Consider the following 116,499-nt stretch of genomic DNA (forward strand, 5'->3'; position numbering starts at 1 on the left):
CCGGCCTGGCCCGGAATCCGGTTTTACCGGATTGCAAAATCTGGATCTATCCGGTCCGGATCCGGGTTTAAAAATACCGGATTTAAAATCCGGTACCCGGTTTTCATTTAATTTTGTTTTTTTTCGATAACTCTAAACCCGTACCCGTGTTCACTTCACACATTCTCTCTCTCTCTCTCTCTCTCATGTAAAAACCCTAGCTGCTGTCGCTTTCTTCTTTAGTTTTGGTTCTCTCTCTCTCTCTCTCTCTCTCTCTCTCTCTCTCTCTCTCTCTCTCTCTCTCTCTCTCTCTCTCTCTCTCTCTCTCTCTCTCTCGTAAACGCTTTCTTCTTTTGTTTTAACGCTGCCCTTGAATCTTCTCTCGTCAGAGGCGGACTTGAGGTGCGACTCGATCCCATAGTAGATTGCCTCATCAGCAAGCTCTTGCATGGAGAATCTGCGAGATGTGGAGGGGAGACGATTTGATCTGAGAAGGGAGAGGAGGACTGAGAAGATCTGGGGATCCCGATCTGAAAACCAGGTAAGCGTCTCTCTTTCTCTCTCCTTGAGCATTTATAAACATGGTTTTCCTAGATCTGCCATTTTTTATTTAACATGGGTTATTTTTCTCTGTTTTGTTATTTTTTCTTTAAGAGTCGGAGACCTGCTCATTGTTTGGCCTAAATGGTAACTCTCTCACTTAGATAACTCTCTCTCGCAATCTCAATCTGGTAGTAGTGCTTTTGAACAAATTTATAGGAGTATGTATATTCTATTATTTTGAAAGATCTGTGTATTTTTTGTTACTTTGTTAAACATGGGTATAATATATAAGCTGTTATTTGAGCAAAACCCAGATGATAGAAATTGTGAATATTTGTGACTTTTCCACGAGATGGGTATTTTTAATTTGTCTGCCTCTCTCGCTGTCCGGAGTGTGCTGTGGATGAGAGGTTTTTTGGTTCTTGAGGAGACTAGGCGACTTTAAATAGGTTTTTTCATATACCAGATACCTTGCTCTTTCTATGCCATTATGTAGTTTTCGATGGATTTCTTGGATGGATAGAATTGGGTGAATACCAAAGTAATTTTTTCTTTGTTGAAATAGTTGTTGATTTGCTAAAAGATTGTCTTTTTCTTTAATCCTGGAGCATCCTTTCAATATTTAGTATTTACTAATCCAAAATTTGTCCTGTTTTGGTATGATATAAAAGGAAGGAGGTAGCTGTTAATTTCGTAAGTAAAATTTTAGGACTTAGTACTAGAAATAAGTGTATTTATCAATTGGTTCTGTCTGTATGGGTGGGTGGATCTTTCGATGATACGCCATTAATTAGCTACTTGGGGATAACAGTACCCAGAACGTGAAGTTCATAGTTCCCTGTTCAAAATAGAAGCAATGACTAGACGCCACCATGGATTTGAACTGAGAAATTCCTATCTCAGTTTGGGGGAGATGGTGAATTGTGATACTCCCAAGAAAAGGTTCCAGCAAAATATCTCAAATTTGGAAGTATGGTCAGATGACAAAAAGGAAAAGCGGCTTTATATTAGTGCCGCTTACGTTGATAAAAAGAAATTGTAGACTCTTTCTAACTATATAAAAGTTGTTTACGTTGATATCTTTGCTGTCATTAAACCTTCTGTATTTCCCAACCATATTTTTAAGAGTGTGTAATTTACTATACTGGCTTCTTAGACCTTCTAGAATGATATTTAGTGCCGTTTCAAATAAACCTTGTCTATGCTTTAAATGCTCAATCTAGATTCTGGGAAGATGGGGGAAATAAGAATCAGTTTGGGACTATCTCCATCATGCTTACAAAATTGAAAAAAGGCACGGCTTTATTTTCATATTTTCTTTGCTTCTGCCCCCCATCCCCTCCTGTTCTCTTTCTGCAAGGGGTTGGGCATGTGGTCTGATCCTAGAGATCAAAAGGAGCACCAGAGGTGAAGCCAAAAAGAGTAATTGGTTGTTAAAATATATTGTCAAACCATTCCTATCCTTTAAATATTTACATTGATTATTCTAATAATGTCAAGGCCAAAGGAAAAAGGTAGTGATTCTGATTGTATATTAACTTGCTTTAGCAAACCATATCTTAGTCTACCCATGGATTTACTCAAGTTTTTATTTTTTGCAGAATTTTTTCCAATCACTTGAAGTTGCTATTTGGTGTGGAGATTAAATAATTGATGGAAATGCATCTGATTTTGTAATTTATATATTGTAATTTTGTAATTTATATATTGTAATTTTGTATTTTGTAATGTATATATAGCAAATAATGGAATATGTAGTGGATTGCATTATGATGCATGCATAGATGAATGTTGAATTTTTTTATTTTTATTTAGATGCATCTAGTATTTTTAGAACACAAATATTATGCTTTGACTATGTTTTTATGAGTATGTTTGTTTTTTTCTGTGTGTATTTGATCATCTTTGACTATGTTTTGCATCAAACAAATGAAACATGCATAGCTACATGTTTATTCTTTTGTTTTTCAACCTCTAAAGTGCACAATCAAATTTATTTTTTTGATTTTTATAAAAAAATCAAAGCTACATGTGAAAATATTGTATATACATTTAGGCTTTTATATGGGTTTTTTTTTTTTTAAAAAAAAAAAACCGGGTTCAATCCGGAACCCGGAATCCGGATTTTGAAAAATTCGGATTCATCCGGGTTCGGGCCCATTTATAATCCGGACTAATCCGGTCAGGGTTCCGGCCCGGATTTGAAATCCGGGTTCCGGTTTGGGTCTACCCGGATTTCCGGGTTGGAACCCGGATGAACAGGCCTGCTCATACCATCTAAACCAATGTTTTGAATACCGTACCGGATGTCGTACCGGTCAAGGTACTGGAACAAAATATTTCGGTACCGGTACCGTTTCGTGTACCGTTTCGGGATAGTCGATATATAAATAAATTATATATATAAATATATATTAATTATATTTCAAAATAATAATTTATATATAAATAAATTATACATAAATACATATATCTATATAAATTATAAATAGTTTAGTCTAAATTGAGGGTAAAAAAATAAATTTGTAGTTTGAAAAAATGAAAAAAAAAAACAAACCGAAATACTGGTCGGTACGGGCCGGTACATAGACCGGTATAGGCCTAAATATCGGCCGGTACGGCCGGTATTTGAACCGGTACGAAATTATAGAATTTCTGTACCAGTCTGGTGGCCGGTACGGAATATACCAACCGTACCGGTCAGTACGGTACGATTTTAAAAACACTGATCTAAACTACAGCCTTTTGGCAACACACCAACCACTTAAAATATAGATTTTGTCCCTTAAAAAACGAAAAAAATAAATAAAGATTTTGACCCAATCACGGGATCTTTCAGTGTTTTGCCCCAAACGCAAGCATTCGCTGCACTACAAATCCTTTGGGTTGGTTGAAGCTCATTTTATCGGGTTGGGTTATGAACTGGCGGCCCATGATTTTGGACCTGCTTTTGAAGGCCTAATATGAGCCCACATAAAGGCTAAATCCAATCTCATCGTCTTCTCCGAGCACGTTCTTCTCTTCGCCAAGAAACCCCTAAAACCCTCGAAAACCGATGTCCTCTTTAAATTTTTGATCCTTTGCTGTTGGATAGAGAGAGCGAACTCATTTCGGAGCCCAAAAACACAAGCCAATGGCGTTGACAAACTTAATCCTTACGGTGGCTGGGGTTAGCGCCGTGGTTCTCCTGCTGAGGAGCGACGTCAAGCAGTCGGCCGCTACCTTCAGGCGTAACGTCAAGCACATCCGCCACTGGCTCGAAGAAGAATCTGCCTCTGCCTCCAAGTAAAAATCTCCTCTTCAGCATATAAACTTAGGTTCTCGCTTTATCAGTAACATTTTCAACAGCAGTAAGTGTTGAAACTCCATACTTACCAGCTCCAGTTATGACTAGATTACTGATATTCGGTTTCCCGTGACTCACAAATCTTTTTCTTGGACTTGTGAGAAAGTTGAAGTTTGAGAATTTAGCGACTGATACTGGTTTCCGGTAGGTTTTGGATAGGACTCCCAAAACTCTGAAAGATTAAACATTCCCATGGTTGATCTTTGTGAAGAATACCGTTGATGTTGATTTGACTTGGGGGAAAAAATAATTTCTTATTCTTGCTGCCTGCAATCTGGGTATGTCAAATTATCTAAGTTTGGCACAGATTTCATGATAATTTATGTTCTTACTCTTCCCCTTTGCAAATGGAAGGGTGTGTAGAAAGCACTCAACAGTTAGCTGTGGATATGGTCCTTTCGTGACTTTGTCATTGTATTGAGAACAATACACAAGTCATAATGATTGATAGAAATTGAAAATTTGAAATTGCCATTTCTCGCCGTCGTAGGTGCTTCACTTCAAAGTACGGTTCGGCTTGAGGATTTCAACAACGACATGGGTGCGAACAACTACGGCTTTAGGAAAGGAAATTCAACTTTAGTATTTACCACCCCTAGCTTTGTAACTCCTACCCCCTCCAAGCTTTGTAACTGTTGGAATAAATTCTTTTTTTGTAATGTAACATCACCAAATATTTGTTCATTCCATAACTTCAAATCCTTTTTCAAAGCCTTCAACTTTCCAGCCAATACATTACTCGGGTTGCCCTGTAATTGATATGAGCTCCACCATTGCCCCACCAGTTTCACAAACCCCTCATGTTTTAACTATATATTCTCAAATTTAAAAGGCCTTCTACCCACTGGGATACCTCCACAATCCAACATTATGGGAAAGTGGTATGAACATACCCTAGAGAGTATTTTCTGACATAGATCTGGAAAATGCTCCTCCCAAGAAGGAGATATTAGGAATTTGTCTAGTCTTGACCACACTTGGCTGGAGGACCAAGTATAATCACCTCCCATGAGTTCCAACTCAGAGATTAGATCTGAAAATTCCCTCATAGCAAGGTTTTGTCGTTCCTCCCCTAATCTTTTGCTAGGAAATCTTGTCACATTAAAATCTCCTGAGGAATGCTACACATCATCCCACACCACACACTTTATATATTAAAATATTATTTTTTATTTTTTTTATTTTTTATTTCATTTTATTCTTATTAAACTAATTGAATTATTCTAGTTATCATCTACACACTACATATTTATTATAGAAAAAATGAAAAAAAAAATTAAAATAAATGTGGTGTGTGAAGTGTGAGGATGACAAGAAGAATTTTTCAAATCTCCTCCAATACACCATGGAACCTCCCACCATGAAACCAAGCCTGCAAGCTCATCTCAAAGCAACCGCCGCTCACAATCCAAGTTAGGACCATAAACTCTAGTGAAGGCCCAAACAAAACCATCTTCGGAATTTTTAAACGAACACCCCACCGAATATTCTCCCACAAACTCATCGATATTCTCCATCATCCTTTTATCCCACATAACAAGACTCCTCCCGAGGATCAGGAACGTTTCCTTAAAGAGTTTAGGAGGTTTTTTTGAAATATTTTATTAATGTGGGCCATCGCTTTAGAGTTGAATGGTCTCAGCTTCCATGATTTCCTTGTATCAGTTACTAGATCCTAAATAGGTGTATTCACATATATACTTCCAGTGTACCTGGACTATGCTTATCAATAAAATTTCTTATTACTTATATAAAAAAAAAGTATTTACCACCCCACCACCAAAAAAAAAAAAATCCAACTTTGGTCTTCCTAACAGGCTTTTTGACTTGGTTTGACGTCTGTTTGGGTGTTATTATAGTAACTCTGTACTCCTATTTCTCTCATTATGTAGTTTCTAATTGGTGATTAGCTGTAGTTTCCGTCTAAATAGGATTACTGGTTTAGAGTAGGTTTAGGATAGGACTGCCAAAAATCTGAAAGGTTAAACCCCTGTGGTAATCATTGTGAAGGATGACTGTTGATTTTGATTTGATTTGAGGGGGAAAAAGGAATTGCTTATTCTTGCTGGCTGCTTGAAATGGCAATCTTTGCAATCCCACACGTTAAATTATTGAACTCTGGCACAACTTTCATGAATTGTCTGTGTTCTTAACTTCTTTTTTTATTAGTAAACAAATTTTATTGATAGAAATAGGCAATGAATCGTTTGGATTCTTACTCTTTCCCTTTACAAATGGAAAGGCATGTAGAAAGCACCCAGCAGCTGTGGATATGGTCTTTTTGTCATTGTATTGAGGAAAACTGCATTTAAAACATGGCTAGTCATAATGATTGGTAGAAATTGAAAATTGAACCTTGATTGCTTATAATTGGGAAAGAGAATTCAACTTGAGTACTTAAATGTTGGGGTGGGACTAGTTTTGGAGCAGAAAATCAAGAAACAAAGAATTTACTCATCGCTCGACCTAGTGCTCGAGCAAAGCTCAACCCGTGAGTTCGCTTAAGGGGCGCTCGACAGTGGGCTTGAGCGAATCTTCACCCGCGAGTTCGCTCGAGTCTGCGACAATGGGCTCGACAGAGGCGCACTCGACACGCCGCTCTAGTGAAGGACATATTTTTTCCAAAATTAGGGTTTCCAGCGTTTTGAGAGTGAACAATTGTCAAGTGAGTGCATATTGAGTGAGAGAGCAAAAATCCCTAGAGAGTATGAATTGAGATTGAGTGATTGTAATTTCCTGTGAATTAATAAGATTTCTACAGCTCTGTGGATGTAGACAATTTGCTGAACCACATAAATTGTGTCCTGTCACCTGTGATTGCTTGATCGTGTACTTGTTTACTTTGTTTGTCATTGTTGGTGTGTGTTTTGAATAACACTAAACCACACCCCCCTCCCCCCAAAAAAATAAAATAAAACAACTTTTGGTCTACCTCTGTTTTTTTTGCTAATTGTTTTATCCCAAGTATCAGTTATAACTGCATTGATTAAAAATGTAAAAAAATAATAATAATCGATCCGAAAACATGTGGCAAAAGCTGTCTTCAGTGGTCAAGGGGAACAGCCTTGGAATTGGTAATTTTTGAATGACCTTTCCAATCAAGAAGAATGGTGGGTGCTATTTTAGTAGCTCTGCACTCCAATTTCTCTCATTCTTTGTCCATGGACACCCGGTGCGAATAAAAAAAAAAAAATCTCATTCTTTGCCTGTAGTTTCGAACTGGTGATTATCTTTAGGTTTCATCTAAATAGACATTTAATAACTTCGATGGATCTTGCAGGGCAGCAGAGAAGGCAACTCCCAAGGAACTGGAATCAAAGATTCCTCCAAAAGACATTCCCAAGGAGGACAAGCACTGATGTGTCTATAGAGGGAGCTCTGTGTCGTACTACAAGAGTTACCTAGTTTTACGTTTTCTTTTCCTCTTTTTTTTTTTTTTAATAATTAATTATTTTATTAGAACAAGTCTTGATGAATCCCGGGATTAGTTGCACCCAAATTTTCTTAATTTTGTCTTTGGTTGCGGTTTGGCAACTTACTTATTAGTGTGTATTTACAAAGAAGAAAGTTATCCTTGTTTTAGAAAGGGAACCTCCGTTTCTCCCTTCATAATGATATTCTATGTATACTCATGAAAAAAATAATGGCATGCTAAATAACATCGACCTCTCGATGGGATCAGGCAGAGCTGGACAAGGTCTGTCCAAATCAATCCTAAAGGGTAGAGACATTTTCCAGAGTTTGGCCATGCCTAAACAGATTCAAAGTCTTTCCTAACCTTTACCGCAATGTTAAGTCTATGTTAAGACTACAATTGTTCTAGTCTCTGTTTGCTTTGTTCAATGGTCGATGCGAAGCTATTAGAGTATTATGCCCTTTTGTTGTTCAGCTTTGAAATTGTGTCATCTGGGTCGCTCGTCTATTGTTGGTTTGTCAAATTCTACATACGACAAGGCCATAAGCTGAGTGTCGCATAAGTTAAGGTATCTTGACGAAAGGATGATGTATTTTTTGACCTTTTCTTTTTCCCAAACTTGAGTTTGGTTTCTGAACTATGTATAGTATTTGTTCATTTGTCAAAATTCTTATACCAGCGTCGTTATAGATCAAATGTTTGTCTGATCACATCAAAGTAAACTTGAGAATAGAGATGTATGTCTCTAGACCATAAAGTAAGTTTCATAATTTCATTTGTCTCCATTATTAGTAGAGATTAAAAAGGATATTATGTACAAAATGTAAATAACATGAATAATTATTAGTTTAGTAACGATAACTCGATAAAATAAGGGCAAGATTGAGATATTACCCAAATTTTACTCATAAAGAATAATCGACAGCTCAAGATTAAAACTGAAATCTGGCACATAATTCATGGATCAGAATGTAGTTTAAATGGTCTTTTTTTTTTTTTTTTTTTTTTTTAACACAACCAAGAACAAGCGTAGTTCGAAACATGGATATATGGAGATAGAAGAGCACAAACAGAGAACGAAATGCATCACACTACAAGTATCTAAGACACTGCATGTTCAATTTCTGAACAAGAAGCTAGGAGAGTTTTCTTTAGTTGTCCACTCCCCATTGTCCCCATTACATCATTGAAGCTGAAAGTCTGAATAAAACTACCCAACCACGAAATTACCTCAGAAGCTGACTACTCCCACCAGAATGGAGGAGCTCGTGAGGCCTCACTTTCCAACAAGCCATCGAGCGCCCCTTGAGACCCTCCATTGCAGTATTCATTGGCATCAGGAACCAAAACTATACCTGCAGACTTGTCGTTTACAGCATGAGAGCGCGAGTGCTGAGACACTCCAACTCCATGAAATTGCTGTTCTGAGCCCAAGAATTTAATCGGATGGCTCGCACTGGACTGAACCAGGGGGTTCAGACCTATTGCTGGAGTTTGTGTTTGATGTGTTGACAGAAGATAGAGAGCACAACCCAAGTCAATGGATTGTGTTAGCCCATCGGATAATATATTGTGGCAGCCCCTTCCACTTTCTGTTGAAGCAATATTATTGCTATTGGGAGGTGCCTGCAGATAGAGGGAGGCTTCAGGGGCTGCCTGGTTGCCCACTCTTGGGCCATTTTCCTGTAAGAAAGAGAACATTTTATTTCCCTCATTGTAAATGAAGGCAAAGGAATTCAGGGGACGTTGTCCGTCGCCGGCTATCCCAGGCCAGGTGCTGCTTCTCAAAGTGGTTGCATATATGTGTGGATTACTGAATTGCAACATTCTGGGACCTGGTTTACAGAGAGAAATGTCAATTTCAGAAGCAGGGTGCTCGAGTATAATTAATAATGGAAGGATTGGATGGTGATCAATGAATATTCATTGATTCGAATCCGGCGACTGGCAATCTCAAATTTGCCTGTCCAATCGCACTTGAGGAACTGGGCAATACCATAAATACCATATAATTAAATTATCTGTGCAACTTCACCTTTTTCCCCAGAATTACCATAAGAAAAATGGTCATAGATGGACTCCCTAAAACCACTTATTATAGATTCTCTTACTTCCCTAATTGACTCAATGAACTATTGAAGCTTTTGAGAAAGCTCAGCAATTTGCTTAAACTAAAGGTGAGTGGCAAGATGTGTAATGTATGGTTCCAATTTCATTCTTAGCCTCAAACTGTCAGGCAGAATTACGCATTGAACACAGCAATAAGAGAGTCTTCTCGGTACTTAGATAAGAATATTAATCCAAGACCTTTGTAATTGGAGAGAAGTTTCTCAGAACTCAGGTAAAGGGGTTCTGGCTGAGATTTTCTTCGGCGCATGTTGTGTCCATCAAGGCGTTTCCTGCAGCTTCTCTTTACCTCATCAAACTCCCCCAGAGAATGGAATCTATAATACGTAAAGAAAAAACCCCACATGATTGGACATAAACTTCTTATATTTAATAATCAAGAAAAATTACAAATCCGACGACAGAAAAGAAATAAAATTCTCGTCCATCAAAAGCATGCTATTGGTATCAAACCTGCTGCATTGTTGGCAGAACCGCTGCTCTTTGCCCCCTACAATCACAACTGGGGTCTTAGAGTGGAGTTCGCAAACCCTATGGCGCCGGTGATAATCCCTGCAGATACTGAGGTCTGACTTGCATCCATCAACTAAGCATGAAACATTCTGGGTTCCACTGAGCACCCGATTCCTTTTCAATGGCCCTGAAGGTGATGACCGTACTGTTGTTGTTGAGGCCCCTCTGTCCTTCAATCCATCTACAGATCTCTCCTCCAAATCAGATACTCTGCCGAGCTTCAAGTCCACCGCAAGTCCTCCTCTATTCTTCTGCCCACCTATGCCACTGCAACCAACAAGGCCAGCAAGGCTGCTGCTATCCTCTTTTTCCTCCAACTCAAGTGAATCCCATGCAAAGTCCTTCCAGTCCCAGTCCATAGCAAACCGGGGGTAAAGCTCTTTCACAATTTATCCACCTTAAACAATCGCATAAAAATTAGAACTTGTTCAAGACAAATGAAAACGAAAGATCCAATTTTTTTTTTTTTTGGGGTCAAAAGGAAGTTGGTGGAAAATTGCGCTTTATAGATTAATCCTAAAGATCAAGAACAGTGTACCGCAGTTTCTTGAAATTTTTGGTGGCAACTATGATAAAGTCAAATTGAAGAGAAGCTAGCTAAAATGGTACATGAATACAAGTTCAACCTTTTTGTTTCTCTGCTCGGAGATAGAAGTCTGAAATGCCACATAGAGAGGGAACAGTTAGCTCAATTTCAATGATAACAAACGAAGGAACTTCCAATATCCCTGCCCAGTAGAAGGCAAGGACAAAGTTCAAGCCGATGAGCTATAGGGACAGAAAGCATTGACTAGACTGCATAAAATAAGAGCTGAGAATTCCTGCAAGGAAGGCCCATCTCGAAAGATTTTAGTGATCTTTGTTCTCTTTTTCCTTTCTTTATGTGGTGTTCCTCTGTTTGTCCGTTTTTCTATACCTAGTTGGATTATTAAAATAAAAAATTCTAAACATAAACCTACACACTACATATCATTTTTTTTTTTAATTTTTTAATTTTTTTTATCAAATATTTGATATATAGATAATGAGTAAAAAATATTAATTAGTTTAAAAAGAATAAACTCAAAAAAAATTTAAAAAAAAAAAATATGTGATATGTGGTGTGTAGGCTTATGTGTAGCAATGCTCTACTGTAGGTGTTGAAAATAAACAAGTAAACAACTAAAAATGTGAAAGAGAAAGTAGAAAGAAATAGAAAGAGGCCAATGGCAAAGAGAAGGACAGGTAGTGCTTGTACTTGGAAATTATTTAAACCATAACAGACCTAAAATAATACTAGCAGAAGAGAGAAAAAGTACAAAATAGAATGAGGGAGATTAATTAATTAAGCACATATTCACCTAGTAATTAGTTTATCTAATGCATAAGTTTCTGTGAGAGAGAGAGAGAGAGAGAGAGAGAGAGAGAGAGCGAGCTTTTATTAAAGGTAAAGTTGTCGATGATAATAGTTTTTAAAGGAAAAAATAGTGTTTGGGCCCCTTCCTTTAAAATAATTAAGCATGGTTCCTTTTCTAATTTTTAGTGAAACAGACAGCATAATTATCTGCCATGAAAAGAAAAAGGACAGCATGATATATTTCTTATTTGATAAGGATCAACTCTAATTAGTTACCAGTTGAATACCACTTAAGACTTGCTGACTTAGTTAATATGCCACCTTATTAAACATGTATATAAGGTCTATATATTTGATTAACATATATATATATATATATATGAAACTTTCAACGGACAAGATTCTGATATGAGTGTAAAGGCTTTGGTGGTGCGCACATTGACTAATCTTTCCACTTATTTCCTTTATCTCTTTCCTTTACCAGTTGGGTTGTTAAAAGAATTGAGATAATTTATAGGAATTTCCTGTGGGATGGTAATGGGGAGGAAAGAAAGTTTCATTTGATGAGTTGGAATAAGGTTTGTCTTCCGGTTTTCTATGGAGGGTTGGGTGTGCGAAACTTAAGACTTTTCAAGAAAACTCTCATTGGGAAATGAATTTAGAGGTATCTTGATAAGAGTAATGCATCATGGAGAAATATTGTGGATGTTAAACATGGGAGCATATGTGGGAGTTGGTGTACGAATAAAGTAAGAGGTATGTTTGGGGTGGGTTTGTGGAAGTCTATTCAGTTGGGATGGGGGACTTTGTCAAGAATACTAAATTTAAGGTGGGGGATGGGGCAAATATCTATTTATGGCATGACACTTGGTGGGGGGATTCACCTTTAAGGTTGATTTCCCTAATCTCTTTAGGATTGCTAGAGATAAAGGGGTTGCTGTGGCTGATTCCTATCATTTTTTCAACAATATAATTTGCTAAAATTTTAAATTTACTAGAGTGTGCAAGATTGGTAAGTGTGTGAAGTTTCATAATTATTAGAAAGATTATATGAGATGAAGCTTGATTAAAATAGGGAGGACAGTTTGTTATGGGTGCTTACAGTTAATTCCAAATTTTCAGTGAGTTCTTTTTACAAGGCATTAACCAGTCATTGAGTCAAAGATTATTCGTGGAAAAGTATTTAGAAAGCCAAGTTGCCTAGTAAGGTTGCTTTCTTCTGCTAGCTGGTGTCTCTTGGGAAAATACTAACCATTGACAACTTGAGTAAAAGAGATTTTCAGGTGGCTGGATGGTATTTTATGTGTAAGATGGATGGTGAATCTATTGATAATCTTTTTCTTCATTGTGAGGTAGCGACATCGTTGTGGAATGAGATTTTTGTAAAGGTTCGAATTTTCTGGATGATGCCTATGCATTTGGTGGATTTCTTTGAATGCTGGCCAAGTATTGTGGGGAGAAGTAATAACATTGTTGTGATGAAGATGATCCCTTTTGTTTATTTTGATGTTTATGGTTAGAAAGGAATGAGAGATGCTTTGATAATTGTGAACGGGAATGATTGTAATGTTTTGTTTTAGTTATATTCTGATTTAGGTTGTAAGTATATGTTTCTCATTTGTATAGATAATGTGTAATTGGGCTATGCCTATTTAACAAAATTTCTCTTATTAATTCTACCCAAAAAAAAGGCTTTGGTGGTGTGGAGAAAATTGCTTAAAGCTACTAGCTAATAATAATATTTAATTTGTTAATTGCTAGTTCCTTGATGTTTCAAGCTTCATGGGTCGGCTAGTTCAATCTTTTTTAATAGCAATTAATTAAATATGTTACCGGCATGATAATAGTAATTAGAGATCAGCCCTGTTTAATTAATTATCTCCTGCATTATATATAAATCACTCCATGATCTCCAGAAGTGAATGATCTCCGACGAATTCCTTCCAAATTCTTTTTCATTAATCGTAGTTAATTCTTTAGGTAAGATTTGTACGTGACTCGATATATATCCCAAATCCATCTAATTAATTACTTCCTTGCATCTATAGCTTTCTAGCTAAGCCCAAGCTGTGGGATCAGGCCTTGGTACTCAAACTTCAATTGAACTTATTATTGAGGAAACCTTGATACAGGCTATCATATGATATGCAGCTTCTTGATAAATTACCACTAGTACTTGTCTTGTTCGGCCGAGGGAAAAAAAAAAAAAAAAACTTGCCTAATTTCGATCCCTACTTTTAGTTTTTGTTGCTTAGATCGATGAATTAATGACGCACGGATTGTACTGTTCGATCCTCAAGGGTTATTCCTTCACAATGTTTTGAGTGATCGATGATCATTTGGTCATGAGCTAGGCTAGAATCAATTGATGACACTTGCGTGGCTTGTTTATTATGCTGTGCATGCAGCTAGGATCGATTCGCGTACTATATATACGCACTCACCTCCACACTCAACACACATATTCCAGCTTGGATGCAAAGCTTTTGATTGATTAAACTAAGGAAATTTGAAAAATGCTAATTAACTCCACACTCAACACACATATATACGCACTCACCTCACACTCCAGCACACATATTATAACTCGCTGAAAGCACTGGACCGTCGTTAATTAAAGAGATGATCATGATCAACGGGATTTGCTGTACGTACGTACCGCGTGGCTTTCTTTTGCCAAGCAGACTGGGGCGTTAGACGGTGTAGATCAATCTTCGTCATGACCTCGAGCCTCTTTATTTTTTGCTTAGTAGTTTCTCCTTTTTATTAGCATGCACCAATCATATAAAATATCATGTATACGTGATCATGGCCGCCGGCGGTTCTAGATTAAAGACAAACTCGATTCTCTTATAGGCACATGATGATCATGACATGCAAGCTAGCAGATGATGATCATTTCAAAAACATCTATATGCTCAGGAAATTAGATAGATGTAGATCGATGCATCTTTAATTGAACCCAATAGCTCAGTACGTACTCTATGTTCAATGCCTCATATAACTAGCTACCTAGCTAGGGTCGATGATGATCAGCAGGTCATGTGACTCATGAATTTGCCAAAAATAAATTACAAGCTTGAGCAATATTATATATAAGTGCTAGGGAAATAGCATATATATAGCAGTACTTCAAGTCTACTTAGAAATTTAAGATGAGATTCTCATTCCATGTACGCATATCGATGAATCTAATTTATCTAAATCATGGAAAGAAACATAGATACAGCAAGGAGTATCTTTACAACTAATTTTTGCAATACTTTGCAGTGTTTATTTTCTTAATATCAGCTTGGTGGTAACAGGATCTAATTAGATGAAGCTGAATTGCACTGCATACACTAACTCAGGAAAAAATAAAGAAGATCAAGAACAAAGAACTCTAAAGAGTATTACGCAGTACGAAACCAAGGAATAATTAAAGACAGGCAGTTCCTACCATTTCCATTACCAGTACAGGCTTAATTATATATTTTGTAGCATAGAGTACTAAACTTTATATAATATGTAATCTTTTACAGACGCAGGCATATGTCTATATATAGTTACAATGATCAATATATAATATTCTGATGTGAAAGACTTCGATCAAAAGGGAGTGTAAATTTGCATCTGACTCAATATGTGCTCAAAGGTGTCACTTTGCTTCTCTATAGAATGGGTGTGCACCCCTTCATAAGTAGTCAATACAATCCCTTCGTCTTTGGTTAATCGTTGAACTTGCTTCTTTACATTGCAACCTTGATACGTACAACGATAGTAGCTTCTGCAAATTAAACGAGAAAATAGAATCAATGCGCTTGCAGCTTAATTATAAAAGCATCCATGCATGATAGCTATATCCGCTCTACTTTCTAATATATATATATATATATATATAAAAGATCATCGATCGAGAATCATGTTCATGTCCAATGATCTGCTCCGTAGGACCACAACAAGTACGTACATGATCATGTCATGAATATGTTAATCACTCATCCTAATTTGCTAGAACGGTACTAACAGTTATACGGAGATGGAAGAATTGAGAGATTACTGGTGCATGTTATTAGATATACAAGCTAGCTAGCTAGCTAGGTGGATATTTAGTAAATGAAAAGGTATATATGATTTATATCTCGTCGTCCTACAAAATTACAATGACCATCCAAGCAATTGGCTTCATCCATGGACTAATATTTCAACATCGAATTACCCACAAATTAATGTGAAGTGTAGTGTTAACAGTACTAGTTCATGTGCAGAAATTAAGATCAATTGGTACCATATATAATTCATATATATCACATGCATGCATCGATCTGATAAAGATCAATCATCATCCTCATGATCTTGTAATGTGTCAAAATAAGCAAACTGGCCACCACACTACAAGAAAAAATTAGTTGCTAATAGCTTGTCGTTGCTATTAATTAGTCGCAATTGTCATTTTTTTTATAGTACCAACTGTATATATGGAAGGACACTTACTGATGAGGAGGATCAGAAGCCGTGTTTTCCAAATTGGCCAGGTTTCTTTGTGAGCTTAGATCCTTAGGATCTGATCTCCTTCTAGTTAATTTTTCTTTATGTTGTGATCCATCAAAGTTTTACAGACTTTTAGTTATGTTCTTCAGTTCTAGCTAGGTTTATAAAACATTATAAATTAGGGTCAATTAAGTCTACTGGTGTCTAAGTGCATATGGTATATATCTATCAACAATTCGATATATATATATATATATATATATAGGAAACTGCAATATTATATGGCAATTTTGACACATACATATATATATATATATATACATACATGTAGTTCTCTAGCTATAGCAGTTTTGGTTTTTTTTTTTTTTTCCTTTTCTTTGGTTGTTAAACTGCTAAAATATATATTGAAGAATTAATATTAAGATGGAACAAATTTCATTAACTATGAATGTGTAATTAATTACACATTGAAAGGCGATTCAATAAGGTGTCTCGCACGTACTGCCTGTGATTCTGTGGGAATTCCTTGTAAGACCGATTAAGTCTTAACAAAAGAAGAACACGAGAGGCCAGGAAAAGGAAAAACCCTTGAAGAAGAAGTGGAAAGAACTAAAATGCTTCTTGCACCTACGGCTGTCACGGAATCCCCCATCGATGTGCACTAGTACGTACTCGCGAAGGTGCATCATGTATATATGCGAGCGATGATGCAATTGGATGCATTTATGTTTTGGCAATATATCACATTTATATAATAACCCTAGTTCTGGAAATCAACCAGCATCTCTCCTCTTGGAACAAGGAAATGATGGGAATTTTGGTCGAACGTTCTTTACACAAATCAAATATGTATAGCATGCAGATCATCGATCGAGACGACAGTACTTGCAAAAATGAAAAATGATCTAATGATATTAGGGTTGCAACCGGAAAAAACAAAAAAAAAAAAAAAAAAAAGAAAAAAAGAAAAAAAAAAGAAAAAGAAGAAGAAGAAGAAGCCTGACCAATGAAGCCAATTAGAAAAGAAATCCATTAACGAACCTCGGGAATTTGTTGTTCTTAACTGCTTTTTGGCCATATTTCCTCCAACGATAGCCATCATCGAGTATGTCAACTTGAGTCCTAGTTTGAAAAGCATATCTGGGCTTCCTAATCTTCTTGATCTGCCCCTTCTTTTTAACCGGTTTGACCTGATCGGTTTCATCCCCAGAAAAGCTTGATCTATTCTGAGAAATTTGTTTAACTTCTGCTCTTTTTGGGACATGGTTTTCTGTCTTCAACCCCAAGATCGTCGTCCCATTTGAACTCTCACCTTGAAAATCTTGAAAAGCGTTAAAGCTTCCCATGTTTGTTGAGTAAGGATTCAAAGGATAACTTGACTGCCCAGTAGACGGACAAGGGAAGAACATTTGGTAGTTCTCCATAGAAAGCAGCTAGTTGAATGTATAAAGAAGAAGATAGAAGAACAAGAAGCTAGCTAGGAGAAAGATCAGGGCCGGCCGGGAGAATGAATCTGAAAAGGTTGTAGTGATCTAATATAGAGAGTGGGGGCGGCTACCTAGAGCGTCCACAATATTCATGACCATGTATTTAAGACCAAGTGCAGAATAACAAGAAAACTCCAAATTAGAGATATAATCATATAGGACGAATATTGTCGTAAACGGCACGAAAAATGTCCAAGGGTTTAGAAGATTAGCGGATTATTAATTTAATAAGGGGAAAAAAAATAAAAAAAGATTTGAAAACAGTGGCGCGCGGCTACCGGCGGCTGCATGCATCATTGGAAGAAGACGGTAGTGATCAACGAAACACAATAATATTTTTTTAAATTAAACAAAGTATTTCGTGTAGAAAGAATAATAATATTATTGTTTTCACATTAGTTTCTACGAAATAATTCCGATCCGCGTATGCATAAGATTCATATTAAGTATATTTTGATAAAATATGATAAATTAGTAGTGATGATGAAATTATATATATAAAAATTAATTAGCTTGCAATTTTACTTGGTCACTGAGAATTTTCAAATGGAAAATTTTGAGTTTTAAAATTAAATATTAAAATATTATATTTTAATATTATTATTGTATTAGGATTTAAAAAAATTAAGAAAAAGTTAAATTATTTATTATATTTTATATGAAAATTTAAAAAAATTATAATAATAAAATAAAAATTTTATATTTATGATAAAATTAACTAAACACAACGTAGTTGGTGATCAGAGGCCTGCTTTAATTAGTCAGGGCGTAGACTAGTTGGCCAGTAGCAGTTGCCTATGTACGGATGATGTAGATATGAAAATATCACACGTGTACGGAACTATTAAGCGCCCATGCATGCATCATGGATTACAAAGAGTACTATTACTGTTTTCACTTTTTCTTTCTAATTAAATTAATCTTCTTAATTTATTGCATGCGCCATCTCTAGTTCTGAATCTTCTGATCGATCATACCGTGCATGCATCAGCATCTGTATTTCCTCTTAAGTCCGAAATATTGATGTGGACTTTTGATTAAAATATCACGTCTATGTATAATAAGAACGAGTTTTAGAGTTTTGTTACGTATAAATAAAGTCACGTATTAATTTACATATTAATATTAATTTTTTTACATATTAAATTAATATACATATTAATACATAATTATGCTTGTAACTAGATTTTTTCAATAAGAATTAGACTGCTAAGTACTACATATATTGTTACTCCCTACATGATGATCATTTGAAGATTAATGATTAACGTACATGATTAATTTAACTGTTACGTATATAAATTAAGATAGTTTAAGCTCGCAGATGGATCGATCGGAACAATCAAGTACAAGCTAGAACATGTAGGGCTGTAATCGAGCCGAGCCCCTTTTTGGCTTGCCAAGCTCGGCTCAACTCAAAATACTCGAGCTCCCGAGCTCGAGTCTGAGCTCGAAATTTATTTTAATTCTTTGTTATAAGCTAAAATCTCAACTCGAGTTCGATCTCGTCCCACAAACGAGTTTGAGTCAAGCCGATTTTTAGCTTGTCGAGCTCGACTCGATAATCTAAAATCTCAACTCTAGCTCGTCCTACAAACGAGTTTGAATTGAGCCGAGCTCGAGCTCGATCTCGAGCTTGAATTGTTTTTTTTAATAAGATTTAATAATTAATAAATTAATAAAAAAAGAAATAATATTGAATTTATACAACTAACAAGTAGAATCTCTATTAAATTATAAAATTTTAAAAAATTTATAAATAATTAATATTTAACTAGTTGATATTTATCTAAAATAACAATATATTATATGCCTACATATATTATTAATACATACACTTAATATAATAGTATATATCTATTTCATATATGGTTCACACTTACTAGTATATGAAATTATTAAATTTTATCAACTAATTATTATACAAATTATAAAATATACCTATGAAATATATTTACTATATAGACATAAGTAATTAGAATACATATTATATATTTAATTATAAAAGTGGTATGCTTATATTATTAATTAATACATATATACATGCATAGGTATATATATATATATATATATTTATCAATATATGAATGAGTTTTAATCAAGTTGAGCTAACGAGTCGACTTGAATATAAACGAGCAAGTTTAAACAAGTTTTAGTCGAGTCGAATCGAGTTTTATTGGGTATGTGTCATTTACAAATCGAACGAGTATTTATTTTAATAAATGAATTTTTTATTTTTTACAAATTGAATTTGATTCAAATTTAATCGAACGAATACCAAGTGAACTATCGAATAATTGGTTCATTTACTACCTTAAGAAGATGCATGCAAGGCCGGTGGTATATATATATAATAAATACTGGCCGGTCTTTTTTCATTCGTGTAATGAGAAATCTGCATGCGACATAAATGATGTACGTATGCAATTGTATAGAATTAATATATATGCAGAATTCTCTTACACTTCCAGACCTGAACCGCCGGCTAGAAAGTTCTGACTTCCGTGCATAATCTTTGCCCAAATTAAAGAAAAAAAAAGTAAAGAAAAAAAAACGTGGTCTTTTTCATGAACAAATGACACATGCAACGTCGTTGTACGTCGTTGACATGATCATACGACAGCCCGCTCGCCTCTTTTGGATATACAATCGATCTAGCTAGCTACGATCGAGCTGGAGCATGGCCATTGGATTTGCTGCGTTTTGATAAATTCTAATGTACGTTAATGTCTTCCTCCTTTCCCACCAGTATTTTCGAATGACGATATCAATGTGGCAGATTCTCTGTATTCTTCCCAATACCACTTTTCTTGGCTGTCGTCTGGTACTGTTTTCACGTTCAAACTTCAAAAGACGCATATTATTATTATTATTATTATTATTATTATTATTATTATTAATATTTATATATTAATGTGGTATAGTACTCTAGAAATTTGTGATGAAGACCGGCCCACTGATAGATCAGCACTAATTAAGAATAATCTAGTGCAATGAAAGCTTTAATTTGCAGTATCCTAGCTCCTTGTTAATGGGGAGCATTAATAATTGAGCCAAAGTAATTTATAAGGATTTGGAGAGATCAGAAGATTCTTGGAGAAAAAGATTCAGAATCCTCGAGATTATATAACTTAAATGAAAGAACAATGCTATAAACTTATCAATTGAGGTGCTGGATGCAGCAGTGCAACATAACACTTATTATAATCATAAAAACACACACAATATATATATATATATATATATATACATTAAATATCAGTTATTTTTTTTATAAAAATGATTATTTCCTGTCAAATTAAATTTATTATAATCCTTTCAAAAAAAAAATTTATTATAAATTTTCATAATTTTTATCACAAATATATAACTCGTCATAAATACTTTTTTTTTTAATGGGATGTATTAACACATGCACACACACACACACATATATATATATATATATATATATATTTAACGTGAATGTTGTAACGTAAGTGCGTGTGTGGGCATGGATATTGAAATTTGTATTGGCACGATAAGTACGTATGTTTTGTACTGATGACCATGCCCACAGATATTGAATGCTTCATGTTATTAATTCATACTTTAGGCATTCACACGTGGCCTTACAAAGTTTGGGAAACGAGGAAAGTTCCCGGCCGGAGGGCACGTGGGTTTGAATCTTGAAAAAAAAAAGGAATATAGAAGAATAATTAAGAAAATTAGAAAGAGGAGGAGGTGGTACTACACATATAATGAGACTAATCATGATAATATTTGTTAGGTTAGGTCTGGGCAGGCGGATGCAGCAGCCCCCCCGTGGCCAGCTCATGATCAATTCGGAAAAGCTAGGGTTTCAAACAAGCTTTGAAACGTCAAATAGTCACACGAATATATATGGATAATGTTACATAAATTATAGAGTGTGTTAATCGTCATGTAATTATTTTAAAAAATAATAAAATATATTATTAAAAAATTAAATTTTTTATATAAATCTTATATTTATAATTTATTTTTTTAATTATACCACATTTACGTATTCATTACAACTATAACTATTATTATTATTATTATATATATATAATATGCTAAATTGCCTGTTCCAATCACTCTCGGCCTATTCAAAGTTCTTTTCCACCTTCCCATGCATTTGCCAAAAATTTCACCAATCCTACATCACACAGGAGAAAACCCACACCCTCTAAGGTTGATTATTCCACGTCTATGGTTGGAAGTTTTTGTCTATTCTACTAGACTAGCAGTCTAGTACCAATCAATATTCAAATTTCAGCATATATACACGCGCGCGCGAGCGCGCATGTTTCCTTAAAGATAAAATTCTTTAGCCTGTAACATCAGAAGAGTCTGAGAGGGTTTGAGTTCTATTGGATTAATATGCATGTACCCAAAATAGGGGGTGACTGATCTTTGCAGGGTTGTGCTCCTATCTTGACCCTTGAATTGGAATTTGGAATGAAGCTTGTAATTTTATTAATTAAGCTCGTATTTTTCTGTCTTGGTATGAATTACATAATTATATCTATATTTATATATTAATTGTAATCAAAGGAAAATGATATCATAATAATTATTTTTATAGAGATGATAAGATTATCAATAAGATTAACCCCACGGCCTTTTTGTTTCCTGAATTAATAAGGGTTATTATTATAGGAAATTACTAAGGAAATGAAGCATTTTACTTTTACAAAAATGGATATGCATTTTGGGACATCTTCAAAAGGAAGAATGACCTTTTTCTGCGACCATGCTAGCTCGGAAATTGGACAGGCCTAATCAATCCGTAGTCCAATATCTTATACGTAACCGTTTCCATGCAAGTCGGTAGACATGAGCTTGAGCAATGTATTTTGAGTTTGTACTCGAAAAGTTTAGACAGATAGATCATATGAAAAGAAAATTCTATATACCATACTATAATCTCACTTGCATTCTATTATATAAATAATTTATATTGAATAGAAGAGGAGAATAGGGGAAAGTTCAATCAATAAATGGTGAAATTAAACATCATGTATTCTAAGGCATAACTTTCATTATTGAATAGAACCAATCGATTATGCTTGCATTAGTCTTGAATTCCAACGAGCACCCGCAATTGTTGAACGGCGTCGTTGAACTGCAACTTGCCACGTAATCCGTGATGTTTTATGGTGTCTCTAGAAGGGATGGAACTTTGGGAATGATTCATTTTTGTTAATCTCAAACCTGTAAACATATATGATTTGGTTTAGAATTTTCTAACATGCATGTTGAAAAAACTCTAGTCTTATGGAGGCGATCTTTGGGTGGGTACTAGACAGACAGCAGGTGAAGACTATTGATGTTTTTTAAGTGTTTGCTTTGCACTTTGGTGCATGTAGATTTTGCGAGAGTTACAGGTTGATTGATCAGCTGGTAACACAATAAAGCATATCTGTGGCTGCTTGTGATGTAACATGAACACATGATTAAAAAAATCTCATTCACCAACAAATACAGTTTTTGTTTTTTATTTCTCGAAATTGTCATATGTTTATCATTTGAATTGACTAGGCTGGCGTCCACGAATTATGACTACAGGAAACATAGTTGAAATTTCAACACTCAGTGGCATACAAATATTCAATCAACAATGATATTGAAATTTGATACAGAGAATTTGAAGCATGTGGGTACCCATCAGTGAAAGTTCCTCGCAACTCTGAAAGTTTGAAAATGGGTCCCTCCTCGTGAGTTCATGGACAACTGAAGAATATTCATAATTTTAGTAGATATTTATTATGTAGTGCTTCTAACAATACCCCAAGAAGGAACTGCAGAATATGTTTTTCAAGCATTTCGCAGAACCATCTCAAAGTATTCAAGGATCAGATCAAGAGTTTCCATATGTTACTTGAAGTTTTGCCCCGTGAGAAACCAGACATCAACCTCTAATTATTAGCCCGGTAAAACCACTCCCATGTAGACTTCATGCACCAATTTCACTGTCATTTTGACTTTTTAATAGCAAAGAGGAATCCAGTCAGCATATCAAATAGCCCCACATATAGTCCTTCCTTTCATGGTAACCCAAAATTAGCTGCACTTATTCTTCTTGAACAGATCAAAAGAGCAACAGCTTATTTATAAATGTCAACAAAAAGAACAAAAGACATTGTTAATATTATCCAATAACCTAAGCAACACTTTCCGGTGACCGTCAAACTGTCTCTGCTTAAAAAATCTTATCAACTAATGGGGTCCATCCTCACTTCCTGTTAGGTCTGACATTCATTACCAGAGATGAGAATCACATTTAAGAACGCCTTAGCCTTGTAAGAGATTGGACTCCATCAACTTTGGTGCTGCCTAGACCAACTTTTCTGCCCCTTCTTTCCCCACGGACACTGTATCTATATAGTCTTGAATGTGTAAGCCAAGCGCAATTGCATGAATTATATTGACAGCTATGAATATTTCCATATGTACATTACCATATATTTAGCCTCCAAGAAATTAGCACCAATTAGTTTCCTATCATATGTGATTATTTCCATTTTAGTTCATTGTAAACATCTATTTATTTGTAACTCATTACCGAGCAATACAAGATATTCTATCCAAATAATTCTCTTCTCTTTAGTTTTAACATGGTATCAGCCTAATCGATCCTTACCCATAGCTCTATGGCCACCGATCCCCCTCCTCCCGTCCCTTCTTCCTACCTCCTTCACCCATCAGATTCTCCCAGCCTCACCCTCGTCAATGGTCTCCTCGCTGGTGACAATTTTTCCAAATGGCAGAAAGCTATGACACAGGCACTCAATGCAAAAAATAAATTAAGCTTTGTCGATGGCACTCTCACCCCTCCTGACCCCTCTTCAGCCGCATACCCTCAATGGAACCAAACAAAAGACATGGTTCTTACCTGGCTCCTTAACTCCATCAGTCCATCCATTGCAAATTCCCTTGAATACCATACTGATCCTTGTGCTGTATGGATTGATTTATCTTCTCGATTCTGCCATGGCAACAATGCCCGAATCTATCAACTCAAACGAGCCCTCTCTTCCCTACAACAAACAACCAACTCTGTCCATGAATACTATAATCAAATTAAACAGCTTTGGGATGAACTTGGTCATCTCCAATGTAGTACCGACCTCAAAGACCTGCAAAAACAGGTTGAAGATGAGCAAGTTTTTCAATTTCTTCTTGGCTTGAACGATTCTTTTGCTTCTCTCCGAACTCAAATCTTGGCCATGGATCCCCTTCCCTCTATCAGTAAAGTGTTCTCATTGTTTTCCAAGAGGAACAACAGAGGTTGCTTCACATTCACACCCCTCCATCCGAAAGCTTAGCCCTGGCCGTGCATCCCTCTGGTAGACCCAAACCCACCTTCAAATGTACTGTATGTGGCCAGGATGGTCATACACGTGATCGGTGCTGGAAAATAGTGGGTTACCCACCCGGACGAGAGCCACGACCCAAGCCTCAGCCCTCCATCCTTGGTCAAGCTCAATCGTCGGCCCACCAGCTCTCCTCCACCCACTCGGCGTCGAGCCCTGTTCCTGGTCTCTCACCGGACCTCTATCAGAAGCTCATCTCCTTGCTAGCGCCGGTGACCCCATCTCCTTCCTCTTCCACTGCCCATTTTTTCGGTAACAGCTTCTCTACTTCTCCCTCTGTTTTTCCATTTAATCGGGATCGTCATTGGGTGATAGATAGTGGTGCAAGCCATCACATTTGTCATAAAAAATCCTGCTTCCGTGATTTGCAAAGACTGGAAACCAGTCATTTCGTACGGCTTCCGAATGGACATGAAGTCCCAGCCGAAGGCATCGGGACATGCCTTCTTTGTCCTCTTCTTACTTTATCAAATGTCTATTATATCCCTAATTTTTCTTTTAATCTCTTATCTATTTCCCAACTCACTCTCTAGAATTCTTGTGTTATTTTATTTTCTTCTAACACTTGTATTTTTCAGGACCCACAATTGATGAGGCCGATTGGAACAGGTGATCTTTGCAATGGACTCTACGTGTATCGCCCTGAACCTTCTCTTGCATTCGCTGCCCCCACTACCGATAATAAGCTTCTATGGCATCAACGTCTAGGTCATCTCTCTAGTTTTATTATTCCCAATCTTTTTAATTCTCCTTGTATTCTTTCTGATTGCGACATTTGTGCTCGTTCTAAGCACACCAGATTGTCTTTTTCTAATTCTTCAAATAAAAGTATTTTTCCTTGTAATCGTATTTACTGTGATATTTGGGGTGGCTATCATACTTCTTCTTTATGTGGGACTCATTATTTTCTCACTATTGTCGATGATTTTTCTCGCACTACTTGGATATATCTCATGCGTTTTAAATCTGAAGCCTGTACTCATTTAACGCATTTTTTCGCTCTTGTTCAAAATCAATTTAATACCACCGTTAAAATCATTCGAACTGATAATGGACAATAATTTTTATCTCATCAATTTCAAAATTATCTCAAGGACCACGGCATCATTCATGAACGTACCTGTGTTGAAACTTCTCAACAAAATGGTGTTGCGGAGCATAAACATCAGCACCTTCTTAATGTTGCTCGAAGCCTTCGCTTTCAAGCCCACCTACCCTTAAAATTTTGGGGTGATTGCGTCCTCACTGCTGCTTATCTCATCAATCGTACTCCTAGTCGTATTCTCCAAAATAAATCCCCTTTTGAAACTCTTTTTGACAAACCACCCAACTATGATCACCTACACGTGTTCGGGTGCCTTTGCTATGCTCAAACTCTATCTGCGCATTGTGACAAATTTTCTCCCCGTGCTACCCAATGTGTTTTTTTAGGCTATCCCAGTACTCATAAAGCCTACAAACTCTACAATCTTGCCACTCAATCTATTTTTTACTCCCGTGATGTCACCTTTCATGAGCAACAATTTCCCTTCCAACATATTTCTGACTCTCCTTCCCAATCCTCTCCCATCATTCCTCTTCCTGTTCCTGAACCTATAGCTCCCTCTTCTTCCCCCTCTGATCTTCCCAATATCTCCTCTTCTCCATCTCCATCACTTCCCTCTCCTCCTCCCTCACCTGCCCCTCATCCTCATCGCACCATTACTTGCCCCGCCTATCTCCACGACTATATATGTCCCACCTTACATATGGAGTCCACGGCATCCTCACCTGCTCCACGGGTCTCAGGTACTGCTCATCCTCTATCTGCTTTTCTTTCATATTCTCGTTTTTCTTCTTCCCATATTTCTTATTTAACTGCTCTTACCACTTGTATTGATCCCACCTGTTATTCTGAGGCTATTCGTCACTCTCATTGGCGTGAGGCCATGTCTTCTGAACTTCGAGCCTTAGAAGCCAACTCGACTTCGACTCTTGAGTTTCTTCCTCCTGGTAAAAAACCCATTGGCTGCAAATGGGTCTTCAAAACTAAACTCAAAGCTGATGGTTCTATTGAATGGTACAAAGCTCGTCTTGTTGTCAAGGGCTATACTCAAATTGAAGGCCTTGATTATCATGAGACTTTTGCTCCTGTTGCAAAAATGACCACTGTAAGGTGCTTGTTAGTTGTTGCCGCCTCCAAACATTGGATTATTCATCAACTCGACGTCAATAATGCCTTCTTGCATGGCGATCTTGATGAAGAAGTCTACATGACCCCACCCCCCGGATATTGCTCCAAGGGGGAGACCCGTGTCTGTCGCCTCAGAAAATCCCTTTATGGCCTTAAACAAGCCTCCAGGAACTGATTTTTTAAACTAACTAATGTGTTTCTTGATGCAGGTTTTCATCAGTCTCAGGCTGATCATTCTTTATTTACTTTTGTCACCTACACTAGAATCACTCTTGTCCTTATTTATGTTGACGATATTTTAGTCGCTGGTAATGACATCTCTCAGATCGAGTTTTTCAAACACGTTCTCTCTACTCATTTCAAGACTAAGGATCTTGGTTCTTTGAAGTATTTTCTTGGTCTCGAAGTTGCCCAGTCTCCTAATGGCATCTTCCTTAATTAGCGCAAATATGCTCTTGACATACTCTCTGACAGTGGCCAACTTGGTGCCCGGACTGCTTCTTTTCCCATGGAACAACATCTGAAACTTAGTCCTCAAGACGGTGATTTACTTCCTTACCCTTGTTCCTACCGTCGTCTTATCTACCTTACCATTACCAGACTGGACATTGTTTATGCTGTTAACATTCTCAGTCAGTTCATGCATGCTCCTCAGGTTCCTCACATGACTGCAGCTATTCGAGTTCTCCGCTACCTCAAAGCCAGCCCTGGCCAAGGCCTCTTCTTTCCTTCCTTTACCAGCCTCCATGTCACAGCATACACTGATTCTGATTGGGCCAGTTGTCCCACTACTCGTCGTTCAACTACCGGCTACTTTATTCAGATAGGTCCGAGTCCCATCTCCTGGCGTACAAAAAAACAGACTACTGTGGCACGCTCTTCCGCTGAAGCCGAGTATCGAGCTATGGCTGTCACTACCTGTAAGCTCACCTGGCTCAAACAGCTTCTCACTGATTTTGGTCTTTCTCATCTTGAACCTTTCACCTTACATTGTGATAATTAGTCTACTCTTTACATTGCTCACAATCCTGTCTTTCATGAGCGCACCAAACACATTGAGATTGATTGTCAATTTGTTCGTGATAAGATTCATTTTGGTCTCCTCAAAGCTGTTCACACCTCTTCCCACGATCAAGTTGCCGATATATTCACTAAAGCTTTAGGCCAGGATCTCTTTCATCATTTTTCGTGCAAGTTGGGCATTACGGATCTCCATGCGCCAACTTGAGGGGGAGTATTGACAGCTATGAATATTTCCATATGTACATTACCATATATTTAGCCTCCAAGAAATCAGCACCAATTAGTTTCCTACCATATGTGATTATTTCCATTTTAGTTCATTGTAAACATCTATTTATTTGTAACTCATTACCGAGCAATACAAGATATTCTACCCAAATAATTCTCTTCTCTTTAGTTTTAACAAATTGTTATTTGGTATCTTCCCATCTCCATAGTGTTGCCTGACAATAACCATAATGTTGATATCCACAATAAAAATTAAAATTCTCAAAATATATAACAGAGAAAAAAAAAATCAGAAAAATGACCAAGTCCAGATGCTTAACTTCTTTTTCTAGTCTCAACACAAACGTCAAAACATAAGCATAGTGTCATGGAAATGTGAGAGAGATGAAGTTCATTGAGGCTAACACCTCTTGGATTGGCTATTCATGGGCTCTTATTACTGAAAGAAGCTTAAAAACTTCCAACGTGAAATTCATCGCATGAGAGTTGGAATTGAGAAAAACAATTCCTACCATTGGGAATACACTCTTCAAGCACAAGGTAATCTCAATGTTTGTCTAAAAAATTGAAGGCCTGCAACATCTGACTGCAAAGCTGTATGTATGTGATGCTTTCTGGTTAATTCAACACGATGCTTATAGCAAATATTGGGACATCTTGACAGTCAATTACTGCATGCTATTGTTGCATAAGCCATAAAGCATTTTTTTTTGCTCTGCTCTCATTCTCTTTTAGCTTTTAGAGAAAATTAATATGGAATGAGGACATCAAAATTTTCGAGCATAGGTGCTGTCACAAAGTAAATGTAAAAGCAATCAACGAGAAACCCCATAACTTCAAGGTACTTCATAATGTCCATGTCAGAGACCATCCTTACAATAACAGACCTTGATGTCGACATGGTTTACTCGCACTCTATAAAATTACTTGCATGTTTCTGTTTACACAGGCTCCAGTACATGCAGAAGATGTAAAGGACTGCTAATAAAAATTCTTTTACCCTGACTAACCGCTGCAGTCCTGCCAAACATGAACCATATGTAGCAGCACCTGGATAAATCCCTCTCCAGCATCATTTATCGAGGTAAAGAACACAATGGAATTTCAGGACTAAGAGCATTAGTAATAGCCTCAATAAATTTTGACTAAAATTTAGCTAGAAAATTCATTTTTATAAATTTTAGCTAGTCACTTTTTACAACACTAAATAATAGACTCAATAAATTTTTCACTATTCTATTAAAATATTGATTTTTAACTTTTCATTATTTTAATTCTAATTGTTGTAGCATTAAAATCTTTCACTATACTATACTAAAATTTTGTAAAGGAACCTGCGGACATCAAAATCTAATAAAAAAAATTTTCCATTACTCCATAAAAAACAAATTCTAGAAAAGAATCTGAAGACGTTGATTCCAGTTGCGTAGCCCAAGAATGAGGAAGAAGAACAAAACAAGCACGAAACGAAATGAAGCCGTCAGTGAGAATATAATTTTTTATGCCAAAATATTATTTTGGCCCCAGCGCCATCAATGGCTCAATATATTTGGCCAATGAAAATATTGAAAGTTAAATTTACTGTTCATTTGTTGAGCCCACTAGAGTCTCATTTTGTGCAATTTAGTTAAACTTTAGTCAAATTTTGTATTTTTTTAGCCCATTACCAGTTCTCTAATTGTCCTGCATTTTTCTCCCAACGGCATCTGACAGAAACTATGTATCCATAGAATTTATCTTCACTCTCTTTGCACAGAGAATTCTTCTTCCTGCCCCATTTTTCTGTGACATATAACAGCATTACCGTCCACCTCTGTTTATTATAGATCTAAATACCAACACTAGTGAATTCAACAACTGAACACTTCCATGTCTTAATTCAAGTATTTTCCTTGGTTGTCTCATATCAAGAGGTGTTCTAGCACTTATACATTGCAAGTGCTTTTCTCTTGGGTAGAACTAAAAGACTAGAGATTGTCAAAGACCCCAAAACTGACTCAACATGGAAATTTATTCAAAGACCAAACGTTGGTTGATTTTGTACTGCTAATCTGCACCATAATGGGAAAGGAAAAGTCTAATTGTAAGCACACTTGTGCATTAATATGTGCACTAATTTATTCTGATTGGTCAAAAAGTATATTTTATTAAAAATAGTGTTAATTTAACTTTTAAACATGAAAGAATCAGTATTGGTACACAAATTAGTATGCGACTTTATTTGTATATAGTAAAACTCAATGAGAAAAGGGTACGAGCCTTCAAACTATTTGGCAACAGGTAAAGCGCATAACGTGCTCGAGGGTGAGGTCAAAGGGTCTGACTGATTTTCGCAAGTAAAAAATAAACGCAGAGAAACCACAAAACTTTCTCCGAGGCACGTTCATGGTGGGCTTGATCAGAGTGCCGGAGTCAGGACTCGGTACAAACCAAAAGAAATCTGCAAAAGTAGTGGGACCTTATTATATGACTTCGGTAAGAGTCACCCCCGAAAAGTAGTGGCATCCAAAAATTTTAACAGAACTGCTAGATGCAGTCGGCACATGTAAGCGGAATGTAAACGGTTGTACGGAATGAATAAAAAAAATTATAAAATAATTCACTTTTTTATAAAATAAAATTATAAAAAAAATTATAAAATAATTTTTTTTCATATGGGTCCCATATTAATTCACTTTTTTCAAAACGACTGCACGCCACTTGCATAACCACGACTGCAAATATCATTTCTCAAATTTTAATAAAAAGAGTGTGAGAAACCAATTTCCAATAACTTTTTTTTAAACCCTCCAAAACTTCACAGTTCAAGGCTGACATTATTAAATAACGAGATTGTTATAAATATATTAAAAGAAAATTATCAATTAATGTACTTTAATATAATATATTAGATCTATTTTATTAAAAAAATAATTTTATAATATAACATGCTATATTAAATTACGTTAATTTATAAATTTATATTTGTAAAATTTCTTTATACTAAAACATTTTTTTATTTAAATTTGATATCTAAATATTACACACAATTATTTTTAGAAAAGAAAAGAAAAGAAATAAGAGGTTAAAATAAGGCCGTCTATTTTTATGAGCAATACTACACAACTTCTTAACTTCCACACACTATTTTTTTTCAAATCTTTTATATATTTTTTAATTTTTTTGAGTTTTTTTAAATTAATTAAATTTTTTATTCATTATTTATATATTAAATATTTGATAAAAGAAAAAAATAAAAATAAAAATAAAATAAGTGTAGTATGTGGAGGTTGTGTGAATAATAAGAAGGTGAATAGATTTTTTCTATTTTTATTGAAAGGAAAAGAGTAGCCCAATTTCAGAGGCCTATTATTAAAGCCCGAATCTTCATTATATCGCCAATCTGACCGAGATTCAAGCCAACCCTGAAGCCCAAAGTCCTTCACTGCAGGAGATGGCGAGTTCAGTCACCGATTTGTCCCTCAGAGGCTTGACAGCTCTCGAAAGAGTACCAATCCTGATCACACCCAAGTCCTCCTCCCCCAGGCAACCTTTACGCCTTCACACTTGCTGGAATCACTTTCTCTATGCTTGATTTGAAATTATCTGCGACTTTGATTGACGTAGAATTTTGGATTTTCTCTTCCAGTTGTTTGATTTTCCGAAGAAAACGGCTTTCCAGAATTGCATGTGATTACTCCTGCTTTGAAGTGAGTTTCCGCTTATTTTTTTTGTCATTTTTATTTTACCATTCTGTAGTTTCTGATTGAGGTCTTCATCACAAATTCTGAACACATCGAAGTTAGTGGCAGTGGAAATGTATGTAATTATGGGGTTTATGTTGAAAGTACAGTCCAACTGGCTAAAATACTGAATTATAGTTCTCGTGAAATTGCTACTTGTTAAAGAGAGCAATGTTTTGATAATAGATAACGTTACAACTGTTTTTTTTTTTAACATACGTGGTAAGCATTTCTGTCCAAATAGCGATTAAAATACATGGATAAAGTGGTAAATGTTGATTCTTGAATCGAAAGATTCTAAAAAATTTCCTCTTGCGTTGCTTTAGTAGGTAGAAGGTGTTATGTTTCTTGCATCCTGCGGCTAGAGGCTTTTACCTTTATGACGGAAATCTGATTTAATGGTTTTGAGTATGTAGTTGCATGCTTTGGCAGTAAATATCGCTTTCATGTTTGCTAGTATTTGAATTTGAAGTGAAAGTGCAGGAAGTTACTGAAACGATAGTTTTATTTTTTATTTTCAAGGTTAGGGATGTTAGCTATCGACCCCCGGGGACCCAGCTCAACCTTCTGAATGCAGTTAGTTTTTCCCTTCCAGAGAAAAGGTACACATTTATCGTCGCTTTTTTATGTGTATGATTCAACAGAATAAGATTAACAAAAATGTTGGAAGTTTGGGATCTTCCTTACAAATGGCTCTATATAGGACTTCCCAGGGTAAGGTATCATTCATGGATCATCCTCTCCATCACATCTATCACCAGGCTTTTTAAAGGTTGTTTTCCATATTTCTTATGACCGTCTAGTAGAATCAGATTATGAAGTAGGTCAAACTGTTTTTTTAAGGTTGGAGCCATGGTAATTTGGAGACCCTTTCTCATACTCAGATTCTTTAGCCGACGTAACATGTTAAAAAAAGCCTGAAACTTGAAGATCATGAGTGTTCAATGGATGAGCTTAGAATTTTTTTTTCAGGACTTTATTTCATTGGTTGATTGTAATAGACTTCAATGGCATGAATATTCATGACTTCCTTGTATCACCAGTCTAACAACTATAGGCGGTGTTCTTGTATACGCCCTATGTACTTGACTTACCTACGTTGTATCATCAATAAAATTATTATTTACCAATAAAAAGAAACGATTGAAACATATTCATGATTAGTAACTTTGAATTTCTGACAAAGCAATACCTCAAATTTGTGGGATAATTTGTTCAAGTCAATTGCTGCAGCTTTGGTCTAATATTTGGACGAAGTGGAAGTGGAAAAACTACACTTCTGCAGGTATATACCACTTTTCAAGCATGTGCTAGCATGCTTTGAGTAAGACAATTTAAACTATCTATATAACCTGCTGATCAAAAATAAATTGAACAATTTATATTAACCCATCCCTCTTTTGTTATTCAATGACTTGTGTAAGTTGCAATTATTTCCATCTTGCAGCTTCTTGCAGGGCTGAGTAAACCAACTTCAGGATCCATTTGTATTCAAAGATATGGGAATGATGGCAATCCAAATCAATCTCCTGAACCTGTACTCCCTGAGAGAGTTGGAATTGTCTTTCAGTTTCCTGAGAGGTATTAATTATTAAATGGAGAGAAGAAAAGTTATTTTCTTTTTCCTGTCCTCAATGCTCAGTAAAATGAAGTGTGGTCTTATAATGCTATAAGCTTATGGTTACGTCAAATAGATTAAATCATTAGAATCCATCCAAAAACTTAATTAGTTTGTAACCTATTTATTTATTTTTAACTAATATAGGTTTTCCATGGTGGTACTTTAGCTTTGCATGCATGATTTACTTATCAAAAAAGTATTGCACGCATTATTGCTGGCGCAATTCTTGAGTTTCTTGTTGCATTGACTAAAAGTTGCACTCTTCCCAAATTTCTTATGGCATTGTTGGGTTTCTTGTTCTTTAATTATTAAGAGTGTGTCATTGTGAAAGATAGGTACTTTATAGCAGATAACGTGCTTGATGAAGTTACATTTGGGTGGCCAAGACAAAGGGGTGACCTCCAATTCAAGGAACATCTTGCTTTGAGACTCCAAAGAGCGATTAATTGGGTATTTGTGTAATCTGAGTATCAACAAATTTTCTCCTATTTGCTGCTCCCTTACATATTTTGTGCTCATTATTTGTTAAGTCTTTGTTAATTATATCATACCATGCATATTGTCCTTATCTAAACTCTTTGATGACGACAGGTAGGTTTAAATGGGATCTCCTTGGACAAAGATCCTCATACCCTTAGTGGTGGCTATAAACGTCGGCTTGCCTTGGCAATTCAACTAGTAAGTACCTAGATATTGATATAAATGCTTGCAAACACAACATGCTTGTGAAAATACACATAAAGACACATGCAAGTGACACCTTAGTCTTTCAGTTTCATGAGATAACCTTTTACATAGCTCCTTAGGTGTGACATAAATTGAAACATAATTATTGGCTACTCTATTCTTCAGGTAGAAATCCCAGATTTATTGATACTGGATGAGCCTCTTGCTGGTCTAGGTATGGAGATGCATATGGTCCTGTTCATTTCAGAATATTGGTTGTTTTTCCAACTTGCAGGCTCATGGAATCCAAGTGGGCCCATGATTTACAAACATATGGAATTTCATAAGAGTTCATCTAATAATCATGCATTCCTTCTCCTTTCAATGTTCTGAAAATTTTTATGCTAAAATGCTTGCAAAACATTTATTAGCTGTTGATAGTTAAGAAGGACCTGCTCTTTGTGTTGAATTAAAATTCATGTGGTAGCCAAACTAGTCCATTTTTCTTAACTAAAGTACTGAGTCGACTTTGGTGTGGTGATAATTAAGTTTTGGTCACAGTTGAACCAGTGGCTCCAAAGTTTAGGAATTTTCTTTTTACTTGCCAATGGGTTCGATGAAGAACCTTGTTTGGAATTTTTTTCAACTTTGTCTTATGATCCTCTTTCTTCTTTCTGATCTTTAGTTTACTACCTTTTATATATACTCTTGTACGTTTAATTTTTTTTAAATGCTGCTTTGATCAGATTGGAAAGCACGCGCAGATGTTGTGAAGCTTTTGAAGGTTCTGAAGAAAGAGTTAACTATACTAGTTGTCAGCCATGACCTCAAGTCTGCCTTTCCCTTTCCTCTTTTATATTGTGTACTCTAAAAGAAATTATTGTTCTTATGTTGTGTTTCTTGTTACTACTAATTGCACTTAAAATCAGCATGTTTTCTTAAATTGGACTTGATGGCTAAAAATCTAATATTTTAAGTTGAAAGGGGATTTCATTCATCCACAGGAAAATTGAGTTAAATTTTAATAATTTTTTTTGTAACTCTCACTGCTCTTGCTTGAACTCCAACGTTGTGTTGATGGCTGACATGCCAATATCATAGCTGACACCACCGCCCTTCCCAAGAAAAAAAAGAAAAAGACGTTCAAATATGAACTTCCTAAATTTTCCTTATTTCATATAAGTATGAGCATTTTCATTATATTTTAAAATGTAGTAGATCTATATGAATGCCATCAGAAGCAGGTGACCTGATTTTAAGTTCTATTTAAGGTGCAGTGGAGTGGGTTTCAAAATTATTGATCTCACAATGGCTGATAGGAAACGACCAAATCCTTTTTGTCTAAGTTTACTATATATCTTGAACCTATTACTAATTTCATTGATGATTTCCACAACACTGTACAACATACCTTAAGTAATTGGTAAAGAGAAGTCAAGGTTTTTTTTTGAGATTCTCTTGTTCTCTCCTCTCTATAATTTTATGCAATTTTCTTTTTTCTTCATATTTTGTTCGTTTTCTCATGAACTTCTTGTGCGCCTTTCAGAGAGTTAGCAACTCTAGTCGATCGGTCCTGGAGGATGGAAATGGGCGGAATTCTTACGGAAGAGCTTGTGCCAGTTTAAATCTGGAAATATGATTTTGCCATCATCAACATCAGATGCTGTGAGGTTTGCCCCTGATGCTATCAGTGGTTCGTTTGCGTATCATCTTGGCATATTAGTGTATGATATGAATTTTCAAGTATTCTTTTTTTATTATTTAAAAAAAATCCACTTAAAAAAGCGAGAGGGTTGAAAAAATAAACTTTTATCAGGCAATTAAGGCTATCACCTCCACAACGGTTCTTTCAGCTCCAATAATTTACAATCAATCATGAACTTATTAATAGAGGGCAGAGGCTCTTGTCTTGCAATTGAAATGATTGAACTACGTTGTACTGAGTTGAGCTAGAATCTTAGTGCTTGAAATGGACACAAGGCGCCTAAACTATAAACACCAAAAGTTGAAATGTATTAAAGCATTTTTTAAATACAAAAGCTGAAGGTTTGATTACTGATAAAAAAAAAAAAAAATACAAAAGCTGAAGGTTACAGAGTCTGGCCATGTTTGGCTAATCAATTTTTGTGAATTTGTTTTTAGCAAAATTTTGAGATATGTTTTTTATTGGGTTTTGTGAAGGTGGATAGGAAAATTTGGATAATTTTTTCTTGAAATATGTCTTGTTTTGGGATTTGTGAAAGTAGATGGGAACAGTTAAAATTTGTTTGAATATAATTTTTTAAGTTTAAGTGCTTGGAAAGAGGCATAGCCCAAGTACATAGGAAAAATAGAAATATAATTTTTTAAGGATATTTGTGTTTTGGCTTTAGTAAAAGTTGTTTTGGTTTTTGCGTTTTTGAAATTTTACTGAAATATAGGCAAATGATTGGATAAAAAGTTGAAATAGTAAATTTTTTTAGATTGAAAGGTATTTGGTTTGAAGTTGAAAAACTTTTTTGTAAACTTTTGAAAAATGGACTTAACCAAACATGGCCTCTAGTTCTCATATTGTTTGACTTCATTAAGGGGAATGGATGCAGATGACTACTTATGCATACATTGTAGTCAATGTTTAAGAAAAGAATGAAGTGCTCCACATGACAAAATAGGCAATGATATGGGAAGGGTCTTCTTGCTTAAATCCTGGGATTTTCTTAATAATACAGATAATACTTTGGGTAATCAAGTTACCCAAACTACCATTATTAGGAGGCTTACATGAAAATAGTCACAGCTTTATTAACACACTGAGGAAGATAAGACATGCCTTCTTGACCCTTGACTTTCTTTTGAGTCCTCATTGCTTTATCACTCACAACATAACAATATGTATAATCAAACACTGCATTTACGTTCTTACTTACGAGGATGACGGCATGTTTATCTTATTTCAAATCCAGTCACTAAAGCTCCAACACCAAGTCTACAATGCCAACAGTGGAACTGTGTTAGATGTATAAATCAGTAAAGTAAGAAATCTTTGCACTGCTACTGTCTGGCAACAATTATTGTCCAAAATGAAGTTGCACAAATGAAAAAAGTATGCCAAATTGTATTTACATGACGTGACCATTTGACAAACAATTGTTAGCATGATAAGATATCTAGAAATATCATCAAGTTGAACGAATAATGGATCGTGAAATCATATATTCTTTTTTTTTTTTGATAAATAAAAGATAAATATTATTGCTCAAAATATAATAGGCGTGACCCGTGTACACAGGAAGTATACATAAGATACCTAGATACATTCTATGCTCAAGAAATTAAAGATAAAAAATCATGAACATTGTCCCCATTTAGTACAATAGCGGAGAACCAAAGCATTAAAGTTTGAAAACAGAAGTTCTTTAGCTCCTCCATGTTGCGTTCCTTGTTTTCAAAGCAACGCGAGTTTCTTTCCGACCAAACACACCACATGATATATAATGGGATCATCTTCCATACTGCTGCTACTTGTTGGCTACCTTGTAACTTCCTCCAGCACCCCAACAGATCCACCACCCTCAAAGGCATAACCCATGCAACATCGACCCTTTGGAAAATCTTGTCCCATATCTCCCTTGTGACCTCACAATGTAATAGAAGGTGGTTCACAGATTCTCCATTCTTTTTGCACATATAACACCAATCCATCACTACACACCCCATCTTCCTCAAATTATCAGTGGTCAAGATCTTCCCAAAAGCTGCGTTCCAAACAAAGAAGGCTACTTTGGAGGGCACGCGAGACTGCCAAATATTCTTCCAAGGGAACGGAGGATCACCCTGTGCAAAAATTTGTGTGATCAAAATTTTGTAATATGCCTTTACAGTAAATTTCTTATGATTATTAGACCTCCACTTTACATGATCACCCTGTGCCATGGGATTCCCCATTGAGTATAGGAGGCTGAGAAAATCTGATATAGACGATAGTTCCCAATCATGAAAGTCCCTGTTGAAAAGAACATTCCACTTAATAGTGCCATGATAAAGAGATCGCATATCCGCCACTGAAGCCTCCCTATTGGCAGCAATATGGTAAAGGTTCGGAAAAGCTCTTTCCAATGCTTGATCTCCACACCACACATCCTGCCAGAAACTGATTCTATTGCCTTCTCCCGCAACGAATCGAATATGTTTCTCGAAACAAAGCCACCCCCTCCTTATAAACTTCCATAATCCCACACCATAACCCCCACTCCCTTCATTAGAACACCAACCGCCCCAGGCAGTTCCATAACGAGCTACAATGATTTCCTTCCACAATGCATCCCCTTCAGTATGATATCTCCATAACCATTTCCCCAATAGAGCTTTATTAAAAGTTCTCAAGTCACACACTCCCAGCCCCCCATGTACAATTGGAGCACAAACTGTCTTCCATTTGACCAGATGGAATTTCTTCTCCTCTCTCATGCCTCCCCATAAAAACGCCCTAAAGATTTTCTCAATTCTGTTCCCCACCCCTGCTGGCAAAGGAAACAATGATAGCAAATAAGTGGGGAGGTTCGTAAGTGTGCTCTTAATGAGAGTGAGTCGGCCCCCTTTCGATAAATACATCCGTTTCCAGCCGGCCAACCTTTTCTCTATCTTTTCCACTACCCCATCCCAAATAGTTCTAGCCTTAAAAGATGCTCCCAGAGGAAGGCCCAAATACTTCAAAGGCAAAGAAGACACCTGACAGTCTAGGTAGCTTGCTAAGCTGCGTGTGTTTGAGACTGCACCCACTAGAACCATCTCAGATTTGCCAAGATTCACCTTGAGTCCCGATACTGCTTCAAAGCAGAGTAACAGTGCCCATAGAGTTTGAATATGGTTCCTATTCGCTTCACAAAAGAGTAGGGTGTCATTTGCAAATAGTAGATGAGAAATCATGACCGTGCCATTACGCACCTTGAAGCCAGATAAGAAACCTCCGCTAATAGTTGCTTGCACCATCTGGCTAAGAGCCTCCATAACTATAACAAACAAGAGGGGAGATAAAGGATCTCCTTGCCTCAAACCTCGAGAACTGTCAAAAAAACCAGTAAGTGTACCATTAACTAGAATTGAAAACCGAGCTGTTGAAATGCAATGACGCATCCAAGCAATCCACCTATCACCAAAACCACACCTCCTAAGCATATATAAAAGGAAATCCCAATTCACATGGTCATAGGCCTTCTCCATGTCAAGCTTGCATAATATGCCTGGTTCACCCTCCCTCAATCTGTGATCCAAGCATTCATTTGCAATGAGCACCAAGTCAAGAATTTGTCTTCCACGAATAAAGCATTCTGGGGTTTGGAGATAATATGTTCCAACACCGGGCTTAGATGGTTGGCAAGGACCTTCGATATAATCTTGTATACTCCACTGATCAGGCTTATAGGGCGGAACTCCTCAATAATCGAAGCCCCATGTCTCTTAGGGATGAGAGCAATGACTGTCGCATTGAGAGATTTTTCAAACTTTTGGAGCAAATGAAATTAACTAAAGACTTGCATTACATCACCTTTAATGATGTCCCAACAAGTTTGAAAGAATCCCATTGAGAAACCATCCGGTCCCGGCACTTTATCCTTGGCCATACCAGAAATGACCTTGTAAATCTCGTCTTCCTCAAAAGATATCTCCAAGACATTCACACTTTGAGGATCAGTTGTTTTAAAGGACAGAGCGTCCAGCGTTGGCCTCCAACCAGCTGGTTCAAAAAGAAGGCGCTCATAATAATTCACAATGTGGTCTTCTAGTTCAGAAGGAGAAGAGAGCACCTGGTTATCTGTGTGTAGTGACTCAATAGCATTATTGCGCCGGTGTGAATTAGCTACTCTGTGAAAATACTTCGTGCATTTGTCACCTTCTTTCAGCCAAAGAGCTCTGGATTTTTGACGCCACGAGATCTCCTCTGATACCAAGACCCTCTCCAAATTTGCCATAATCGTGCCCTTCCTCGTAAGCACCTCTTCCGAGGTATCTCCCAATAGTTCCCTCCTTTCTAATTCTTGTAGTTCCTCCATGAGTGTAGATTTCTGATTATCAGTGTGGCCAAAAACTTCCAAGTACCACTTCTTTAGGTCTTGTTTTAGAGCCTTCAACTTACCTGCAAGAATAAAACTTGGTGTACCAATGAATTGATACGAGGACCATCTCTACAAATCCATCCGCTGCAAGCCACATGTTTTCAAACTTGAAGTACCGCCGACCACTATGAATGCCCCCATAATCTAATAAAATAGGATAATGATCTGAGCTTACTCGGGCTAGCCGTTTCTAGCAAACCTTCGGGTAGTGTGCTTCCCATGAGGGAGATACCAAGAATCTATCTAGTTTCGACCAAACCCGTCCGTTTGACCAAGTGAACTCACCCCCTGTTAGGGGGGGGGTTCATGAGGTCTAGCTCAAAAATGAACTCGGAGAACTCCTCCATAGCCACAGAATTTCGGAAATGCCCTGATCTCTCACTAGGGAAGCTTGTGATGTTGTAATCCCCCCCATGCACCATGGTATATCCCAAACAGAATGCAAATCCGCCAGCTCTTCCCATAACCTCCTCCTTTCCCTATCCACATTAGGCCCGTATGAGCCTACGAATGCCCATTCCCAACCATCAACCACGTTTTTAAAACATGATGCTACCGAATACTCCCCGATATACTCCTCAATTGCTTCAACCACTCTTTTGTCCCACATTAATAATACTCCGCCAGAGGCTCCCAATGACGCTAGGTAGGCCCACCCCACATACGAGCACCCCCATAAACTCCGCATAATTTTCCTACCAATGAATCTTAGTTTAGTTTCTTGAAAGCACACCACATCCCCCTTCCACATCCGCAATAGAGATTTGATACAAAGGCATTTATTGCGGTCATTGAGCCCCCGTATGTTCCAAGAAATAATCTTAGGCTGCATGTAAACCGAGATTGCCCCTCCCTTTCACTCTATCCCTACCTCCGCTTCCCTCCTTCACATCATAATTAATGGAACACGTAAGCCTTTTTAATTCCCTATTCTGCTTTGTATCTGACTTCGATCGCCTTTCTTCAATTGCCATAAGAAGGGCCATAAATTTATCTTCATCGCCTTCATACGAGATCCCAATAACGGCTTGTATCTCCTCCACCTTTTTGAAAACCCAGTTAGAAGGACATCTCCCAGTCTTAAAGGTAGGTGGAATTGTGCATAATGGGGTTAGCACAGTCCCCTCCCCACCAAAGCAATCGGTGTCAACCAGTGCCAGTTGTAGGGGCACTAAATTTGAATCTGTATCACAGATTCGATTATTCTCCTCACTTTGTTGACATAGATTCGAATATTCTCCTCCCTGAATCTGTATTTCATCAAGAATATTGACATCCTGTCGTCTAAAACCATCACTCCCCTCCATTTCTCGAGAAAACCCACCTAACGGAGAGCCCGAAAACCCAGTTCCACTCATCGGGGTTTCAACCGGCGTCGGAGAGGCGATGAAGCCTTCGTCCGTCTCAGGCAACCTAGTCTGTGTTATTTCTAGCCCCTCCATTTCTCGAGAAAACCCACCTAACGGAGACCCCGAAAACCTAATTCCGCTCACCAGCGTTTCGACCGGCGTCAGAGAGGCGGCGAAGCCTTCGTCCGTCTTAGGCGACCTGGTCTGTGTTATTTCTGGTGTCATACTGGCCACCCATGGTTCATATGATGGCTTCTCTTCACTGCGCACGGCGTTAGTATTGTACTCTAACGTTGTCGGTGCATCATCCGGCACATCTGGCTTCTCCGGCATACCTTCCTACCCCCCTGTCCCCGCCGGCATACCCCCCTCCTCCCCTTGACCCATCACCTGAAGTTGAGAAGTTGAAGAGGCATCGACGTTCGAATGTGACCCATCAGCGCTAGGTCTGTTTCCTGTGCTGGGCTGTATTACGGGTTGGGCCTGGGCCAGGGCCTGGGCTGGGGGGCTTGAATGTCCTTCCTGAGGCCCGACTGTCACCAGTCCCTTTCCCTTAGCATGAAACCCACCCATCTGAGTCCCTTTTTCATGGCCCATCTCCTCACTTTCACTTATTTCCTCAACGCAGCGTTTCAGCAGTCCCATGTTCATCTGCAATGTCCCCACTTGTTTCTCCATTTCAGCCAGTGCATGCAGAATGCTTTCCATATTAGGCCCCGACACCCTCCTGTCATTCTCTCCATAATTCTGAGCTTTCACCGAAGGAGAAGGCTCACCTGTCCTCTCAAAATATTTTGGGGCTCGAGACAAAGCTTCTCTGTATGACAATGGAGGATGAACCTGCGATGGAGGAGCAAGCTGAGACGATGTTGGTCACCACTGAAGATTTCCTCTGTTTTTTCTTTCCACAACAGAGGATGGTGCGGCAAGTTCCTTCAATAAATCTTCGAAATTCCTCCACCCTACCCCCCTTCTCCCTTCCAGTATCACTAACATACCACGTCTCCTCCCTTGACCAAACTCCGATAATGATAAAAAAATCCCATGGGAGTTACGCTGCCTCTGTAATACCAGAACTTGAGCCCCACTGCGTCTCGATCTGATGAACTCAGATGAACCCCCATAGCCTAGAGCTTCCTGCACTATGGCAGCCAACCAACCCATAGAAGTTTGAGCTATGGAGATATGATTCACTGAGCGACAACTACTCTCTGTGCATCTCCACCATTTCTCATTTATCTTTTCAAACTCAAAGCACTTCTATTCAACCAAAATGTTTCTCAAACTCCCCATCCCAACGTAATTTCTTCTAATAATGAGACAACCTGTGTTAAACACCACTAATCACCACCATCGAAGACATGGAGGTGAACCTAACGAAAGAAAACCTTGGATTTCTCTTGGTTGTACAGAGAGAAAATCAGAGGAGAGAGAAAATCCTGTTCAAACAGGATATGATAGAAGAATCTGGAAATAATCATATATTCATGACATCACAGAGTAACTGTTTTTATTTTCTTTATGATATTATATCTTCCAATTCCTCTTTATCTTTGTGCATTTTCAGTTGTTAGGAAAAAAACAATTCTGTGAATCTTCAAAAGCTTCATGGGAAGATAACAGGAAATACTTTGTACCTTGAAATATCTTGTTAAATTGATGTTGATATAACATTTCCATCACTTCAATTATTGGGAAGGTACACTTTCCACTCTTCGACTAATAAATGATTCACACTATGTACTGCAAACTACCAACAGTACGCGTACTGCTAAAATCTGACAAATTGTACCCTCATCCAATTCTAACTGTGAAGATGAATGGAAAATAGATCAAATGGGTGAAAAACATGCTTCGTGAGTGGAAGGCGGACATAGTGTGATACAGGAAACCAAGCTGAAATTTATCCCTAGGAGAGTTGTTGGGAGTTTATGGAGCTGTACTTATGTGGATTGGGTTTATCTTGCTTTTGAAAGGGCCTCAGGTGGTGTTTTGGTGATGTGGGATAGAGGGGGTGGTGGAGAAATTGGAAGAATTTATTAGGGAGTATACTGTGGCATGTTCCTTTAGGAATGTTGATGATAATTATTTATGGGCTTTTGCTGGTATTTACAGACCGAATATGGACAGCAGTAGAAAAATTTTATGGGAAGAACTTGCTGGAATTCATAGCTGGTGTAACTTACCATGATGCATAGGTGGTGATTTTAATGTATGATGCATAGGTTGTGATTTTAATGTTACAAGGTTTCCTAGTGAATGCTCTGGTGACAGCAGATTACGACCAGCAATGACAGAATTTTCGGTGTGTTTTTTACTTCGGTTTGATGGATATTCCTCTCATGGGTGGTGCTTATACATGGTCCAATAATCATATGTGGTCTAGATTGGACAGATTTTTAGTATCACCAGAGGGGGAAACTCACTATCCGGAGCTTTGTCAAAAGAGGCTGCCTTGTCTATGCTCGGGTCATTTCTCATTATTAATAGATTGTGGAGGTATTCAGGAAGGGCATTGGTAATTTAAGTTCAAAAACATGGGCTGAAAACTGAAGGTTTTGTGGAAAGATTCTTATCAGATTAATGGCATCTCCAGCTTCATTTTTATATGTAAATTGAAAGCTCTTAAAAATGATTTAAAGTTATGGAATACTCATTCTTTTAGTGATGTAGGAGACCGTAAAAAGTCCATGCTAGAGGAGCTTTAGGAAGTAGAGAGGACTCAGACAAGGAGGGCTCTTTCTATGGAGGAAGCATCTTGGAAGGTTGAGCTAAAGGTAGAATTATCTTGGCATAAAAAATCAAGAGCTTTATGGTTGAAAGAAGGAGACCGTAGAACAAAGTTCTTTCACAAAGTGGCCAACTCCCCATAGGAGAACTGACACCATTGAGATGCTAAAAATAGACGGAGTGGACTGTATGGAGGCTCTTGTGATTAGGGAGCATATTGTGGGATTTTTTAAACACTTAGATCTCATTTGGTTACACAGATGAGATAGATAAGATAAAAATTGAAAGTTGAATAAAATATTATTATAATATAATTTTTGTGTTGGGATTTGAGAAAATTGAATTGTTTATTATATTTTGTGTGGGATTTTGGAAAAGTTGTAATGTTTATATGAGATGAAATGAGATGGTTTGGTCTATGTAACCAAACTAGGCCTTACTTTTTGAACAAATGGGATGGTGGCCAAAACTCGGTGGACTAGCCTTTGAGTCTATCGATCCACAGTATGTCTCGTGGCTAGAGTGGCCTTTTGAGGAGTGAGGCCCACATTGTGGTAAGGGGAATGGTCAAAGATAAAGCACCTGACCCCAACGGCTATTCTATGGGATTTTTTCAAACTTGTTGGGATGTGGTGAGGGTGGATTTAATGAAAGTGTTCCGAGAATTCTTTTTAGTCCTGAAATTTGAGAAAAGCCTCAATGCCACATTTATAGCACTCATTCCTAAGAGGATTGGAGCCTCAGAGGTGAAGGATTACCGGTCCATTAGCCTTATGAATGGGATATATAAAATTATTTCTAAGGTGCTTGCCAATCGCTTAGGAGAGGTTCTGGGGAGGATCATTACAAAACCCCAAAATGCTTTTGTTAAAGATAGGATCTTAATAGAGAGTGCACATTGTAACTTTTTGGCAGTTTGAAGGTGTAATGTGTTAGTAGTGCTCATAGTTTGGAGGTGTATAATGTAAAATGCCTATCAGTTGGATAGTGAAATGTGTATTCTCAGTTTTTCTTTCTCTTTTCCTTTGTTTTTTCTTTTTTTTGGTTTTTTTTGTTTTGGGGGGGGGGGGGGGGAGATCCACATCTATTTGACTATTTCACTATCTATTCAAGCATAGGATTGAAGTGTCTCCTTTCTCAGAAACTCATGATCAGAGTATTCTTACTTAAGAAATTGAGTTTTTGTTAAATGTTCCTATTCTGGAATCTCAGATAGGTTGGATTTCTCCCAGATGTTTTGTAATGGTAAAGCACATATGTAATGGTAAAGCACATAAATTGATACTTACATTCTGCATCTGTCTTGATCCAATGCTCTTTTGCACTTAAATTACTGCCGTGCAGCCTGTCTTGAGGTGGTTTCAAGTTGGACTTATGACATGGGATCCCCATCTTTGACATGGACCCTAGAGTAAAGCCATTGTTGTCTGCACCTGGGTACATATGCTCTTTATTGTTGTAGCAGCGGTTGGGAGCATTATTGACCTTATTTGTGTGGGAATCAGCAAAATCTCTTGCAGCTATAGTGGTTTCAGGATGGATTTTTTTGTGGAACATACGAATGACCTGCATGCCACATATAAAGAAGCTAACATCTCTTGTGGACAGATTTTAGATCCATTTAATGCACTGTGGAGGCACAACTCTTAATTAAATTGTGGTCAAGGTCAAATGATACATAAAGAGTACAATACATCCTTAAAAGTTATCGATTGGTTTGAGGGATAAACATTTTTCCCGTTGGATATTAAGATTGTTAGATAACATGTTTCGCATTGCTACTGTGCTTTGTATTCGTTATTGTTGACTTTGATTGGAGGATCCTTAGCGTGACAGCCTTTGTTGTGCTTTCAAAATAGTATTCTTTCTTCCTTTTTGTGGGTTGGGGGTGGGGGGTTAAGGTAAGTTATAATAAAAGCACTAATTACTATTAGATCTCTTGCTAGCAAGATTGCTTTGGTCATCTAATATCATCTAATTATTTTTTTTGCCCATTAAAAAAAAATCTATATCATCTAATTATTTTTTTTGCCCATTAAAAAAAAATCTAACTCTTTTGTTTAACTTCAGTATATCCTAATTGTCTGGTAATGTGCGTAGAGGAGGAATTCACATTGAGCTTATTAGACTATAGTCTATAAGTGATTACAATGCAGTGTTATTAGTATAAGGATTATGTCTAGACCCACGGGTTCTCTGAATACTCTAGTTCTGAAAAACCAACCTTGCGGAGTATCTTCTTGGTTGAAATGGATTCAGCTGCATCTCCACTATTAGAAGGGACCGAGTTCCTTGAAGAAGCATGGAGCTTTTTAAGCATCTTCTTCACGTGATGCATGGCGGACTTTTGTGCTTTCATGGCCTGCATATTCCCCCCCTCAATTTTCTCTGTGTCTTTCTCATTTGTCATTTTCGTCCTAAGAAACAGCTCTTCAAGTGATGTCTTCTCTTTCTTTACTTCTTTTCTCGTTTCTGGAAGTTCAATTGACGAGCCAAATAGATATCCTTGGAGTGGACATACCAAAATCTTCTCATAACATTCGGTTTCAGCCTCGTCCATTAGCTTGCCACTGAGTGTAATAGTGCTAGCATGACTGTTCCTCCCAGATGAGACGTCCCCACACTCTTCTTTAGTTTCAGCCTCAAGGAACTTCTCCAGCTCATAGTTGATGAGCTTCAAGTCATTGTCTGTCAGTTCTGTTTTGCTCTCAGTTATGCTCTCCAGAGGCATGGCAAACGTAGGTGTTGCAGGCTCATTAATAATTGGTTCCAGGTTGAGAGTTCCAATCGTGAGGAAGCCATGGAAGAGCTCGCAGATCACAGCAGATGTTTCTTCTTGTACCTTATCTTCCTCTCTTTTGGCTTCAGTATCAGAAAAATATTTCTCACATTCATGTTTGGCTTGGTTGAAGGATCTGGGTCCATATGTGGAGCCAAAGCTTGGCTTCATATGGGTATCTTGGTCATCAAGTGATGGCTGCGCTGAAAGGCAGATGCAAGGGTTTCCTGAAATCAGAATTACAAAAGGCGTTAGGATATTGATGAAAATAATTAGGGAAGACAGACCTTCTTATGAGCAAGACGTGTGTATTCTTTTTGTTTTTTTGTTTTCTCTTTGGTGCTTTGGGAAGGGGAATGTGGACCAATCTAGTGGCTGCTCCATTCCAGACATGTATGCCTGTTAGTGCTCTGAGGCTTGAATAATTTCTTCTGTGATCTAAGTGGAAAGTATGGAATTTAGAACAAAGTGGCCCCAACACTTATTGCTGAGGACCTGAACCCAGTGGCCCTGTGCCCGCAGAAGGTTGGTGGCTCATCCAACTTGGTTGCCACAATGCTAAATCGCCGAAAAGGTTAGATGTTTCTTACACAAAAGGTTGCTTATGTTTTTAAATGCTGAAGAATTACTCTTACAAAAACAATCTTTAAGAGTTACTGAATTGCACCAGTAAACAGGTGCTGATGCATAATTGCATTGTAAGACATTGAGCATAAGTCATGGTTGTGTAGCAAATTTAATATCTGATAATTTATGTATTGATGATGTATGCCTTAAGGAAGGTTGATGAGGACTGTTTGAATACCAATTATGAAATCCTTGATAGGCTCGATGCTACTATTCCGAAATTTATGGTGCATCCAGTCCAGTAACTGCAGTGGTCACAGGAAAAGATGAATCAGAGGACTGAATAGTGAAAATATTAGTGTTATTCCAAGTTTGGTAGAGTTTCCAGACTTACCTTCATTTTGATCTCTTTCAAGGATTTGATCTTAGATCTCCAGGTGCTATAGGAGATGGAAATAGAGGTAGACTTAGATTGCAATGGAGTTGGGCCTCTAAAGGGAGAACTTAGGATTTCTAAAGAGCAGGAGGAGGATCTGTTTAAGAAAACTGTTAACAAGTTGTAAGTTCTGGTGGAAGGATCTGGGATAGATATGAATAGAGAGAAACATTTAGAAAGATACAAGATTGTAGTTGGCTGTTCATTTCAAGATCAAATCATGTGGACAAATAGGAGTAGTTTTTTGAGACCCACACAGTGTTGCCACCCAAAGCATGCCTGGGGTAGTTGCACGGGCATATTAATGAATATATAATTAGCCACAGGGATATTAAAACTGGTATAACAATGAATCTTTCATTTTGGTTGCATCCAATAAAAGTGTTTGTTTCAGATGCAAATAAGCACATTCAATTACAGATGGACATGGCGTGCTGAGATGGATGGATAGACGTATTTAAATCTCTACACATCTAACCTTTGCCTGTAATCATGATAGATCATGTTATTTGTTTGTACTTCACAAGGAATTTGGTTAGGAGGCCAACTGTGATTGATTTTATAGTGCTGACTGTTGTTTTCTGAGAAGATGATTAAATTTTTAATATATTTTATTCATTAATAATTGGTAGGGCATGCTATGGTTAATATATTCTTTGTTGAAAAGATTATAGGATGCACTTGTCCTACTGTGATTTCCTCGGTTGGGTAGGCTGGGTCATTGCAAGTATTTGTCTTAGGACCTGAGCTGTTCTGCTATAAATCTCATATATTTTTCATCAATTTTATACTCGTTTATATTTTTGTGCATGGCCACCTTACAAAGACAATTATATCACATTAGAAACTTGTAGTGAGTGTTCTTTAATTCAGAGTTGTCAGCATGTAGAGGATCCCATGGTTGCACTTGCCGTGTAAAATTTAGATCGGTCAAATATCTCTATAGCTTTTCTTTTTAATGGATTTTTGTTTTCCTTTGATGCTATCTCAGTGATAGTGGAAATACTTGAAGGTTTATTGCTGGTTTTATATAGTGGCTACTAATATTTGTGAATACTATTACAAAGCTGTTCAATGGATGCTCGGTACCATCAATGACCAAGTCTTTCATCAGTTCCCCGATTCCAGAAAAACCTTGAATAGAACAAGGATGTAATTTGGTTAAGTTTGCCTATAAGATCCATAATAGCCATGGTTTCAGACCATTTGGTGTAAGCAGTATACATTTGGGACCCAGGACAGACACGAGGGGTTTTTCCCCCAAGTTATCACTTCGACATAACTCTACTTGCACGTTTGATGGATTAAATTTTTCGCTTTCCATGCATTGCTGTCGTGAAAGCCATTTGGCCATAATATTCTCTGGCATTTATAATTTTATAGTTGAACTATATTCTCAATGCAGGCATGATTGTGACGTTAATGACTATATAAGCTTGTCTGCCCAGCTGCCTTGATTGCTATATCGACTGTTTTGACTGTGCATGGAGGAATCACCATGACAGGATTGCCAGCCATGAAATTTTAAGATTACCCCACTCTGATTTTCGGATGTTAAAGTGAGCTGGGAAGGAGAAAGCTGTTGTAGGCTTGGAGACAAAACCCACACAGCCATCTTTAATCCCACAGAAAGTGAAATGAGTTTTTGGTAAAACTTGATGCAATTATGTATAGTTGTGTAATTTTCATCCCGTGTGACTCTATTCTGTAAATTTTGATTTTTAACCGTAAAAACCCTTGACTGGAAAATTTTCCTTGGATTTTGTTTTGGGAACTACTACAACTTTACTATTGTTGGACAGGAGATGCCCTCATTTTTCCTTATTCAGCTTGAGAATTATACCAACGAATTCCTTAGTCAGGCAATAATACCTTTGCATGCCATCAAATCTACATTAAGGTCTTAGCAGCATAAAAATGAATTATTTTTGGTGCTATCAATCATATTCTATATTGGAGTGGTTGATTATAGGCATCATCATCGACCATCTGTGGAATCAGGAGATATGATCAATCCAAATGGTCCAATCTTGTTTCCTTTTGTTCTAGTGCCGTACAGCATCTTTCTTGCCCTTGAAATAAATAAAAAATAAAAAATTTGAACAAGGGAACGTCCGTGTTCCTACCCTCTCTATAATTATCGACCATAATGAAGGTCAGACAAGCTTACACATATCTATGAGTGTCCTACCCAATTAGGGTGAAGTAGGTGCCCCCGAGGCATCCTCATTTTCAGCTAGCCGACGATCAGATATAAAACGTAAGATTTGCCACTTTTGGAGGATACCCATTCTAAATTTCACGCCAGAACAAAGACTTGAGTCTGCACAGGTATGGCTCATTTTTGTGGGCTCTTTTCATATTATTTTAAGGGGTCATAAAGATCCATTTCCCAATGACAGAAGGTCACCATGTGAACTCCATGTGATTATTTTACAATATATTTTTGACTAACTTTTGCCAATTTGATTTATCTTGTCCCCTTAATCTACTTGTTTAGATTGCAATTAGGAAGTCGATCAGGTCAATGTCACGTCTCACTCTCACCTAATGTATTTGATTGTTTTGCCCTTCCTAGACACAAATCTTGGCACAATGACATTAGTCACATTACTAAATCTAGAGTTTTCTTGGTTGATTCTGGAAACAAAAATATATATACATAATATCTTTTAATACTATCTAAAAATTCATAATAATAGACAAAATAAAATCATTAATTATATCTATCATTATCTAAAAATTTTGACGGATTTACTAAAGAAAATATAATACATTATTTATGTGAATTTTAACATAAAAAATATATATTGATATTTTAAATTTTTATAAATATAATAAAATTTTCTTTGTATTTATATAATATCTTGTAAGGAGCAGAACTAAAAAAAAAAAACTCGTGTTACCGTGTAGAAGAGTTCCTCATCCTGAGTCTAGTCTTGAAATGCCATCACCGTCACCTCGCCTTCTCACGGGATAGTGGGCTTAATTTCAAAGATGGGAGAATTGGGTCCACTTTAAAGTTTTAAACGACTGGGCCAATGTGTTCGTCTCTAAATGTTTCGATTATTAATACATTTGGGCCCAAAATGGTATAAATCCGGCCCCACCGAAACACACGTTACTTGAAAACAGATATTCGAATATTTTTTTCCCCTCCATTTATTTTCAGTAATCCATGTGGACCATGTCCCATCACTGATTTCTGGAATTTTTAAATTCAAAATGAAGCTTTATGCATCTTTTATAAAACAGAAATGCTAAACAGATCGAACGTGGATCCCGAATTTACATTCGGATTTATTTATTTATTTAGTAATTAAAGTAATATTTTTTTAAAGATGTTATGAATTTTTTTATTTTAAAAAAATATTTAAAAATATAAAAAAATAATTAAAATAAAAAAAATAAAAAAACTTCTTCTACCTTTCTCGATAATCTTCAAGTCCTACTCTTTACAAAAATAAGAGATCTTTATTATTAAAAATTTATTTTTTTACTTTTGGCAAGAGCTTAGGTAAATTTTATGCATTTAAGACTTATTTTTAGCATTATTTTAAATAAATATCGTGTATTTATTAGTTACTGTCGTATGTTAAGGATGATATTTTTCACAATAAATGGATGCAGCCGTAAATAAATACTTCAAAATCCATGAATCATAATTCTAAGTCAGGGTTTGTTTTTCTTTATGCAAAATTTTAAGGTAAGTTTAGTTGAGTTTTAAATAATAATATTTTATAATTTTTATTGAGATTAATTTAATTTTTTTATTTGAGATGTGTTTAATTTTTTAGATTAAAATGTTTAAAATAAATTAAATAAGTTTAATTTTTTTTATAAAAAATTAAAAAAATAATAAATTTTATCAATAATTAGTTCAAGACGGTCGAGTAATATTTGTTTAGAGAGAGATCTTACCCTTCATGTTTTTATACTTTTTAATTAATTTATTTTATATTTAATAATTAAAAAAGTGATTATTAATAAAATTATGTCTTTTTTTTAATAATTAAGGATTTTAAAAAAACAATTAAAAGAATAATTCCCACATTTGTGCTAGCGTGTAATGTGATTTGCTAGCACCATCATTTTTTAAAGAAAAATACTAGTGGAGTTTCTCAAATTACTTATAGCTCATGTATTTTTAATTTTTTAAATTTTTTTATTTAATAATTAAAGAAGTAGTTATTAATAAAATTAAATATAAATATTTTTTAATAATTAAGAATATTAAAAAGATATTTATAAAAAAATAATAATAAAAATAATTTCCCCCATTCATGTTAACGCCATAAGTGCTGACCCGCCAGCAGCATCCTTTTTCTCTTTTTCAAAATATCAGTCTGAACAAAGATCGGAATCTTGGGGAGGAAAAATGTTGGAAACCCGATGTCCAAACTGAAGAATAATATAAAAATAATAAAGGAAACTTAGAAAGGGATGGAGTGACTATGTAAGCACAGTTGTAGGCCTTCCAAAAACCATCTCCGTTTCTTCTATTGGCCACGCTTTCGGCTTTCCCACCGAACTTTCATCTCATTCCGGCGTTTCCGATGCCAATCGTTGTTCCCCATAAAATCCATTAAATCTCATCTCTGAAACGCAAGTCCCATATATACTCTCGGATCCTCCTGATTACTAGTAAGGAACCCAGAAAAGGGATACAATCATGGGCACGGAGAGATCTTCAGTGGAGATATCAGAGCCGTTGCTGGAGTCGGAGAAGATTGGTATCGTGGAGATGGAGCGAGTCCCGGAATGGAAGGATCAGATCACGATCAGAGGGCTTGCCGTCAGTGCGCTATTGGGGACCCTCTTCTGCATCATCGTCCACAAGCTCAATCTAACGGTCGGGATCATTCCGTCCCTCAACGTTGGCGCTGGCTTGTTGGGGTTCTTCTTCGTCAAGTCGTGGACTAGCTTCTTGTCCAAATTGGGGTGCTCGGTTCAGCCCTTCACGAAGCAAGAGAACACCGTTATTCAGACATGCATCGTCGCTTGTTATGGCCTCGCATTTAGCGGTAGACGCCCCCTCCTCCCCCCAATTTTCATACAGCATATGCATACAAAGCACGTTGTGTGTGTGTGTGTTAATTTTCAGTTTTTCCCGCCATTTTGTTAGTGAAAGAACGACGTTAATTATGAAATGCGCACATTGCTGTGACTCCAAAAGAAATCAAACGGGTGAGGTTGTTGTTTGTGGCCTGATTATTGAATAAAAAATCATCTTTAGTATTATATCAGCTATGAGCAAATTCATTGCACTTATATAGTTAGTAAGGGTTTCTCATATGTTATACTCGAGTAACCATAATTTAAACACGCTTTGAAAGCCTGTCGTTTGAGCATAAGAAGAAGTGATTTTCCCACCTAATGTGAATATTTGTCATTGTGTTCTTTTTTTCCGTTTTGTGACCCCCACTTGCCTAGCCATTAATAGCATTTATATACTGTAAATGCTTATTATGAAACGGTACAATTTGCTAATTTGGTGGTCACTACGTTGCTAAGTTTTGATTATTGTAGTGAATCTCTGATTGACGGCAGGGGGATTTGGTTCGTATATGCTTGCAATGAATGAGAAAACTTACAAACTCATTGGTGTTGACTATCCGGGTAACAGGGCTGAAGATGTTAAGAACCCTGGCTTGGGTTGGATGATTGGTTTTCTATTTGTTGTCAGCTTCCTCGGGCTTTTCAGCCTTGTTCCACTTCGTAAGGTAGTTTCTGCCGTTGTAAATCTCAAAATTTTGTTTTACTTATAAAAAAAATAAAAATCTCAAAAATTTGTTTTATGGGGAATCATTTCTATAATTGCAAAAGACAAGTTAAGTCCAGTTTTGTGTTGGATAGAGGCTGGGTTTAGCTCTACAAGATAAATTGTTTCATTTTCCAGTTTTTTTTAGAAGATGAGTTAAAATCATTTTAATATTGATTTGGAACGTGATAGATTTTAGCCATACTTAATCATTCATGTGGACTAGACTAGAAGGAGTGGGAATGTGTGTGTTAAATCTGTTGGTATTCCTTATAACACGTTTTTAATTAATACAAATAAATGAGTTATCTTTCATTTTATATCTTTTATATCAAAAATTCTATATGTAGTCATTTTAGCGTATTCTTTTGTGCACTCCACTGATGTGATTGGTTGTGTATTAAAAAAAATTGATACAATGGAGTGCGCAGGGAGTATGCAAAAATGTCTATATTTAGCATTACTCCTTTTATATTTACTCTCTCTCTCTCTCTCTCTCTCTCTCTCTCTCTCTCTCTCCACTTATTGTCCTGTATCTCTCTGTGTGTGCTTATAGGTCATGGTCATGGATTATAAGCTTACATATCCCAGTGGCACAGCAACTGCCATGTTAATAAATAGCTTTCATACAAGCACTGGAGCTGAGCTTGCAGGGTAAGTTAAAGAGATACAGAAGAACTGTTCATTGATTTCTGGACCTTGACACAGAACCTGTTGTTGTAAAATGATTGGGGAGAAGTAAGTTTGTAGATAGAAAATTTCAAGCAAAACCAATGATATTGAATGAAGAATGAGAGGTCTATCTAATGTAACACAACCAATTGTTGGAATTAAGGTTGCTTTCTCTCTAATTAAATATGAGCCTTTTACAGGAAGCAAGTCCGTTGTCTTGGAAAATATTTGAGCATGAGTTTATCCTGGAGCTGCTTTAAGTGGTTCTTCAGTGGTGGAAAATCCTGTGGATTTGACAACTTTCCCATCCTGGGACTGACATTATATAAGAGCACGTAAGGTCTTTTACTTTTGCTTCTCTATTTCTTTTTCACGCATTCTAACTAGGTGTTTTCTCTTGTATACATCCAGTGTACTCCAGCTTTGCCTAGTCTTCTATTAATAGAATTTTTACTTGTAAAAATAAAATAAAATAAAATCTCCCTTTTTCACTTACTTGCAAAGCCCCCTTTCCTTTCGTGCCCATAAAAAACTTACAGCTTTATTGCATGTTTCACTCTAATCTGGTGTATTGTGAACGTGAGGTTAATGACTGTTGTCATCAGACTGTAAGTTATCCAAGATTGAAAATCCAAGCCAGTGATGTATACAAGGTTTTTGTCATGTTCTGTAAAGATTGAATATTGTGTTTACCCGGCCATGTGGAGTAACTCCACCCCTTGTGAGGCACTGACATGATATATCTAAGTTCCGCTGCAATTTTTTCTTCTAGTGGGACAATTAGGTGATGTCATGTGCCACTAGCTCATATCTAAATTTCCATTCGGTGATAATTTGATCACACATTGAGCCAGCAGAAAAGGACTCAAATATGAGTGATTTGAAGTTGATCTAATTGCGGGTCTGTGTGCATCTGTTACTTTTGTAGTGCGTTTACTTCATGAGGTTGAGCTGTTTCTAAAAGTAATATTTTGGGCACATCATGGTGTTTTACCTGTTAACCTCAATGCAGGTTTTATTTTGACTTTAGTCCAACTTATGTTGGTTGTGGTCTTATTTGCCCACATATAGTCAACTGCTCGGTTCTTCTTGGGGCAATCATATCATGGGGTTTCCTCTGGCCCTTCATATCCCAATATGCCGGAGATTGGTACCCTGCTGACCTTGAGAGCAATAATGTTAAAGGTCTCTATGGATACAAGGTATGGTGAAAAACTTTTATCTGAATTGTGTAACCACAAGCCTTCACAAAATTGACATGATATCATAAGGGATTTTGATATTTTTTGACTTAGATCTTGATGCATGCCTTGAGAAAAAAGGGCCTGTACATCAGGCAGTAAGTGTCACCTAGGTGGGATGTAAATCACATTGTATAGGTCTATCGCTCTCTCATGTTATCTTTCTGTGACTTCTCTAAAGAGGCTTTTCCTATCTGTCATGATGCTTGCAGGTCTTTATAGCCATTTCCCTTATCCTTGGGGATGGGCTGTACAATTTATGCAAGATAATGGCCATAACTGTGAATGAAATCTGCAACAAAAGCTCTAAACAGAGCAACCTTCCTGTCACTGCAGATGCTCTAGGTAAGGGGTATGTAGGGTATTCAATTTTGTTTGCAATAAAGTCATATATTTTAAGCATTTGTATCTTTTGCGGATCTTTTCTAAGAATATATTGAAAAGGGTAATTGAACAGGCAACATCAGCCTTTGCAATGCAAATATGTGACCGGGTTAAGAGTTCATTAACTGTCACTGGTTGCTTACAATAAACTTTGTTGTGATTATCTTCAATTGAGCTACTATAATCATAATTTTATCCCTTAGGTTGTTAATTCTTAAATTGATTTAAACAGATGTCGACCAATTTAATATGGTACAATCTGTTATTTTCTGAAATTGGTCGGTATAGTATTGTGATGCATCGGTCAGTGATATTTCTCTAACATGTTCATTAGCAGATGGCGAGGCTTCCAAACTACTAACAGAGCAAAGGAGAAGGGATCAGATATTTCTTAAAGACGGAATCCCCTCCTGGTTTGCAGCTGCTGGATTTGTGGGTCTCGCAGCAGTATCAATAGTGACAATTCCAGTCATCTTTCCACCCCTCAAGTGGTATCTGGTTCTAAGCTCATACATCATCGCCCCTGCACTTGCCTTCTGCAATTCTTACGGCACTGGCCTCACAGATTGGAGCTTGGTTACAACTTATGGAAAGATTGGTCTTTTTATTATTGCTTCCTTGGTTGGAACCAATGGAGGGGTTGTTGCTGGTTTAGCAGCCTGTGGAGTAATGATGGCCATTGTTGCCACTGCAGCTGATCTCATGCAAGATTTCAAGACCGGTTACCTCACTCTATCTTCTGCTAAGTCAATGTTTGCGAGCCAATTAGTTGGAACGGCTATGGGTTGCGTCATTGCCCCCCTTACGTTCTGGTTGTTTTGGACTGCTTTTGACATTGGGTCACCCGATGGTCCCTACAAAGCACCATATGGCGTAATATTCAGGGAAATGGCTATTTTAAGTACTGAGGGCGTCTCTGAGCTACCGAAGCATTGCCTGGCCATATGTTGTGGGTTTTTTGTGGCATCTCTGATTATAAATCTCGTGAGGGATATAACTCCCAAAAAGATCTCCCAATTTATTCCAATTCCAATGGCTATGGCAGTCCCTTTTTATATCGGAGCTTACTTTGCCATAGACATGTTTGTTGGGACTGTGATATTGTTCGCGTGGCAACGAATGAATAGGAAGGATGCTGAGGATTATGCAGGGGCCGTTGCTTCGGGTTTGATATGCGGTGACGGTATTTGGACAATTCCATCCGCAATCCTCTCCATTTTCAGGATTACTCCGCCCATCTGCATGTACTTTGGGCCTTCTTTGATTAGCTGAGCAGACATGGTTGTCCCCTATCCCCACCCAAAAAAGAAAGCCTATGTAATTAATTATACATTTCTTGAATTGGAATGTTCGTTAAAACGTGTAAATATCCTTCATTTGTGATCATTACAGATCTTTCCAGATCTGTAAGTGTTTGAAAACACAACTGTTTTAAGATATTCTTCAATCAGAGCGTAAAACTAGCCATGGCAGCATTCGTCGCCCAGAATATTTTGGGCTGGCTTAATCCATTTATTTTTATTCTAAAAGCCCATGTAAGCCATAACTCGTCTATCAACTTTTGGTAAAAGGAAAAGTTGAGAAAACCGAACTAGATGGCAATCGATCTCAACCCCCCACTCCAAGTCCCTTCGAACGCTACTTCTCACACGTTTCTTATGAAACGTTCCGTTTAGTTATCATTCGAGCTCTATTCAAATCATCTTGACCTACAGGATTCCCATTTAAGTTTTATCTCTGTCGGGATCAAATCAAATCCCATAGAGTGAGTGTCTTATCTGCACAACAAAATAGCAGAGAAAGCGTTAATGTAGTTACCAAACAGGCAAACACCAGAGGCCTATCAATTATTGAAGCATTGGGATTAATGAAAGAGGCAGATTTAAACACGTACATGTCACCCTCTTACGTAAGCTGCTGCTGTCTTAGAATCTGTAAAAAAGCAACCAATTAAACACAAAGTCCCATTGGTGGAACAAAAAAGCATTCAATCTCGTATATTACTCATTGCACATTATATTCTGCTTTTTTAAAGCTTCTACGAGAATTTTTGGGCAATTCTTTGTCACATATCATCATTAAGCACGATAATGTATTCTAACTACTCATTTGAAAAAAATTATTTTAATAATAATTAACTCAGCAATTTTAAATTCATCCATCAATTTGTTTGACTTTCTAATTCATTTAACTTTGTTGCCAAGGGTTCTACGTGGACACTCACAAAGCTATACGCGGCTTGGTGGTCCCATCCATATTAATAATATCTTATATTAATCTTTATCTTCACATCTTTTATAAATGTTTTTTGATTCCCAGTTAATATAGAGCTTTGTTATGGATAAGTCACTATTTATGACTGATTTGGAGCACACCTTACGTGTTGGTGTGTGTGTTTTCTTTTTTTTTTAATAAAAAAATCCCGTTTCCCCCTCCCCCAACCGGTTCCCTCTCTCCTCACCCGATTCCCTCTCAACTCACAACCTCACCCAACCCCGTCGTCCGCTACCTGCAGTGCCACTGGCCACCACTATTCGACTCCCCATCACGCCGGCCACCTCCAGCCACCTTCAAACCTCCACAGAAGCCCCAATGTGTAACACCCTCTCTCAACCCAAAATGGGTTCTCCTACACGGTTTGCCGCTACTACCGCCACCGTCATCAACCTCCAGCCCCACCGTCAAGCACCACCAAGCCCACGGATTATGCCGCCACCCACGGCTTTCAGGCTCCCTCACCCACGGCTTCCAGACTCGAAATGGGTTTCACCCAAAATGGGTTCTGCCCCTTACCCCGTCGTATGCCACCACCCACGACTTTCAGCCTCCACCTAGAGCCTCCCTCAGCCACCACCAACTCCACCCCACCTCTCTCAGCCCTCTCTATGCTCAGCCATGCCTCTCATTTGGCCTAGATGGGTGTCGGGGGGTATGAGTGGGGGAGAGGATGGCGTTGCAGGTTGCGGGTGGGGGAGAGGATGCCGACGCCAGGTGGGGGTGGGGGAGAGGATGCCAACATGGGTGCTGGGGGTGGGGGTAGAGGAGGGGCAGGGGGGAGGGGGGGCTTGGGCGACACACGAGGTAGAGAGAGGGAGAAAAAAGACTTGGTTTTGTTGTGGGGTGTTTTTGATCTTTTTACTCCATGACACGTAAGGTGTATTTTGGCTGCCCCCAAACAGGGGTTAATGCCAATACTTTTTCATTAATATATCAGTTTTACAATTTACAGTCACTCTTATACTCTTACGTACTTTTTACATATTTATTAGTTAAATTAATTATTTTATATTAAAAGAATGATACAGCCAATCACATTAGTATAATGTATAAAAAGTACACAAAAGTGATTGTACATATTATATATTTTTTTACTTTCATTTTTCAATAGTGATTGGGTTTATATGATCTAGAGGTGTGAATTGAAGGAAGCTAATCAAAACTCATAGATTATTCATGGTGGAGGCCAGGTAATTTTGGTGCAAAACAAAGGAAGGGAAGGGAAGGGAATCGATCTTTTATATATGCTTATAATGATTATCTTAGGTTGAATATTGAGATAATTATAAAGTTTTGTGCATAAAACTCTCAACATCTCTCTATTTAGTACCTAAAGTATATGTTACTAATCAGAATATAAGCACGTAAACAAGTGATGATTATAGTCATAGAAGTGCACCATGACGATAGCCTCGGATCACTTTTATATGTGAATTTCTTCATCTCTATGAAATTTTTAGTAACTCTTTAAAACTTTTTCCTAATGAAGAAAGATATATATATGGAAGAGTTTTGTTTGGACGAAAAGTGAGCAAGTTGAGTGGAGTAGGTCGATCAACATAGTTTACCTATTACAACATAAAAGGCAAAACTAGCTAGAAAGATGATCGCGTTACGTAAATATAATTTTAATTTATTTATTTATTTATTTTTAAACTAAATTATGTGATGTGTGTGATGTGAGGAGGATAAATAGAATTTTTTAAGTATTTATGGCAATCAGGAACAGAGACTGGGATCGAGACCTCTTGGATTATAAGCCCACTAAACACCAAATAAATCTTTTCATACATGATATTGTGACGGATTGATGAGTCTGAACCACTCATCATGATATTTAGTGGGGTTATCCGAAATTATTGCAACGAGTTTGATCATAGCCACTTATGAACAATACTAGTGATGAAAAGGAGATGATCAAGTTGTATATATTATATATTATTAATATTGGGGCATGCAATACTGTATATATAAATCATTTAGCTAGCTAGTAGAAAATTCATGATTAACAAAAGTTGTGTACGTGAGAACCTGATTAAAGATGAAATAAGATTTTTGTAAAAAAATAAAAATAAAATAAATTTAAAAGCAGATTAAGAAAAGGATGGCTCATATGGGAGATGTGACGTACGGATAATGGTAATTAAGGCCATCTTATCAAAAGGTGGCATTCGGTGGGAGATTCTGGCTTTATTAATGGAGCTAGCTCAATGAAACCTGCAGTTCATGTGGTACTGGTACTGCTACCCCATTTTCCCTTCTTTTGATCTAGATCAACATGCAGTAGAGTCCATCCATCCATCCATCCATCCAACTATATAATATACATATACATATATATATGTATGTATATATCATGGCATCATGCCCGGCCCATGCATGTAAGAGAGACAGAGACATATATAGGGGCATGCATCATGCAGCTGCATGCAGTTTGTCTTCATCATATTATAAGCTGCTTCAATATATAATTATTATTCCCTCGTTCAATTCCAAACAAAAATCGTAGTTTTTCTGGGTCTTTTCAAAGTCTTCGTACTCTCCGTCTCCTTCGTGTAAGAAAGTATCAGACGATCATATCAATATTTTCGAGCCGGTGCCTCTGTGTGCGTGTGTGGTCACAGTGCTCGCAACCTCGACATGACTTTCGAGCATTGGTGCTATTTTTAAAAATATTGTACGTCTAGAATCTTCGTTCCCATTTTATATTTTCGACACGAAACTCCAAACGCTAGATATATAGATAGTGTATAATTAATTAATTAAAAATGCTTAATTACATTAATATAATTCGTACGTACGGTTGATCAATTAATAATTCATGCATATTATACAACTGATCATCATGATCAATAGAAGTACTGTATGCAACGTCAAAGCAAAAATGGTACTTAATGAGACAAATTAAGAAACACCTTTCACGAGTGATTAATTGATTCATCCATCGACCCTATCTATCTATAGTTACTGTTACAAAACTTGGCAGTGTTAGGCCAATTGACTTCTTGAACCAAGAAAAGGGTTATGATCAGATCGATTTCTTCCGGAAAAGGTGCGGTTAATTTCTAATATATATATATATATAATAATAATTTATCAGCAAACTTTATTTTCTTAATTATAAATTAATTTCATAATGTTATTAATAGAAAATATACATTGTACGTGTTAATTTTCAAGTTCCAACTCGTTTCAGTCGTTGATGATGATGATCAGATCGATCGATCCAGTGATCATCGATCCCTTCACTCAATTGGGTCAATAACAAATTAAAAAAGTTGATGAGAGTTGGGAAGATTTTAATGATTAAGGTAAACATATATTATTAAATAAAATTAAAACTTATGATCTCTAATGAAAAATAAGTCATGAAATTACGTACCCCAGCCACAACAAAAGCAATCAAAAGATCTTTTAGCATTCAAGTTTTGAATTCATGTGATATTGGGGAGGAGATTTCAACAGATAACTTTCAAAGATGTTGGTGGGGCCTCCCTTGTCTCCTTGGTGGGAAGCATATGTGACCTCCAAAACAATCACCAACACACACATACCCACTCCCACCTATAAGTTTTATCATTACACAGCAAAGGAATTGGTCTTGATCTCTACATCCATCAAACCACAAAGCTAAGAAATTTAATAAAAAAAAAAAAAGATAAAGGGCCGGATCGAGACTATCATCATCAGAAAAGGCCAAGCTCTCTCATTTCTTGATCTGTGACTTACAGAATAAAAACCCAAAAGTTGCTAAGCATTAATCGAGTTGAGAGAATGATCATAAAATAAAAGGATGATCCCCACAGTGCGCCATGGTGACCAAGATTTGGATGGAGATCATCGGGTTCAAGCAATTATATATATCATGGAAGCCAATTGACTAGATTACCGCGGGTTATGACCCCCTTGCTAGATGGGTCATGCATGTCATTCGGCTTGAAATTATGGGATTTAGCCGCGCGTCCTTTTTTCACGCACTGATTATGGCCAAAGTTAAATAATAAGATTTACCTTTTGTTTAAACTTAATTGCAGTTCTGCAATAGTGAAAAGGGAAGACTAATCATACCAACCTGCAAACTTTTGAAAATTTGGAAATAAAGCAACTTTGGACCAGTTATCATATCCTAGCTGAAGCTAGCGATGCATATATGCTTTCTTACAAATACGTCTCTCTTATATATTGGTTTAAGTTGTGATCATGGGTAGCTGCTGCTAGCTAGCTAGATCATGATAAACTTAATTATCTCATACACTGATCTGGAATTGCGTAAATAATTCCAGATCAGTCTTAAGTTAATGTTGCTGGTCTTGATCAACATCAGTCGACACTGTTTATAATACATTAATGGCTGCTCTCATGCACTATGTATCTCAGTAGATATATAAAATATAAATCACCAACACATGATACAAAGTTGCTCCTACCTTCCTCAGCCATAATTACTCTTGTTAGCTAGCTAGGGGTAGGCTGTATGTATATGCTATGATATGATCATTTATGGGGCATGTGAAAATGTATTCGAAGCACGATTGAAAATGAGTTACCCTCTGATCTTAAGGGACTTCTTGTCACTTTCTTGAGCTGTTTGGCTACCATTAATTAAACTGAAGGGTTCAATTCCTTTCTGTACGTAGTACGTCTATTCTAATCTCTCTCTCTCTCTCTCTCTCTCTAACATTTTCTTCATAACCAGTGAAACTTAAAGGATACGTACAAGATTTTCGGTCTTTAACTTTTTTGATAAACGATAGAAGATGTTTCTATTTCATGAAGTTTGTATTTACACCAGATTCAGCCTTATACCTTTTTCATCAATGAAGGATCATAAAGTATCACAGGCTTCAAATTTACTTAAATGATTGGTGAGATAAGAAGAGAACGATGGATTCTTTGCAATAATATATACAAAATTCCATTTCCTTTTTTTCCTGGAAAAAAGTACTTCGTAGTTTTATAAGACGATTTGTTTTTGTTTTGTGATTGATGATCACAAAAGAGTATTGTCTATATATACGATCTTATATAGAATAGATATACCAGTACTAATGTTTGGAAGTGGGGATTTTGTGAATGTCCCATAAACCGTCGGGAAGTCTAGTATTCAGGCCCCAGGGTCCCCTAAAAATGATACCTCTAAACTGAAAATAAAATCAAACCTCACCCTTTTTATATGCAACTGCAAGTCTGCAACAGCACTCTCTGTGGTCCATATCTTATGGTTGCTGATTCCATTATTACTTTTCTGCTTTAATTTGTGTGTTTGTTTTTTAACATATCTGAAGGATGGGCCTAGAGTGGATTAGAAGCAACTCCACTACCCACTCATAGGCTGCCATTTGGCGACAGCCAAAATGTCCACGTGGACACATGAGTCCCTTGCAAGAGATGGCATCATACACTGTTGTTGCTGCAATAATAGCATGCAGGGGAGGGAGATAATGAAGTGGGGGGAGGGAATTCTCGCCCCCATAGAATGTGGGATTGGGTTTTAGCGGTTTGTCTCTGAGGGGGTGGAATTGACGAGTTAAAGTTGCATTCACATCAAACTGGTCAAAACAACCCCCCCCCCCCCCCCCCCCCCCCCCCCCCCCCCCCCAACGGTGAAAGAGGAAAGGAGATTGAGAGAGGGGAGGGGTAAATGAGCTAAATCCAGAGTTGCCCATAAAATAAATAAATAAACCTAGAATTAAAAATTGACAATTGAGGGCACATTGGTATTTTAATGTCATATGGATTTTGTCTTCTCATTCCTTGCCAAAAACAGTGAAAACTCATGAAAGTCTAGGACTTTTCAGGTCACCTTCTTCAATCAAAGAGGATCCTTTTTCTTTTTTTTCTTTTTTCCCTTTTATTATTGTGCCCTGTTCATGGATCCCAAGGGCTCAACAACAGCAAAGCAGCCACAACAAGTACCAAACTTCTTGAGCCTCCCACAACCACAACAACCCAACATGGGTGAGAACAAGCCTGCTGAAATCAAAGACTTCCAGATTGTGATTGCTGACAAAGAAGAGGGCAAGAAGCAGTTGGCCCCCAAGAGAAGCTCAAACAAAGACCGGCACACCAAAGTTGAAGGCAGGGGAAGGAGAATAAGGATGCCAGCTCTTTGTGCAGCGAGGATTTTTCAATTGACCAGAGAATTGGGCCACAAATCTGATGGAGAAACCATACAGTGGCTGTTACAGCAGGCTGAGCCATCGATAATAGCAGCCACCGGGACTGGAACCATACCAGCTTCAGCTTTGGCAGCGGCAGGGGGTTCTGTATCACAGCAGGGGGCCTCTCTACCAGCTGGATTGCACCAAAAGATTGATGATTTGGGGGGGTCCAGTATCGGATTAGGGAGTAGGACCAGTTGGGCAATGGTAGGTGGGAATTTAGGGAGACCCCATGTGGCCACAGGGCTATGGCCCCCGGTCAGTGGGTTTGGGTTTCAGTCATCATCTGGTCCATCGACTGCGAATTTGGGAAGTGAGAGTTCAAATTACCTGCAAAAGATTGGCTTCCCTGGCTTTGACTTGCCAGCCACCCCTATGAGTTTCACCTCAATATTGGGTGGGAATAATCAGCAGCTACCTGGATTGGAGCTCGGCTTATCCCAAGATGGTCATATCGGGGTTTTGAACCCACAAGCCTTGAGTCAGATTTATCAGCAGATGGGGCAGGCTAGAGTGCAGCAGCAACAGCAACACCAGCACCAACCTTCTGCTAAGGATGATTCTCAAGGTTCAGGACAGTAGGCTTTGTCTCTGGGGACGTTAAAGTCCACAAACTTGGAGGGACGTGCAAGAAGTAGCATTTTCAGAGGCTGAGTTCTTTTGTAGTGGGTTTTGTATTGTATAATTTACAAAAAGAAAAAAAAAAAGTGAGAAAAAAGAGATACTGAGAGAATTCAATAGGGACTGGATTTGGTTTGCCCCTTCTTTTTGTCCTCTGCATCAGTAAAGTCTCCAAAAACAGGTGCTTCTAGGTCTTAATGGTTTGTCTTTATAGTTATTTTCTGTATATACCATAGAGGGGTTAATTGATACAGTGTTGCTTTTGCTGTAAAATGTGCAGGTGGAAATGTGCACTACCAAATTGCTTGGTTTGGGATTAACTTCTTGTTTAATTCAGAGGTGTGTTGATTATAGTGTAAGGCATCTTAAATTATTTTGTTCTTCCTTGGGTCTCGATGGAGTGGTGATCGGTTTGTTTGTCAAATTAGACCTTCATAGTCATACTTGTCCAATTTCTTCTTAGGTCTAGCAAGGAATTTTCATTATCCAGTATATTCTTATGTTTTGCGCAGAAAGGTTGAGTTGCTCATAACAACTAGCTGTCTGATACATGCATTTTTACTTGCTAGATCATGTCTATAAACAGCTTATTTTAGTGTTACCTCGTCAGAAATAGACGGCTTTGGATCAATCTCTCTCCCTTTAAAGATATTTGGCTACTTTTCAATGGGAGTTCTCTCTGGATTCATTTCCTTTTCTTCTTTATTCAAATGTTGATCTTCTGGAATGTGTCTGGGGTTGACATACACGCCATGAGGCAACATAGTTCTTAATACCAGTTTGGAACTATTTTAAGTTCTAATGTTTGCATTAGTTAAATCTAAGATAAAAACCGTTGACATGAAGGATGTTCAGTTCCCTTATATCATTGTGACTGTGATATTCATATCATTCATACTCTAACCAACCTTCAAAGTTTAATGAAGAGTCTTACTCTGGATTTTTTAGTGTCTGTTGATTCTTCTTTCCTACTAGTGTATGTGATAGCCATTGTACCTGCACCTTGCCTCGTTACATGTACAAACAACTTTTGGTCCATGGAGATGAACTGCTGTATACCTTAATTTGTTTGTTAATAATGTGCTTCTAGTCTCAGTTCATATTACTTTAGAAAATGTTTCAAGATCTTGCACTCATTTTGGTGCTGGTGTTTAGCATGTTGAATTAATAGAAATCAAATTTTAGAATTAGGTCTTACCTGAATGATTAGTGATCTTATATATGATACCTGCACTTTGATGATCGAGTTGAAGCAATTTCTTTTTTTTTTTTTTTGGTAGCTTGGACCATATATCATTATATGTAGTGTCTTGGTTATCATGGGAATGGAATGATCAAAACATTTCTAGTTTAGATGTTTCTGTCAAGTCCAAAGTTTTGAATCTGAACCTATTTGGTCTTCTTTAGTTTTCATTAGTTTTCTTAGGTGAAGTGTTTTTTAAGTTTTGCTTCCGATTGAAATTTTAATGTACTTGTTCCTGTGAAGCTTACATATCAAGTAGAATAGGTATTTTTTGTCATGAAGTTGGCATGCAAGCTTCAATTCTACACTTGGTTGCTTTTGTCCTCTTGGCAATTTCTGTAGTCGGCAATGATGTCTCTGTTCTAATATAGTTCGTTTCAGTGGTCTCTTTCTGCTTCTGCTTTACTTCCTGCACTGAGTGATTATTGCTATAATTGCGGTGGCCCCTTTAGTTGAAGGTTATGAAATTGACACCTGCTTTCCTTTGTGTCACTCTCAATTCGATTTAATATTATTGTGACCAGTCGGCTAGACTCTAGCTTTGTATCGAAGGGTCCAAAAATCGCTGCTTGATGAACGTTGATAACTGTCGAAATCTAAAATGCCATGAGAAAAACCCGACTTTATTTATAAGGAAGAAAAACCTGATGATTTCCCCTCATTAAAACCCATTTAAAAGCCAGACAATCTCCATTTCTAGAATTGTTTTTGAAGCATTCACATGTTTCAACATTTTCATGCTATGCAGCTTTCTTTGCCATGTCACATAAATCTGCATTCTTAACCCGGTTTCAGCTTATAATCTGCTGCCATTAAAAACTGGTGACGTGTTTATGATGCTTATTGTTTCCCGAGGCATTGTGATTTACTCCTTTGAACAAGATTCATGCTAAGAATATAGCTAAGAACATATCTTAATCTGATTGCTTGCATATGAACTTACATGTGGGGTTTGTCCAAGTGACAAAACCTGGTTAATGGAAACCGTCACATTTATTACCTTAGAAGGACTTGGAAGCTCCATTACAGTTTCCATCATTTTCGCTAATTTTTTTTCTTTTGAAGAAGACAATGGACATGGACCACACGGTTTCGCAAATAACCTTGAGGAAGCCATCACTTTCAGTTTGGCTTTGTTCTCAAATCAAACATGATCTGATTTAAAACCCCCACTTTCAGTTTAGCTTAGTGTTAGTCTTGCTCGTAGAAATCTCAAAGTCCCATCACCTTTTATGACTCCCACAACTCAATTCAAGATTGTCTGCTAATGGAACTGCAACTTGTATACCCATTAGCTATGCATCTGTTTCATTTTCAACTCTGCTTATTCCACTTCAAGTTTGCATTATATATATATATATATATATTTTCCTTCTCTCCTTTTGGCTTTCCTCATTGGGTTACGTGGGACCCGACTCCTGCTTGGTTTAATGTGCGTTCGCTCGTGGTATAATGCTGTCTTCAAGCCTGTCATGGTCCGCTCTTTCTTTAGCTGAACACCATAAATGTAGAAAGAACCAACTGTTGGAAGTACAGTGAATGCTGGAGATGATTATCTCCCCGCTCCCTCCCTTTTCTCTGCCTTTTTTATATTTTAGACCCTAGATGCTATGCTTTCTCAAATCTCGCATTAATATGTCACATGTGACATGTTAAAAGTGCAAACCACGTTTGAGAGAGAGAGAGATTAGGCTAAAAAGAGGGGTTATGTATTTTACTATTTTCTCTAATTTTTTATTTTTTTTTCTTGAGGGGGAAGGGGGGGCTCATTTGACACATGGCAGCAAAAGTATGAATAAAGAACAGTAGGTTTTGTTCCTGGTTGTTGATGTCTATGATACTTCCAAAAGAAACAAAACATACCATGGAATCTCACATGGCATGAAGGTACCCTCTTTTTTTTCTCCATTATTAATTACAAAGTGGCGTACAATGCTTCAAACTGGTTCCCAAGTCAAGTTCGGTGGGAAGAATAGTCTGTGTGTGTGAAAGACAATAGTCAAATTAGTCTGTCATTATCCCTGTCCCTTCTGGCACACATTAATTTCAACGGAGTACAATGTGAAGGGCTTTGGATCAATGCCAACACACATCGTTTCAGCATCTGTGGCATTAAGCCTCCACAAACCATCGTTAAACGAAGATATGCTAGCATCTAACTCATTACGACAAATTGCACACGCGACAAAAAGTGTAAAAATAATGCCTTCTTGTTAAGAACAAAAATTGTATGTCTCAAATTCAATGAATGCCTGTGCAATTACCCCTATCGTGGAATAATTCGTGCCGAATGTGAAAATAAAGCAAAAACAGGGGAGATGAGGACACAAGGAACGGAGAAGGAAACAGCCTAGTTTTTAAATTTTTTTCATTTTATGAACAGAAACAACCTGTTGTTAGCAAATGCAAAACTGGGCTGTGTTCAAAATTTGTTCTTTTGCTTCTTTTTTTTTTTTTTAATTAAGTGGCCGAGTGTGAGAAGTTAATATTATAGGCTTTTTTTTTTTTTTTTTTTCCAAGCAATATCATAGATAAACTAAGGAATTACAATATACAAAATTCAATAGGATAGGAGTCCCAACAATAATTCAAAAACCAGCAAATACAACACAAAGAAAAGCAGCTTAAAGCGATATTTACATGGTTTGATAAACAGACTAACTATGGCTAGAAGCCACAGTGAACTGATGTGTGCTACATTTTGTTGGAATGAACTGGTTGAAGTAGACTTTCATCACTACTTTATCTTGATCCTTAGTTAGGGAACATAAAAATATAGGAAAGTAGAAATCAGAAAATAAGTCGAATCGCCGGTAAAAGAACACCACTGGCTGTAAAAGTGTGTGTAGCTCACACGCCACTCTTGACAGTAAAGTATAGATCGAATCTAATAGATCTGAGGCCACTAGCCCTGATGATGCTACACGGCAACAACAGACCTCCCTTGAAGCAAAGGATGCGTGTGAGCGCGTGAGGCATAACGGACTGTTCTTTTGATCAGTTTTCTTCTACCGTATAACAGATTAGTGGTTGAAGAATCTAATGGTGGGGCACGTGGCGATTGTGGGAGGCCAGTGGACAGCAAATTGGCGCATTTCGATGCTATGGGTGGGAAACTAAAAGAAAATCAGGAAAAAAAAAAAAACTTTGGACAGGTCCAGCGAAGGTCAAACGAGAGGAGGCAAGGAGATTATACCGAAATAGTGGTGGGAGGTTTTATTGCCTGGAGAGGTTTCACATTTTACTTTCTCAACTCTTTTAACCTTATAGGCTTTTGTTTTGAAGAAGAAGATATCCCATAATGTTGTTAATCACTCTCTCTTCTGATGTAGGAATGATGTGGTTACATATCTTTGTAACACCTTGTTGGAGACAAATGGATAGAAGGGAGAAGGGAAAACATGACAAAAACAGGCTCTTCGCAGCAAACCTGTAATACTAGAAACATATATATAGCCCAAAATTTAGGCGTTTGGGTTGTAAAGAGTGAGTGTCAATGAAGGTCAATACCAAACAAAGCTTTGCTACACATAAGATCACATACCACATACCACATTTTAAAAAAATATATATTATTATTATTGGTTTATTTTTCCTAAACTAATTGAATTCTTCTGTGTGCGCAAGTGTTCTCAAACGCATATACTCTATTTTATTCATAGCTTTTCTCTCTAACTAAGACCTGATGTGCACTTTCATATTTGCACGAATAAAACATACAGTTTTAGCTGCAAGTTTGGGGAGAACAAGTGCAGGCAGCGGGAATTGATGAAACAGTAGAGACCATGATTTTGTTTATGGCATTTTCATGGCCCATACGGATAAAGGAAAGCCCGCGGCCCAAACAGAGAGACATTGAAGCTGCAGCACTGCAACTAATTCATATTCTTTTCTTCTCAGTAGAAGTGGCGTATAAGACCGTTCTGTGTTTGCTCATCTTATGCAATAACTCCAGCCCAACAGCCCTTTGAAGCCCAATTGCCCGACTTCATTTGTCATCTTTGTATTGTATCGACGCTGGTAGTTTTTGTTTTTCAAAAAATAAAGTTAATTAAAGATAAATATTTTAATCATAAATAAATTTCATAAAATTAAATATAAAAATTGACATGATTTGACGTAATAAATTAAATTAAAATATTATTTTTATTATATAAAAAATCTAACGTATAACATGAAAATTATATACCAATTTATAAGTTTACTTGCATACCGTATCATTTTTGTCCTTGATAAAAAAAAAGGTGTGCCATGAAGCGTGATCCTACCGCAACAGTGAGCACAACTGCACAAGGTTTTGCAGGAATGCAGAGAGAGAGAGAGAGAGATAGAGAGTTGCAAAAAGTTAAAAATGCTTGTAGCTAGTTGGCAGAATGCGTTTCACTCTCACCAACGTTAAGTCTAACTTTAGGAGAGTGGAATTTGACTCGATCGTCGGTGTGGTTTGTGGATCGGCAATAACGCAAAGGAAACGCCATGCACCATTTGGGACAGAAAGGAATGCTCAATTTTGTTTCACTATTAATATATTGAGTGCTAGCTTTAATTTCCAGGTTATCCTCCAATCAAATTATATTAATATGCATGGGCCCCAACTCTTATACAGCCAGCTAGCTGGTGGCAGGCATGGTGCCCCTGTTAACACGATTCTTGGATCCTCAACAAACTTAATTATGTGCATGGTGGCCGGGTTGAAATCTTTGGATTCTCCTTGGTGTGTTTTCAACGTTTCACTCTCACGATCCCTTGCTCTTTCCCATTCTTTCTTTCTTTAAAAAAATAAATATTTAAAATTACTTTATGTTTGATTTGAACTACTGACAATAAAATTTTTATTTATAATATTTTTTTATACACTTCATTAATATAATTAATTATATATTAAAAAATATTAAAATAATTAATCACATCAATAAAATACGTAAAAAATATATAAAAATAACTATATATAACATTACTATTTTAACAAATTATAGACCATAAAAACAGCTGGATCAAATACTGAATATATACCGTTATCTCGTTAATATAATTCATTAAAGAAAGTTATACCTAATTCAATTCCTTTTTCGTTGACAATCAATCGACTTAGTGTCATGTTATTCCGTCATCCTTCCGACGTACGTATACATAATTATATTAGACTATGCACACCACAGGCTAATTTGCTTCCTATATATATATATATAATATATTATATATATCTTAGTGCCATTAAGTCATTGGCGATTTGGCAGCTTATATTCCAATCCAGAAGTAGTTTTCTTCTTTTCTAGGGATGGGTACATGCCGCCAAGTTGCCTAGTTTCGGGATGTCCACGTCGTGTTGAATAGCACATAAATCAACCATCTCCTCGTGTAATAAATATTTTAAAAAAATACTAAAATGTAAATACCCTCGCACATACCAATTATATAAAGGTATGTGGTTACATACGTAGGTAATGGGTTTAACATGTAATCAAATAACATATCATGCACACAACATATTATAGATATATAAAGTCGGCATTTTTTTCCCATACGGTTGTAAACTAATGAGACTAAGGATACGTTTGAATATTGAGTTGATTTCGTATGATTTGTGAATGAGTAATATTACATACAGTTATTTTTGTATACTCTTTACATATTTTACTGATGTGATTAATTATATCAATTTTTTTTAATATATAACTAATCATATTAATAAAATATATAAAAAAAATATACAAAACTGACTATATATAAAATTTTTGATCTAATAAATATCAACATCTTGGGAGAGAAGCAAAGAAATATAGACTAATGTCACCGTGTCCCACTAACCTGAATTTCACGATCCAATTCTAACGACTCGGCGTGCTTTATCCCTTCGGATTACTATATGAAGATTCTTTTCATACATATATAACTGTTGGGAAAGCTCTCATTCTCTTCCCCTCTCTTTAATTTGTTCTCTGGATTTCGTGGAGTATTAATTAAAGTTCTCATTCGATCGTACATAAAAACTTGCCAATTTCAAGTACTGCTTGCTTAATTAAAGTTGACTTCAATGTGAATATACACTGTCTATAAATAATTGGATAAGAAGGTACGTAGTAGTTCTTTGAATTAGTACTAAAAATTAATCAACATGTCAAATCAGAAAGTCTGCAAATTGACACCCAAATGGCAAGGACAAGGAGATAGTTAATGGGTTAATCGCACCAAGCCCTCATTTATAAGCAAATTGAGCATAGAATATCTACACAAAAATTAAAGTGATGTGCATAGCCTGATCTATCAGATCCAACATATTTCAACATGACTAGCCTTTTCAATTTGACAAAAGATATTTATAATTATAAATTATATAACTATTACATAATCGTTTTAAAAAATAAATAAATAAAACATAAAATTTATATAAAATAAATAAATTTTTAATAATAAATTTTATTCTTTTTTAAAATAATTATATGACGTTTATGCACTTCACAGTTATATATAAAATTACTTTTTTAACTTTAGACTCCATGTGTATTATTCTAGAAAAATATCTAGTTATAAATCATTATGTATACTAGTAAATGTATCTATGATTGATCAGATAATAAATATTGATATATAAATTGATACATAAATTCATTTGTAGATATCAAATCTCTTATTTCAATATTAGGTTGTGGGACCCACCTTTTGTTCCCTTTCTTAACGCCACCATCCATATCCATCCATCGCCTAAATGGGACCCTCCATGGCGGCTCGGCTATCTTGTTTATATATGAATTGATATACACATATCCCTATCTTTGAGCTTCCAATATGGAAATAAATACATGTGGTATCCCAAAAGTCCGACCTTTTATTCATTCCCCACCCGCGAAGCACTTTTTCGAGATATTTTTATAGGCATTAATCCTCGGGAAACTATAACAGCTGGATGATGCTCCTTCGCGATGACGGCCACGTCGCTAAGAATTTGCTGCGTACGTGTGTGATGCCATCGGCCGTGAGGATAACGTAAGAGGACAGGTGAATAGCCTGTACGAAAACTATGCCATAAATAACGTTAAGAAATTGGTAACAGCGATTCTTTGCTTTTCCAAGCCTACGACGTCTGCATGGATGAGACTACTTCGTCACTCAGAGAGAGAGATGATCCGTACTATCTGGTATAAGGTATTGAATTAAGGAAAACACTAATACTATTTAATATCTGCCCGTGGAAGGGTTCTAAACAAAAATCCATGCACACAGACGAGACCAAAAAACGCATAACTTTTTATGAAATTGTTTAGACCAAATTGTGCAGTTTCAGGGTGCAGTACTGTACTCGTGCGATGTTGCGTAAGTGACGGGAAATGAAGGGTATTTATTCTTAATTTGATCATTTTTTTGATATTTTATAATATAATATTAAATAATTAACATATAAATTATATATATTAAATAACTTCCGATCATTTAACGTCGTCCATTCACACATAATGGTTGAATGACGGAAGGATAGAAACTTAGAACTACTCAATTAATTATATATCATAAAAAGAAAAGTCAGCTTGTAAAAGATGGCTATTTGAGGCTTCCTGTCTCATCCGTATATTGACTAGATAATAATAAGCTTAAATGATGAAAAAATTTAATTACAAGTATAATTATATATTAATACATATATTAATTTAATGTGATTTATTAAAAAATAAATTTTATTTTAAATAATATTAATTTAAATTTTAAATATAAAAAAAATTAATATTAATATATAAATTAATACCTAATTTTATTTACATGTAATAAAACTGTAAAATGATAAACCGATGATAAAAATATAATAAACCCCTCATTATCCATTCATTTATGTTATATTATGTTGTTTGGAATCCTCCACGTCTGCGGCTTCAATAACACTCTTGTACCTATCAGGATTCAGTACCCGTTCTGAATACAGGATAAGGTATGGTGCTCGTACTATTCATGAGTTGCCGTTTTGAAGACGAAAGACAGGAAGGTAGTTGTTTTATACAAGCTGCCATATTTGAGCTGGCAGTGGCAGCACTCTCATACCATGTCTGGATGTGTATTTTAAATTAATCATGGATAAGATTTATTATTTTTTTAAAATTTTTATAAATGTTAATCATATCTCAATATATTCTATATATTTAAATATATTTTAATAAAATTTACAAAATATTTTTATTTACAAATTATCTAAACACTTCAACACCTAAATACAACTTCAATCTTCTATATCCACGCCATCAATTCAAATTAGATTACCTTTAAGAAGGCTTTTTGTGACGCCCCCAAATTTCGTTTGGGATCGGACGGACATTTGAAGCGTCGAGACATGCAACACAAGGTTACCTGCCCCCGTTCATGACATATAAAATGCAATGTTCCTAACATGCATCTAACATTATGCAATATTCGTAACGGATAATTTTTTTTTTTAGCAATACTATGCACCAAATTGAAAATATCCCAAATGCTTAAAACATACTTCATACATAAAGACCCATTGAATAGATCACAACACTAGTCCAAAATGGTTATGATCCAAAAAATACTAAAGATGCAACTCCATTGTACAAGTAGTAATTTACGTTAACTACTATATTAACATTGACGTCGCACCGTCGCTTAGTCAACTGTGTCTAGTTGATCAGCTCCTGATTCTCCTTCAGGTCCTGTAACAAGATCTACCATTAGGGGGGAATGGTAGTTGGGACTACCAAAGTGAGATTTGATTACAAATCTCAGTAAGTTAATAAAAAACTTCCACACAAGCTAATGATGCATGCATGACAGTAAAAGCATAAATGCATAATCAAATTCATAAGTAATTAAAGCATAACTTGGCGTACAACATAGCATAATTGACATAAATTAAATTGAAACATGAACTGAACTTGACTTGACATGAACTTGATCTGAAACTTGACTTAACATGAAAAATACATACTCCACAGTTGTTGTGGCCCCATGTATTCTACATGTAAATACATACTCCACAGTTGTTTTGGCCCCATGTAATCTACACAAACTTGACTTAACATGAAAAATACATACTCCACAGTTGTTGTGGCCCCATGTATTCTACGTGTAAATACATACTCCACAGTTGTTGTGGCCCCATGTATTCTACGCATCACAATTGTAGTTAAATACATACTCCACAGTTGTTGTGGCCCCATGTATTCTACACAAACATAATGTACTCAAGATGAAACGGGACTGGAATACAAAAGGACTAAAGCCCTGACGTAACATAACGTGACTTGAACATAACTTGAAATACATGACCAACTTGAGATAGAAACATTTCGTAACATGGCATAATATATAATAGACAACATATTTAACATGACATATTTGCAACAGTGAATATTACATGACTTGACATACATGTAATAGATGGCATACTTAGCATGACGTACTTGTAATGTACAGTAATACATAACAGAATATATTATGTAACAGATAAAAATTGATGACAGAATAAATTCTGTATAATAGACAATTACGTGATAACTTGGCATGGCATGACATATATGATAACACACATACATACACTGTAGTTCCTTTACTTAGTACACATACGCAGTAGACTGCTAGTAAGTTAAAAGCTAACTTACCTCGATCTCCGCGTTTCTTATAAAACTTTAAGTGCGACCACGAGGAACTGTAATTAGTGATTCTAAAAGTTAGAACTAAATCACTAAATATTTGAAATATGGAAAATACTAACTTAAAGAGTAAAATTTTCATTTTACTTTCTACATATGGGAAAATGACCGTTTTACCCATAACTTAAGGATTTTGCATACTAATTCCAAAAGTTTCTAAAATTTACATTTCTCATGTAAATTTTGTCCTAAACTTAAATATCAACTTAGAAAAATTTAAAACAAAACACAACTATGAAGAACACACTATGGCCGAAACATCCATAGGCCATTTCCCTTGATTTTTGTTGCAATTCCTTCCAACTTCAAAACTCATGCTTAAACCAAAATTTTACAACAAACATCTTCCAATCCTAAGTTCAAAACCATACTTAAAACATCCATTTAGAAAAAGCTAATAATCAACACCAAACGTTTTTTTAAAAAGATCCAAGCACTTGAATCACAAGTTTTGACCTTAAATCAAAACATCTCCAAGAATTTCAAAAATCAAATCTTACTTCTAACATATTCATAATATCATTCTAATATCAACCATGTTTTAAATCATCAAACTAAAGTCACCAAAATCACAAAATAACATTTGGAGTTTTTGGTTTTACACTTAGTCCAAAAACATAAACTTTTTCCTCAACTAGTTTTGATAAATCTCTTGATCTATGACTTATAAATATATGATCTTCAAACCAAACCATCATATGGTTTAAAAAGATGTCCTAAAACATATATAAGCTTCTAATTCAAGATCACATGGTTAGAAATTAACCAAAACATAAATTTATCCAAGAATATCCACACTTTAGCTTATTTGAATATCTCTTTGTATAAAATTTCATATCTTTGAAACTAACATCAAATATCTTCAAAATAATAATATAACATGTATATAAGATACTTAGGATCCTCCAATAAAATTATTAAAGTCATTAGAATAGGTTTAGACCACCAAAGAGTTAAACTTTCTCAAAACAGAAACTGTTTTTCTTCTTCCAGTTTCTAAGTTTCTAAATCTAAGAAAATATTTCATCAAAACCTTTAATCATGAAAAAAATCCTCAACCAATAGTCATATATACATGTTAATAATACTCCATAAAAATTTCAGACCAATATCTATCCATTAGCTTGGTCAAAAACTCCAAACTATAACATATTCTCCAGTTTATCTCCCAGAATGACCTTTCTATAGTTTACATAATATTTGACTGACCAAATGATCTTCAAATGAGGCAAATAAGATATCCATGTAAACTAGACTAAAAAAGGAACAACTTATATGAAGGAGACTTTATGATAAAACACTTACAACAGCTTCGAAATGGGCGTGCAAAAGACCTCCTAAAAACTGTCCGAGAGAGAGTGTTTGATATTCTTTCAATGGAAAGTAAAAATGAAGATAATTTCGTGGGGAGAGGTGGCTGGAGATACTTATGGATGAGATATGGAAGATATGAGGCTGGAGTTGAGAGTTGAGTGTAGTTTTCTCCTACCCAAAATATCTATAAAAGATTATCTCATAATATTCTATCCAATAGTATCTACAAAAAATCAACTTAAGATATTTTTATCTAATAATATCTATAAAAATCAACTCAAAATATTTTTACCAAATAATATTCATGAAAATTACCTCAAGATATTTCTTTTTATCCAATAATATCTACAGTTTTGAACAGAAGTTTTGTTCGAAAATATGAAAAAATATTATTGCGCCATAAGACTTTAAATAACCCTCCGAGTCTAACAAACCATAATACATTTTGACACTTCTAACTATCTCCAATAATCAAAAACACACTTCTAATACCATAGTAAATAATAACACTAACTATGTAGTTAGACAAAAACCTATACGATTAATGGATTCGTGAAAACTTATGGGGTTTTCACGAGATTCCTAAAGTTAATAGAAATTTCATAATTGAATTTCTAGCGGGCTGTTACACTTTTATAATTATTTATTATGAATAAAATTAAAGAAATTCATGAATTTAATTCATCTTATAAAATCGATTCAAGAATAGAAGATTATTTATTCCTTTTAAATATGTTTAAGATATTTTATTTACAAACAGTGTTAAATTATTTATCAACACTCTTTCTCGCGTACCGGTTAATATTTTTTTTATCCTTGTCACGGAATAAATGATGTGAATTTCCATTTATTCTATAATAAGCCTTGATATCATAAAAAAAATTCATAAATCTAATCCATTTTATAAAACTAATTTAATAAAAAATAATTAATCATGTCCAAAACATTACCTAATATTTCAACAAAAACTACCGCATCCCAGTCTATTAGAGGGTTGACACTTATATTAATTCATCATCGTTGCTTATTGACTAAAAATCAATAATGATTTTACCCAAAATGGTGAAAATAATCAATTATATCTGTCCCCACGCTCCCCTAAAAGTGGTATGATAGTTTTTTTTCGAAAAATGAGAAGTAGCAGCGATATTTTGGTTGGCCATGTAATTGACGTGGGCAGAAAACCAGTTGGTCACGCTGGAGTTGCAGCCAAAATGACCGGCAAACCGCCGACCGAAAACTGCACCCGACACGTGAATGGCCACGTCATCACCCATATTCACGTGTGATTGAAGAAATGCCGCGCACCGTACGGACATCCCTCAAAATGTTAAAAAATAAGTCAAAACGACACGCACAGTCATCTCACAGGCACACTGCCTGCACCTATATACACAAGTAACCGTGCCGTATGGCCAATGAAAACCCACCACGTCAACACCGACACCTTTACGCTTGCATTTTTGTAGTGGGCTAACTAACTGGGTTAAGTTGCACATTGGCAGTGAGTTGTATTTCAGTGTTTTTCCCATCTCCCTCCCCCCCCCCCCCTCTCTCTCTCTCTCTGGTTTTCCTTGGTTGTTGGAGGAGGCATCTGTTGTATTGTGTTTGTGAATACAAGCTTGTGTACTACTCTTAAAATCTTTTCTTTGTGTTGCTTAGTGAGATTTGAGAGTATTAGAAGAAAAATGGATGATGAATATGCTAAGCTTATCAGGAGGATGAACCCTCCCAGGTATGTTGCAGTCTTCTGGTCGTTCGTCCTTTTGAAAATTATTGTCTTCTTGAGGTGGTTGAAAATATTGTGTAGTACGGTAAAAGGGTCCATGAATTCTCTCTTTTGCTTCTTAAAATAATTATGGTGACGCAAATTAATATTCTTTTGGCTGTATGGTTTATAGCGAGGATGCTGGTTTTTTTAAGGGGGTTGTGGGCTGTGATTGAAAATTTTGAGTAATCTGGTTAAAGGGTTTCGAACTCTCTTTTGCCTCAAGTTTTAGGTTCTTAAAATTATTGTTGTGACATAAGGAAAACTTACTCTTGAGTTTTGCAGAAGTGATTTTTTTGTCTTGGTTATACTTGGTATGAGTTTATGTCCTTTTGAAGTATTGATTTTTTTTTCTTGCTGCCTTAGAAAGCAGAGGAAACAAAGCTAAAGCAAATTTATAAGACTACATGGTAGAATAAATATCCAATTTAATTGTGTGTTTTACAAGTCTGAGGTTAGTTTTTCATTTTCTCAGGAAGTGGAGAGCATAACATTTAGTACTTTCAGCCTTTCCTCTTTCATTTTCTTTATGTTCTTCAAGAATTTAAGGCATTTTGAGCAATTTTCTTTCAGGTTGAGATGGTTTTTTTTCCCTCTTTTCTTGTTGACTTTATCGATTTGGATTAACTGAATTGGTAAAATCCTCACAAGTTTTCTTGGTCTATCAACTTTCTCTGTGCCGGTCGTGCCAAGTTTGTTACCACAAATTGCTTCTGAAAATACAAATTTTGGTGAAAATTACCCTCTTCAGAAAATCTCTGTTCAGAGAGAGAGAGAGAGAGTGGAGGAAGTGGTTGATGCCTCATCTGGTTTACCTCTTGTTATTGCAGAGTGGTGATTGACAACAATGTTTGTGAGGACGCGACTGTTATCCAGGTAAGGGTCGTCCTCTCTCTTTCTGGGCTCCCTAAAATTTGGGTGGACTTGAGAAATTCCTTTATTCTTTGGTCTGTTTTGTTTTTGGTTGGGGAGTGAAGGGTAAAGTTTACCGAGGGAAATGAAATGCCGAGGAATTACCTCTAGGCTTTAGATAGTGGATGTCAATTAGTTCCTGTAATTATCTGATCCTGCCGAGTAAACCGGACTAAGAAATGGAATTTCTTTTCAGGTTGACTGTGTAAACAGACATGGGATTCTCCTGGAAGTTGTGCAAGTGCTTACCGATATGAACCTTGTAATAACAAAAGCACACATCTCATCTGATGCTGGATGGTTCATGGATGGTATGGATTCTAATTTAACTTCCAGGATTTAATAGAGCCCAGAGCTTCTCACTGTTTCTCATATTTGCTCTCTGAAATTTGATTTTTTCAGTGTTTAACGTGATCGACCAAGATGGGAACAAAATCAGAGATAAAGAAGTCATTGAATATATTCAACGGGTAGGAAATATCATATTAGTGCCCTTCATCTTAAGTATTATTTTCAAATTGTACATTTGTCATTTCATGAAGCTTAAAATAAGCTTATGATTTTTTTAGTTCAAGTGAAGTTCTTTTTTTTTTTTTTTTTCCTTCTGTTTCTCAGACAAGTAGAAATTAAGCATTTTTTTCAGCTAATAAAAGAAGTCTTTTTTTTTTCCCTTTATCAATAATTTTTTTTTGGGGGGGGGGGGGGGGGGGGGGGGCGGTGGGTAAATATGTTTTTGTGATGAATCAAGTTTAAAAAGAACAAAAACTTGTCACATCTCATGTTTTTATCAATTTTGCAGAGACTCGAAAGTAATGCCAGCTTTGCACCCTCATTGAGAGGGTCTGTTGGGGTAATGCCTTCGGAAGAGTATACCTCAATTGAACTGAGTGGTACCGACAGGCCTGGCTTATTGTCCGAAGTGTGTGCGGTCCTTGCAGACCTTCACTGCAATGTGGTTAATGCTGAGATATGGACACACAATGCAAGGGCTGCAGCTGTAGTTCATGTCACAGATGATGCAACTGGGTGTGCAATTAAAGATCCAAAACGCCTCTTAACAATTAAGGAATTGCTTTGTAACGTCCTCAAAGGAGATGATGACTTGAAGACAGCAAACATGACCCTTTCACCCCCTGGAGTTACAAATAGGGGGCGCAGGTTACATCAGATTATGTTGGCTGACAGAGACTACGAAAGAGCTGGAGGAACTGGGGTGGGGAGAATTGAGAACAAGAGCTCAAGGCCTCATGTAACGGTTTTTGACTGCATCCAGAAGGATTACACTGTGATTACTATGAGTTCAAAAGATCGGCCAAAACTGTTGTTTGACATCATTTGCACTTTGACGGACATGCAGTATGTAGTGTTTCATGGAGTGGTCGAAACAGGGAGGATGGAAGCTTATCAGGTAAGATAAATTCCAGTAAAAACTTATTTCACGGAATATAACTGACGCTCAGGGTTGACTAGATCGTTATAAATGCATTGCAGCATAGATAATGGTCAAAAACGATAGGCTAGTGAAAGCTCAGTCAAGTTTTGCGAGCTTATGATTATGTTAAACCTTATGTGACCTTGCGTCCTCTCTCATATGGAGTGGAATCTGGGGACTATAATGGACGCCATTGATTTTCTTCTTGAATTAGGGATGTGTTTTCTTGATTTTATCCTTGATGGAATCTTTCTGTGTTTTATAGGAGTTTTATATTCGACATGTTGATGGGTTCCCTATAAGTTCGGAAGCTGAGCGAGAACGTGTTGCACAGTGCCTTGAGGCTGCCATTGAAAGGCGGGCATCCGAGGTTTACCAGACGACTTTCAATAGATGAGAATCTTTAATAAAACAAGGCATGCTTGCAATTACGTGCTAAAGTATTTGGCTTGGTCATGCAGGGATTGGAGCTTGAATTGTGCACCGAAGATCGAGTTGGACTCCTCTCTGATATAACCAGGATATTCCGGGAGAACAGTTTATGCGTTAAAAGAGCCGAAATCTCAACAAAAGGTGGAAAAGCCAAAGACACTTTCTATGTCACGGATGTCACCGGTAACCCCGTTGACCCCAAGATTCTAGATTCCCTTCGCAAACAGATAGGCCACAAGATATTGACAGTTAAACATAATTCATGTACTTCACCTAAGGCCTCTCAAGGAACTACAATGGGATTCCTATTTGGGAATTTGTTTAAAGCTCGAAGTTTTCAAAACTTCAAATTGATCAGATCCTGCTCTTAATATCTTCATGTATATTCTCAAGAGTTAGAAACTGTACAGACATATCAGAATGGTGCAGCCTTTCAGCTCCCAATAAATGGATTGGAAACGCAACAATGTAAGGAGGAAGCCGGACTTCTTGTTCTTGAGGAGGCTGATACCCTTCAGAAGAAAACCATAAACCACTTTATACTGTAAATGGTATTGGCGGGGTTTATATATTCTTAAAGTACATCTTGTACAGTGTTATGTTATATTGGTTGTACAAAGATATAAAAAACCATACAGATAATGGAGCTCAATGACAAAAGTAATGTAAATTTTAGTGTACAATTGTGCTTGTTGGAATTCAATAGATTCAATGGTGGTATCGCCTGTGAGGCTAACGGATAGTGTAGGGTTTCGGTTATGGGTTTCGGCCCAAGTCAAACTTGGTCCGAATCTCGCAATTATAATAATCAGAACAGACGGTTCGGACCCGGGTATGAAACCTGGGTTTTGTATTTAATACCCCGTACAACCAAGTTTGTATAAAATGAAAATATCTCACCCAGTCGAGCATCCTGACCTCTCTCTCTCTCTCTCTCTCTCTCTCTCTCTCTCTCTCTCAAGCGAAAGTAGTTTCGAAACCCTAGCCACCGCCGTGTCTCACGAGGCCCGTCTCCCCTCTCGAGTCCTGACCACCTCTCTCTCTCTCTCTCTCTCTCTCTCTCACACACACACACACAAAACCTAGCTTTGAAACCCTAGCCATCGTCGTGTCTCCCTAGTTTTTCACTATCTCGATGATTATTTGATGGAAAGGAAAGCAGATATGGGAAGAAGATGATCTCTCTGTTTTGAGCACCGAATCCTTTGCCATCGCCGTCATCCTCTTGATCCAAAGGTTTGTTCTCTGCGATTTGGGTCCTTTTTTTCGATTTAGGTCTGTTTAGCTTTTGGAATGCTGCTCTGTAAGATTAAAAAGTACTTCTCTCTAATCTTATTTCTTTATAGATTCAAATGCTATGTTTTGGTCAAATATTGTTTTAGAGAATATTCAAATATTCTTTAAAGATCACATGGAATGGAGCTGGTGATTTGATTTCATTGATGAATTTGTTGTTTATGTTCACATCTTACAAACAAAGACTGTCTATATGCATAATTCTTTAAAATGTGGTGTCGTGGTGTCTACATGTGAATGTCTTTGTATTGGGGCTAATTTTGACTGTACAAATTATATAAATACCTATTTTTTCTTATAAAAAAATAGACCCTTTATAGTTGTAAGAATAGGTAAATGAATATTATCTATTTTAAATAGATTGAAAAGTATTATTTTTCTATTAGATGTTACCAAGTTTTGATTCATTGCATGGATGGAAGGTAGTGCTCATTTAGAAAACTAAAATTATTTCAATTGGTTGCTGGGGTCAATGAGATTTTATGCTTGTGGGTTTGGATGAGCACGGTGTTGTATGCTTTATGCTTGATACTCGTTACTTTATGGTCTAATAAACTCAAAAATCTCATTGGTACTCATTGCTTTATGCTTTCTTTTCTGATAATGTCATTTGTGACTTTTTTGGGGTTTCTTTAAAGTCTTTGGATATATTAAATCATGAACTTCTCAGATTTTACACAGTGAAAATGTCTAGTATGGTATAGCAGAAAATGAAAAGTTTATGAAAAAAGCAAAAGAGGAAGGTCATGCTACTGCTTATGTAGAGGGTGTTTGGAATCGATAGCTTTAAGACTTTGGGTTTAGATAAAACTGGATTAGTTTGCTTTTCTGTTTTCTCAAAATATGCATAATACAAGAAGTAGCCTTCGATGAAATGAACACACGAATAACTAATTTGAAGATGTTGGTTTTGTTGGGTTTAAGATGATATTTGGATATGTACAAATGTCAATGTTTTATGGGAAATTGAATTCAAAACAATGTGCTATGTATTTGGATATGCTGAGTGAATTTTATCAAAACAAAGGATGATATGATCTATTTTTGGAAATGAACATTGCATGTATAATGTGCTTTCTACTGCTTGCATCTATTTTCTTGTCTGTATAAAATCTGTATTAGAATCTATTTTTGTTTTTCAGTTTTCAAATAGGTCTTTGTTTGACTAATTTTGTGTGCATAGCTAAGATTACCATTTATTTATTTGCTCACATATTGCATCTTTCTTTTTACACAATGCTGCTGAGTATATTCTATATAAGCTGAAACTAATGGGGAAGATAATTGAAGTCCACAGTGCTGCTGAATTTTCTTACTTCAATCGTTCTTATTTTTTTTAAGGATCTTTTTGCATTTAAATATAGCTTTTTTGATCAATTAGTATGTTGGATTTTATTTTTAAGAGTTGGTACTCAAAACCGTTCATTTAAAATAGGGTTAACAAGATAAAATCATTGAAGTGGTGGAGAAATATTAATATTTCCCCATTTCTTTGGTTCAAACCATTAAAAAAAAGCCAATTTTAAAAGGATTCTTCCAATGTTTTATGAAGGAGTACTAATACCAATTAAGCATAAAACATGTAACCAATTAAGACAACTTGTAACTAATACCAATTAAGATCGGAACATGTATCTCTGAATTCCTTATATAAACAAGCTGCAGACTGGAAAAAAAAAAAAAAAGGTTTCAACCCGGAATCTGGAATCCGGGTTTTTAAATAACCGGATTCATCCGGATTTCGGCCCGGGTCTGATCTGAGATAACCCAATCTGGATTTTGGTCCAGATTTTAAACCCAGATTTCAGTCCGGGTATATCCAGATTTCTGGATTAGAATCCAGTTGAACAGTCCTAATGGATAGTGTATGTTGTTGCATTTAGTAATACTAGTTGATGGTGTAACGTGGAAGGTACGTTTTCCCATTGTGTGAAAAAATCTTGGAAATAACATCTATAAATAGTAAATTAAATATGGTTGAAAATAGGATAATGTAGAGTAGCATAAAAACTCGATATAAAAATCTGAAATTGGTTGAATTAAATAGCAATCGGTTAATGAATGAGGTGGGTGAAGAGTAGCATTCAAAAATATGTTTTTTCTTTCTTGGCCAAAGTCTTTAATTCAAAACATTTATTGGCACTCAAAAGAATGAAAATGTGAAACCTAAATACAAAAACAATTCAAAAAATAAAAAATAAAAGAAACAATGAAATTAAAAAATAAATAAAATCGTACTGCCCTCTATTCAGATTCAGAATGATGTCAAAACATAATATTGACAGGCAAGAAACAGGAATTGAAAACGTTGGATACCCTCACACTCAACCACTTTCAACACAACCAACATGAAAAAAAATAAATGCCAAACAGAGAAATGGATAGAGGAAAAGCAATAGACAGAACATGAAAATTGAAGAAGAAAAATAGAGAAAAGCACAAAAAATTTTAGACCCAGGAATGTATGTGAAGTACCCATCAAATTCATATTATGTAGAAAGCAGAAAAATATGAACAAAAAGGGGCATACCAACATAGTATTGCAAAGACCAAGAAACATATACCCAACAGCGAATGGAAGGTTCTCTTCGGCACTTCACCTTTGAGATTTCTCAACACAACCAACATAGAAAAAAGAAATGGAAAACAATAAAATGGAGAAAGAGACAATGACAAAGAGAATGACAAAAATGAAAAACAAAAATGCAATAAAATGTAAGAAAACAAGAATATATAGGAAGTGCCCATAAACGAATGAAAGCTTTTCTTCGGTGGTTCACATTCAATTCTTTTGTGCTTCACCTTTGAGATTCCTCAACAAGACCAATATAGAAAAAAGAAATGAAAAACAAGAAAATGGAGAAAGAAACATGGACAAAGAGAATGACAAAATCAAAAAATATAAATACAATAAAATGCGAGAAAACAAGAATGTATACGAAGTACCCAAGAACGAACAAAAGCTTTTCTGTAGTGTTTCACCTTCGATGTTCCTCTTATGGCCTGTAAAAATCAAGAATCGAAAAATGTAGCTTTCAACTCTCCCATCAACCGGCTAACAACACATCACACCAACGCACTGTGTAAAAACTAAAAGTATAAAACCGAATGCAAAATATACCAATTTCTTTTTCAATGAAACAAAAAATAAAAGCCCAGAAACGAGAACAGAATTAAGAAAAAAAAAAAAATAGAAGCTACACTGTCAAAACAAGTGAAATGCAAAAGAAGCAAACTCAAAACCAAAAATCAATGGAAAACGTCTGGATGAAATCAAACAAGGGCAGAAACGTAAAAGACAAAAACAAAACAGGAGCAAAAACGTACAAAAGCAGCAAATAGAAGGACAAAGAAGGAAAGCGAAAATCGAGCAAGCCAGGGCAAAAAGAGAAATGCTACACATCATCCCACACCACACATTTTATATATTAAAATAATATTTTTTATTATTTTTATTTTTTATTTCATTTTATTCTTATTAAACTAATTAAATTATTCTATTTATCATCTACACACTATATATTTATTATAGAAAAAATGAAAAAAAAAATTAAAATAAGTGTAGTGTGTGAAGTGTGAGGATGATAAGAAGAATTTTTCGGACAAAAATGTACACATGCAATCCAACAAGGGTAGAAATGTAAAAATGAAACACGTACAGAACAGGAAGACAAATCGACAAACAAGGGCACAAAAGTAAATAAGAGAAATATTGAGGGATAGAAATGGAAAGCAAAAATGGGACCAAAAACACATTTGCTTTTTCGATCGAGGCTTTTTATATAGAATTTTGCTACATACAAGTACAGTCGCGCATTAATCTGTATACTAATACTGATTTATTCATACTTAAAATTTAAATTAACACTGTTTTTAATAAAATTTACTTTTTGACCAATCACATCACATTTGTGTACAGATTAGTGCATAATTATGCTTGTAACTATATTTTTTCTTTTATATATATAATAGATATAATATAATGTGTCAATTTTAGTAATTTGGGGTGCAGAATATAGTTTTCTAAAATAACTCAATTATTAAAAAATTAAAAATTAAGTTCTTCAAGATTATGGTTTACGTTGTGACAAAACTTGAACAATGTGATTTAGAATAAATATTAGAACTATATAATATTTTATTAAGTAGCAGAAAAATTTAACTAAATCCATCTTAATATTTGTTAAGGATGGCCCGGCGGCCCATAGTCAGCCCATCAGCTTAATGACGTTCTGAAGAAATTAAAGCATTCGGTTTGAAATCTAGGCCCTGGGAAAGTTGGAGGTTCGTCTCCGTTCTCTATTTCTCATGAAACCTTGTGCAACTGAGTTAGCAACCCTAATAAGCCGAGCTCTGATCTCCGCCTCGAATCGTACGAAACCTACTCGGACATGGACTCCTTCGCTGGAGCAGACGCTCCACCGGCTCGGTTGCCGCGATTCGCTCACTCCACCACTTGTAGCTCGAGTCATAGATCCCTTCCTCCTCACCCACCACTCACTTGCACTCGGTTTCTTCAACTGGGCCTCTCAACAACCTGGGTTCTCCCACACTTCTCTCACCTACCAATCAGTCCTCAAGTCTCTCTCTCTTTCTCGCCAGTTCAATGCCATTGATACTCTCTTAAAGCAAGTCAGAGCCCAGAAGATTAATCTAAGTTCTTCGGTTTACCGTTCGCTGATTGCTTCATTGATCATAGGAAAGAAGACCTACAATGCCTTTTTGGTATTTAGCGAAGCAAGCTCGGTGATTCCAGAAATTGGTTCTGAAGTATGTAATTCTCTTTTGGCTGCTCTTGCTTCTGATGGGTTTTTGGAATATGCAGAAACGGTGTTCAATAAAATGGTTGTTAAAGGTGTTTCTTTTAACACTCTTGGGTTTGGTGTGTTTATATGGAGGTTTAGTAAAAATTTTGAGATTGATAGAGTGTTAAGCAAGTTGGATGAGGTCAGGAGAGGTAATTCAGAGATTAACGGATCGATTATTGCGGTTTTGATTGTTCACGGGCTTTGTCAGGCGTTGAAAGTGTCGGAGGCTAATTGGGTTTTGGATGAGCTGAGGATTAGGGACTGCAAACCTGATTTCATGGCGTATAGGATTGTCACGGAAGGGTTTAGGGCAATAGGAAGTGTGGTTGATACTGAGAAGGTTTTGAAGAAGAAGAGAAAGCTTGGGGTAGCTCCCAGGGCTGGTGATTATAGAGAGTTCATATTTGCGCTGGTTTCAGAAAGACGGATCTGGGAAGCGAAAGAATTGGGTGAAGTGATTGTTGGTGGGAATTTCCCAATCGAGGATGACGTGCTTAATGTGTTAACAGGATCAGTTTCAGCCGTCGATCCCGATTCTGCCATTGTGTTTTTCAAGTTCATGGTTGGAAAAGAGAGATTTCCTACACTTTTGACTTTGACCAATTTGAATAGGAATCTTTGCAAGCATGGGAAGAGTGATGAGTTGTTGGAAATTTTGCGCCTTCTGTCTCTTAATGATTACTTTAAAGATGTAGAGAGTTACAATGTGATGGTTTCATTCTTGTGCAAGGCTGGCAGGGTCAGAGAAGCCTATGGGGTTCTTCAGGAGATGAAGAAGAAAGGATTCGGACCAGATGTCTCATCTTATAACTCTCTGATGGAAGCGTGCTGTCGGGAAGATCTATTGCGTCCTGCTAGAAAGCTGTGGGATGAGATGTTTGCAAGCGGGTGTGGCGGGAATTTAAAAACTTACAACATTCTAATTCAGAAGTTCTCAGAAATAGGTCAAGTAGAGGAGGCTCAGAGGCTCTTTCACCACATGCTGGAGAAAGGAGTGGTACCCGATGCTACAACTTACACGTCCCTCATTGGAGGCCTCTGTAGAGAAACAGAGTTAGAAGCTGCCCTTAAAGTCTTCAACAAGTCTGTTAAACAGGATGTGGTTCTTGCACAAACCATATTGAGTACATTTGTTCTATCTTTATGCAAAGACGGTACGTTCTTCACTCATAAAAGCATGCGTGTGGGACCAAATACCATTTTCAATGTGTTGTTTTTTTTCCCATTCCATATTCACCCACGAAAATCCGTTTTCTTTTCACCAATTTTTTTAGTGGACTCTGTCAAATCGATGGGATGAGAATGGTAATTTATAAATATTAGTAAAATAGTTTGAGATAAGATGGTTTATTGAGTTTTGAAAAATGAGAAAAAAATTAAATAAAAGTATTATAAAGTTAAAAAATTATTTTAGTATTGTTTCTATTTTGAAATTTAAAAAAGTTGTATTGTTTTTTTATGTTTTGTTTAGAAATTTGAGAAAATTGTAATAATTAAATGAAAAATTTGAATATTTGAAATTGAAAAGTGTTTTACGTTGGCCGAAGAAAGTTGTTGCTTCTAAAGATATCCCATACATTTGAAAGCTCACTAGCTATGTGTTTTATGTTCCATGCAGGTCATTTTATAGCTGCTTCTAAGTTGCTCCGTGATCTCACCTGTGATATAGGACATTCAGACTCCCATATAATTTTGCTAAAATGTCTGGCTGATTCTAGAGAGTTTCCCATTGCCATTGAGCACATAAAATGGGTCGAAAAATCTTCCCCTTCAACGTTGCAAGTAATATATGCTGAACTTTCGGTATCACTTTCTTCAAAATCAGAGCCAATTTTACAGTTGCTTCAAACAATACCGGAATGTCTAATATACCGCGATGATGATACTTGGAAGACTCTCTGAATGTGAGGCTTGAAGATTAATGCCCCATTCTATTGGGGATTCATTCGGAGTGAAAAAGTCTGGCTCCATCTTTTCCCCTTCTCCCTTCCGATTATTACATAGGTCTCTATCATCCGTAGAACTGGAAGGCTAATAACAAAAATGTTGCAATTACAAAAGGAAATACCTGTAGACATTGTGGATAGCATTCTGTAATTTGTTACCTGCTGTTTGACGCTCCGAAAATAGTGTGTTATTACACAAACAGCCGAAGCCACTGATGCGCCAAACGCGGTGTCAATCGTCCTCAATATTCATGGATCCGTTTGTAATCTGATGAGGAAAAAGTAGAACATGGACCAAACGCTGAAACCTCTGATGGGCAACATTGCTCTTGTAAATCATGAACTCTGGCCTCTAAATGGACCGTGTATGATAACACCCTCGTCAATCATATGCAATCCATATAAATATACTGTTGTATTCTTTGTAATATGGTGTTATCTTCTTATTTTCTTTGCAGTGTTCTATAGTTATGTAATCAGTGAGAATAACGAGGGAGAGCTACTTTGATTGGTGAGAGCACCATGGGTTCGTGTTAGGGTTTGTGGACACCCGGGAAGATGATGGGAGGCAGGGGCGGGGCATAGGTTGTCAATGGCTATACATCTCACGCTGACAATGGTCTTAACTATCGATGAAAGCAAATAAGGGAAGGTCTAACATGGTATCGTGCCTGCAATTCAACCGACAGATGCCGTATACAATCCTGTTATAAAATTTTGAAGTTAAAGCACAATGGATCAAAACTAAACCAGGTTGTTAGCCCATTGTTGAAGGGGAAGAGATGATCAAGCCTAGCATCGCGTGATTGTCAATTTAACTGAGCAACTTCAATCCAGAAAATTGAGATAATTTACAAGAGATGAACAGCGTGGGATTGTCAGTCTTCAAGGCCTAGAATCCTAGCCATCATTATCCGATTGCTGAAGACTTTGAAGCCAGGAACACTTTGCCCTGCTTGTATGCCACTGCCCGTCAGATGTCGGAACCTCACTCACTGCATTAGTCGCTGAAAGCACCAGCAATTGTTAGCATGCCCATGAATGATGCCCCGGAAACAGCAGCATCACTGCAAGATGAGGTCCTCTGAAAATGCAAAATCTTTCTTTATAGATGCCTGCCAACACAGTCAACTATTGGATTCCCAGTTGACTCATGCCTGCCTTCTGAAAGTAGGTCAAATTCTCCACATGGTCAATCAACAATGAGTAACCCAACATCCGGAAGAAAAAGCACATTATAAAACAATAACCTCCATCAGAAGATGCAATGCCTGGTGTCGCTCCTGTAATAACCTCACTGGTGTGGCTCAGGTAAAGCCTGGTTTGAAAGCTTATTTTATTGCTGGTAAAAAGTTGAAACATTAAATCCCGCTGTCATAGCCTGCTGATGATCAGCAGGATTCCTAACAAACTGAGCACCTTCATCAACTGACAATGATCCTCTAATAAGCCTTTCACCCACCAACCCTAACTGCTGTCTTGATGCCACAGATAGTTGCTGTACTGGTGACTGTTCTTGCTGGAGAAGAGGCCGCTGTTGGAACGAAATATGAGTTGGCCACTCTTGGACAGCATTCTGATCAACTTTTTTTTGGATGATCTGCTCAAGCATTGGATCGAGGTGCCGTAAAGAGTGGGAATTGTACTCTTGCTCATGCAGAAGGTGCTTCCTCAGTTGCATCTGATTAAAGAGGTTGTCTCCTATAGGGTCTACCTTTGATTGCACATATCCAGGATGAGATCTCTGGCTATACAACTGCTGAATTTGAGATTGCTGCTGCTGTTTCTGCAATTTTGTTGCAAGGTGATTAACCTGCTGCTGCTGCAGCTGCTGCAATTGATGCTGTTGCTGAAGCTCAAGCTGCCGCTGAAGCACCAAGAGATGTTCCAACTTTGGCTCTGAATGATGAACTGGGAAATTAGGGTTCTTACTCTCAGAAAAAGCTAAACCAGAAGAATTTTCAACACCCAGCCCTGCAACATGTCTCAAGGGATGAGGAGATCGGAGATTCAGCTGTTGGAGTAGCTCCATTTGCAACTTTTGTGGTATGTCTCTCCATTTATGATCAAAAGCAGCATCTTTCAACACCAAAGGATCCTGGTAAGCCATGCTTGATGACATATAGGATGATTGAGCACACGTTAAGTCACATCTATTTTTGAGCTCAGGCACCAAGAGGCCAAAAGGATGGTACTTAGCCTCGCTACGATTTGGCATGCTACTTTCTGAAATTTCATTTGCAGGGGATGCATGTCTGATAGAACCAGAAAATGAACCATGAATGTCGGTGGAAGGTCTCCTCAAAGGGTTACAATTGCCACTTCCAGGCCTGTCGGGAAAGCCAACTTCTGTACAAAATCAAAAGAAGAGCGATTAAGAGATCAATACTGGCAGACAATGGATGGCAACATTATGCCAGAAAACTTACTGTCATCTTCTGTTACAAAATTTTGGAAGCTATGATCATCAGAAAAGTGGAGCTCAGAGTGATAACCATGATTAACATTGACACCTGAGGTAGCCTCGCGTCCAGATGAAGCACAGTTTTGATCATTTATAACAGCATAGTCTTTGTAGCCATGAGCAGAAGTGGGATTGGTTATGTTCTCCTCAAAGATGCTTCCAGTAGCATCAGATGGTTCTAAATTCGTAACCAGATTACTACCAGAGGCAGACCTAGATCTATTTCTAAGATGAGGCATGACATCAGCAAGCTCTTGAAAAGGTGATCCAACAGGGGCATCCGACAAGCAGACTAGTAACTCAGTTCCATAATAACCTTGCTCAAACCATCTAATGATATCAATCCCCAGAAAAGGTCCCTGAATTTCCCCTTGAGGATCAAGATAATACAAACTCAGTTCCTCGGGTGGGATAACACTTCCTAGTAGATGTATTTCCTCGTTGCTATTTACATGGTGCTGATCACTGCTTGCAGTTTTCTGTAAAGATAGAAAATCATAAAGAGAACTCGAATCTTCAGGAAGCTGGCTGCTAATTTCAAAGGAATCAGATGACTCAATTTCTGTCAATTTGAGATGTTTCTTAAATGTAAATTCCACTGCCTGATCACTAGATTCTAGTTCAGCAAAGGTATTATTGGGGCTGCTAATCCCACTTATACTGCTGGAATCATAGCCTGATGTAACTTCTGACATCAAGCCATTGGGTACTGCCACACCAACTGCTGTCTGAAGTTGCTGTACTTCTTTTTCAGCATCGCGGTCTGCAAAATAATACACAAACCATAAAAAGGCAATGAATATCATTATTTTCACACAGAATGATTAAAGGCCAAAAAGCAGCTTTTCCTTACCTTTAACTCTATCTAACTGTGAACCACAAGAATCGGGCACCTTAGCCATTGTAGCTTCGGAAGAATCATTTAAAGCAGCCATTCCTAAAGGTTCAACATTTAATTCAGGATTACTAGTGGGACTCTGCATCCACTCTGACTCACTTACAGTCACATCACAGATACCTGAACAAAGAAGAAACCTCTGATACAAAGGAAGCCAATAGTTTATTAGCCACTCGTTAAAATATAAAATTTGATTACCTGTAGCGTTATTATTTGATCCCCTGATCTTGTCTCTAAATGAGTTGCGGAACACTCCATCGTTATTCATTTTTTCCATCCATATATTTCCAAGTACAACCTGAAAACATCACACCACCTACTTTAGTATGGTAACAGTAAAATGCGAGTATCAAAATCTATAGATGCATAGATAAGGATGCTAAAGTAAATAATTCATGAACCTCTTCCTCTGCATCAGGTGCAACAAAAGCCAATGGCTCTATTGAGCCATCTTGTGTTATTGGTGATACATGCTCCATCCCATCAGGCATGGAATAGAATGTTGGATCAGCCTTTTTCTTATGATAAATGTCCAGAAGTTTTCCCCTAGGGTAGCAACATACATCTTCAGAGAGGCCAGGTTTTCCAAGTATGGCATCACACTTATTCACAAGCCCAATAGGAGATGCAGAGGGAGGCCTGCCAATTTGAGGGCCACTAATATTTCCTCGTCCCCAAGCAAAACGCGGACTTAAGTTGTCCAACTGTCCCCTCTCCAACCCAAATCCTGGTACTGTGTGGTTTGCAGCCAACCTACCTGAATGAGATTCCATTTGATGGCGTGGCCTCCATTTTTCATAAGACTCAGTACCACGTTCAGAAGCAGCCTGATTGCCACTGAAAAAAATTTGTTTATCAATGTGACCATCCTCCTTGATGTTTGTCTTCCTCTCAGATCTAGAATTCTTTTCTTTGTCATCAGGACCCCACCTTGACGACCATTTGCCATCTCTGCGAGATTCATGTGCAGAACTATGGCTATTATTCCAGCGATTGGTAGAGGACAAGGATCTATGCTCAGAAGTTGAAACGCCATCTGCAAGACAATCGTCTTTTCTGCGATCTCTTCTACCAGTCAGGCCTGGCTCTCTCTCCTCATCACGCCAGCGGCGACTGATTTCAACAACAGGAGCAGTCTTCCTCCAGTCTTTCCTTCCCTGAGACCCATTTGAACACCAACTGTCCTTCATACTAGGATCCCTGGAGACTCCAGGGGGCAAAGAACTAGGTGCACTCACATCCTGTAATTTAGAAATAGTAGCACAGAAAGGTTTCATAATAGGTGAACAAAAAATATGAAAAAAACAACATATAGCGGATATTTTCCGTGTTGTAAATAAATGATAATAATCAACCTCAAGTTTCATGTATATCTAGAAACAACTCTGCCTTGTGTTACTCAACAAACGGGCAAAAACAAAAAGAGACTACACCAAATTTCCATACCCCCAATGCACCAGCAGTTAATGCGTTAGCATCAACTGGTTTAGAATAGATCCATTGTGGAGAAAGAGGCATGCTGCTCTCAGATGCTATTTGATCTGCAATTACAGCCAACATACGATCATAAAATCAGAAAATAACGAAAAATCTGTAATAAATTGAATTTTTAAAACATATTTAAAGGAAAAGAACACAAGGGACTTTGGAGTTAAATTGCAACGATGCAGGCTTCTTGAGATAAGCAAATATCAAATCCCAGAATATCTGAGGGGATCCAACTTCTGGGCATACTAGGACATATCACAAGTCAATAACTATACGAATTGAGTGAAACATCTTCTTATACAGTCAAAACTCAACATCTGATCCACTAACTACAAAAGTAGGACGCAGAACTAAAAGCCATACAAAAGCAATTCCCTTAAAACTTAAGTAATCGTAATCCTGAATTTAACGCCTATAAGTAATCATTCATTTCAAACTAAACTTGAAACTAAAAAAAAATTTCTTATCACCTCAAATAAGAAGAAGAATATGTACTGGGAAATTTAAAAGAGCATAAAGAAACCCAAAAACTTGATCTCCAAAATTATTAAATTCGAAATCGCAATTAACGATTTAAAATCACTCCCAACTAATATAAAAAGCATCGGCAAAGCCATGAAAGCTACAAATATTTCTGAATTGATAAATAATAACGGAAGAATGTAAACACACCCATTCACAGTGAGACAGACTGAGATACTACCGATCGAGTAGATACAGTAAACAAAATACACAAACCCAAATGAGAGGAATTTGAAAAAGTGCCAAAGAGCAAACCTCCTAGGGAGCCATCCTCGGGCAGATTGACCTTGCCGTCAACCATGGACGTCGTGAATTTGCACGAATTCGGAGAAGAAGATTGGAACAGATTGTTGTTTATAACGGGAGAGAGTAGAAGGGTATGAGAGATGTCAAGATTCGGGAAAGAACAGGCAGCAGACTAATGGTGATAGTGTTTGGGTTTGATCGGTAGAGCCAAGCCGAGTGTGATCTTCTCACAGCTTGGAAAAGAACTTTAGTGTGTAAATTTACTTTTTTGATATTTTTTTTTATAACTGTATAAAAGCTCTTTTATTAATATACTCACAATTTAAATATGAAAAAATATATAATTTATGGTTCAGTAACTTTATTTTTGGCTAGTCTCTTTTTATTAAGATGAGCTTTTTTCTAATCACAGTCATAGACAGTGCATTCAGCCTTATATTTGGGTTAAGACTAGGAAACCTCCACCTGGTGGTAAAGAAGCTTATTTTTTTCTTTTCCTAGATCGACAAGGTGGAGATCTTTGAATGGTCCACTTGGGGATTTTGTAGTGAGAGATGAGCAATCCATCCTCATTCTCATGCAGTAATCCACTCACTGAATTATTAATATATTCAATCTAATACGGCAATACCCATTAAAGAAAGAACAAAAGAGCTTCTTCCTTTCTTTCCACGTTACTTCGTTCCTTTACTAAAGGGCAAAAAGTTTTATTTTGAGCCATTCCCAAGTCGAACCAAATCATGATCAACGGCACTCGACCAGACAGCACAAAAAGATGCTTTAAAGTTTCAACTCGAATGCTTTATAGATTGCAGACAGACCAGCAGGATAGGTACCGACTTAGAAATTTAGACCCACACCGAGTGAAAACGTATTTTTTTTATTTTTCCCCTTCCTTGTATTTAAAAATTCTGCAGAACTCGCGAAATCTGAAAAATTAGGACCCTCATGCAGACGTTTATGATACCGATCAATGAACTATCACCCGGAATTGCAGAACCAACGTAAGCTGATACATTATGAACAGTCATTAACAGGTTATGAGAACGGTCATCATCACTCTGCACACTACTATCGAATAATAGGACCATAAGCTACGACATAATAAAAATGACTCCAAAAACTGACCTGATCTGAACTTAAGATACGTTTGAGGTTTTGATTCTTCTCTCATGACTCAAAACTCAAATGACACGTACTGATGGAAAGTGAAATTCATTCACCACTCACCTCAATCCTACTAAACAAGTACGCATAAACATGCCGACCCATCGCTAGGCACAAACAAGAGAAGCCAACATTATAGGATACACAGGAATTTGTTATGATTAATACTAGTGCCAAAAAGAAGCTCTAAAAAGGCGTTCTAGACCTTCAGGTTGCTTCTCATACCAAAAATTACGCATTAATGACTAACCCAACAGCTATTACAGCATAGCAGCTTAAGTTCAAGCACCAACATTAGCTCTTCCTTAATTTATATAAGCTGCCTCTTAAAAGAAACAAAACCTCTATAGTCAATGAGAATAAACTTGAACGAACAAAAATCTTAAAGACAGCAGCAAAAGAGAATAAGATCTAACAAGAACACATGATCGTGGCTCCTAAGACATTCTTTGAGCAGCTTCCTTGGCCAGAAGTCTCTCTTTGGCCTTGGTTTTGGCCTGAGATTTGGAACCCATGATTCCACCGCCCCACTTTTTCCTGTACTCATCATACTTGTCGTTGAAGTTGGCCTGGAACATAAAAGCGAAACATTTCAAATGAAGTTAAATGATTCAAAAACATCTTCAACAGTCACGCAAAAGGCACAAGATATATTATTCTGCCTTACCTTGATAGCCTCCAAGATCTTGCTAAACTCCAACTTATCTTCATTCTTGACAGTGGTCAAGCATAAAACCGATGCAGTTTTCTTGTGAACCACCTTCAGAAAAGAAAAATAAGTTGAAATTTAGTTCACATATCTGATTTTAAGAGAGAGAATAATTTAGCAGACACAAAATAGCTTGACTACCGCTCCTAATCGTGCTTTCCCTTTCACAATGCAGTATGGAATTTCCATCTTCCTGCACAATGCTGGAAGCCAGACAACCAACTCTATTGGGTCCACGTCATGGGCAATAACCACAAGCTGTGCTTTGTTCTGCAAGAAATATGCATTTCACAATGCTGTTACCAATAAAACTGTCCACTAGCATTAAGGAATGCAAGTAAAAGTATGTTCGTGCAAGAAACAATAGAAGACCTGCTCGATGAGGTATGTAACATGGTTGAGACCATATTTCACCACAATAGGCTTCTTCGCTTCTACAGGTTTTCCTTCAGCCTCTGCCTGAGCTCTTTTCAAGAGACGCTCCTTCTTTGTAGCCTTGTCCTCAGGCCTGTACTTGAGAAGCATCTTGAACAGGTTTGTTGCTGCAGATATGTAAAAAACCCCACTAAAAGATTAAATATAAATTTTTGGTAAATAAAAAAATTGTTAATATATTCAAATTAGCAAATACAAACGAGGAAAATTTTGTTCATAAATTAAGATTATTTTATAGGTAAATTCATTTCATTGAAAGCGCAGAAAACGCAACGCTAGGACACAGGATTTAAACAAGAGTTAAAACTACTTTTGCTGAAAGTACGGAGGCAATCACATTATATGCCACCAGAATCTTCAAACATTACTGAAAATTGTGCATGTATAAAAACTCTCCATAATGTTATGAAGCCCATCCCACTAAACGAAGACAAGCAAAGGAAGCGCACCACATTAAAAAGAAATCACATCAATCCTACTAGGTCAGCTCACTATAAAGTCTTGAGCCTTTCATCTTGATAAACACGTTACAGAATCCCTTGGCATCATACTGGAATTACTCATTGTTCTTTCTAGCAAGGATACGACCCCCCAGATGCAATTTAAGACATCCAAAAATATGCGGCATACAATTAAAAGCAAGTTTTCTCCAAGCATTTAGACAAAAAGGCTCAGAAACAAATGTCTTAAATTATTGTTGCATCCGTTGCATAAATCAAAAGTCAATTTGAAAAACATCACCTATCCAAACAAAATTACTACTGCTCACTTGGGTGTAAAACACAAAACAAAAATGACTCAAAACAATTATTTTGGTTACCCAGGTTCTTGTCGAGGGTTTTGGTAAACTGGTTGAGAGCTGGCGGGACCTTGAGTCTCTGCTTGAGGATTCTCTTCTTCCTCTGGATCTGAACGGTCTTGGGCCACTTCACGAACCGGGTAAGGTCCCTCTTCGGCGGCAACGCCCCTCCGATCCCAAACTGCTTCGGGCGCTTCTCGAAGAGCGGGTTCGTCACTTTCTCCTGTAAACAAATCAAAATATATGAATCCGAAAATGATGACATATATTTATTTCATATAAGGAAAATGAAAATACCGGCTTCTTCTTAGCTGCTGCTACCGGCGCCTTTCCACCTCTCTTTGGAGCCTTCGGGTTCACAAAATGGAAATGGAGTAAGTACTAAATTAATGAAAATGAGAGAGAGAGAGAGAGAGAGAGAGAGAGACAGAGAGAGACAGAGAGAGAGAGACGGACCATTTGTGCTTAAGTGAGATGGAACTCCTCTGGTTTGCCTCCGGAGTCTGCGAAAGGCAAATATGAAACCCTAGCTGAAGTAGGGCATATATATGTTGAGCGAGAAGGTCTTCCAGTTCCAAACGAGTCGTTTTGGCCTTTGGGCAGAAAGCTCTTCTGTGGGTTTACCACGTGTCAGCCCGATCATGCATGGGCTTCAAGTTGGGGCTGTTTGAATCTTCGTACAATTGTTTGGGCTGGCATTTGGGCCTCTGCAACTCTGTTAAACCGTTTGGAGGATATAATTTCTGTTTTTTTTTAATAATATTTATCAAATAAGAAATAATATTTATAGTTTAAAATACGTAAATCTCGCATATTTTTTTAATATAAATAAATAAATATAAGATAAATGACTATTTTTTTTAAAATAAATAAGCGGGACTCGCGTATTTTAAGATTATATATAACATTATTTTTTTAAAAAAAATTTTTAAAACTTCTCCCAGGTACGGCTTGGGACCCACCACTGCAGAGGATTTTGTCTAAGGTTATGGCTTATGGTTTACCGAATTTGCATTTTGTGTAAGTTGCTCACCTGAAGTGACGCCCTTCTTCAGCTTCTTTGGTGCCAGGATCGTACACATCAACATAGCATGGTTTGACAGCTGTAGGTTTAAGCTTTTTCCTCAAGTTTAGTTTTCTTCCCATGACATTCAAAAATAAGAAAGGACTTTTCTTCCTGTGCTTGGACTTTGCTCCGAATGTTCTAAGCAACCTCATACGGTAGCTTGCTGTCAGAATTGTAGATTGACCCAAAAAAGCAACCTAGCTAACACGTGGTAAGACACTGAAAATGAAGCCTGCCTTCATTTACTAACATAGCAAACAACTTTGAACAGTTCGAGATCATTTTAGTGGAGTAATTAAATCAAACAATTATTAATTATATATAACAAAGCAAGCAAACCAATTTGGGATGCCAACCCCACCAAATTTAGTCCCCCACTCTTTCCTCTCTCTCTCTCTCTCTCTCTCTCTGTGACTCTGGATTTCCTCGTCCGGTATGTTAGGTCCCATGATCAGTGGCCTACCCCACCCATATCTCAAAAAACTCACTCTAGAAGACATGGTAGAATTATTGAGCCGGCACTTTTCATATAAACCTTAGAATCCTAGCCCAAAAGAACCAGACTCGTTTGAGTAGATAGTGTGCAGAGAACAGGTTTCAATGCCACCCATGTGTTTCTAAATTCAGTCCTTAGTTCCTTTCTTTTCTCGTACTGAGTTTTGGGCATTTTCTATTTGACCTGGTTTGTCTTGATAATCGGTAGACTCTATTTCACCGGATTTTATTGCGAGCCAGTCTCTTTTGCTTCTTGATCTACTGATCTTGATATCTTGGCTCGAGTTGTGAAGCTTGAAGTGTGTGCTATAATGGAGAACTCTAATGGCAATGTTCTTAAATTTAGTGTGAAGCAAGGAGAGCCAACTTTGGTTCCTCCTGCAGAGGAAACAGAGAAGGGTCTATATTTTCTCTCCAACCTTGATCAGAACATTGCGGTGATTGTTCGTACCATCTATTACTTCAGGTCAGATGAGAAGGGGAATGAGAAGGCTGGAGAAGTGATCAGGAATGCCTTGAAAAGGGTTCTTGTCTATTATTACCCACTTGCTGGGCGGCTGACAATCAGCTCAGAGGGCAAGCTCATTGTGGATTGCACTGGCGAGGGGGCTGTTTTTGTTGAGGCTGAAGCAAACTGTACAATGAAAGAGATAGGAGACATAACAAAGCCACACCCCGAGACTCTCGGGAAGCTGGTTTATGACATTCCTGGTGCAAAGAACATTTTAGAGATGCCTATCCTGGTGGCTCAGGTATGTGAACTCTCAAAACATAAATAGATTTTAGTGCTAGTTTGGCCCTTTTGTATTTTGGTAACAACTCTGATTCTAGTTCTTTGTATTTATAATCACATAAAGTATTATAGGAGAGAAAATATATTAAGCACATGCATAGCAGTCTTCTTAGGGAAAATTTTAAGGTGCGTTATTTTCACGAAATTGCAAAAATCAGGATGTAAATTACCACGCTCTTTATGTAAGTTCATGCATATATGAGACCTTTCACAACTTGGGAGGTGATTGTAAAGTTCTAATTCTACCTTCCAGGTGACTACGTTCAAATGTGGAGGATTTGTTCTTGGGCTGTGCATGAATCATTGTATGTTTGATGGTATTGGTGCCATGGAATTTGTAAACTCGTGGGGTGAAACAGCCAGAGGCTTGCCGTTATCTGTCCCTCCATTCCTAGACAGAAGCACACTTAAGGCCCGCAACCCGCCTGAGATAGAGTATCTGCACCAAGAGTTTGCAGAGTTAGAAGACAAGTCCTGCACCGCCGATATTCATAGCGAGGAAATGCTTTACAAGTCCTTCTGTTTCGACCCTGAGAAACTAGACCAACTAAAGATGAAAGCCATGGAAAATGGGGTTCTTGACAGATGCACTACATTTGAAGCCCTCTCAGCGTTTGTGTGGAAAGCTAGAACCAAGGCACTGAAGTTCTTGCCAGATCAAGAGACAAAGCTCCTATTTGCTGTCGATGGAAGGCACAAATTCAAACCACCACTACCAAAAGGATACTTTGGCAATGGATTCGTGTTGACAAATTCTATGTGCAGAGCAGGGGAACTTCTGGAGAAACCACTGTCATTTGCAGTGGGACAGGTTAAGGACGCGATCAAGATGATCACAGATGGCTATATGAGATCCGCCATAGATTACTTTGAAGTGACAAGGGTTAGGCCATCTTTGGCATCCACACTTTTGATCACCACCTGGTCTAGGCTATCTTTCCACACCACAGACTTCGGATGGGGAGAGCCTGTTCTGTCAGGGCCAGTGGCATTGCCGGAGAAGGAAGTGATTTTGTTCTTGTCTCATGGGAAGGAGAGGAAAAGCATAAATGTGCTTTTGGGTTTGCCAACTTCTGCCATGAAGATCTTCGAACAACTCGTGCAGATCTAGAGAAACGATAAATTGTGATGTCTCAATAATGAGTGTCCATGTCAAGTTATTGGTGATTCAATTATGTGTTATTTATATATCTTTTTCGGCAAGTGAATTACGTTACAAGCACTGTAATTTCTACATTGTTTCTTTATTTAAAAGGTGGGTGACAATTTGTATTCATGGGTTATGTTTGGGTCATATTAAGTCATTGACATTTGATTCTACGAGTCAATCCGAATACGACCTATTAAATTAAACAGATCAAATTTACAACACGGCTCATTTAAATAATGGTGACAACATAATTTTTTTGACCTGTTTAATAATTAATTAAAAATGAGTTAACGCAACACAATCTATTTCAACCCATTTTATGTAAATGAGTTGAACTGACCCACATATAACATAACCCATTTATGTGATGAACATAATTTTACATAAAATTTAAAATATATATTTATAAATGGGCACAAGATCTACAAAAAGTCCCTATGAACAAAAAATATTCATATTTTTCAGATTTTAATCTATGATAAAAACAAATATTACAAGCCCAACAATAACGAATATAATTATAGGTCTAAAATTACAATTTTAACCAAAAAAACATAAGTATATTGACCATTAAGTGGCTTAACCTATTATCAATCAGTTTTAACACGAATTTATTTATATCAAACTCAAATATATTTATTTTATGTCATATTTATATTAGTTTCACAGTCGTGTCACACAATTCACCCCTAGACTTCAATCAAACATAAAATGGTTTGATCATTTGTCCCAATTTCTGTCGAATCAGTAACATAAATCATATAGAATTATAGTTACGCCTGTAGGATGAATAAATTAAAAAACAAAATAATGAAAACAAAAACAAAACCAGCTTGTAGCATGTGATGAGCGGCTCTGACTCTAAGTAGGGCACTGGACGAGTAAAATGGAGGTTGGGCCATGTCCATTCAATCACGCATGGGGCCCAACCTCTCCCACATGTTAAATTAAAATTGGTTGATTTGATTGGGATCCCCTCAATATTTTTGTATGTTTATGGGATGTTTAAGCCATTTACGGAAGGAACTTATCTTCAATTTAGAAGTACAAAACAAAAGGATTTAGAGGGTAATTTCGGAGAAGATTGTCTACTAATCATTCTCACAAATTAAGAATGGAAACTTCCTCCGGATATTATCTGCTGGATAATCGTGGCACCGGAAAAGAACAGTACATGCCTGGGGTTGTTTTCACAAATAGGGCCCTTCATTATGTCATTACTTAATTTACATCTCGTTCAGGTAACAAGGACACCTAATAGTCTAATAACACACTGGACAATCGAGTTTCTTCTTTCAACCATACTATACACGCACTACATTTTCTGGGCATACAGTTAAAGTCAAACAATCAGAACATAATGCAGTAAAGAAAATGTAAGACTAATCTCAATCATGGGCTGGGAGAAGAGAAGGTGTCCAAGGTATTTTGGGTTTCTCGGATTCTTTATGATGGTTTTAGGATGCATTTTGAAGGAGAAATATTGTGAAGAGAGAGAAGCAACCAAAGGAAGTGCATGGAGTTTATGCATTATACAGGAATAAGGCAGAGGAAAACCATATAGGGAGAGAGAGGAGAGAGGGGGTTGGGGGTTTTGGGGGGGGGGGGGGGGGGGTGCGGGGGGGAAATTGGTGGAAACAACTGGGAATTAAGAGCTTGGGAAGACTTCTATTTAGGTTCCACATAAAGTGATATCTCTCTTGGGTGGTCTAAAATTCAACGCATTCAAGCTGTAGATGCAGATATTGGCCTGTTTTGATTTGATTGCAATTTGATCAGATGTAGTACTCATGTAACCAGGAATATTGCATGAAGAAGATGAAGTCCAGGTTAAGCTTGCCTTGCAGGAAGAAACGACTGCAGAATCTTCTGCGCATTTAATTCCATCAACCGATGGTATTTCCAACTTGTAAACTCCATGCTTATTTGTAGTCCTATTCACTGAGATTGATATCTGTTCTACGGTTTTCCGGGAGATGGCTTTGAATTTGCAGTCTATTCTGACTTCTGCATCTGGAAAAGACAGAGAGCAACATGGAAATTTATGAACTTCAAAGTCCTTGTAAATTAAGACAGCATTAACATATCCAATAAGACTTGAAATAAGTTTTTGTTACCTGGTAAGAAGTAGCTGTGTCTGGAGAAGCTGTTGTTGGAGCAGATGTCACAATAAACAAAACCCATTACAATGATCTGGGAGTTGGGTTTTGCCGGCTCAACTCCCAGAAAAAGTGAATTGAGAAACAATGAGGAAATGACATAGAGAATGATCGGATTCATGGCCAAATTTTGAGGAAAAAGTGAAAAAAATAAAAAATAAAGCTACCACACTCGAAGATAGGCTTCTAAAATCAATAGTTGTTTCACTGTGAATAGCTTTCAAAGCATTATCACATAGGAGAAGATGAACTTCTTAGTGTGTGGATCGCGAGCAGCAGAACTAAGTTGGTGGAGATACAACGGTAAGCAAAAAAGTAGAGGAAATTTATCATTTTCACAAGAAACAAAGTCATGTGAATGTCGTTTGGCAAGATATGGACTTGATGCGTAGGAGAGAGAAGAGGGTAGATTCTTTTTTAGAAGGAATAATAATAGCTCCTTTGGACTAACTCAACTGAGAGAGGTGGTGGTGCTTGATGTAAAGGTCTCAGCTCCACAAGACAATTTGCAGGGTACCAAGTCATTACTCATTAGGCGAGTATAAAGCTCATTTATATATATATATATATATATATAATGTTCATGCTCAGTATGTTTCACCAATTTCCTTCATACCCATATCAGCGTTTTGGAAGGCATTTACAACTTTTGAGATATTTTGGAGTGGCTTCTTGCATTTGCAGGAACTCCCCCCTCCCTCTTTCTTTATTTTAGTGTCCCCTGCTACTAGAAATCAGCCTCAGTTTGCCATCCTCAATGACAGATGAAATCATAAGACCAACTTCATGATTTTAACTCTTTGGGTCACAATATCCGGACCAAACGAGATTTAAATCATCTTTACCTAGTAAAAATACTCTAGACTGGAGAAATTTGATATCTGATTTAATGACCAAGGAAGTTGGGAACCATTTATATATTACACTAGTTATAAAACTTAAAAGTTTGCAACACCCTCCACACCATCTATTTTATAAGACTTAATTTGTACTAAAAATTTAAAATTAATTTATCTTATAAATAAAATTTTATTATATAAGAAGCAGGGATGGATGGCTTGAACTCGACCACTATGGAATGGGACGAGGGCCATTACAACTTACAAGGCAGTCGAAACTTTTTATATTTTAAAGTAAGAATAAAACTTTTTTAAGTAATAAGTCATAAATGTGTTTTTTGTTAATTAGAATGGTTGAAATTTATACCAATTAGACTAATTTAAAATTTATCATACCTCAAAAATATTATTCCTAAAATTTATAAAAGAAAATACATGGTGAATCTCAACTTGATCAAAATGCTATAGTTACTGATTAAATTTTCTTAAATTTTAAAATATGAGCCGTTAATGATGTAACACGAGCTCGGTCATGAGAAAGAATAATTTTATTTATTTATTTATTTATATTCTTAAATATTTTTTTAAAATAAAATTTACAACTTCACTTAAGAATAATTTTTTAATTATTAAATAAAAAAATTAATCAAGATCCAATCGGTAAGCGTAGCATTTTTGTTTAAAATATTATAAGAATGATATTGAATATTGTAAAAATTAGTTCTTCTAGATACAGTCAAATTTGTGGACGAATTTGCGGACACTTCTGACGTGGCAATTGTTTTACGTTAAAAAAAAAATATTAGAGAAAGAATAAGCGGAGGACGGAATCCCCATTTCAGCCCAGATCCTTCTTCTTGTTCAATCTCCCCATTTTCGCATCCAATTTTATGGATCTTTTACGTCTCTCTAGTTTCTTCAGATCTTGCTGCAAATGGTGTATACTGTAATTACTTGGTAGTGTAGGAGATACGGTAAACATTACAGAATCGGAAGTTTCGAAAAATCCCATTTTCTTCAAGTCTAAAAAAAAAAAATCTGTAATCTCAAGTCTAAAGATATGGTAAACATCTATCTCTAATCTCAAGTCTGAAGAAAATATCGGAGAAATATCACCATTTCCCCGGCCTTTCAAAAGATGGCTCAAAAAAAAAAAAAAATCTCACCCAAACTTCCGCCCAAATAAAACAAAATCCTGCAATTTCGGAAAGAACCCAGGAACAATCTCTTGCACACTCAAAATGGTGTAGAATATTGCTCTTCGTTCCCAATTATTATTATTATTTTTCATATTTCAGCAATTGAGGGTTAACTTTTTGGACTGGAACGATGGAGGACCTTTTCACCCAAAAGGTCCTATGACCAACAATACAACCAGAAGCTACATGACAACCCAATGAATCGTGTGTTGCTACCTATGCGCGCACAATGTCTTACAAATCTCCGACCATTCTTGAACATTTCAAATTGCACAGACATGAACGAAGCTGCTACCTTGGATGACTTTGGTTTTCCTTATCTTTGCCACCGAAGCTCCGGATATGGTGGTATCTTCCCTTTCCTTACGGAACAGTGGGGAGACTTGTCATTCCATGTCAACGACTCCGAGGACATGATCGTATACAACTCCCTCTGCGATGCCGTCAGGCTTGGATCGTCTTCCTTACATTTGAGTTCGACGACATTGCGAAGCTGGAAGAGCTCATTCTTATCAGCACTTTGTTCCCTACCCATTCCACAATACAACCTTTCTCCTCGTGTCAAGACACACCGTTTTATTAAACACCTGCCATATCATCAATTCGTGCCCAAAGGGTGCACCAAATTGACTGGATTTAGAGTTTTCCCTAATAATATAGTTTTATTTCATCAGAATTAAAGCAAAGAACGAGAGAAATATCCTTTCCGAGCCAAAACCCAAACATAGAAAAGGAGAGAGGAGAAACAAAAAGGGCCATTGTTTAGGCACTTGCACTCAAACCATAGCAAGTAGTAGGGCTCGTGAAATTCTTTGCTCTCTTTCTTCTCTCACTTCACTATGGCGGCGGCAGCAGCAGCAGACCCCCCCAGTTCTTCTAGTGGCTCGATCGATTCCTATGTCAGTAGCTCAATTAGCTTGACTTTCAAGTCCAAAATTCGCTATGAAGGCGTTCTCTTTTACATCAACACCGAGGAATCCAGCTTCGGCTTGAGAAAAGGTATAGGAAATGACTTTACTTTAACGCTATAATATTTTCTATACATGATGGATAGTTGTGGGGGCTTTGCTTTCTAGGTCTCCACTATCACGTGGGGTTTTGTTGCCTTGTTACCAAGGGATATATTGGATCCGTTTTGTGATGCTTTGCATTTTATACGTTGTATACCACATTCTTATTAATGTCTACACGTTTGTAGTCAGATATAGAATGTGTAAAACGAAGAGAAAAGCGTCTGAGAAGCGAGAATATATGCAAGTGTGATACAAGGTTAAGATAGGCCAATTTTGAGTGGCAAAATGTCATATTTTGCAACTATGTTAGTAAACATCAGGAGACCATGAAGTGTATAACCCTGTGGATTATTTGAACTTTATGATGCTACTTTTTTTCCTCTTGTCAATATTATGTACAATAATAATGGCAACTTTCCCATAACAGGAACGATAGTAAAAGCATCCTCATTAAAATTTGTGATTTTTCAAGAATGACATTATCATATCAACTTGAAAAATGTGTACATGACGATTCATATGAGATATTACCTCACAATCCTACTTATAATTTAAGTAAAAATGATTTAGTTGATGGATGGGACCTAAGGACAACTTATTTCACATCATGACCGAACAAGTTCTGTGAATCTGTGATTTTGGGTTTGCATACCTGCACTACTTAGAAGAGGGGAGAAATACTGTTAGATCATTCTCATCTGGTTCTCTAAAACCTCATTTTTCCTAAATTATAGGGTTTACATTAGGGGTTTTCCCAAATCCATGCTTCATCCGGTCCACTGTACATCCTCAATCCTCCATTTGGTTTCTCATCTCACGCGAACGTCTCTCTTCCAACTTCCTTGCTACCGACCGTCCTTTGCCTCCCCATCTGGCAGCCCCTCCAGTCGTCGTCTTTATAAGAAAATCTTGCAAATGAATCATTAGACTTACCTTCAATCTAACCATTACCCTATCTGCAACTTGCTACAGTTGTCCCCAATTTAGACATTCAATCTAGACATTCTCACTTGCTATAGTTTCAGGATCTAGCTGTCTTATGTTGTCCCCAATTTGGAATTCACCTATGAAATGGAGTCCAAATGTGTTTTATGATAAGCTAGCAAAGTAAAGCAAGAGAAGACCTTAAAGAACCAAAATACCAAGAGAAGACCTTAAAGAACCAAAATAGGTCTGCTTTACCATGGACAAGATTTGTCAAGTTTAGATATGGAAAGTTGCTAATTACTGATTAGGTATTTTGCATGTTGAACTTTCAAATGGCTGTAGCTATCAGCACACCAAGTATCACAAGTGTAAGTCCACTTTTCATTGGAGATCATTTGTTGCTGTTGTGTAATTGGTGCTGTTGATTTGTTGTCTGGTGTCAAAATTAGATTAGCACATATAGCTGTTGTTTTTTCTAACTAGCAAAACTTTCAGCCACGCTAACAGTTTGTAATGATTGTAATAAGATGTAGCCATCAGCTGGCTAAGTATGGCAATTGTACATACATTGGTTGACTAGTAAACTGGCATATACCAAAAAAAGAAGATAAGCCAAGGCTAAGAGTAATTTTAATTTATTGTAATAGTGTTTCCTATAAGTTTCAAAGTATCATCTCTAGAAGGTCCGAAATTAAGTCTCAGAGGTGTAGATAAGACCCTTTGGCATTCATTCTAGGTACTCATACCTCAAGATAGCAACTTTTTTCCTTGGAAGATATCTTCTATATGCTTATTGTGGTGTATTTGGAGGGAAAATATTGTAAAATCTTGAGGACCATGAAAGGACAATGGAAGAGCTTAAAACCTTCTTCTTCAACACTCTCTTTCATTGGGCAGGTCTAGTATAAGGCTGTGATGATGGTTCTAATAACTTCATGGGAGGTGTTAATTCACAAGTGTTTTTAATGGGGTTCCATTGATATGGCAGGGTAATGTGAACCCGGATGGCCACCAACTATTTTGTGATAATTTTCACAAAAGGCAACCAAACTTTAAGGTTTTGCAGCCATTTAAGGTTGGGCTTATGTTTTACGTATGCTGTAAATAAATAAAATCCATTGAGCCCCATGGAACACATTCTTTATGGAAACGGATGGGAATGCTCTTTTTCATTTAGCACATCCTCTTTTAATCCATATATTGCTTATCTCATTTCTGTTTTGACAAAGCCTTGTGATATTTGCATGTTGATTTCCTATTGTTTGGATTTTGGAAATTGAAGATGCTGATTTTGCATGTTGATTTCCTGCTTTGACATACATGTGACAGTTCTGTTTGTTCATTTAGAAGATTTTGTTTTAATCCATATATTGCCAAATACATTTATGTTTTTATTCCTTTGCATGCTGCCTAGTATTGTTTGGATTTTGTAAATTATATTTCTTGGTGTTATGTTCTGATTTAGTAACGTTGCTAAGTTTTTTTGTTGGATTAGAGCATTGTTGTAACAGCCCGCTAGAAATTCAATTGTGAAATTTCTATTAACTTTAGGAATCTCGTGAAAAACCCATAAGTTTTCACGAATCCATTAATCGTATAGGTTTTTGTCTAACTACATAGTTAGTGTTATTATTTACTATGGTATCAGAAGTGTATTTTTGATTATTGGAGATAGTTAGAAGTGTCAAAATGTATTATGATTTGTGCCATTAGACTCGGAGGGTTATTTAAAGTCTTATGGCGCAATAACATTTTTTCACATTTTCGGACAAAACGTCTGTTCAAAACTGTAGATATTATTGGATAAAAAGAAATATCTTGAGGTAATTTTCGTGAATATTATTGGGTAAAAATATTTTGAGTTGATTTTTATATATATTATTAGATAAAAATATCTTAAGTTGATTTTTATAGATATTATTAGATAAAAATATCTTAAGTTGATTTTTGTAGATATTATTGGATAGAATATTATGAGATAATCTTTTATAGATATTTTGGGTAGGAGAAAACCACACTCAACTCTCAACTCCAGCCTTATCACCTCCCTTATCTCGTCCATAAATGTGTCTAGCCAGCACCCATGAACTTATCTTCAATTACTCCTTCTAATAAAAGATTATCAAACACTCTCTCTCGGACAGATTTTAGGAGATCTTTTGCACGCCCATTTTGAAGCTGTTGTAAGTGTTTTATCATAAAGTCTCCTTCATATAAGTTATTCCTTTTTTAGTCTAGTTTACATGGATATCTTATTTGCCCCATTTGAAGATCATTTGGTCAGTCAAAGATTATGTAAACTATAGAAAGGTCATTCTGGGATATAAACTGGAGAATATGTTATAGTTTGGAGTTTTTGACCAAGCTAATGGATAGATATTGATCCGAAATTTTTATGGAGTATTGTTAACATGTATATGTGACTATTGGTTGAGGATTTTTGCATGATTAAAGGTTTTGATGAAAGATGTTCTTAGATTTAGAAACTTAGAAACTGGAAGAGGAAAAACAGTTTCTGTTTTGAGAAAGTTTAACTCTTTGGTGGTCTAAACCTATTCTAATGACTTTGATAATTTTATTGGAGGATCCTAAACATCTTATATACATGTTATATTATTATTTTGAAGATATTTGATGTTAGTTTCAAAGATATGAAATTTTATGCAAAGAGATATTCAGATAAGCCAAAGTGTAGATATTCTTGGCTAAATTTATGTTTTGGTTAATTTCTAACCATGTGATCTTGAATTAGAAGCTTGTATATGTTTTAGGACATCTTTTTAAACCATGTAATGGTTTGGTTTGAAGATCATATATTTATAAGTCATAGATCAAGAGATTTATCAAAACTAGTTGAGGAAAAAGCTCCTGTTTTTGGACTAAGTGTAAAACCAAAAACTCCAAATGTTATTTTGTGATTTTGGTGACTTTAGTTTGATGATTTAAAGCATGGTTGATGTTAGGATGATATTATGAATATGTTAGAAGTAAGATTTGATTTTTGAAATTCTTGGAGATGTTTTGATTTAAGGTCAAAACTTGTGATTCAAATGCTTGGATCTTTTTACAAAAAAGTTTGGTGTTGATTATTAGATTTTTCTAAATGGATGTTTTAAGTATGGTTTTGAACTTAGGATTGGAAGATGTTTGTTGCAAAATTTTGGTTTAAGCATGAGTTTTGAAGTTGGAAGGAATTGCAACAAAAATAAAGGGAAATGGCCTATGGATGTTTCGACCATAGTGTGTTCTTCATGGTTGTGTTTTGTTTTAAATTTTTATGAGTTGATATTTAATTTTAGGACAAAATTTACATGAGGAATGTAAATTTTGGAAACTTTTGAAGTTAGTATGCAAAATCCTTAAGTTATGGGTAAAACGGTCAATTTCCCACATGTAGAGAGTAAAATGAAAATTTTACTCTTTAAGTTAATATTTTCCATATTTCAAATTATTAGTGATTTAGTTCTAATTTTTAGAATCACTAATTACAGTTCCTTGTGATCGCACTTGAAGTTTTATAAGAAACGCGGAGATTGAGGTAAGTTAGCTTTTAACTTACTAGCAGTCTACTGTGTATGTGTGCTAAGTAAAAGAATTACAGTATATGTATGTATGTTATCATATATGTCATACCATGCCAAGTTATCATGTAATTGTCTAGTATACAGAATTTATTCTGTCATCAATTTTTATCTGTTACACAATATATTCTGTCATGTATTACTATACATTACAAATATGTCATGTTAAATATGTTGTCTGTTATATGTTATGCCATGTTACGAAATGTTACTATCTCAAGTTGGTTATGTATTTAACTACAATTGTGATGCGTAAAATACATGGGGCCACAACAACTGTGGAGTATGTATTTTTCATGTTAAGTCAAGTTTATGTAGAATACATGGGGCCACAACAACTGTGGAGTATGTATTTAGCTGCATAGTGATGTATAGAATACATGGGACCACAACAACTGTGGAGTATGTATTTACACATAGAATACATGGGGCCACAACAACTGTGGAGTATGTATTTTTAATGTTAAGTCAAGTTTGTGTAGAATACATGGGGCCACAACAACTGTGGAGTATGTATTTACACGTAGAATACATGGGGCCACAACAACTGTGGAGTATGTATTTTTCATGTTAAATTCAAGTTTCAGAGCAAGTTCATGCTAAGTCAAGTTTCAGATCAAGTTCATGTCAAGTCAAGTTCAGTTCATGATTCAATTTAAGCTATGTCAATTATGCTATGTTGTACGCTAAGTTATGCTTTAATTACTTATGAATTTGATTATGCATTTATGCTTTTACTGTCATACATGCATCATTAGTCTGTATGGAAGTTTTTTGTTAACTTGCTGAGATTTGTAATCAAATCTCACTGTGGTAGTCCTAACTACCATTCTCCCGAATGGTAGATCTTGTTACAGGACCTGAAGGAGGATCAGGAGCTGACCAACTAGACACAGTCGACTGAACGACGGTGCGTCGTTAATGTTAATATAGTAGTTAAATTACTACTTGTACGATGGAGTTGCATCTCCAGTACTTTTGGATCATAACTATTTTGGAATAGTGTTGTGATCTTAGTTATTCAATGGATCTTTATGTATGAAGTATGTTTTAAGTATTGAGATATTTTCAGTTTGGTGCATAGTATTGCTAAAAAAAAAATTATCCGCTGCGAATATTGCATAATGTTAGATGCATGTTAGGATTATTGCATCTTATATGTCATGAACGGGGGCAGGTAACCTTGTGTTACATGTCTCGACGCTTCAAATGTCCGTCCGATCTCAAACGGAATTTGGGGGCGTCACCATTGTTGTCATCGGATTTTTCTTCTCTAACCCCCTCGGTTATGATGATGACAAAGTCTGGTAGGGACACATGAAATTTGGCACACACTTCCATTGCATGGTAACTCGGACGATCAATAAACAGTGATAACCGGTTTTTGCAGCCATTCGAGGGAGGGTGCCAAATTTCCTATATGTTACCATTCGGTTCTTGAGCCGGTTAGCAAAATCATGTCTCTATTGTTCTAAGTGTCTAACATGTCTACCAACTGTTGTGTCTACAATTTCTTAGAGATGGATTCACAAGACCATAGACATATGTACTTCACCAACCTCCTCAGTCAGGACCCTCAAATTGACCACATTTATGGTGGTCAAAGTCAATAGTTTCCTGTGACTTTTGATAACTTTCCACCCCCACCTCAAATAAAGTCTCTCTCCGTAAGAAAATCAGTCAAGGGTGCGAATTTTACTTCCAAAGAAGACAAGTTACTTGTTTTAGCATGACTAAATACTAGCTTTGATGCCATACAAGGAAAGGACCAAAAACAGGCCCAATTTTAGAAAAAAATTAGTTAATATTTCAATGAGTATAAAGAAAAGTACAACTGAGCGGAGTGTTGGGTTCTTAATACATCGATGGTCGGCCATTCAAAAGGCGACCAACAAATTCTGTGCTAAACTGGCCCAAGTCGAAGGCTTGAATCAAAGTGTCATGAACGAGCAAGACAAGGTATAACCATCCAATTTTATATGCTTTTGACATTTTCTTTTTTATAAGTTATGTTTCCTTTATTTGCTGGGTGGTTAATTTTGCCATTTTATTCTTTAATTACAAGTTTGACAAAGCGAAGATTATGTACCAATCGTTGGAGAAAGCTTTATTTCAGTTCGAGCATTGTTGTCACCTGTTGAAAGACCAACCCAAATGGATTCTGCGTTGCACAAAGGACGGTCCAAAGCAAAGGTCAACAATGTCCCTGATGTCAACTCGTACCTCAACTGCTGCTGTAGATCCAGTTTATGATATCGAGGCCAAGAATGTTGTGGACAATGATGTCATTGAATTGGAAAGGTCAATGGGAAGGAAAGTTGAGAAAGCAAGACGTAAGGCCCAAAGCAGGCCAACAAAGGAGATTGTTGAGCTGAGTAAGCTAAAATATACTCTTCTCGAGGAGTCACTCGCTCAGGAGAAAAATTTTCTTTGGCTCAAGGCCAAGAAGATGAACTATGATTGAGAAATAGAGGGAAATAAAATTCAACAAGCAAATGAGAGATTGAGGTTGGAGGCCGAGAAATTAGAATTCGCCCGGTTGGAGGGAGAGAAGCGAATAATAATGATCGATGTGAGTACCTTGCCTGGAATACAACGAATATATTTCCAGCAATATCAAAGGGAAATCGTGGCGAAACTCAATGCTGAACAAAACTAACTTATTTTTTTATGTAATTTATTTGTTATCGAGGCAAAGTACAATTTGTATAATTTTTACAACATTAATCAGTAAGTATAAGACTGGGGTTGGTTGTTATTGTTAAACACTTGGATATATGTATGTTATGCTTTTGTACATTTGGTGGTATTTATTCTAGAAGCTTAAAGATGTTGACAATGATTTTGTGCATGGACAGAATTTATTGATAATTTTCAGTTGTACAACTGCTTAGACTATTACAGATAATAAACATTGGACAACAATAATATGCATGTTCTTGAAGAAAACATGTTTAATGGACATGGAAATTAAAGAAGTAGGAATATATAGTCACTATTAATCAGAAGATAAAATATAATGGATTGTTGCGAGTCTATTATTGGGAATCAAATTCTCATTGATGTTCAATTAGATTTGCTTGGAGCTACTGATATGCCGAGTTGTCTCTAATTTCATGATGAAGTTGAATGAAGTCCATAAGTTCGGTTGTAAGATTGCGCAACAATTCTAAAATATCATCATCAACTCGATCATACTTGATGTTTGAACACTGACTATCATTACGCTTGTCTTCAATGATCATGTTATGCAGAATAACACATACTTTCATTATATTTGTAACTCATTCACCTTAAACATTTGTGAAGGTCTACGAAAGATTGCATATCGTCGTTGAAGGACCCCGAATGCACGCTTTACATCCTTTCTTGTTGATTCTTGTGCTGCTACAAACATTTTCTTCTTATTCCTTTTGTGGAGATGAAATTGTCTTCACAAACATCGATCACTTTGGATAAATATCATATGTAAGGTAATATTCCATAGTGCAATCGTTGCCATTGATTGAGTAATTTATTAGAGAAGCACGCCTTGAGGCAAGTTTTGTGAAAATAAAAGATCTATCTAACACATTAATATCGTTATGTGAATTAGGCATATCAAAAAATGCATGTCATATCCAAAGATTATATGAAGTAACCGTTTCTAAAATAATAGTTTGTTCACGACTGTGATCGGAGTGCATACATTTCTAGATAGCAAGACAATTTTTTCACTTTCAATGCTTCTTAGCATCCTTGGGAATCCACTTTGTTCACAAACTGCAAGCAATCGAACAATATCATTGATATTTGGAGAACGCAAATATTCATATGAAAAAAAAATACTTACGATTGTTTTCAATAATTTTTTGAGGCTCTTCATTGCGGTGCTTTCTCCAATGTGTTTATTTATCCATAAAATCACCAGTTACTCCATATGTCAGTATTCTAGATAACAGATAAATCGAATCTTCAGGCAATATCTCTTATCTGGATGAAGTATGGCTCGTAAGCCTCTACTTCATATTAAATACAAAGAAATAACGGATGACTTGTACGAAATCTCATTCGAAATAGATTTGAGGGATATACTGGTGCTTATGTAAAATAGTCACGAAATAGGCATTTGTGCCTTTTAATATGATCACGCCGAATAAACTTACGACGTTGGTGACTGCCATGATGTCTCGATGTTGATCCATCATCATCATTTAGAACAACATCCAACTTATCTTCAAATGATAAGTTAAGCAACAATTTGCAAAAAAACAAATGAACCATTTAATGAAAGGGAGTGGAAGATGAGACCGAAATGAAATATTTTGCTTTAAGATGAAATCAAACTTGGGTTCCTAAGAATGCGAATGGAAGCGAAAGCCTTATTTATATAGAAAAATAAGTTACCATTACATATAAAACAAAAAATATTACCATTGGAAAAAGAACGAAAAATGTTATCTTTGTCATACGGAGAAGATGTGTTACCGTTTGAGAAAGGGAAAAAAATATTACCATTACATATGCAGACGAAACCATATTAAAAAATACCATGCATTGGAAAATGCACATATTAAAAAAATATAATATTTTTAATACTGAAAACTATTATTGTATATGGAAAAAAAATCGTATACGTATTTACAACATGAGTAAAATGTGATATTT

The 116,499-nt window shown here is 36.6% G+C and overlaps 15 protein-coding genes and 1 long non-coding RNA gene across 21 annotated transcripts; 8 read left to right on the forward strand and 8 right to left on the reverse strand.

Moving 5' to 3' along the window:
• Positions 1–308: 308 nt before the first annotated feature.
• LOC122305708 lies at positions 309–2,292 on the forward strand. Its single transcript, XR_006241209.1, has 3 exons — positions 309–520; positions 634–666; positions 2,124–2,292. It is a non-coding gene; the product is annotated as an uncharacterized LOC122305708 (long non-coding RNA).
• Positions 2,293–3,509: 1,217 nt separating this feature from the next.
• On the forward strand, positions 3,510–7,477 carry LOC122302767. Its single transcript, XM_043114181.1, has 2 exons — positions 3,510–3,807; positions 7,149–7,477. Exons 1-2 carry the CDS (start codon positions 3,656–3,658, stop codon positions 7,225–7,227), a joined length of 231 nt encoding a protein of 76 aa, XP_042970115.1. The 5' UTR covers positions 3,510–3,655; the 3' UTR covers positions 7,228–7,477.
• An 836-nt stretch (positions 7,478–8,313) lies between these two features.
• On the reverse strand, positions 8,314–10,801 carry LOC122303464 (squamosa promoter-binding-like protein 16). Its single transcript, XM_043115257.1, has 4 exons — positions 10,550–10,801; positions 9,864–10,320; positions 9,591–9,727; positions 8,314–9,118 (listed from the first exon to the last, which is right to left on the reverse strand). Exons 2-4 carry the CDS (start codon positions 10,280–10,282, stop codon positions 8,526–8,528), a joined length of 1,149 nt encoding a protein of 382 aa, XP_042971191.1. The 5' UTR covers positions 10,283–10,320; positions 10,550–10,801; the 3' UTR covers positions 8,314–8,525.
• A 3,873-nt stretch (positions 10,802–14,674) lies between these two features.
• LOC122303835 (probable WRKY transcription factor 75) lies at positions 14,675–17,331 on the reverse strand. The gene is made up of 2 exons (XM_043115811.1): positions 16,771–17,331; positions 14,675–15,025 (listed from the first exon to the last, which is right to left on the reverse strand). Exons 1-2 carry the CDS (start codon positions 17,151–17,153, stop codon positions 14,848–14,850), a joined length of 561 nt encoding a protein of 186 aa, XP_042971745.1. The 5' UTR covers positions 17,154–17,331; the 3' UTR covers positions 14,675–14,847.
• Positions 17,332–31,390: 14,059 nt separating this feature from the next.
• LOC122302768 (ABC transporter I family member 11, chloroplastic) lies at positions 31,391–49,805 on the forward strand. 4 transcript variants are annotated; one of them, XR_006240519.1, is made up of 11 exons: positions 31,391–31,544; positions 31,648–31,708; positions 32,264–32,343; positions 32,975–33,026; positions 33,189–33,322; positions 33,698–33,812; positions 33,954–34,040; positions 34,215–34,263; positions 34,775–34,859; positions 35,575–35,752; positions 49,387–49,805. XR_006240519.1 is itself a non-coding variant. In XM_043114183.1 (11 exons), exons 1-10 carry the CDS (start codon positions 31,453–31,455, stop codon positions 35,651–35,653), a joined length of 834 nt encoding a protein of 277 aa, XP_042970117.1. In that variant the 5' UTR covers positions 31,391–31,452; the 3' UTR covers positions 35,654–35,693; positions 49,387–49,805. The 4 variants fall into 4 exon arrangements, 2 of the variants coding, with proteins under 2 accessions (XP_042970117.1, XP_042970116.1); XR_006240517.1 differs by having other exon boundaries at positions 35,575–35,721; XM_043114183.1 differs by having other exon boundaries at positions 35,575–35,693.
• On the reverse strand, positions 36,677–46,554 carry LOC122302769 (protein LAZY 1-like). The gene is made up of 3 exons (XM_043114184.1): positions 46,424–46,554; positions 45,489–45,765; positions 36,677–36,993 (listed from the first exon to the last, which is right to left on the reverse strand). Exons 1-3 carry the CDS (start codon positions 46,535–46,537, stop codon positions 36,974–36,976), a joined length of 411 nt encoding a protein of 136 aa, XP_042970118.1. The 5' UTR covers positions 46,538–46,554; the 3' UTR covers positions 36,677–36,973.
• Positions 46,555–48,296, reverse strand: LOC122302354 (protein LAZY 1-like). The gene is made up of 4 exons (XM_043113563.1): positions 47,940–48,296; positions 47,784–47,850; positions 46,626–47,205; positions 46,555–46,561 (listed from the first exon to the last, which is right to left on the reverse strand). The coding sequence occupies exons 1-4, from the start codon at positions 47,943–47,945 to the stop codon at positions 46,555–46,557; spliced, it is 660 nt and encodes a 219-aa protein (XP_042969497.1). The 5' UTR covers positions 47,946–48,296.
• A 2,505-nt stretch (positions 49,806–52,310) lies between the features above and the next one.
• LOC122302770 (probable metal-nicotianamine transporter YSL6) lies at positions 52,311–57,486 on the forward strand. 3 transcript variants are annotated; one of them, XM_043114185.1, is made up of 7 exons: positions 52,311–53,005; positions 53,532–53,704; positions 54,299–54,396; positions 54,615–54,749; positions 55,427–55,616; positions 55,868–56,000; positions 56,374–57,486. In XM_043114185.1, exons 1-7 carry the CDS (start codon positions 52,654–52,656, stop codon positions 57,309–57,311), a joined length of 2,019 nt encoding a protein of 672 aa, XP_042970119.1. In that variant the 5' UTR covers positions 52,311–52,653; the 3' UTR covers positions 57,312–57,486. The 3 variants fall into 3 exon arrangements, with proteins under 3 accessions (XP_042970119.1, XP_042970120.1, XP_042970121.1); XM_043114186.1 differs by having other exon boundaries at positions 52,312–53,005; positions 56,377–57,486; XM_043114187.1 differs by having other exon boundaries at positions 52,867–53,005; positions 53,608–53,704.
• A 6,437-nt stretch (positions 57,487–63,923) lies between these two features.
• On the forward strand, positions 63,924–65,729 carry LOC122302772 (transcription factor TCP20-like). The gene is made up of 2 exons (XM_043114188.1): positions 63,924–65,279; positions 65,379–65,729. Exon 1 carries the CDS (start codon positions 64,187–64,189, stop codon positions 65,057–65,059), a length of 873 nt encoding a protein of 290 aa, XP_042970122.1. The 5' UTR covers positions 63,924–64,186; the 3' UTR covers positions 65,060–65,279; positions 65,379–65,729.
• A 13,081-nt stretch (positions 65,730–78,810) lies between these two features.
• LOC122302773 (ACT domain-containing protein ACR6-like) lies at positions 78,811–82,535 on the forward strand. Its single transcript, XM_043114189.1, has 7 exons — positions 78,811–79,043; positions 79,907–79,952; positions 80,185–80,299; positions 80,391–80,458; positions 80,788–81,396; positions 81,686–81,790; positions 81,882–82,535. Exons 1-7 carry the CDS (start codon positions 78,997–78,999, stop codon positions 82,221–82,223), a joined length of 1,332 nt encoding a protein of 443 aa, XP_042970123.1. The 5' UTR covers positions 78,811–78,996; the 3' UTR covers positions 82,224–82,535.
• A 4,854-nt stretch (positions 82,536–87,389) lies between these two features.
• On the forward strand, positions 87,390–90,330 carry LOC122302775 (pentatricopeptide repeat-containing protein At5g14080). The gene is made up of 2 exons (XM_043114192.1): positions 87,390–89,110; positions 89,575–90,330. The coding sequence occupies exons 1-2, from the start codon at positions 87,457–87,459 to the stop codon at positions 89,856–89,858; spliced, it is 1,938 nt and encodes a 645-aa protein (XP_042970126.1). The 5' UTR covers positions 87,390–87,456; the 3' UTR covers positions 89,859–90,330.
• A 240-nt stretch (positions 90,331–90,570) lies between these two features.
• Positions 90,571–96,433, reverse strand: LOC122302774 (protein ESSENTIAL FOR POTEXVIRUS ACCUMULATION 1-like). Its single transcript, XM_043114190.1, has 7 exons — positions 95,530–96,433; positions 94,711–94,805; positions 93,666–94,505; positions 93,463–93,562; positions 93,220–93,384; positions 92,332–93,129; positions 90,571–92,251 (listed from the first exon to the last, which is right to left on the reverse strand). The coding sequence occupies exons 1-7, from the start codon at positions 95,573–95,575 to the stop codon at positions 91,239–91,241; spliced, it is 3,057 nt and encodes a 1,018-aa protein (XP_042970124.1). The 5' UTR covers positions 95,576–96,433; the 3' UTR covers positions 90,571–91,238.
• A 387-nt stretch (positions 96,434–96,820) lies between these two features.
• Positions 96,821–99,179, reverse strand: LOC122302777 (60S ribosomal protein L7a-2-like). The gene is made up of 7 exons (XM_043114194.1): positions 99,087–99,179; positions 98,928–98,978; positions 98,652–98,853; positions 97,769–97,938; positions 97,538–97,666; positions 97,355–97,447; positions 96,821–97,256 (listed from the first exon to the last, which is right to left on the reverse strand). The coding sequence occupies exons 1-7, from the start codon at positions 99,087–99,089 to the stop codon at positions 97,125–97,127; spliced, it is 780 nt and encodes a 259-aa protein (XP_042970128.1). The 5' UTR covers positions 99,090–99,179; the 3' UTR covers positions 96,821–97,124.
• A 23-nt stretch (positions 99,180–99,202) lies between these two features.
• On the reverse strand, positions 99,203–101,364 carry LOC122302779. The gene is made up of 3 exons (XM_043114196.1): positions 101,231–101,364; positions 99,664–99,893; positions 99,203–99,345 (listed from the first exon to the last, which is right to left on the reverse strand). Exons 1-3 carry the CDS (start codon positions 101,279–101,281, stop codon positions 99,270–99,272), a joined length of 357 nt encoding a protein of 118 aa, XP_042970130.1. The 5' UTR covers positions 101,282–101,364; the 3' UTR covers positions 99,203–99,269.
• On the forward strand, positions 99,916–102,258 carry LOC122302776 (omega-hydroxypalmitate O-feruloyl transferase-like). Its single transcript, XM_043114193.1, has 2 exons — positions 99,916–100,943; positions 101,238–102,258. The coding sequence occupies exons 1-2, from the start codon at positions 100,503–100,505 to the stop codon at positions 102,093–102,095; spliced, it is 1,299 nt and encodes a 432-aa protein (XP_042970127.1). The 5' UTR covers positions 99,916–100,502; the 3' UTR covers positions 102,096–102,258.
• A 1,060-nt stretch (positions 102,259–103,318) lies between these two features.
• Positions 103,319–104,630, reverse strand: LOC122302778 (pollen-specific protein-like At4g18596). The gene is made up of 2 exons (XM_043114195.1): positions 104,252–104,630; positions 103,319–104,147 (listed from the first exon to the last, which is right to left on the reverse strand). Exons 1-2 carry the CDS (start codon positions 104,412–104,414, stop codon positions 103,807–103,809), a joined length of 504 nt encoding a protein of 167 aa, XP_042970129.1. The 5' UTR covers positions 104,415–104,630; the 3' UTR covers positions 103,319–103,806.
• Between the last annotated feature and the right edge of the window lie 11,869 nt (positions 104,631–116,499).

Source organism: Carya illinoinensis, chromosome 3 (assembly GCF_018687715.1).
Source record: "Carya illinoinensis cultivar Pawnee chromosome 3, C.illinoinensisPawnee_v1, whole genome shotgun sequence".
NCBI lineage: Eukaryota > Viridiplantae > Streptophyta > Magnoliopsida > Fagales > Juglandaceae > Carya > Carya illinoinensis.

Coding starts and splice junctions, on each gene's coding strand:
- LOC122302767 (XM_043114181.1), top strand. CDS start 3,656: ATGGCGTTGACAAACTTAATCCTTACGGTGGCTGGGGTTAGCGCCGTG. Junction 3,808..7,148: donor GAATCTGCCTCTGCCTCCAA/GTAAAAATCTCC, acceptor TGGATCTTGCAG/GGCAGCAGAGAAGGCAACTC.
- LOC122302776 (XM_043114193.1), top strand. CDS start 100,503: ATGGAGAACTCTAATGGCAATGTTCTTAAATTTAGTGTGAAGCAAGGA. Junction 100,944..101,237: donor TGCCTATCCTGGTGGCTCAG/GTATGTGAACTC, acceptor TCTACCTTCCAG/GTGACTACGTTCAAATGTGG.
- LOC122302768 (XM_043114183.1), top strand. CDS start 31,453: ATGGCGAGTTCAGTCACCGATTTGTCCCTCAGAGGCTTGACAGCTCTC. Junction 31,709..32,263: donor GTGATTACTCCTGCTTTGAA/GTGAGTTTCCGC, acceptor TTTATTTTCAAG/GTTAGGGATGTTAGCTATCG. Junction 33,027..33,188: donor GAAAAACTACACTTCTGCAG/GTATATACCACT, acceptor TCCATCTTGCAG/CTTCTTGCAGGGCTGAGTAA.
- LOC122302770 (XM_043114185.1), top strand. CDS start 52,654: ATGGGCACGGAGAGATCTTCAGTGGAGATATCAGAGCCGTTGCTGGAG. Junction 53,006..53,531: donor TTATGGCCTCGCATTTAGCG/GTAGACGCCCCC, acceptor GATTGACGGCAG/GGGGATTTGGTTCGTATATG. Junction 54,397..54,614: donor ACTGGAGCTGAGCTTGCAGG/GTAAGTTAAAGA, acceptor AGCCTTTTACAG/GAAGCAAGTCCGTTGTCTTG.
- LOC122302774 (XM_043114190.1), bottom strand. CDS start 95,575: ATGGTTGACGGCAAGGTCAATCTGCCCGAGGATGGCTCCCTAGGAG. Junction 93,563..93,665: donor CACCTGATGCAGAGGAAGAG/GTTCATGAATTA, acceptor TGATGTTTTCAG/GTTGTACTTGGAAATATATG. Junction 93,385..93,462: donor ATCAAATAATAACGCTACAG/GTAATCAAATTT, acceptor TTCTTTGTTCAG/GTATCTGTGATGTGACTGTA.
- LOC122302779 (XM_043114196.1), bottom strand. CDS start 101,281: ATGCACAGCCCAAGAACAAATCCTCCACATTTGAACGTAGTCACCTGG. Junction 99,894..101,230: donor TGAACGTAGTCACCTGGAAG/GTAGAATTAGAA, acceptor CGTGTTAGCTAG/GTTGCTTTTTTGGGTCAATC. Junction 99,346..99,663: donor GAAGAAGGGCGTCACTTCAG/GTGAGCAACTTA, acceptor ACGGTTTAACAG/AGTTGCAGAGGCCCAAATGC.
- LOC122302769 (XM_043114184.1), bottom strand. CDS start 46,537: ATGCATCACGTGAAGAAGATGCTTAAAAAGCTCCATGCTTCTTCAAGG. Junction 45,766..46,423: donor CCAAGAAGATACTCCGCAAG/GTTGGTTTTTCA, acceptor TGTGGCATGCAG/GTCATTCGTATGTTCCACAA. Junction 36,994..45,488: donor GATCAAGACAGATGCAGAAT/GTAAGTATCAAT, acceptor TTGGCATTGTAG/ACTTGGTGTTGGAGCTTTAG.
- LOC122302772 (XM_043114188.1), top strand. CDS start 64,187: ATGGATCCCAAGGGCTCAACAACAGCAAAGCAGCCACAACAAGTACCA.
- LOC122302773 (XM_043114189.1), top strand. CDS start 78,997: ATGGATGATGAATATGCTAAGCTTATCAGGAGGATGAACCCTCCCAG. Junction 80,459..80,787: donor TCATTGAATATATTCAACGG/GTAGGAAATATC, acceptor TCAATTTTGCAG/AGACTCGAAAGTAATGCCAG. Junction 81,397..81,685: donor GGAGGATGGAAGCTTATCAG/GTAAGATAAATT, acceptor TGTGTTTTATAG/GAGTTTTATATTCGACATGT.
- LOC122302778 (XM_043114195.1), bottom strand. CDS start 104,414: ATGAATCCGATCATTCTCTATGTCATTTCCTCATTGTTTCTCAATTCA. Junction 104,148..104,251: donor ACACAGCTACTTCTTACCAG/GTAACAAAAACT, acceptor TGTCTTTTCCAG/ATGCAGAAGTCAGAATAGAC.
- LOC122303464 (XM_043115257.1), bottom strand. CDS start 10,282: ATGGACTGGGACTGGAAGGACTTTGCATGGGATTCACTTGAGTTGGAG. Junction 9,728..9,863: donor TTCTGCCAACAATGCAGCAG/GTTTGATACCAA, acceptor TACGTATTATAG/ATTCCATTCTCTGGGGGAGT. Junction 9,119..9,590: donor ACTTCTCTCCAATTACAAAG/GTCTTGGATTAA, acceptor TCTGTAAACCAG/GTCCCAGAATGTTGCAATTC.
- LOC122303835 (XM_043115811.1), bottom strand. CDS start 17,153: ATGGAGAACTACCAAATGTTCTTCCCTTGTCCGTCTACTGGGCAGTCA. Junction 15,026..16,770: donor AAGAACAACAAATTCCCGAG/GTTCGTTAATGG, acceptor TTTAATTTGCAG/AAGCTACTATCGTTGTACGT.
- LOC122302354 (XM_043113563.1), bottom strand. Junction 47,206..47,783: donor TATCAAGGATTTCATAATTG/GTATTCAAACAG, acceptor TTCTGATTTCAG/GAAACCCTTGCATCTGCCTT.
- LOC122302775 (XM_043114192.1), top strand. CDS start 87,457: ATGAAACCTTGTGCAACTGAGTTAGCAACCCTAATAAGCCGAGCTCTG. Junction 89,111..89,574: donor TCTATCTTTATGCAAAGACG/GTACGTTCTTCA, acceptor TGTTCCATGCAG/GTCATTTTATAGCTGCTTCT.
- LOC122302777 (XM_043114194.1), bottom strand. Junction 98,854..98,927: donor CAGCAGCTAAGAAGAAGCCG/GTATTTTCATTT, acceptor ATTTGTTTACAG/GAGAAAGTGACGAACCCGCT. Junction 97,667..97,768: donor TTACATACCTCATCGAGCAG/GTCTTCTATTGT, acceptor TATTTCTTGCAG/AACAAAGCACAGCTTGTGGT.